The sequence below is a fragment of the Ammodytes marinus genome (genome assembly GCF_949987685.1).
Source record: "Ammodytes marinus genome assembly, chromosome: 14".
Classification (NCBI taxonomy): domain Eukaryota; kingdom Metazoa; phylum Chordata; class Actinopteri; order Uranoscopiformes; family Ammodytidae; genus Ammodytes; species Ammodytes marinus.
Window position 1 is genome coordinate 13,703,658 of NC_137218.1, and position 128,131 is coordinate 13,831,788.

The following is a 128,131-nucleotide window of genomic DNA, read 5'->3' on the forward strand; positions in this document are numbered from 1 at the left end:
AATAATCCAAGTACTTTATTCATAACTTCAAAATAAAATGTTTTTAACTACACAACTGTTCAATAACTTGAAGTCTCTTAAAGTAGAGTTAAACAACGCCCTAATCCTTGAACTTCTTTCCTTACCCGACCTGCTGGCAGTTTAACAGATTATAAAGAATTTCAGCAGAAATGTGTCACAATCCACTTACGCAATGTTTTAAGATGGTTGAACGTTTGTTGAGTCAGTTGAAAAATACACTTCTGATTTAGCTGATTACAAAACAGCAGGCTGTAAAAAGCAAGTGAGACTCAGGAGATTCTATGATGCATGTGCAATAAAGTCATGACAAAAGGCAGCTTTGCACTTCAATAACCTTTATTTAGTTTACAGATGTATTCCATTTTGAAGTTTGGGCGGGGAGGAGAGGGAGCATTAGTGCTATTTACAATTGAACACGTTTATCTCTGTACAGATTTGAACCCTGATCAATATAAACAATTTTTTTCTTTAAGACCTAGTGCTGTTACAAAGCGATTCTTTAAAGCAAAAGAAAAACACAAAGAGAAAAAGGATTACATTAAATTATAAACAATGAAAATAAAAATATAAGAAAATAAAAGTACAGTCTGTCGATGATTAGGGAGGTTTTGCTGATGTTAAGCACAAGACATTGTCAGCGAGTGACTGTGAACTGGCTAGAAGCTAACCTTATACACAATCATAGACTAAACACCAATATACTGTATATCAACAAGATCTAGAGTCATCATGTTCTATATAAGATTCATATTAAATATAATCTACACCTTACCTTAGTTTGGAACATTACTTCCACTGGAAAAATATAAAATAAAACAATAAAACTTTTTATACACTTTTTAGTAATCTGATGATGGAGCACATGCTTCGGTTGTGCAAAATGGACTTAATAATGCAGAGAGAATCAAGGAGACGGTAGGAAACGAATTAAGACAAATAGGGGGAACGTTTTCATTCCGAGTTCATTGCCCTGCTTGGACAGCAATTGTCAAGACAGATTCCTTCACAACACTGTTAAGAAAAGGAGAGCGACGAGGCTTTCCTTGGAGAGAACGGGATTGGTGCACGAGGGAGGGAAGAAAAAAAACTGACATGACTTTTTATTAATCACATCACTAGTCGGTCAGCAATATGCGTGGACTGTCAAAACACAGTCACAAAAAGTCACTGACAAACAAATAATCAAAACAACACCACCAAGCCCTTTGTTTGTCTATTTGTTTGTTTGTCTAAAATATGATGACTGAAAGAAGAGGATGTCTCTACAGACAGAAAAAAGGAGCAATTTCTCTCTTGTGACCTTTAAGGGCACATGCAGAGGAGGACAGTACAAAGGACACGGGCGTGTGTGTGTGTGTGTGTGTGTGTGTGTGTGTGTGTGTGTGTGTGTGTGTGTGTGTGTGTGGTGTGTTTGTCTGTCTGTCTGTCTGTCTGTCTGTCTGTCTGTCTGTCTGTCTGTCTGTCTGTGTGTGTGTCCTGGTTTGAGTTCTCTGATCAGGCACATCATAGGGTGTCATAGTGTGTGTGTGTGTGTGTGTGTGTGTAGGTGAGTTGTTAGTGGTTAATTTGATAGCGGTCTGTATGGGAAAACAAGGCCACGCACATAAACTCGAGCACTGCATTACTATGACAACCAGCTAGAATGAGAAGCCAGTTAGAAACTGACTTTTAACAGAGCTGCTGAGGATAGCCAGACGAGGTGTGTGTGTATATTATATGCGTGTGTGTGTGTGTGTGTGTGTGTGTGTGTGTGTGTGTGTGTGTGTGTGTGTGTGCGTGTGTAACAGAAGGCTTAAAAAGGTGTGCATTAAAAAAAAAAATTAAGGGAAAAAAACACACATGCAAATCCAGTTCCTTCCTCTAAATTTTCAGTTATGACAACAAATCAAGTACAACAAAGGAATCAACTATGTCGTTAATCAATTTCCTGCTCCCAACTCTGTGTCTGGAATCAGCCCGAGCTTGCCATCTCTCTACGTGTGTGCGTGTGTCCGTGTGTGTGCATGTGCGTGTGTGTGTGTGTGTGTGCGCGCGTTCTTTGTGTGTGCTTGTATTCATATCCACATATCATACAGGCTCCAGGACAGGGGACGAGGCTCATTAGCTCCAGGATGTTGAAGGGCGAGAACGGATGGGAGAAGGATGGAGGTCCGGTGGCGATGGTGTGTATTTACAGGATGACACAGCAGTTACTCTCCCCTGTCTTCTCTCTGTTCCTCTGACCTGGAAACAAGCACACAAACCAACATGATTGTCATTTCAAAACCTCGTTTACAAGACTTAAATCAACTCCAATAAATACTTCCCTATATATTTCATTTTGCGTTGACAGTTTCCTAATTTTTTCTGGGGTTTTCTCATTTATAAACTAAACTTAACTGTGTTACTGAGGTCATTCTAATGATATACTTCACCTTATCTTGGGCTTATTTTAACCAGAATGTACAGCAAATAGAAGATGGCTTTGACTCTTTATTTGGTCTAATCCATGGGTAAAGTCAGCCTCAATCTCTTCATACTATCACCTTCTACTGGGAGACCTGTCAGCTAATATGATTTTTTACTCATAATATGATTTATATTATCTGTGTATTCTACTGTATCTCGGGGTAACACTTCAGGGAGCCAATTATTTGCACCAGTGACCATTTCTAAAACAGAAGACATGTGTAGAGATAAAAAATGGCCGGGAGCGGAACGTTTAAAGTTCTTTGGTGTGTGAAAGGCCCGCTGAAAGGAAAGAAGGGAGACGAGGGGGCCGGTTACCTTGGGAATTTGGCTCAGGCAAAGTCTCTCTGGCAACTAAATGCATCACTGTGGTCTTCCCCAAGGGCAGTTTGAGAGCTGGCAGGGGAGAAGTGAGGGAGAAGGAGAAAGAGAAAGAGAGAGAGAGAGAGAGAGAGAGAGAGAGAGAGAGAGAGAGAGAGAGGATGTTGAGGTTATTCAATGAGCTACAGTATACCAGTCTTCACAAAGTCATTCGCCTCAGTCAGTGAGCCTCGGTATCATCTTCAACAGCTTGCTGAAAACTGAGCACATACATTATGTGATATAAAAAAAAGAGTTTAAAAAAAAGCAATATGCTACATTTAAGCGGCTTCATGAAATCGTTCAACTATGGCTGAAGATGTCAGAATAAATGAGTGTGGGGTCATTTTGCTGCATAACAAAAATCTCTTGCAGGTGAGGAAAGGGCCTGAAATGGCAAAGAATTTAAAGCATCATTTTAAACACAGGTCAGGTATTTCAAAAGGGGTGATTGGACTTCAAGAAAGGAACATGACATTTTTCCCACTGCATGACAATATTCACATACTGCTCAATTTGCTACTAAAATCACCCATTTGATCATATGGCCATATTGTGATATATTGCATATTAAAGCTGCAGTTGAGAGTTTTTTTACTGTAATATTTGGCAAAACTGTCATAATAGCCATTCAGCTATATGTAGGCTAGGTGAAGTGGTCTGAAAATATATTTTTATCACTTTGCTCCCCCCTGCCTCTGTGTGCTGCCCCCCAAAATTGCCACCGCTCATGTTAATTTTGACCAATCAGAGCGAGGTCAGATTCTCCGTTCTTATTGGCTGTGGGACCTTGGCAACGACGTTGATGCGTCAGTTGCGTGAGCGTTCACGACCCTAGCAGTCTGACACTAGCCTACTGTTTGGTACTAGGCTACTACGGCGGACAGCGAGTAGCAATGTCTTCACAAACGAACCCTCAATTTACCATTCCCAGGATACTAACAACTAACACCGCTAAGACAGCAAAAAAACGAGGAAAGACGAATGTTGAAAAGTTAACTGCTGAAAGGGAGACGGAGAGAGCTTGAAAAAAAGTACACCAGCCATGTCTTCTTGCCCTATCACATCAAGACCTCTCCGACCGCGACCTCGTCCCCTTCCTCTGCCTGCCGCTGGCCCCATATAGCCCTCGTCCTGTGATCAGTGTTGCCAACTCAAAGCAATTTTGTCGCTATATTTAGTGACTTTTCAGCCCCCCCGGCGACTATTTTTTTTCAAAACAGCGACAAGCGACAAATCTAGCTTTTTTTTCTGGTGTTATTGGTGACTTTTTTCGCCAAAGCAAGTATCATCTCTTCTCAACGAGCAGCGGGAGCACTGACACGCAGCCCGCTCCTCGCGCAGCAGCCCCGAGCTGAGAGGTGTATCTCCTGCTCTGACCGCAGCTGGGAGGGGATGCTGCGCGAGGACCGGGCCGCCTGTCAGTGCTCTGTGACGGGGGACGGGCCAGGAGGCTCCCGCTGCTCGTTGAGAAGCGTTAAAAGTGATATTTGCTTCGGCGAAAAAGTCACCAATTACACCAGAAAAAAAGCTAGATTTGTCGCGGCTTGTCGCTGTTTTGAAAAAAAAGTCGCCAGGGGGGCTGAAAAGTAGCTAAATATAGCGACAAAATCGCTAAGTTGGCAACACTGCCCGAGCAGCCCCTCCCAGCTGCGGTCAGAGCAGGAGCATAGATAGTAGGAGATACACACACACACCTTAGTTTGCTATCTTGCCTGGCTGTTACAGCTACTTTTGTTAGGCCTACCAGCACACTTACAATGATTTTAAGCTAACATACATGGTCTGTCTGTGATTAAAATTAAGATGCTCAATATGTACGTATGTAGTTATCATTACTAATGTTTAATCACCTCAGAATCGGACATGGTGCTTGTCTCCTGTCAATGTATTCACATGAACGCGCGCAGCTGTCGTTCAGAGGGAGGAGCTACAGCAGGTAGAGCGTTGGGAAAACAGCCGTTGGGATCCCAACGGCTACAATTATCAACTGCAGCTTTAATATCAGAAAATAATGTTACATTAACATAACTGAGCATGGTGGTTAACTGTTATGGATTATTACTTATCTAAAGCTATCTAAAAGCAGATTACAATTAATGGAAAATATTAATAATGGCTGCCAGTTGGATATGCTAGCCTTAACAAAGGGTATGTAAACAAAGGTGGCCCACCGTAGCTAACAGCATGCCCAATTGTAGAGCCTAGGCTGTGATTTTGACAAAAAGTGATTTTGACAACAAGCCTTCTCCAGAATCTCTGACTCCAGCTATAGGAGGATTCTGTGTCAGCACGCAAACATGTAAAAACACAGATAAGGGAATTCTCAGATAGATGGCAGTAATGGGAATGTAAAATGGTTAAGGATGGCCAAAACCACATTAGCCACACAGAACCCCAGTCAAATCAAAATTGGGTTAAGTCGACTTAAAATAACTAAAAGACGGGGAGCAGGGCAGTGAAGGTGCCTCAGAAAGAAGACCTCTTTTTTTCTCTTCACTTGTGGCTTTCATTTCCACCCCCTTCCCCTCCTTTTCTGACTCTTCATTGTGCTGGTACTCTCAACGCCAGTCTTGCCCCTTTTTCCTGACCAGTCTCCTTCCCCTTCTTTTTCTGTATTTCCTCTCTCCTCCCTCTCTCCCTCAAAGCGGGCTTGTCCGGAGAGCACTGAGGTACCTCTGTTCTGCGGCTCAGGAAAGGACTGAGAACAGCAAAGAACTTTTCCAGCAACACACTGCTGTGATTTTGTGCGTGTGTGTCTATGAGGAAAGAGAGGGAGTGTTTTCTTTTTTCTTCTGTGTTTTCTCACCTCCTAGTGTTACGTTGCCATGTAGAAAGCGGCCCTGGTAGATCAGCCTCAGGATGTTAGGACTGCTGACCTGCTCTTCCTCCCAGTCTGAAAGAGGAAAAAAAAGGGGGGGGGGGTTAGAGACACATGGAAAGGCAGTGTTTAAGAGAAAAAACCAACACGAATGAAGACGGGTGACAAGCTCTCCTTTGCTTCTTCCTTATGGTGGTACAATGCCCATTTTCAAAATTATCCCTCTTCTTAAAGTTTCCACATTATTTGACCTCTTCCCCCTAACAAATCATCATCATCATCATTATTATTTGTATAATCTTTAAACTGAGGCAATGCAGGTTCAATAATGAAATGTCTTAACATTTTTATTGCCATCAGAAATTGGATTTGCTTCTTTTTTTAAAACACACAGGGAATTACTTGTTATAGGACTAATGCATGATGTTAAGCGTTGAATAAAAGCTATACAGCATTGTGAAAAGAAATCAGTCATTGCGTGGTGAAAGAAAAAGACAACCAAATAACCCCACTGAATTTATTTTAAGATGTTTTTAGGGCCATATTTCAGATCACTAAAATGCAGAATGAACACAATTCGGTGCAGCACAGAATGTGCGAACAGGCCGAAGCAAAAAGAACACAAGGTGTGGCTTGGGAAGAGCCAGCGTCAAAAGTGAAGGCATTAAAAAATGAGAGAGAAAACAGCGGGGGGAGTTGAACGGCAGCACAGTCTGGCCACCAGATGTTAGTCAGCACCAACACCCTGGGCTAAACTGGAGACAGAGTGCCTGCTCTGGGTCTCACGGGCTTTCAGAATCAGATCTGTTGTCTGGGAGGAACACAGGACGCTTCCAAAAAATCTGACAGCAGTGAAAGGAAAACTCCCCTTGTCAACGAGTTTATCAGTATGATTTGTAGCTTTTTTTCTTTTCTTTTTTTCTATGCACTGTGGGCTTCTCCTGAACTAGACTCCATTCACAGCGCCGTGGGAAAAGCTTAAAGCCTGTTCGGATTTGAAGGTGGCGTGAGGTCGGCAATATCAAATGAATTGTAACACTGCTGTAGCAGCAGTTAGGCAGTGGGTGTATTACAGAGAGGGAGGTGGCTGTACTTGGATCCAACATTCCTTAATGCAATGACAATCATCCAGAGAGGAGCACAGTCAAATTACCCTACACCAAAGAGTGGCATATTCACACACTCGTACATGCAAAGTAATTAGCAGTGTCTTTGAATATGATCTCAATTCTCTGGAAGCACAGTGTAGCTCCTCAGCTGCCATTATCTTCCTAATATACAATACAGCCGATATAAAGTCAGATTTGTCTGATTTCCAAGTGCATAACAGCGGCTTAATTGTTAGCAAATATTAATCATACTGACACACTACACCAACCATACACTATAATGTGATTTATTACAAAATAACTCAACATAAGAATACCCAAACTCAACAGACCGAAAATAGGTAAATGTTTACATTTAGCTGTTCATGTGAAGGAGGAGTAGCACAACTCTCACCTAAAATCACATTTATATCATATAACACTTATTGGCTCACATAAACAATGTTACTGTCATCAGCAGATATAATCATGCGCTTTACTTGGGACATGCATCTGTTGGTGAAACAGTGATCCAAGAAACACTACAAATGATTATCCACATCTTACTTGTTTGCTACAAGAATAAAAATCTATGTATTATCATTTATTCTGACATATTCTTCATCCTGTGAACATTTGCACTGTCTCTAATTTGAGCTTCATGGCAACACAATTAAAACAGACGGAGGTTATTAAAGACAGTCCAAATTTTCCCTCAGAAGAGCAGAGCCATTCTCTGCTTACTTTTAGTTATGATTCTTTCTGCTTTGCTGCCAATATATAACATAATTAACATACTTTTAAATAGGATTTTTAATTATTTTATTAGTTAAAGATCTCAATACTTCTTCAACCACTGGCCACTATGGGGCAGAAGAAAAGACTCAGGTGAAAATGAATTATAGTCAAATTGTGAACTGAATTTAAAATAAAAATTGTCTGGATCGCCTCACAATGATTTTATGTTTATTACAGGGACTTTGACAAGACAGCACAAGCACCACTTCTTTATAAACTGGAACTGCCAGTAACAATCGCTGAGGCGTCTTAAATGGAGCTACTCACCCATGGGCCAGTTGTCGTAGACATGTTTGGCAATGTCTGCTGCGGAGTCGTTGGGGGAGAAGAGGAATTCTTTCGTCTTGCCGCTGACTAAAATAAGCCGCAGGTTTATCTGCAGCACAGACAGAAACAAGATGGAGACATAAGAAACGTTTTTTCGACACATCAAACGGAGCGCAACACAAAAAAACGTCCCCATAGGTCCCATTACATTTCTTATTATTATTTTTTAAACAGCCATCAGTAAGCGCACACGTTCAACAGTGAAGTAATTTAATAGGAAACAGGAGAAGGATATGATGATAGGACCTTAAAGGAGCATCCTTCCACAGGATCAACTTCCATCTGTCTGTCAAACTTCCTCTTCACTTTTCTCACATGTTGTCTTTGGTTCCCAACTCGGTCACGTACTGGCAGTTTCTTAGCTTCTCATATAATTGTTTTGACATACTTTATGATATGAATTAAAAAAAAAAAAAATTATTAAAAGCTTCACTCATTTAACTGCAAATTAGAGTCCTTATAAGATCTTTGTCATTTCAACACAATCATACTTGACTCTCAATGTGTAAAAAGCAGCCCACAAAGCAATGATCAATTAGCAGCTTTGGGAAAAACCAAAAGGCTGCAAAAATGTGCAGCCTGCCCCGAGGCTTATCCCCTGTAGTCAGCAGTGACAGCAAAGTAAAATAATAACGCTTTGAGACTCTTGTTCACAGTGGGCCTCTTTCTTCTATGTCCTTTACATGGAGGTCAGAGTAAGCTACTTGAAACAGCCACTCTGGAGAAGGTAGGGAATTGTCACTAGGACTTCAGGTTCTACTACAACATTAAGATTACTTAGGTTGGCAAACATGAGATATCACACGTACGTATATCACATGTAATGACACCAACAAACACATATGATATTTATCTTGCAAATAAAGTCACACAGTCGTGTACCAAAACAGAAAATGGACATCTGTTAGGGACCTGGTTGCTTTGCAAATTTATGCTGATTTTTCGCCCAGAATATTTGGAAACATTGGTCTAATTTGAACAAGATGGTTGGATGGAGAAATGACAGTTTAGCTGTGACTAAGCTGTGTTCTAGATCTGGATTATTGTCACTCAAAGCACACTGTGCTATTGTACTGATACCCTGGCCAGTTTCTGACAGCTATTTTCTACCACAAACTTTGAATGATCCAACTTTTTTTAAATACTGTGAATGAAACAGGAGCAACAACTGGATTAAACAACCACAATCATCAACTCAAAATTGACATCCTAATCATATGAAAGATTGGCGCAGCAATTATAATACCTGGTCCCCCCACTTTACTCACTGTCATTTAAAAAAAATGCCAACAAATAATGAGGGCAGAGGGCCACATTTTTAGTCGACATCTGACAAGGGTGATAACGCACAGGAGGAGGGAGAGGTGCATGTGTGTGTTGCTAAGCAGCACTTCTCCATGTGTATCTCTCACCTTAAATCACCCAGAAACAGAGGTGAACTGAGCACAGCGTTACTTTTTTCCATATACCCAATCATTTTAACTGCATGTAATTAGGATGCAGATCAGAAGTTATTTCTTAACCCTTCACGGGCACAACGTGTGCATTTAGCAGTGGCACAGTGTGCCTTTAAGAGCAAGAGCAAAGGTCTGCGGTGTGTGTATGCAGTTGGCTCACTGTGTTTGTGTGTCTTGCCTGCAGTGCGCGCATGGCACAAGAAGCAAGCGCGTGTCATTGTTCCTAGTGTGTTTCCATGTGCCAGGCGTCTGTTAGCCCCCACCCTAACCTACAACGTCGAGCGAGACACACACACACACACACACATACAGTCGGCTGCAGTGATGTAACCCAGCGAACACCAACAGATTGAAACGGGGAGTGTGTAAGCACGATATGAAATCAGCTTATAGGTTTAAGAATGGGGGAGCCATACAGAAAGACGTAAACACACACACACATATATAATCTATACAAAACAACTCGATCATCGACCTGCGTTGATCCCACAGACATACAGTTCATATACATAGGTAAATAAATACGCTTCTAAATGATCACATGATCGTTCTGAGCTTCTGTTTTTGTATTTTCATGTATGCAGAATACTCACGGTCGGCCATGAAAACACACTGTATGTAAATGCATGAAGCCAGGCAAAGAGTCAGAGACACCACACACTACTCCATGAGTGTGTGTACGTTGCACAACTTGAACTGCATTTTTTAAATCTGAAATGAATGATACACACAACAGACAGACACCAGCAACAATGAAGCGCTGTCTCCTGCTGTGGTCATGAGGGACAGTTTGAGTACAGTACAGATGCGATGCAGATCATGAAGCAGGAAATACAGAGTGTTGGTTAGTGACTGGCTGAAAGTAATTTCATCCGCTCTTTATATACAATGCGGATGAAAACCTAAATAATGAGGAAGTGAACAGCCAGAGGTTCACCACTTAACATAAGCGAGGTCTTCCTTCCAAGTTGAACACCTGGCCGTTACCATGGTGTTGCCATGGTGACAGCCAGTGGTGGGTGGCTTAACCTGATCACACCGACAAGATAGTTCTACTCTCCCTCCCTTCTCCCTCCTGCCCATTTCCCTCTGTGTCACATCCTATTGTCTTCCTCTTCTTGCAGCACTCTCTGCATCCCCAGCCTCCCTCCCTCGGATTCTCTCTGTCTCTCTAACCAACTCTGTCAATCTCTTTAGCTTTTCACAGTGAACCGTGGAGGACTGCACAAGGCCAGTAACAAGATGCCCTCAATTAAACAAACTCTTCCTTCTTTGTTTTCTCATTTCTTGCAGGTCATTTTCTCTCCACTATTTTATTCCCACATAGACAGGTGACGGACACTACTATCGAGAGATACGTAACACATAAAGATTTGTCCACACAAGGTGCAATTGTTATCGTTATTGGATAGTTTGATGAATTATCAAAGTTATCCAAAATCAAATGATATAGCCTTTGCAGTCATCGGCTCTCCACCCAATATAATGATATACAGGTAATTGGCTAGCCAATTAAAGCTCTCCCACTAGCATCATCAAAACACAAAATTAGGGGATGTCTCTTCAGAAAGTGGTGAGCAAACCCTTATGTAGAGTTCAGGGTTATGCACAATCAACAGAGGAGCGACACATTATTTGTCACCCGGCTGTATCTCTACAGGTCAGCTCTTGCCACCTGCTTTCCTGCCCTTTGTCGTGATTTAAATCAAAGTCTAAACTCTCTCTTGCTGATTGTACTCTCCCTGAGGGTCGCTTTCCTCGGTTGCCATCCTCCCTGGACTGTCTTCCGCAGAGGGCCTGGTAATGAGGTTTCACAGCCGGCTTGGGGAAGTGTATTCAATTACATTATATTCTTTGTAACAAATACAACAGCTCCAGGTATTTGGAGGGGGCAGTGTTTCGCGCAATCATGCATAAGCACACATATGCAGTACAAACACATATCTGCAGGCAGATAGGCAGTTACTCAAAGAGCATGTCCTCATCTACAACCAGTCTCGCTCTGACAGGAGTGAGTACAACATTACCTCAAAGTGAGTATTTGAAGGTATTTGTATGTTCTGGTATCTGAATGCTGAAACATACTGGTGCAGAGGCTTCTGGGGAAAACGTTTAAATAAAAGGAACAGGATACATTTGTGTGAAACTGGTGACACAGCTCCCCAAATTGTGAAGGCTCCACTGCAAACTAGACTTTAAGACACAGTCATCATGCTGCCCTGCTGCCAAGTAGGGCCATGGTGTGAACATGTGAAGTAAGCAAACCCTCTTGGCTAAACACTGTTTGTACACGGTGGAGGAACGGGGAAATTCAATGCCATGTATAATTATTTCTCCCTGAGTACCTCTCTCAACTCTTTCTCAAGGAAATACTGTGTGTGTGTGTGTGTGTGTGTGTGTGTGTGTGTGTGTGTGTGTGTGTGTGTGTGTGTGTGTGTGTGTGTGTGTGTGTGTGTGTGTGTGTGTACGTGTGTGTGTGTGTGTGTTTGTTTACAAGTGCATTAAAGAGCATTGCTGCTCTTTGGACCCTCTGCAGCAGTCAACAACAAATTATAGTGGGAAGTCTTCCTGTGGGAATATATTAGAGCAGCTTTATAGGTAGTCTATGCAGTAGGGTTAGCCCCTGCTGTCAGCGTGGATTCCTAACCATATGAATGATTTTTAGGAGAGGAGGTGGGCGATTAGCCCGACTGGGGTCTGCTTAAAACAAAAGCCAGCTGGATCCAGCAGCCCAGTCTGCCTTTGACTTGCCCATTAAATCTGGAGGAAATGTCGACTGTAAACTCAAGAATGTAGCAACACAGTACTGTGAGAATACAAATCACACAAGAATTATCAGTCACTGACTTTACTGATAATTACTTGAGGACAGTTTTTTTCTAGCACCGCTTTCTGGAAGGAAAAAAATTAAAACGAATATTAACAGCTACAAAACAGGCGATGTTCAGAGTTATTGGACAAACTGTGACTAAGTTGGAAGAAAAATATCAAAAATAGCACTGAGAAAGGTAATTTATTTCGTTAGTCAAGACTGAGTAATAAAACAGCTTTTGAGCTCATATTGATTTTGCAAACATAAAGTGTTACAGCAGTTAGCCTCATTAGCACACAAATGATATCATGAAGCAATTGGGTTTTTTCCATTATCAAAAAGAGCATCAGTGTACATGATGGAACGACAGGCTGGATGCACATATCAGGAGAGCTGCAGCTTCACACCTCAGATGTTACAACAGCGAGCAAGCTCACAGGAAAACAAACTCTTTTGATTTATCAAATCGCCTCATTTTGAGTATGACATATTTAGTACAACATTATAAATAGTGTTTTATTGTTTGTTTGAGTTCCTTTGTGCGCACACACACACACAAACATACACACACACATACAGTTACGTAACAGATACAATAAACAAATAGGCCAGGCAAAGTAACCCATTTTTGGGCCAAAAAACAGACAAATTGTAAAAGAATTTTTTTCAGCTCAGATAATTTCTATGAGGTGTCCAGAACAACATACTAAAAGTCCTAAGAAATCCTAGTTGAGGAAATATGTTTAATTCTCATCAATCCGAGATGTGTGCCAATAAGGCGAAACACCAATAAATCCCAATAGGGCTATTTTTTTCCCTTAGTCCTATCAAAATGAAACTTTACACAATGAAAGTATCCATGAAAATAAAAAAAAATTGTATTACAAGTTTCTTTGAAAATGAATTTTAATATGCAAATGAGCTATACACTAATCGTACATGCCCAAAATAAACCCAAATAGGCTTAATTTTTTCCTTTACTCCTACCACAATAAAACTTTACATAGTAAAAGTATACTTGAAAAGTCACTTTTTTTGTATTACAAGTTTCTTTTTAAATGAATTTGAATATGCACATCAGCTCCACACTTATTGAATATCCAATCATCCTACTGCCAATGGGTGATGGCAATGCTGCTTTTAGACTGGCCTCAAACCTGAAAAACTGCCTGGCTTACCTGCCAGGGGTGCCTCTCATGAATTAGATTTGTCTCTTCAAATGCCACTGCACGCAATTTGATAGCACTACAACCAATCAGAGCAATGAACAATGTGCCGTATTAAGCCCTGTTCATTTAGCGAACAGCGGGATTAACTGTTAAATTTAACTTTTGCCGTGGTCGTCTGCAAAACAGAATATTCCTCTTACTTGCTAATGAAAGATTGAGTGCGGTCTTCCAAATTGTAAAGGGTCGAGGCCAAAGCCGTCTCAAACTCAAACAACATATCCGCAGCTATCTTTGATGTTTACTATCACGGCTTCGACGGCGCACTGTCGTCATCCGTTTACGTCCGCCCCAGAGCACCATACATAGGGCTCTGGCCCGCCCATATCAGATAGAACCAATTGAAATGTAGCTCAGGATTTCTTGACATATTTAATGAGCTTCAATGGAGAGTGCCCAGACCAACAGGCGCAGCACATTTAACTTGCCAGCGCCTAGTGGCAGGTCTGGATTTCCAGGCTAGTGCCATTCCCTTTCCTATGCCAAATAGACGAGACGTAGAATCACAGCCTGAAATGGCATGGAGAAAGAAGAGATTGTCACACACCTTGGGACCAAGTAACTCCTTTGTCTACTTTATGCACCATATCCGTCTTGTTTTTGTTGCTTTCTTTGGTTCTTGTGCCATAAACGGCTCCTGTGCATTCAGATCAGCATGATGCAACAAGAGTTCTGACAAGTCTGTGTCATCACCTACTGAGACTGTGTCTTTTGTTCTGGCAGAGGCAATAGCAGTTTGGACAATGAGCACATCTGCATCGTGCTTTGCATGGTTTGTGATATTCCATTTTTATCTTTGAAAATTGATTTTAATATGCAAATTAGCTATACTCTAATCAAATATAGGCTACTCAAAATATATTCGCATTGGCTTAATTTTTTCTTTTAAAGATCCAAGTGACTGCTGCAGATATTGCTGCGGTTGGTCGCATACACATTAAGTACTTTATGATTCCTCCTATACGTGAGCCTATTGTATATCAGCCACTGGCTCTGTTGCCAGCAGATAACAAAACATCACAGCTGGATGTTTTGTGGAAGACAACCCTCCTCCTTCACTCTCAAAGGCCATCATGGTCTGGTATGATGCAGATCCTGCATCTTCTAGATGAACACCCTGGGAGAGCTTCAGTAACATTCCTTCCAATGATTGATCTTGATCCCAGTGATGAATCCTGCATATACTCAACATTGAGGTTTGTGGCAACTCAAGCTCTGCAGTAGCCTGGTGCTACCAGACCATCGTACTTCATTTCACTGAAGGGAAAATGAAATTTGGCCGGAAGTAGGAGGGCGGGCGGAGCCAGGCTAGCTCTGCAGTATGATGTGACCCCTGTTCTGACGTTCGACCAACCCCTTCTGGAAAGCCTTGACCATTATAAGTTAACTTCTAATACAAATGTTTTACTTTTCATGTAGACTTTCATTGTGTAAAGTTTTAATGTGGTAGGAGTAAAGGTTCAAATTAAGCCTATGCGGATATAATTTGGGTAGCCTATATTTGATAAGTGTATAGCTCATTTGCATATTAAAATTCATTTTCAAAGAAACTTGTAAGACAAAAAATGGTGTATCACAAACCATACAAAGCACGATGCAGATGTGCTCATTGTCCAAACTGCCATTGCCTCTGCCAGAACAAAAGACACAGTCTCAGTAGGTGATGACACAGACTTGCTAGTACTCTTGTTTCATCATGCTGATCTTAATGCACACAAGCTGTTTATGGCACAAGAACCAAATAAATTAATTGATAGCTGTCCCCAGACAAATGTGCAACATCACATCTCTCTTCCTGAGATCCTCTGAGATTGTCTTTCCCTTTTGGCAAGTCTGATCTGTATGGGTTCACTTTGGTGGGCCTACACTGACCTGGTTTGATCTCTGTTTTATCTAGTGCCACCCAATTTCTTTATAACATTGGTCCATTTCATCACAAATATGGCCCACCTGATTACCAATGCAGCTCAGGGTTCACAAACTTTTTCACATACAAAAGTTGGCAAATCATTTTTTAAAATCTGTTTTAACAATTGATTTCTGGAAAAGAAAAATGTTTAATTGATAAACAAAAATATGTTATTTCATATAAAAAATACTGGTATTGATAAATAAAATTCATAAAGGCTCAAGGGGTTCACATACTTTCAAGCAGCACTGTATGGTGCATAAAGTAGACAAAGGAGTTACTTGGTCCCAAGGTGTGTGACAATCTCCTCTTTATCCATGCCATTTCAGTCTCGTCTATTTGGCATAGGAAAGGGAATGGCACTGAAAAAAGTAAAAAATTACACTAGCTAAGGGAGGGGTTAATCTAATTCATGAGAGGCACCTGTTATACCCCTGGCAGGTAAGCCAGGCAGTTTTTCAGGTTAGAGGCCAGTCTAAAAACAGCATCGCCATCACCCATTGGCAGTAGGATGATTGGATATTCAATAAGTGTGGAGCTCATGTGCATACTCAAATGCATTTAAAAAGCAACTTGTAATACAAAAAAAGTGACTTTTCTAGTATACTTATGTACTATGTAAAGTTTTATTGTGGTAGGAGTAAAGGAAAAAATTAAGCCTATTTGGGTTTATTTTGGGCATGTACGATTAGTGTATAGCTCATTTGCATATTACAATTAATTTTCAAAGAAACTTGCAATACAAAAAATGTTAATTATCATGGATACTTTCATTGTGTAAAGTTTCATTTTGATAGGACTAAAGGAAAAAAATAGCCCTATTGGGATTTATTGGTGTCTCGCCTTATTGGCACACATCTCGGATTGATGAGAATTAAACATATTTCCTCAACTAGGATTTCTTAGGACTTTTAGTATGTTGTTCTGGACACCTCATAGAAATTATCTGAGCTGAAAAAAATTCTTTTACAATTTGTCTGTCGAAAAACGCTATTTTGCCTGGACTAAAAGCCTGAGGCAAGGGTTTGTAATCTTAGTGTCTCAGTGAATGTGTGTCTGACTGTTTTGAGGGTAGTGTGTGTTAGTGCAATCTGTTCTAAACTTAATTTGCTACTTTGATTTTCCTTCTGTTGAATGCGATTCCCTTTAATACTTATTTTAAGACCCAGACACATTATTGGCTGGAGAAGTAAACCTACAAGCCTAGTTTCATTTTGGGCAGGAGCAGAAATGCGTTTCACTAAATACAAGGGCAAACAGCTTCAATATTTAATTCAATTAAAGTTACAATTGAAGATGAAAATGAGCCGCAAACTTTTGGCTTAAAAGCTTTACTTTAGAAACTTGTGGGAGGCACCATATGCTTTTTGTAGCGATCATCATTATCTTATGTGACGTCATATCATAGTCATAACACACTGTTAATGCATGGCATTTATTTGAATCATCAATATATCTAAGCAAAGTATGAGTTGAGGGTTATGTGGATACGTGCATAGCACAAACATTCGTGTCACTGTAGTCTGCAGTAAATATCTATTAATAAACAATAGGACCTTGGCCCAGCAGAGGTTTGTTCATAATTAACTTTGATCTTTATTATGTTTTTACGGGAACTTGCCTATAAATGCCAGCGTATCATGGTTTCGTATGACCTACTTTACAAACTGATTGTTATACAGAACACACACCTTTTGCAACACATTAGGTATCTGTTGTTTCCATCAATCATATGTGGAAGATAAAAGGACGAAGGTTGAAGACAAAACATTTAATAAAACATCTAAACTGTAAAACGGAGTAAGACAGTTTAGTCTGCAAGTTGTGTACGCAACATGCAAAGTCAAACAAAGTGACAGGAAGAAGACCGGATGAGAATCTTTCCAACAGGTTCCTGACTGAGAGGAAGCTATGATCTCGTTCTCTAAAGCTTTTATCAAAAGACAAATTGTTTGTTTTTTCGTTTTCTTTTTTTCTGTTACACAAGCAAAAAGCCAGCTCTCGCCAGGCGGTCTGACTGGTCAAGGCGTACTCCAACACTGCTGATTGTGCCTACAGTCAAGCTCTGCAGGTTACCATGCCAACACCTGTGGTATCCAGGCAGTGAGCTAGTTAGTCATCTGTGCAGTTTGGTCCTGTTTTTCTGCATGTTCACCATGTGGAAAGCCTCCCAGACACTGTGTAATCAGTGCAAAATATGACATGATATAATGTGCCATTAACGTACGACACAAGCTGGTCTTTAGTGTGATTACGGGTGCTTTTGTATTTTTGTTATCACTGAAGGAACACCTTTTAAGCTGTTACATTATTCATTTCCATGAGGAGTTAGTTTTCAGATTTTGCAGATCTGTAGAATCTAAAATACGTTTAGGGGTTATGATGATTTTTACGCACATGCTTCAGTGGAGTCAAGATTAAACATTTCTTATGTGTTCAGTTCCGGTGACTTACTACCAGCAGGAAATGCATCAGGAAAACCCTTTCTGGCATTACTACTTTTTGCCTCTGAAAAGGCAAATTAAAGTTAAGAAATATTAGCTTTAATTTGATTAAAGGTTGTATTTATGAAACCTGTACCCTTGTCATATGACTGGTGGTCATATGACAATGGTTTGGTTTGATTCACTCTCACGTCTCGCTGCTCTCACAGTGTGGTTTCCGGTCGCAGGAGGCAGCTGCTGGCACACTACTTGCTGCTCAGCACCAGACTGCAGACATACACAGCTAGCTAGCGGCTAGTAGCTAGTGGAGCCTTTAGCAGCTAAAGAGCCAGACGTTTCCCTCAGGAGTTGGTGTAAACATAAAAAGAGCTTCTTCTTGTTGGACGGCCATTAATCATTTAAGAGACTACTGTAAGAGAGACTGCAGGAGCCAACACCACTGACCTTTATCAGAAGCACTTTCTGGTGCATCATGCTAACTTCCTGTGGCAGAGGAAGCCTATGGCTACAATACATGCATTGCAGTAAATGCTATAATTATAATGGGAAACATATAATTGTCTTCTTGACTGACCCTTTAGATTTCTCAAGGTGTCAGCTATGAACGGTAGCCTATATTATTCCACCGCTGTGGTTATATAGCTCTTGGTTTTGGATCCTTGAAAAAAAAACACGTCAGTACTCCCTTCTCCTTTAAGTTAAGCTCTCGCTACCGTCATATGTCTCATTACCCAGTTGCCCCTGTAATAACTCTTTAAGCCTTTGTCTTTTTGTATTGTCATTCTAAAAGACCTATCCTTTTGATATGCTGACGTCCTCAGCACAGCCAGAATCCACTCGGCTCCCCTATTTGGCTCTCGATCAGCTGTTTCCCGCGCTCCAGCTGGCATTGTACCTGACAGCTACCTGCTCTCTGTCCTGCCTCTTCATCACTGCCTTCTCCCCATTTTACAAACAGATAACCCTTTAATCCATCAGCTGCTTCTTGGCCCTCCAGAAGCAAGTAAGAGTTCCATTTCACGCTGTCACAGCCACTCCCGGTGTCTTCACTCAAAAAAACCTGCCACTCTTTAAACTTGCACACACACACACACACACACACACACACAAGGGGCTACATTCCTCTCTCCCGACAGATATATGAGCCTTTGATCACACTTTCTCCCCATCGCTACACCTCTCTTTGATCAAAGCCGTCACAAGAGGTGGACGTGGGGTTTACGTGGCACGGCTGTATGCCTCCCCCTCCAATATCTGTCTATGGCTTTTCTTCACACTTCAAAATGGCTGGCTGTTCAAAGTCCCAGGGCCAAAGGAATTAGCATGCCAGTGTGAGCACATGCCAGAAACTGAAGCATGCTGCTAACCACTAGCAGCAGCACACCTTGCTGGGACTGTGTGTGTGTGTGTGTGTAGAGGAAGAGAAGCCAAAGGCACCTTTATCTCACATGAGAAAGGTGCAGTGAGGAATGGTGCAGGATCTGATGAACAGGAAAATCGTGCAAGCTACACACAATATAAACCTGTAATGTGGACAATGAAAGGGGGAATCAAGAAAGAACACTTCTGCCAGAGACACTGGATAATTTCACCTTGTTTTTTCTAGCTAATGTTTGTTAGTTTGTAGTTGGTTAATTGAGCAAGTAACACTAACAACTGTGACAGCAGCAGGGTAATTTCTGATCCACAGCACTAATACCAGCATTAAAGGAACAGTTTGACATTTTTGGCAGAAACTACTGGTGTACAGATCTTCAGATTCAACTCTCTTCAAAAAAAGTGAAGCGAAAGTAAGTTTAAAAAATGTTCTTTCAAATAAACTTGATGTGGCTTTAGCATCTCACTGATGAACCTGGTGTTAATTAATAGTCCAAATATAATTTATAACTCTCTGATAATGCAGTTTTAGGACAGAACCACCAGACTTAACTTAAGGATGTTGAATGATAAGAACATCTGTTTCATTTCAGTGCGCTCTGTGTGAGGTCACAGACAATCATAAATAACACAAGTTCCTCATTTTGCTGTTAGCTGTTCAACACAAATATAAAAACTGATGCATCTGCACAAGTAGTTACCATTACTTTGGGGGGGGGAGTGCATGATACACACTTAAGTATGTTGTGATAATTCCACTATTAAGCAATCACAATGAGGCCTTCTTAAAAAAATGATCGTCAATGGTTCACATTTAGTGCTAATGTATTAAAGGTAAAACAAATTGTGACAGGATCACTCTGTGAAACGACAAAGAATTATAACCTAATTCTGCAGCCCCCTTCAGCTTTATAACAAGTTGCAGTTCGTTGTTTAGCTGTCCTGCAGCAACTTTAGTGTTTTGGTTCACACTTAAAGCTCTCATAGTGTCATCTTCAACCGCAGGAGACAGTTGTTATCAGTAAAAGTGTACTGTACATGACGTGCCCCAGCACAAAACAGCAGATACTAGCATCCTTCAGCAGCTATAGATTCAGATATTTTTACTCAGGAGTTGGGGGAGACCAAAAAAAGAGCTAAAGAAAGTGAATAATTTACTCATATCTATCAGGACAGGACATGTTGGTCCATAACTTCTGGATGCGTAACTCAGTACAATAACTGTTTGTCATACCAACCTTGAAGGTGATATTTTGTAATCAAACCTTGTTTCTAACCTTTCACTAAAAATCCATGAGACAATACAATTTAAACACACACACACACACACACACACACACACACACACACACACACACACCCGCACACACACACACACACAGTCTGAACTCATAACCAATTTGTAAGACAGCAACTCCTATCACTTGAGGCTGGGTAATTGTAACAAAACCACACACTAGTCTAAAGTAGATCCCACCTCCACCACAGACACCCGCCTGCTGCCCTTTTTTTTAACATCGGCAACATGTGGTGTATTAGCTGTGAGGTCTGAAAACACATCGCACTTAGTAGGCTACTGTCTAGTGTTGAAAGTTCAGTATGCCTGGGTGGTCTAAAATCCATCCACAGGTATGAGGCCGCACACCACCAACACACATACAAACATATACACACAGGCTGCCTCCTCTTGAGCTTTTCAATGTGTTTACCGTGTCAACACATGAGTAAGGACACGAGTAAGGACACTTAATAAATGATCAGAGAAAAATGAGAGAAAAATACACAACGTAAGGAGCTGGGATACTGAGTCATATTTCAGAAAAAAATGATGGTTTGACTTGAATATTTCCACTGACGGCCCCATCCCAGAGTGTCCTCAACTCATCAGGGGGAGAAAACAAACTTCAAATAAATACTTTCAGAGAGAGAAGTGAAACTCAAAACAGGCGCAGACAGAGTGACGCAGGAACACAAAATAAAGAAGTGAGCAACGGAAAGGCAGATGTAACAGTTAGAGAGTCCTGTATTGCACATCAGCGACCAAAGTGCTGATGCCGTACACTCGCCGTGACAACATAAAGGCGAGGTCTGGTGATATAGGAGGACAGAGGAAACGCTGAGACTTTTGGAGGGGAGCCCAGGGGTCCAAGGGAGAAAATGAGAGAGCATGAGAGGGAACGGAGAGAGAGACTCAAAGAGGGAACAACGAAGGTCAGGGGAAAAGGGGCCGAGAAGCGTGGCGGTGAACTCGACGAGGAAATCCTCTTAGTTCCTTTGGTTGTACAGTAACCCATTGGTGGCTTTACCATCACACACATTTTGCACATTCATGAAAACACGCTAAAGGTTTTCCGTGTACACACTCAAATTGTTCTGCTGAATCTGTGGGCCATGAATGTAAAATTGCACTTGTATGCTTCAACTGACTCCACTTGTCAGCTTGCAGACTGGCTGTCTGCCCCTCACACACCTTTTTCCGACGTCAGAATATCTGATGCAGGACGCGTGGCCAGCTGTGTGGATGTGAGAGAGTGAGCCTCTCATGCATTCTGTTTTCTCTTTCTTTAATCTTTACACATCTATTTATGTCACTTGTAATGAGTGCAACGCTATGAATTACTGCCTTAGATTGTGGTTGTTGTCGTCGACACATTTTTGCCTGTTGGACAACATGTCTTACGAAAGCACTTATTTTCAAGAATAACATGACCTCATTTCCTTACCACACCCAAGCCATATTTTAAGGTTGAAACTCATTTAACAGCACAATGCATGGTTACATGGTGTCCTGTCTTAAGGATGTACATTCCATTCATTTGTGAGCACAGCAAAGTTACATCAGATGTTTTGTAGCTTCTTTCGTGTGGCAAATAGAGGAACAAGTGAGTCCTACTTCAGAGGATCATCGAAAAACCTTTCCCCCTGTTTTGGCCAATATTATTTCCAGCCTACTTCTTCTGTGTTTTTAAAAAACAAATGTTTTTAGACATTAAAAAATAAAACAGGAAGCTTGTGACAGAAAGAAAACATATACTGTAGTGTTGGGTGTTAATTAATTGGAACCGGCACAGGACTTTGTTTTTCAAACCTGTTTCCAAAAGTAGACCTTATTTGCAGAGTCCAGCCGTCTGGTTTACATTGGGTCTGTTCAGCCTCTGGTGGGGGGGGGGGGGGGAATAACACAGCTACTACCAGCAGCAGCAGACACACAAACCCAAAAGGCCAACGCGCCACATGTCGGGCACGCCACCGCTGGTGTGAAGGGGACCACACAGAGGGTTGATGATCCCTGATGATGGCTTTGGTGAAAGGACCTCCTGTCCTTCACCTCGGCCTCAGCCCTGTTCGCTCACTCACTCACTCACACCTCCTCTAACTCTCCTTCACTTCCATTACAGTGTGTGTCTCAATGTGACTTCCGTGTTTTTTCCAGAACCTCCCGCTACGTGAAAGCCCTGTGGTGGAGTAAAGCGTCCCCATGCTGTTCTCCCCCCTCCCCAGGGAGCTACATACTCTGCTGTGACCTCTGCCTTACCCTCCTTCACTCCCGCCTGCTTCCAAACAACCCGCCCCCACACCCTCTCCCCTAGGTGGTCTCCCCAGCGGTGTGCAGCGGATGCCCTGCAGTCAGGATTAGCTTGATTTATAACCTTTCAGCTTGTCCTTTTTCTAAGGACAAGTGTTTCCCTTTTTTTTCCTCTCCACGTGTGCATCTAAAATGAGGATTTAGGGTAGTTGAAGTCAATTTATTTTCTCCCTGTGTTAATTGATTTCATTCACAGCTATCCCTGAAGAAATTTGATGATTTGACAAGCATCTAGTGGCATGCTGAAATGATTAGTTAACAATTCTGTCGTTTTATTTATCGTGTGAAGCCTTTCTCTGAGCAAAAATGCTGATCCCCCAGCTGGTTTTAAAATGTGGTAATGTTTTGCCTTGCTCTGCTTTATATAATGTTACAATAAACATCTTTAGGATTTGAAATTAATGTGATGGAGATTATTCATTATTTGTATAGTGTTAAACAAAAAAAGCAATATATTATACAATATAATATTAAGCAATTATCCAAATAGTCATGACTCGGCTCTCTTTGACTCTCTTTGTCTCTTTTCCAGAGCAGACAATTAAAGGAGACACTGAAGACAGAGTGAGAGATTCAACAACGGAGTGGGGAAGAGAAACGTTTGGGGGACTTACATCCATAATGCTGCCTTTGCTTTTTCTTCTTTGGAAAAGAGTACTGCCCTGCAGTTACAGCTCACGTGATGCCATGTGCCCGTACAAGAGAAAATGTGCGTCTATATGCGTGTGTGCATGTGTGCGTGTGTCTGTGTGTGTGCGTTTGTGAGAGAGAGAAGGAGAGAGGGAGAGACACACACACACACACACACACACACACACACACACACACACACACACACACACACACACACACACACACACACACACACACACACACACACACACACACACACACACACACACACACACACACACACACACACACACACACACACACACACACACACACACACACACACACACACACACACACACACACACACACACACACACACACACACACACACACACAGACTGCTGGCAAGCTAAAATGCCCTCTGTGCTGGAATTTACCAGATGGCACGGAACAGAAACAACCAGGGGTATTACTACCACACGCACACACACGCACACACACACACACACACACACACACACACACACACACACACAGACATAAAAGCAGGCACACACACACACACACACATGCAACAAGCAAACACACACACACACACACACACAGGATAGGTCTATCCTAGGTCTATTCAGGAAACAGCATGTAGTGATAGAAGTAGATGTGGCTTTACATGCAGAGAAAGCCCTATAGAAAACCTTTAAGAGAGCATGCTTGATACTCAACATAAAACCTATAGTTGACAGGATGTTATGTGGAGCAAATTTCTGTTAAGACTTTAGTAGAAAGGCCTAATGGCTAAACTAAAGTTATGTCACTGTAGTTATCATAACAACTAATCAGAGCATGCTACCGGGCTGTGCCGGCCGGGATGTGAAATGAATTGAATCAATTATCAAAACAGACACAAAATGAGTGTGTGACTGTCTGTCTGTGTGTGCACTTTGTAAGACATGAATCTACAGGGGCGTCCTCTTATAATTTCCTCCTACATGTTTTTTATCTTCATGTTGTTTGGTTAGAGAAGCGAGCTGCCAGTTGTGTTGTTGTTGTTTAGCACAACAGGAAACAGGCAGCCTCAGTGGGGAGACAGCAACAGGAAGGAACAAGGGCAGCGACAAGGAGGAGGAGGCAAAATGGTGGGGGGAGGGAGGGGGGGGGGCAGTCTGGGGACCTAATCAAGATCTTTCACACACATTGTTCCACCCGAGACAAGAGAGAATTATGGATAAAGATGACATAATCAGCTGAGGGATGCTGTTGAGGGGATGTTTTGCCACTCTTCACGTTGTCATCATTAAGGGATTTTACCATGCTAAGATGGCATAACAACTCATTTATTAGCCTATCACGCGTCCATGTGAGATCATTGACAAGTTTACAGCAAAGTGTGTGCAGAAAGAAGCACATTATGGCTTGGCAAATACAAACCTGTTTCCTCAACAGTGAGTGACCTTTGGATTAAAAGTCAAACAGGATTACTGTATACCTGGCCATGCCTTAGAGCCTTAAACCGCACTGTGCTATGAACCGTAAACTGTACCGTGATCAGCTTACCGAGCTATTCTGTGCTGAGCTGAATGGACGTGCCTAAACTTAGCTGAAAAAAAACGTGCCAGCCCAGCTTTCAAACCCACTGGCATTACAAGACGGATATGAGAGCTGGTGAAATTGCTGCAGTTTTTAATCATAAACCGTATATTTAGCCAAGCGATCTCTAGGCACAGGGCAGCCACTTCAGAAACATTTATAATTGAAACCATACTATAGCTCGATATTTGATGTTGTCTGTGCGCAAGTGAAAGTTCTGCTGCTTCCCTCAAGATAAAGCCATGCTTCCTCATTACAGGAAACTTAGAAGAAGAAGAAAATAAAAGATGAAAAGCCCTGACTCATTCTGGCCCAAGGTCCAATGCTTCATTACTGCCAGCTCGTTCAGATAAGGACACAAACACACACACACACACTGCTGGGATGATTAGAGAACATTCATAGTCAGAGTGCTCCATAGCATCCAACATGCAATGACAAATTTGTGCAAGACAGCATGAAGGCCAAATATACCCTTTCTCCATGCTCCTTCTTTCTCTTTTTCTTTCTCTTTATCATTCACACACACACACACACACTCCTCTGTCTCTGACCGTCTCCCCTTTGAGCTCAATCATTAACTCTTTACTGAGCTCAGCCTCTGTATTCCTCATTTCAGATGCAAAAAAGGCTAATACATTTCCTGCTTCCATCTCCCTGCTGCCATTTCCTCCGACATCACGACTAAATTTCAATGACGAGCCAAAGACATTTCCTACTTACTGTCTTTCACTTTCGCCATTTAGCCAAATACTAAGTAGCCATGATCAATACCGTCAATAACGTCCTGTTCAACATAAACTTGACAATCTGTTCCATGGTGTTTTTTTTTTCACCGAAGTTGCAGAATAGTATTTAAAAGTGGTTGGGATGTTCACATGGTGGAGGGGAATAAATGGCTCACATTATCATCTGAGGATTAAGGTTCTAATTTCTATGACACTATGGGCCAGTTTCGCAGACATGGATTAAGCGTAGTCTCGGACTAAATCTAACTTTCAATAGACAATCTCCATTCAAAATTCCATTTAGTCAACTCAAGGACTAGACTTAATCCCTGTCTACGAAACCGGCACAGAATCTCAGATGAATTGATCATGTAAACAATCAAGCCCTTATGTCATGATAACATGAAGAGAGTCAAATATGTGGCATTGCTAAAAAAAAAGCTTGTCGGGGGCATTTTTAGATTTTGATTCACAAAGTAAAATTTTCAATTTGCCAACCACATCATGGTAAAAGTCTGGGTTAAGAGGCACGTGGGGAGGTCTGGAGGCCAGCTGTTCCTGTTGGAAGTACATCCAGTCGATGAGGCTTGACCTTTGGATGAGTGCTCCGTGGCACATGCCTGCCCTGTCTGGGACCCGAAAGAGTCTCAACACTGACCCTCTAATTCCCTGCGTGTGCACTGTGTTAGCAAGGGGGCGGGGAGGGGGGTTAGAATATTAGGAACTGATTTAGAAAATGGCAGCCGGTCCCAAAACTGTATAGCAGTAAAGAAGGGGGGGGGGACAGTTGATTCTTGCTGGCTGCTCTGACGCACACGCCCAGACACACACACACAAGGCATACAGTCTGTGCTGTCGAGGGGCAGCTTTAATATAAATGTCCCCTCAGCTGGAAATTGTTTCCAGTGCAGCTGAAAGGCTCCTTTTATTGAGCCAGTCAAACACCCTCCCACCCCTTCCTCCCATCCCCAATTTCTAGAACACACACACAAAAACATACACACACACACACACACATACACACACACACACACACACACACACACTCTCTCTTTCCACTCAACGAAAATCCAGTGTGTTTTCATCACTTGAGTGTTTTTTACATCTGTTTCAATTGTATGTTTAGGAAGAATACCGCTTTTATTTTGGAATGTTCGCTTGACGTTGTTGACTTCACTTGAATACCAAAAGCATTCAAGTTATTTGAAGACACGGCTTCAAAATCCCAGGGTTTCCCAATGCAATGGCATAATAATCAAACCTAAAAAATATATAGCAAATGTGGGGGCACCTTTAGCTCAGTTGGTAAGGCGTCCCCCTCCCGGGCCGGGCCCAGCAGCAGACCCGGGTTCGATTCCCACCCGCGGTTGTTCTCTGCATGTCACTCCCCTCTCTGCCCCATTTCACCTCTGTCTCTCTGCACTATCAAATAAAGCATAAAAAAAATGCCCAAAAATATATAGCAAATGTGCCCTGAACATATCATTTGTGCAGAATTTCCATTAAAAACACATTATTCATAAAGCAACACATAAGCCACATATGCATGAATGATTAACATTAATTTAATTTATTGAGAAATGTCTGTGTGTAGAATATTTGATCAAGGCCAACATGTCGCTTTAGACGGCTGATTGGAGATATTAAGAAATGATACGAACGTGCAACTCTTTTTTCCCACACAGTTGCTTTTAGTAAATAACATCCTTCTAAAGTAATGTGCAGTGAACTAACCTTTTGTTCGGCAGCACATCTTCCTCTCTTCTTATCACTCTTGTCCTTTCTCAAACCCAGTTTCTCTTCCTTATTTCAGTTTCTCAATTTCAGCCAGCCGTACATTTATGTGACTTTCATTTCTCTACTAACAGGAGGCAGTAGCTTCATGAGGACCTTCATGAGCTACAGTGGAGGACATGGGGTCATGTCTTCGGTATCTTTTTTGTGATTTGGATTAGTTTATTATGACGAAATTGTATTTGGATTCAGTACAGCACCATTACATACAAACAATGGCCTTTCAGTGCAGCTCGAGTGTGTGCAGTTCCTCTGGAGCAAAAGTGAACTGGAGTGGGTGTAACTCCACCAGCAAAGCCAGCAGCAGGCACGTCAGACTTAACAGGAAGGACAGGTTGTGCTCTAGCTGCTTTCTCTATGCAAATGGGACCACAGGCATAAACACCCGGAAAAAATGCACTTGAACATACTTCAAAAGAGGCTTCGGGCAGCGTACGGTGTCTGGCTAGAACTTTGTCCTGTTAGCGCCATCTGAGCGCTCGTATATTACTCACACACTCACAGCCACCCGTTTATGTCATGCTCTGACTCTGTAACACTTGGCATAAAAGCCAAACAGTGTCCTCACTTCACTCCTGTCCCGAGGTGTCCAGTGTCCGGGGTGTACTGCAGAGGACTACTGCTGAACTCAACCATCAGCAAGTATTAGTCAGCAGCACTGTGTGAATTTGTTGTACTTTATGTATTTATGTTATATTTATCGCGGCTCGTACAATATTAACAATCAAGGACGTGAAGAGATGCGGCGTACAACAAGTGCCTATTCACTGTCAAGAGAGACCGAGAGCAGAATCAAAGTGAAGCGCAGAAGTTTCCTCTTGAACTAGGTCCCCGGGAGCCAAACGGTGAAGTAGTTTACACATTCCTCAGCCCGAGGAAAGCCATACCTGCCAACACTGACTGCTAAACAGAGGGGGATTTTCCAGCAGAATAAGCCCTTATCCCAACACACACACACACACACTGCCGTTTTCTTTATTTTGAAGAAAGAAAAAAAACTCTAGGTCACACACACACACACACAGAACCCTTCATTCTGCTAGCTGGGCTGATTAGAAATGAAAACCGACGACAAAAGAAATAGTGTCTCGCACTTTCAAGCCTGGCCAGTGATGAAATCTTAATCGAGAGCTCCGTCCTCAAGATTTAATCTTGGTGGTGAGGTGACTGTGAACTGCATCTCAAGCCTAAATCACAGTCGTTACAGACGACAATAACCTCTTAACTCCAACCGTAAACATCTAAGGTTTGGTTGAGACAAGTGTCCAATGAACCAAAGCATGAACAGGTTGTTTGAATGTGGATGTTCCGTCTAGGATAAGTGTGTTTGCCTCAGGACTTGAAGGAAACATGCATTTTGGAGGGGGAAAAACAGAAGTAACTTATGCAATGTTTATTGTTTTTGCTCTGAGTTAGCTTCAAACCACCAAGCCGGTTAGGCCACTTAGAGTGTTAAGGTGCGAACACACTAGGCACTTTACACGCGTACAGACGCGTATGAAACCCGCCCCTTTTCCATAGGGAACCATTGGTTTACGCGCGTACATGGCGCGTAAATGCGTCACTCGCGCTAAAGCAACATTTTCACTCGCGCTAAAGCAACATTTTTACGCGCGTATATATTACGTGCGTATATATTACGCGCGTATAGCTACGCGAGGAGTTCAAAAAATTGAACTTTTGTTGCTCCTACGCGAGACGATTAGCCGCGTTGGCCAATCAGCGTTGAGCTTGACCCTACGTCACATACATTGGCAGGGTCGGAGAACAGTGTACTGTACACAGAGGCTGATGCGAGACACCGAGGAGTAAATGTATTGCGGCGGCCGGTGCTGTATGAAGCCGCTCGGGGTTACAATACGTGGGGAAAGTAAACCAGGAGAGTGGACTTCCTGGTTAATTCAGTGAATATGTGTGGCTGTGCTTTAGCCGATAAACAAAGTTAGCGCCGTATAGCATTAGTTAACTCACCCTGTTGTGTGCGGGCGGCTAGCGCCTCATATTATGAACCCAAACATGACGACTGTCCGCGGGACTTTCACGACAAGTACACGAAGCACCGGTGTTGATCTACGCCAGCCACGGTCCCCCGTCACGGTCCCCTGTCACAGCCAGGTAGGGTAATTTTGGCTACTTGCCTTTATGTTGTGCCGCCGTGCACCGATGCTGCTGTAACTGTGTTTGTTATGTAGCTGCCGTGAATATGCAATGCTGTTTTAATGCTAGGCTATTTGTGCTGTTCAGTTTGTCTTTTGGCACAGTTGTTGGCCGTATTGTTGTTGTTTTTGTGTGGACATGCACGCTGTTGTGTCGGGTCGGTTCTGATCGCAGCCATGGTTGATAAGGGAAATACAATATCGGGAGGGAGACTCGTCACATTACGCGCGTATAACCATTTTTGACACAAAATGATCAAGCAACATTTTAGCCGCGTTACGCACGTAAATCTTACGCGTGTAAAATGCCTAGTGTGTTCGCACCTTTAGGAGTAACATGCCAGCCCACCTACAACCGCAAACAATGCTGCTCATGCTTAACCTTTTCGGAAACCAATTAAAGCTGTATACTACATACACAGTAAAGTAGCTTAGCTTTACTATGTTAACAACCCTAATGCAAGAAGAACATCAACAGCACGTGTAAACACGTGTGCAGGTTCAGACAATCCAAAATGCATAGCTGGTTATATTTACTGGCTCCTGAAAAAAGGAGGTTATAAACTATATACTAGGCTAGTCAGCACACTGTGGAAAACTGTTCAGCAGGAACGAACAAGAAAGATGGGAATAAAAGAGTGTTGACAGGTATGTGGAACTACATCAGTGCGGTGATGTGTCCTCTCTGAATATTCAGAAAGGACACACACAGATCACATAGGATGCACATGCACAGACACATGCCTTGCAGAGGAACACACACACACACACACACACACACACACACACACACACACACACACACACACACACACACACACACACACACACACACACACACACACACACACACACACACACACACACACACACACACACACACACACACACACACACACACACACACACACACACACACACACACACACACACACACACACACACACACACACAGACAAACACAAGCTAACCAAAACAGTTACATAAGCAATCAATGGCTGAAGGGTGCTCAATAGGACTTCCTGTTGGTGTTAGTAGAGGTGCGTCGATAAATCTGAATTAGCCGCACACAACCACAGAGTGCAACTGCTGGACATACACATTGACAAAAGACCTTGCTCGTACCAGTAGCTGTCAATACAAATCTAAAAAGGCAATACAATCGTTCTCAAAGAGAGACAGATGAAATATATAAATGCAGAATTTCCCCCAGTGGGGCAATAAGGAACTGGTCTACATATGATTTACCAACTCTGTGAACACTACAGTACAGTAGTACAAATCACAACTGAGTATTGGCATCATTCATCTTCAGTGGACCAGGTATATTACCTGCTGTGTTCCACACTTTCCCCTTTTGAGTCATCAGTTTCCTGAAAGGGGTTCCCTGATGTGAACCTGAAAGGAGCACACAACTACCGTCCACTCCACACCTTCAGAAATGCTGTCAGAGAGCTTTCCCCTCGGGCAGCCGGGGCCCTACATGTGACAATGTCAGAGTCGATATGTCAACCAATGGACACGAGGAGGGATGATGTAATCTAGATCTGTGACTCAGGCCCCGCAACACATGGCATCCTGGACGCACACATATTCACTGACATGCTCCATCCAACAACACGCGCTGTCATGGTTCAATAGTGTTCTTTTGTCCCTCCGAATGTGTCAATCAGACAGAGCCGTTGTTAGCCGGCTCCTGCAAAGCGCCTGCAGTCCTCACTCTCTGTCATAAGTGCTGAGCTAAGCTGGAGTGGGGAAGGGGGAATGAACAGGGAGCGCCATTTTCAGCAGCAAGGATTCCCCAACCATTGTTCTCTCATCCGCGACCGACACACCGTTGACCTCTAACCCCAACCTTTGACTCCTTTGTGTGTGCGTGTGTGTGCGTGTGTGTGTGTGGTTTTCTTTTGTGCCCCAAGGGGACTGTAAACAATGTGGGAATGAACTATAAACTGCTTTCAAAGCATCAAAATTTGAATTAGACTCACACACAGCAACAGAGCTTTCAGGCACACACTGGTGATACACAGACACCGAAATCCACTATTCCGAATCAATGTCTGGTATATAAATACGTATATCTAATACGTCTACATGTGCATTCCTATGTGGTTATTGCTGTATAACAGACAAGGGTCATGGGGGCACAATTAAAACAATCGGCAAAACATGAATATCATTAGTCGATTCATTGATGACACTGACAGAAAATAAATCGGCAACAATTTAGATAAGTGTTTTCTTTTCATCTCCTACCATAGTACATAAAATATGTTTTGGTTTCGGACTGTTTGTCGCAGAAAAACACAAAAAATGAAATTTAAACAAAATCACTGTGTGGTGTATTTGTATGTGTATGTGTGCATTTTAAAGAAAATGGTTGAATACTCTAGCCTGTCATTCCCAGACCTGCCACTGTTGGTCTGGACACTCTCCATTGAAGCTTTTTCAGAAAGTCCAGAAATCCTGGCTCACTTTTCAATTGGTTCTATCTAATATGGGCGCGCCAGACCCCTTTGTATGGTGCTCTGGGGCGGACGTAACCGGATGACGACAGGGACGTGCATGCGACGTCGAAGCCGTGATAGTAAACATCAAAGATGGCTGCGGATATGTTGTGTGAGTTTGAGACTGCTTTGGCCTCGACCCTTTACGATTTGGAAGACGGCACTCAAATCTTTCATTAGCAAGTAAGTGGAATGCTCTGTTTTGCTGACCGACCACGGCAAAAGTTTAATTGAACAGTTTAACAGCTGTTCGCTAAACGAACGGGGCTTAATACGTCACCTTCTGCATCGCTCTGATTGGTTGTAGTGCTATCCAACTGCGTGCAGTGGCATTTGAAATGCACGAGTAGGAGCCGCCCCTTGAGTTGGAAATTACAATTGATCGTGGCCAGACCCTCTATCGTTCAAGATATCAGGGTCTGGATTTCCAGGCTATGAATACTCAAGAAAATTTAAAAAGTAGGAAAAGTGCAGCCTAGCCCCTGGGCTGTTTGACTAGTGAGTGAATCATGACAAGGACTGAAAAATAGCTAGTGAGCTGAGCACACATTTGATTGGTTAGTTCCTACTCAATCTATAGACTTTATAATCCTACACACTTTTCAATGAGACCGCAATACCTTTGTCAAGATTATGAGGTGTTGTGCAAGGTGAGAAATTCTGCTAAAATTTCAAAATTCGAATCAATACACATCCTATTGATAATTAAAAATGTCACCTGATGATTGAAGGGTTAATGTGCTCGCTCACACTTCCTGGGCCTGGTTGAGCTGTGATTGCCACCTCTACCAAAAATTAATACATAGTTATCACCACTGCACAAATGACAGGGTGTATGAGTGTGTACGTGTGTGTACGTGCGGTTAAGTGTTTATTTCTTCATATAATATCAGGATCAGACGTGGGCCTTCAGTAAACCACTTCCTGTCCAGAAGGAGAAGCTGTGACACAGTCATGTCATTACCACTTTACAACAAATGGCTGTGTTAATGATTAATGCATTATTTACCAATGCTTTATAAATTAGCAAAAACTCTTGGGTTGCCAGGTTGGTTATTTATCCTTAAATAGCAGACAGGGCTGGAAGAAGTATTCAAAGTCTTTACTTGAGTAGAGGTTCTTACAATTACGTCATACTCTACTCTTATTTACAATTGTAACTCCTTAATTGACGTCTTATCAGATCCATTCATCTTTAAAAAATCCTTATAAACAAATTGGATAATCTGCATTGTTACATTTTATTCAGTTTTTTCTTTTTACCCAACTGATCGGTTGTGACTGGACAGTGGTATCAACATTATTTCTGTCATCAGCCATACAGCGGTGTCTAGGAGAAATTAACACTATTTCTGAATTTCCAATTAAATTGACCTTCCTGCAACAATGATTATTTTCATTATCAATTAATTATGTTCTCGATTAATCATGTAATATATAAAAATAGTGAAAAATGTCCACCGCAAGCCTTCTTAATGTCCAAAGAGCTGAGGGTGTATAACAAGGATTTATTAAACATTTATGAAGGCATTAGTTTTGACTGTCATGTACCTCCTCTCGGAATGTGTGTGGATTATATAGATCTCCCTGTCCTTTCTGCTGTGCTGGGACAAATCCAAAGCGCTGATGTTTGAAATTCCCTATCTGAACTGAGGTGCTTTATTCTTCTCGTGCCCCTGTACTGGTCTCTCTAGTCTGCCCACACCCTACACACACACACACACAAACACACACACACCTGGAGTGCACCCTGACCCTATCCCTCCACACACTCACAAGGGCACCCAGACCCAGGATTTCAAGCGTCCCCACTGTTGCCATGTAGACCGTTTCAACCCAGTCAGCACTTCTGAGGTCTGCATTGAGGGAGGTAATTTACCCCCCACCCACCCCTTCCTCATCCTTCACTCTTCCTATCCCTCAACCCCTCCTCTTTTTCTCCTTTTTCCAAGACGGAGAAAGAAGGAAAAAGGAAAAAGAATTCCCATTTTCAAGAGGCATGACTATTCCTGCTCCTATTCTTTCCCTGAGATTCATTCACCCACAATGTTTGGCACCGGCAATCTCCTCTCCTCCTACTCTCACTCCCACTCTATACAGCCTTTATATGTGTGTGTGTGTGTGTGTGTGTGTGTGTGTGTGTGTGTGTGTGTGTGTGTGTGTGTGTGTGTGTGTGTGTGTGTGTGTGTGTGTGTGTGTGTGTGTGTGTGTGTGTGTGTGTGTGTGTGTGTGTGTGTGTGGAGGGGGGGGGGGGGGGGCTAAAAGGCATAATTGCGTCTGCTGCTGGTTTCAACCACACAGGATGAGTTAAATGCACATAGCTGATATTTCCCACCCCCCGGGTTTCCTTGAGGGGGGAACACAGGGAGCTGGTTTGATGTATGGAGTAAAAAGCCACAAAGGGAAGCGATTGTGTGCAAGATTTACACTGGCAGAAATCCTGAAACGTCTTACTTATGTGCAGAATTTGACCTTTTTGTTTCAGCTGGAGGCATGTTAATAACATGAGCGCCTGAAGATAGCAGCTCTGGCAAAAGAAAAAAAATACATTTAAAACAGTGCTGCTTGCCAGTTGGCAGAAATATTATGACTTTACCCGCACAAAAATGAACTTTATGCTTGACACTGGGCGATGAATGATGCGATAATAATGCAATACTTCCCCCACTGGGAAATTCTCAAAGCACACGGATAAGGCTGCCCTTTTAACTAGTTGGCAGGAGTTCAGCGTGTTGCTAAAAGGCACTTCAGCAGGGCGCCTAGAGCCTTGAAAGCAAAAAAGTTCCCTGTCTGGGTGATAGAAATCATATGCTACCGCTGCAACAATACACAAGCAAAACACCATTAGGAGCCACTACTACTACCGAAGCTCATACTAAGCCTCACCCATCCACACAGATGGTGACATGAAAACACCTTCTTAGGATTCAGGAGGATTTAGCTGCCAGAAAATGAAAATATTCAGCTTATGATTATATCCATAATCCACGGTCAGTCATTCCTTACGATGTGGATGTGCTAAACTTAGATCCTTTAGCTTGGATTGGACAACTACGTATTTACATAGAGGCCGGATCACTTCTCACTTCCTCACAGTATTTATTCCCCACATCCTGACAACATAATGGCCCTGATTTTCAGATGGATCAGCCAAACTCGGACACGCAGGCAGTCGAGTACTATGGGCGCAGCTGAGATAGCTGGTCTCTGCCTAGAGGGCCACACATTATGTGCTTTAACCTTTTCTATACATAGACCTGGAAGTATTATTAGGGCCGCCCCCCACGCAATGGCAGCAAAAGATGACGGACATAGAATAAATTATGGGAAATAGTATGGCTAAGACTGGTTAAATCCAAGTAAGCTCATTTCATACGCCTTTTAATTTGAGGAATCGCTTCCCTCCCAGAGGAGCTGACATAATCTTCATGATGAGAGTTCATCACACACACACACACACACACACACACACACACACACACACACACACACACACACACACACACACACACACACACACACACACACACACACACACACACACACACACACACACACACACACACACACACACACACACACACACACACACACACACACACACACACACACACACACACACACACACAAGTAAGTAAGCTAGGGCACAGAAAACAAGTCATAAGTCATAAGAGGATATAGTGTCTTGAAAGGGTTGGGGTAAGCTGGTAAAGTCACCTGACAATGACCACAGATTTATAGGGTCATAGTTTGCCCTCCTTTTTTAAAGTGCTACTTCAACAGTGAGTATGACATCAACATTGGGTTGCAGGAGCAAGGCAATTACCGGTCAGTGTGCACTCAAGAAGCAGCAACAGAGCACCTAAACTCCACACTCTTTCCAGCCCTGCTTTCTAAGATGCCACGGTAAACACAAAATGTCAATCATAAAATATACAGGGTCCTGTACGGGAATTCCAGTGTAATTCCAATATAAAAACAAATTAAATGTATCTTTACCTGAACTATTACATCACAGCAAATTGTTTGGCTTAAAACATTCTAATGTGTTTTGCCTTATTGTCCAGGATGCCATTGTAGACCTACTCCATTAATTTCCATACCATGAAAGTCAATGATTAGACACACAGAACTGTGCTAGACTACTGAAGAAGTTTCAAGGGTGTGCTAATAAAGTTTTATACTATAGAAAATTCAATGGAAGCCAATAGCTGCCTGGGATAATAACAATTAAGAAATCTAAACTGTACTTTTTTTTGTAAAACTTATTCCTCTAAAAATGCAAAGGTAGGCCTACACATGAATCAAAGTTAGGGAAGTAACCCGATAGACACTGATAAGGACCATATCAGTTAAGTTAAAGTGCCACAGTTTCCTTTCCACTGGGAATCCTCAGTCCCTACTGTGGGGACCATTAGACTGTGTTGGGAACTAGTGGGATGTAGCCTATCAGTGTCATACTGGGGCCTTTGCTACTATGTTCCCAACACTGTTAAGAAGTAGGCCCTAGGCTAATGAATAGCCTACACCCCGATCAGCTTCTCGGGGGGCAAAATCCTAAAAAGGGAAAACATTGAAGTCAATGGTTAAGTGTGACAAACTGACAGTATAAATGTCTCACCATGTCCGCTGGGGTGCTGCCCGTCATAGTGAAGGTTTTCCCGGTTCACACACACACTCGCACTAGACGAGGGCAGAACTATTTCCTCTTTTCGTCTCCTTGGCTGTCACAAACTATTCAAAATCCCGCGTAGTCGTCGTTGTCGTCGTGGGTTTTTCGAGCAGGAAACACAAAAACAGACAATGTATCCCCGGTGACTTGTGCTCTCTCTCTCTCTCCACAGTCACAACACCGAGGAAGTCGAGACGTACAACAGCGCTTCGTCCTCTCTATTGCACAATCATTTCGTTGATCATTCCCCCACACCGATCCGCCAATTTTTTTGCAAAATAGCCTACAGTTAATGTTGGTGGGATACGCTGTCGACCCAAAGGGCCACCTCGGACCCTGCAAACATCAAGAATATCCTGCTTTGGAGAAAGGTGCTACGCCACAAGAAAAAAAACAAATATTGCTGGCACATCCGGACACGGATATTTGTCTCTCTTGGTGAAAAAAAAAGAACAAACACTATCCGCAAGGTTAACGGTTACCGTCCTCGGATAAACTCAGACGCTTCCGCCGGTGGGTACAGAGCACGAGTCTATTACGGTGAAATCTATCGGTGCTTCTCTTTTTCGAGGAACACGGGAGTTTGTGATGATTGTTGTTAATGTTAGAGACTGTGCTGCTCTACCTTTCCGACCCGTTCAGCTGTCATTCTGCTCTGAAAACTAGCATCAAGCAAGCGGAGCAAAGAGACACCGGACTTCCGGTTATGTTCTCTTTTCCAAAATAAAAAGACTTCTACCTTATTTGCACTAGGCTAGGCCTGTCGTTCTTCTTGTGTCATTTAATAACATGGGCCCGGGTTTGGTTTCAGAGATGAAGGGCTTCACACTACAATGAGATGTTTTTAACTAAACAAAAACTATATGTCCACAGTGGTGGAAAGAGATCTAGGGGCAAAATATCGTGAAGATAGATAGATAGATAGATAGATAGATAGATAGATAGATAGATAGATAGATAGATAGATAGATAGATAGATAGATAGATAGATAGATAGATAGATAGATATATAGATAGATAGATAGATAGATAGCCACATTTCATAGCCTACAAGAAATGCAGCTTCGCAATATAGATATGATGACATGCCCTCGAGTAATTTAGGCCTAGCCTACTAGAAATGGATGAAAATAAAAAGAACAGGGATAAAATGCCACAATATGAATTTAAGAGGGGAAGTGCAACCTAGGCTAGGCTTACTTGATAAAGGAAGCAACATAAGGGAAAAAAGCTATTAATAATATAACATTAAAAAAGGATTAAATAAAGTAAGACAGCATCAAAAGTCTCACGTAGGCTACACCCAATTTACATTCAGGGCCTCTGCCTTTGAAGCCTCTGGCATCTCCGATCATAACAGAACAAATAAAACCACTTAATTATTTCTTGTTCTTTTTTTATGGGGGGTGGGGGGTTAATCAAGGAAAAAACTGTGCAAAAGTTCCCTTCAGAGTGCCCTACAACAACAACAACATAAAAACGTGATAAAGTGCCCTCTGGTGCATTCCAGTGCCGAATAGGCTGCCCTCCATGCTAGAAAACGGTTTGGAACAGTTTCAACATAAATACATCATGACTTTAAGCAATACCCCCAGTGCATACAGATGCTCTTTTCATTTCTTACACCACATGCCCCTTATACAGCCTAGTCCTCGTCTGCATTTATAGTATATCAATCTAGTAAATTATACACTATGATGAAATTGGCCAAATTTAACTATATATGATCATTCTTTACATAGTAGCCTAGTTCATTCGTAAAAAAAAATAGAAACTTAAAGGAATTAAATTAAAATTGTTGTATTATACCATCCCGTCAACATGGCTTCAATCAATTTTATTTTGAAAAATCAAATTGACTTTCTATCCGGGTGTAATGTTTCTCAACTCGCTGCTTGATGCAGCCCCTTTAAGAACATGGCGTCGCTCCCCACATTTTGGGGGTGGAACAGCGAAGAGAGTGCTGAAAGTAGTGGGAGGCTGAGTGGGAGTGGAAGGACTGCACACACCTCTTGAGGAACAAGCATTGTGTGTGTGTGTGTGTGTGTGTGTGTGTGTGTGTGTGTGTGTGTGTGTGTGTGTGTGTGTGTGTGTGTGTGTGTGTGTGTGTGTGTGTGTGTGTGTGTGCCTGTTTGGGTGTGTGGGTATGTGGAGGGGTGGGTGTGTGGGTGGTATACACATTGTGGAGAAGGGATTTGGAAAACCTATTGGACTTTCCTTGGAATAAAAGATCAAATACAACAGATTTAGTATTTGACAGGCTGCTTTTATGTTTGTATCCATACACGTGAATAAAGCTTGTAATGGCCTTATAGCTGCTTTAGAACAGTTTCATTCAAATAAGCCATCTCTACAAAAAGGAAAAAAAGAACAGGATACTTAATTGACCACTTGGTGCAAAGGTCAGAGGGCAGCTCCAGAAAAGCGCTGTGAAAGCTGGATTCAATGTCGTCTAGGAAAATAAATCAGGAAACTGATCCGTTTACAGTTGTGTTAGCAGTTGTGTTAGCAGTTATGCGCGGTGACAGTTCATTAGAAGTGATCAGTGACTGTTGTGAGGTTAAGAGAAGGCGGCAAGGCATGCTCATCCTGTAACCATTCAATCAATCAATTAGCCAATCAGTATCCAGGAGTGCATATTTTGTTATTGGGAGTGAAGAAGGTCTTGCAGAGCTGATACGACACAATGACGACCTTTGTTAAGCAGCATAAGACATTTTTATGGAACTGTTTTAATGTGTATTAAACAGATAAAGTAAATTACATAATGTGTATAGTACATTTTATCATAGAGAGTTGGAAAAATATGTGACAGTTTCGTAATATTATTTCAATATGGTGGTGGGGGTATTTATAGCATGCATCTAATACAAATGTAATATAATATCCTGTCCTTGATCAAGTGCTCTGCCTTGTATGTGCGCCTGTGTGTGCATGTGTGTGCGTGTGTGTGTGTGGGCCCTGTTTCCGTCAGAGTTCGAGATGCGTATCGGCAGCAGGTCTGTCCTCTCTCTGCTGGACTGACTGAAATTCATTGTGGCATCAGGAGTGGCTTTTTCTCTGAGATCTACAGGATTAACTACCTAATCTCTCCACCATAAAGGGAGAGTGGAGAGGGGGTAGTGAGTCTGACACACATACATACACACACACACACACACACACACACACACACACACACACACACACACACACACACACACACACACACACACACACACACAAAAGCGTGGGCATGCCCTCACAAACACAGTGAGGCGTGAATTTGTTTTTGTTTTTTTGGCTGTGTTTTCAGAATTGAGGTCAGTGTATGATTTTCGCCCAGTGGGCCAAGCAGCCATCTCTTGATTAGTTTTCTGACTACGTTCATAACTGCTTATGTTGTCCAACCAAACTTTGTCGATATAATGATGTATGACAAACTTGAGCTAATTGTCACATTTGAGAACTTAACATTTTTAGACACGTTTCATGATATAGTATAGTAGCTTTTATGAATATGAAATTGAAACATGTGCTGACAGATTAGACTCTCCTCTTTGAAGTCAGTGTTGTTCATTTTATAAAGAGTGTACCGTCTTAAAAATAATCCAAGTACAATGTTTATGGATGACCTATGGATGTGTGTGTGTGTGTGTGTGTGTGTGTGTGTGTGTGTGTGTGTGTGTGTGTGTGTGTGTGTGTGTGTGTGTGTGTGTGTGTGTGTGTGTGTGTGTGTGTGTGTGTGTGTGTGTGTCTTTCTGTCTGTCTGTCTGTCTGTCTGTCTTTGCAGCCCGTGTTTCCTTCCTCAGCACTTGCTTGTACTTGTTCGACAGTGCAGGTCTGGTGTAATGTGAGCTGCCAGGTCACCTTTACCGTCCCTCACTTCCTCTCTTGAAGGTCTGCTGCTCAAATATAAATGTTACATTTTGTGTAAAGACAATACAACTCAGTAATCCTCTAAGCCTCTTGACTCTGTTCTCGTTTCGATTTTCATCTGAGCCCCTGCTGCTCCCGCTCAGACCACACACAGACAAACACATTGTGCACGTGTAGAATATCGCTCATGGAAAAGAAAGAACATTTGTTGTTTGATTAAAAGGTCAAAGGGCATGATTAGAGTCCTGTATTCACTTCCACACTGTAGAAGAAAATAATATTTGATCTATTTCTGTGTCACTACGAAACAGTTGCTGCATTTTTGGCTTTGAAGGGCGGCATGCACGGCGCACTTGGTTGTTACCACTGCTCCATATATAAACGGTGACGCTCGGCATAGCAGTGTTGAAACTTCCCCCCGCTTTGCTTTCCCCATGTTTCCCACAGATTATTAACATGCGCTGTGTGCCGTCAGCTGTTCTGAGATCCTAAAGCACACTTTAAGCCCGGACTGTGGCACAAAGCTGGGACCCGCCAAAGCAACACAACACCCAGAGTGACGCTTCACTATCCCCCCTGACTGAGAGGCCAATTTAATATTGTCATCTGAGAGAACAATATTAGAAATGTCAGCAATTATTTCCCCACCATACCATAACACCCCTGGAGATCAATGACAGGCTTTTTCTTCACTATTTAGTGTACTTCTCTATCTTAAAGGTGAAGTAAGCGGTTTATTTATAAGTGTAAAATCGCTCTTTATTCATACAGTGATCACTTACAGAATGTGCGCGTTTAATAAAGCCGATCTCTCAGTCAGCTGCTTCGCATGTAATCGGCAAATGAACTTATTATAGTATCCCGAAATTTGTATCCAATCAGAAGAGAGGACACCACAAGCCGACACTTGTTTCACTAATTCCGGAGTTTGCACCGGGAGCTACGGCAATGAATATCCCTCCACTAACTCTGACCCAGTCGCCTAAATGGAGCGAGGTTGTGAGAGACAGTCGGCGTGCTAAGCCGGGGCCGAATAACGCCAATGCCTCGGGGCATTCTCAGCCAAAACCCCGTCATTTGCGTGAACCTAACCTGCGTGAACCCAAGAGACGTGAGAGGAAGCAGATGGGAATAGTTGGAACTGGCGATGGGAGTAATATTCGAGTTGTCACAACCAAGTTGGTGAGTGTGTTCGCCACACGATTTGCTCCTGATATGGAAGCTGACACCTTACGTGACTATCTGACACATAAACTGGGCAGATCGGTGTCATGTCGGAGAATTGAATCAGCACGGGACAGATTCAGCTCTTTTCATATCATGGCTGAATGCAATGAAGTAGATGAGATGTACGATCCGCAGCTGTGGCCAGCAGGAATTTACGTTCGCCGTTACTATGAAGCCCGTCAGCCCCGTGTCGCATCAGCTGGTGGAGATCACGCAGCTGAGCGTGCCACTGGAGCCCAGCGCAAAGCCAATGCAGCTGTTCTGTCTCCTGGTGGCCGAAGCCTGGAGCCCACTACATCCAACGACAATGGGCAAGTGAATCATGAGCAGTCTGTGTAGAAAATAAATCCCTATCATGAAGTTTCGAGTTGGGTCGTATAATGCGCGTGGCCTCCGTCTTGGACACAGTCCAGGGGATAGGTCACGTCGTTTTATTGTAGATGAACTTCTTGGGTTCTGTGATGTTTTGTGTGTTCAAGAGACTTTCTTAGCCATACAGGATTTGGAAGGTCTAAATGCATTACATAATGAATTTTATGGGGTAGGAGAATCTACTACTGATCTAACTACTAAAATTGTCCGAGGTAGGATACCCGGCGGTGTAGCTATCCTCTGGAATAAGAAATATGATCCACTTATTTCAGTGGTAAGATTGGGAGTGGATTGGGCTATTGGTATAGAGTTTAATTGTCATGATACAAAGTTTATCCTCATAAACATATACACTCCTTATGAGTGTTATGTCAATGAAGCAGAATATCTTAATCGATTAGCATTTCTTGGCTCTTTTATTCAAGATAATGCCTCAACCTGTATTTTCATTGTAGGAGACATGAATGCTGACATCTCTGATATGAATTCTCTCTTTGCTAGACATCTAATTAATTTTTGCTCTGATGCTGGTTTAGTACTCTCAAGCAAGGTTTTCCTGCCTGCTGATAGTTACACTCACATCAGTGAAGCATGGCATTCTACCTCATGGTTAGATCACTGTGTTGGTACAACTGATGCTCATGACTCAGTGGATGCCATGGAGATTCATTATGAGTTTGCAAATGCTGATCATATACCATTTTCTTTGTCTGTGAATGTTGAGAAGCTACCCGCTTTGTCTACTGTGGCTAGTAGCATCAACACAGGGAGACTGGATTGGTCTAAGCTAACTGAAGAAGATGTCCAGAATTATTTAATTAATACTGATAGGTTGCTGGGAAACATTTCATTGCCTAAAGATGCCATACAATGTTGTGATATTAACTGTAAAAATTCGCAACATATTAATGACTTATGTGTTTTATATGATTTAATTGTGAAATCACTTCATGCTGCCTGTAGGCCTTTTTATAAATTCCAGTGTGGGCTTCAGAATATCAAGCCTGGATGGAATGAGCATGTGGCAGGGCTTCATGCCGAAGCTAGGAGGGCTTTTAAAGCCTGGATAGTGTCTGGTAGAGACAGACAGGGACCTTTATTTGAACAGAAGAAACGTGCAAATGCACATTTTAAATACGCACTTCGATACATCAAAAGGAATGAGAACTCGCTGAGGTCTGAGTCTCTGGCATGTAAGTTACAATATAAAAACTATAATGATTTCTGGAAAGAGATTAGAGCCATGAACAATAGTAAATTGCCCTTACCTACAGATATTGAGGGAGTCAGTGGATCAGATGCTATCTGTCAGATGTGGCGACAACATTATAATGAGTTGTTTAACTGTAATGGGAGGAATCATTTTGAGGTTGGATATGTTTATAATAATGAAAATGTGGTTATTAATTCAGAAGAGATACAATCTGCAGTATTGGGTTTAGATGACAACAAAGCTTGTGGTGCTGATAAAATAACTGCTGAACATCTAAAATATGCTAGCAGGAAACTTATTACTCTGCTTGCTATATGTATGACAGGATTCTTAGGCCATGGGTCTCTGCCTGAAGCCATTTTACCAGTACTATTAGTCCCTGTTCTTAAGGACAAAGCTGGCAAAATAAACAGCATAGACAATTATAGGCCCATAGCTTTAGCCAGCATTGTTTCCAAAATCTTGGAGAAAATCCTCCTTAGCAGGTTGGAAAAGTACATTCTTACCACAGATAACCAATTCGGTTTTAAACGTAAACATGGTACTGATATGTGTATATTTGCCTTAAAGGAAATTTTAGACCGATATAATAGCTTGAATTCCACTGTCTTTACGTGTTTTATAGATGCTTCCAAGGCATTTGATCGTGTGAATCATCAGAAACTGTTCCTTAAGTTGCATCATAGAGGAGTGCCTAAAGTCATTATTAGAATCTTAGTCTACTGGTACGATCATCAGTCTATGCAGGTGAAATGGGGGGATTCTGTGTCAGAACCTTTCTATGTTGGTAACGGTGTACGCCAAGGTGGAATCCTATCTCCTTTTCTTTTTAATGTGTATATGGACGAATTGTCACAGCAGTTGAATGCATGCAATACAGGATGTGTGATTGGCAATAGCCTCATTAATCACCTTATGTATGCAGATGATTTGGTTATATTTTGCCCATATAGTGCTGGTTTACAACAACTTTTGAAGGTTTGTTCCCAATACGGTGTGGATTTTGATATTCGATATAATGCAAATAAAAGCAATATTATGATTGTCAGAGGCAAAGAAGACAGGAAATTGGTATTTCCTGATTTCTTTTTATCTGGTACTGCTCTTAAAGTATGTGATGATGTGAAGTATTTAGGCCACCATTTTGTTAATGATTTGTCAGATGATAAAGACATTAAAAGACAGTGTCGTAAGATGTATGGTCAAGCTAATATGCTTGCACGTAAATTTAACATGTGTTCTACTGCTGTAAAGGTTGCGCTATTTAGAGCATTCTGTACCCCGCTATATACTGCCCATTTGTGGCGTGCTTACAGAAAAAGCAATATGAAAAAACTAACTGTGGCGTATAATGACGGAATGCGGATACTTCTCAGAATACCGAGATGGTCTAGTGCCAGTCAAATGTTTGTAAATGTTGGTGTGCCTACCTGTCATGCTTTAATTAGGAATTTGATGTATCGTTTTATATGTAGAGTGACAGCATCACAAAACAGTATTATTCAGGCATTGGCCAAGCCTGGGCTCAGCTCTGTCAGGTTCTCATCCTCACTCTGGAGACATTGGAGGGCATCTTTGTATACTGCAAGTGTTGTATGCTGATCTCTTATTTTATTTTTATTTTATTTCTTTTTAATCTGCATGCATTGGTGTGCTTTTTGTTGTTATTTATGTATTGACTCTATTTTTTATACATTGTACTATGGATCTTCATGTGTCCTGAATAAAATCATATATATATATAATATACCATATTATACTCCATGGTCTCACTGCCGGTGCACGCCAGAGCGACACATGGGTGAATGTTTATGAGCCTACAATGGCGGAGCAGGTAAACATCCTCCCCAATGTCTGTTTTGATGGTTTTTATCATGTTTTATCACACTTATGGATCTGAGATGATGCTAGATAACTTGCTGCTCGAAGACCGCAGTGCATTAATGTGGTGACGTAGGGACGAGCGAGGGGACTGCTAACTGCAGTAACTGACAGGAAGTTAGCTAAAAGAACCATTCCGCTTACAGCACCTTTAAGATCAACATTTTAGCATTGTCATTGTGAGCAAGTAAGCATTTGTAATCATTAGCATTTGTTAGACATGCCAAATTAGGTCGAAATACTAAACTTGCTGGCACAACTAGGCCTACATAGCATTTATTTTTCTCTCAAAGCTGCTATCATGAGTAATGACGGAATACTATCCTTAAACCCCAACCCTTCATCTGTTAGAGGGGACCATCGACCACTGACAGTTCAGTTCAACCTTCTGTACTCTTTCTGAACTGTGTCCCAGCAGTGGGCTTTGAGAGCACAACACATTAATCAGCCTTTGGGTCCTACTGTAGCCAGCTGCATTTGAAAAAACTCTCTTCTGCCGTTGTAATGAACCTGTTCTTATCTGTGACTGACAGCTCTGCTACAATGTCAGCGATCCTCAAAGAGCTGCCTTTATTACTGAAGATCAGATCCCTTTTGGAAAGCGATAGTCTAAACCTCTGTTGGATTTGGCTCAGGTTTAGCAGGACAGCTCCTAAGCCGGAGCTTATCTACAGCAAACTGTTGTTTTGGGGGATCAGGAGGAGGTGGTTGCTCCTTCTTCTGCCCACCTGTCGAACACACTCTGTGGTAAATATACTCAGGGATTTGTCCCGAGATAACTTCTTATTGGCCTTATGACTGAGCCTAAGTCTGCACTAGCCTACAAGTTGCATCTCAGATGGTGTAAGCCCCTACGAAGAGAGAGACTGCACTCGCTAACTGGTTTTACAGTAGATTAAAGCCTCCTCCTCATCATCTCACCTTTTGTTTGCCATCTGTCTGCCACAGAAGGAGAATTAGGAACATGTTCAGTGCTTGTATTTTATATCTCCAGCACGTTGACCTGCCTCTGGGAGTGTGGACGTGTATCTGTTGCCCAGTGTGTGTGAGGACATGTCCCATGTTCATGTGCTTTTTACAGCCTTTCGCCTTTTCAAGCACACTCACATATGAGCCTTAAACGTGCTTCTTCTGCATAACATGTAATACAATACAACCAGTAAGGTGAACGAACAGGCAAGTCAGGTATTGTCGGACTCAATATCTGCATTTTGTGGAATGACTTTTGCACGCCGCATTTTTCAGTTTTTTATTTATAAATAAATTGAAAAACATGTTTCATTTTCATTCCACTTCACAATGATGCGCCACTTTGTATTGGCCTATCACATAAAATCCCAATAAAATAAACGTTTGTGTGTGGTTGTAACATGACAAAATGTGGAAAATATCAAGGGGTATGAAAACTTTTGCAAGGCACTGTAAATATGTTAAAACTACTCACAGACAACAACTAAAAGTTACCAACACAGACACATCTCTTAATGCTTACAACAATGTTGGACCCTTTTGATAGCCTATAGCAGGGGTGTCCAAACTACGGCCCGCGGGCCAACTGCGGCCCGCGGCCCGCTTTTTATTGGCCCGCGGCCGATTTTAAAAATATAATGCAATATGGCCCTTTGAAAAAAAAAAAAATAAATACATTTTTTTGCATTTCTTAGTCAACCCACTAGTGCAGGGGTGTCAACTGATTGATTGGCCCTTGGCACATTTTAAAAATATTATGTAATATGACCTTTTTAAATTTTTAAATAATCTAAATGCACTCATTATATTACAGAGAAATATGTCCCATAAAAGAAAAGGAGCACCAAGGCCATCCCAGAGGACCCTGCATAATATTTAAATTTAAATTAATATTATTATGGAAAATCCATGTGTCCTTCTCCAATAGCTTCTAATTCATCTGACACAGTGATTACATTTTTTTCATACAAAATTCTTCAGCTTTAGCCTCTTAATTTCCCTCTCAAAGTGCACCAGATTCATGCATTTCACTTTAAAAACTTAAAAAAATCTCCCGGGGGGGCATACCCCCGGACCCCCCTTGGAGGGGTGGGATCTTGGCTGGCTACTATTTTCACCAAGCTGGACATTAGACGTAAAAGCAGAAAACACTGGGTGTATTAATGGCATTTAACAAGAGGGGGGATGTATCTTTTTAACGTGCAAGTAAAGTGTTGCCGTGAAGAAGGATTACAATTTACGAGGACACTATGAAACTAAACATCAGAGCAGCTACATGTCCTGATAAATGTGTTATTTTTGCAAAGTGGCCCGGCCCTTCGTAGATTTTTCTGTATGTGGCCCTCATAGGCCTTTCACACCAAAATGAACCAAGAGTCAGTTCCAGGCTGGTGTTGGGGTCAGTTCAAAACTGGTTACAGCCTTATCCCAGTTATGAACCGGTTGGTTTCACATCGACCGGAGACAGCCATGGAGCCGGCAAGAGAGCAACGTCATGACGTCACTGTAAACGTGTGTGTACGTCACCCGACGCCGCTGCTCTTGTGGCTAACGCTAAAGCTACCGCTAGCTTTAAGCACAACAACAGCGGCGAATACGTCTTATTTTTACACTTGTTGGCTCTCGCTTTGCTTTCTTAAGCAAACAGGACCCATACAGCGTATTCTCGCCGGTCAATTTGATCGCTACGTTCGGTAATTATGTTATGTTTACGTCTCGTAGTAGCGGTGTTTTTAAATATGGCGGGCATGAGGTTTGAGTTGCTCTGGTTGGTCAGGATAATCCCTCCCCCAACCGTTCGCGCAAGCAGTTCTTATCAAACCCTGCTCAATCCTGGGGTATGAGTTCCCCCGGTTTTTACGGCCCGGAGCAGGCTCTCTGGCGGTGTGAAACCAAAACACTGGCTCTAACTCCGAACAAGCCCAGAACTAGCTCCGATTTTGCGGCGGTGTGAAAGGCCTATCAGTGAAAAAAGTTTGGACACCCCTGGCCTATAGGTTACCAAAGACCTTTACTCTGACACCACCCTCTGGCCAAATGTATACATTTATTTAAACCAACTGCTCAGGGCAAGAAATATTTAGATTTCAGCTGTTATTTATCTTAATTAAACAGCCGCTAGCATAGCTGTAACAGTCATTCTGTTAACTTGAAATTTTCTGTGCATTATCTCTTGAATTGAATGTTCTTGTATACAGACTACACTCTAAAAAGAAAATAGTTGAACCAACTTAATTGAATTAGGGCAACCGGTAACACACAATTGAATTAAGTTTATTGAAATAAAGAATGTAAGTTACACTTACACAATTGTTTCAAGTCAGATCAACTTAATAGTTTGTTTGTTTTCAAATCAAAAGTTTGCATTAATCCAACTTATAATTAAGGGACAACAACTTAAAATGTCAGTGTTTTCTGAATCAATTTCTTGTTTAATCCTAAAGTAAAATATTGCTTCTGTAGAACCTAAAAGAAAATAGTTGCACCAACTTAATTGAATTAAGGCAACCTGGACTAAATGTTTGTTATGTTGCTGTTTGCACCGTGAGCGAAGGGGATGTTATATTTCATTGGGCAGATGTGTTTCAACCCTATATAAGTTTACTATGTCCCCTATTTGTTCAAATGCTAAACATAGACAGCAGCTTCTGTTTGTTATAGGACACTTGTTACAATATATCAAGTTCAATGGAATGATTAATTTCTTTTGTAATTGGTCTCCTGAGTTGAACTAGGGATCTGGTTTAAGAGTTCCACAAACCGTTCTGTTATAGCCAACAAAATCATGGTTAGTTCACAAAGAGATATTTTATTTAAACAAAATGCATAGTGACCTAATGGAATGAAACATCCCCTTCACTGAGGGTGCAAATAGCAACATAAAGGTTTAGACCAGTGTAAGTCATTGTGGGAAAGGGGGCGTTAGACAGGAAAACCTAATTGAATCGCTTTAATTTGCATAAGAAAATCAAGTCAATGTCAGGTCAATGTATAAAGTACAATTTCAATTTGATGTAATCCACAAAAGTACATTGCCATCACTAAAGCAGAAAACTGAGTCAGACTTATTCAAAAAAGTGCGTTACTTCAACTTTTCAAAAATATACTTTTTAGAGTGTACTATTAACTTGTAGTACCTTTAAATGTTTCGACTGTGAAAACTTCCTGCAGTCTTCTCTAAAAAAACATAAACATTAAACTCTTTCAACATTAAAACATATTATCTTTCTAACTACGGAGACAAACTGATTTTGAAAGGAGGCCCGTGACATCAGGGAGGCACCTAAGCTGTAAAATGATCTCATAAAAGACTTAATAACACTGTGAGGGCGATACCTGTGCATTCCTGAGTCAACCTTCACTTCCTTCTTCACCTTCCCCTCTTCTGATCTTCCCCATTCCACTCCTTGTTACCTCAGAGTGAGCAGGCGGTATGAAGTAAAAAGGGAGGGGTGGGGGTGCAGGTAATCAGCAGTGCCAGACTGGCTTTATGGCTACTATACCGTGTGTATGTCAGGCAGTTATTATGGGACGTAATAGCTGTAATTAGATGAGCAGTGGACTTTCCTACAGAGCCTGTGAGAACACATCAATTTAGTTTGTTACCCCTCTGTGGTTGTCCTTTTGCTCACATTAATTTTTGTTACAACAGCAAAACATGGATTTCTCACAGCGACAAATATAAAGAAACCGTGTCATGCGTGTTCAATCGGCCATCCCTTCAATGAGCACGCCTAACTCTACTAAGCCGGTTAAAGGATTACATGTTATTTTTTGTTGCGCTCAGTCTACTAAAGTACACATTGTTTTCCAGGTGGTCACTCGACTGATGCTTGTTCCAGGATTTGGGCTTTGAGTCATCCGGGGCTCACCCTGTGTTGTTGTTGTTGTCGTTATAGCGATGGTTTTGTTCTTTGGCAGACGGAATATGGCAGACTCATGAACACAGACGGCCAGTACCTACCTTGTACTACCTTGCTGATTATATCCACGTCACTGTTGGTGAGTCAGCATTGGATTTGCGAGCCTGACTCACCACCCGAGACGTGAAAAGACTCAGCAAGGTTGTACAAGGTAGGTTATGTGTGTCAACAAGCTTCGGGCATTTCATTCAGACAGTGTGGTCTACAGACAAGTGATTTGGGGTGTAGCTTACATGATGACCTTCCTCTCTTTTTTTCCCTTCTGCCTCAGTTCCTTCCGCTTGCCTTTAAGCTACATGCTACTCTATGAAAAAGCAGTGTCACTATAATTTCATTAAACACACAGATAAAAAAACTGTATTTTTTTACAGAAAGTTATATTAAATCCCCTGAGTTAGTTGGCACCTGTCAGTATCTGACTTATTGATTTGGTTTCCATGGCCCAAAGGCAAGGGAAGATGTGTCTGTGGCTGCACACACATACACAAAAAACTCACCAAGTTGGTAATGTACCAATGGCCTAGAATTACATGAGTGGTTTAGGGTTTTTACCAGAAGAACTAGATTACTGTGGCAGAGAGAGAGAGAGAGAGAGAGAGAGAGAGAGAGAGAGAGAGAGAGAGAGAGAGAGAGAGAGAGAGAGAGAGAGAGAGAGAGAGAGAGAGAGAGAGAGAGAGAGAGAGAGAGAGAGAGAGAGAGAGAGAGAGAGAGAGAGAGAGAGAGAGAGAGAGAGATCCCAAACTAAATGATTGCTTCCTCATGATACAATAAAAGAACAACAGTGCTGCAGCTTTAAAGCAGTTAAAGGACCTATCTGGATTATTATCGGCAAGGTGCACACACTATTTCGTTTGATGAAACTCGTGTCAGCGATAGCACCTCTCTCCAGTCAACAGATTGAAACCAAATGAGAGACTTCAATCTGAACCTCTCTGACATAGACAAAATCAACAACAATGGCACATTATATCATTATAGGCCTACACAATATAAATCAAACATACATTTATATTAATTGAATTGGCCCTTATCATTATGGTGTTCATGATATAGTATTTAGCCCTATAGTGAAAATGCATGTGGGTCCTAAATATGGGTGCACTTTAATAATAGCTTTTCCCAATATCCAATCAAAATGACATTTAAAAGCACCATGCTGATTTGAGCTGATTAAGAATCCATTCATGTGAATTCATGAACGTGCCTAGAAAAAAAAACATTTAATAATCCTGCATAGAAGACATTTGTTTATGAGAGTCTGATAAAAAGAATATTAAAAACATATAAATAACCCTCTGGCACAAATAGACTCATAATGCCCCTCTTTCATAGTACAGGCTTTGATGTTTTGAGATGTTGCCCAAACCCTCAATCCTTTTTCCAGCTAGATTTTGAGGTTTAAAGAATACACTAGGAACTGTATTAAGTTTCAAAAGATCATCAGTGAACTGGGAGGAAAGTGGGGTTTCCCTGGGGCGCTACAACAAAAGACAAGCAACTCAACAGATGCTGGTTAGGCTTGGAGGTGCAACAGACTCTTTCAAACTTTCAGGCAAAGAGGGCAGTGAAACATTGCTTCTCAGCGTGGTTTAAAGAAAGTAGAACAGTGTTAAATAAATAATGCAAAAGGCTTAGTCAGTGGAAGCTTGTTGTTTCATGGGTGAAACAATGGAATGTGACCCAGGTTGGTTTGATTTTTTTTTTGTTGGTGATATTCATTTAATCTTTTATTGCGACTTGCACAGGTGGACTGCTTGTGTTTTAGAAATACCAAAATTACTGGATAATATTGCATCACTTTACGGTAAAGTTAAGCAAGGTTCAGCTTTGTTTTGTTTTTTCTTACCTGTAAATGGTTTAACTTCCTAATCTAAATGTACATTTGTTGGCCATTTCTGTCTTAAATAGACATTTAAAAAAATGACTCTTCTGTTTATCTGCCCTATGCTGACCATCCCATGTCCCTTTGCAAGAACTGATAGTGTTTCCTAAAGATGAAAAAACATAAGCTTTACATGATGGCTTGTTTGTTTAACTGTAGAGAGTTATAAAGAGCCATGCCAGGCCTCCAATTAGTGTATATGAAGTGCTGAACTACAGAAATGCCTCATTTGCAATTCCCAACAGAGAAATAATTTCATATTGGCTCTGTGCTTACAGAATAATCAGTGTAAATCAACTTTAAATGGGTTGATATCAAGACCCGATTACCTGATTTACATTCCAGTCTCAGCATGCTCCAAGGCTGCAGCACACCAAAGTCGAATTCAACGCGTGCTTATTATTTTTAGCTTGTTACATATCAAGACCAAATTGATCTTTGTAATAACACCCTGGTTCTTTTTCTTCTCCTTTCAAATATTTTTGTTAATGCAATCTTTATGTTTTTTTCTCTTAATATTAAATGAAAACAATACTCATATAATTAAAATGTCTTCTCAACCTGGATTTGTTTGTCTGAATAATGAATAAACCACACACACACACACACACACACACACACACACACACACACACACACACACACACACACACACACACACACACACAATTATGGTAGAGGCTTGTGGGGAGGGGGATCTGTCAAATGTATAAAAAATTAAAAATAAATGGATGTTTAATGCTGCTGTTATGAGGCCGCACTGTGTACATTTGATCCTGCATAGAAGCTTGACGCATCTGCAATCACTTTATTAGATGTTTTCTCGAGTGTCTGCCATTACAACTTGAATGTCAACTTCTGAAGACCGTAGAGCATAATTATATTCTCTGCACAAATCTAAATCTAGCCTTGTATTTCTATTTCTTCACGTCTAGCTTACAGAGTGAGTTGTGAAGTTGAATTCAGAATGGTATTTTTAGATACTTGTATCTCAATACAACCTGGGTGAAAGCTCAGGTCTAAAGAGAGGGCTTAAGCGCTGGATTAATTAGTAGTAATAAATAGATACAAGCTGAATAGCAGAGTTATAAAGGCATAGCGCAACAATCTGATGATTATGGATTGAAAATTGGTTTGCACACCATTTTTGTCTTTTTGCTTTGGCTCGACTGAATTTAATGTTGGGTACTTTATTTTAAAAGTACCACACATTGTCAATCATAGTAAAAACAACTTTTCTCTACCAGAGGGTCCCCATTTGTTTTGTTTTACTAATTTGTCACCTACCCAGTGTTATAAAGTTTATATCGTAAAGCACTTTATTTAATGCCAATTGCAACTATTTGGTCATAAATAATGGGGATTCCTCCTTGACATAATTCTCTATATTTAATCAGAAGGTTCTTCATCAAAGGTTATGTTAAGGTGTTGTTAAACACACAGACAACACAGAGCACACATACTCTTCTATATTCACTGCCAAAACAAAAACACAGTCTTATTTGTGAGACACAAACACAAACACACGCGCGCGCACGCACACACACACACACACACACACACACACACACACACACACACACACACACACACACATACACAGAGAAGAGTCATAGGTTGACTCAAGAGATACAAACTAGAAAGGGGATGACAAATCTCATTTCACAAGAACTCATCTTTTGTGTAGCTGCCTACTCGCCAATTTGCAATGCTTTGTCCACTGAGATACACAGGAACATGCAAACACATGCTCTGCTGTCGCCTTCCTCAAACACAGACCGGCATATACTCTACTCTACTTTACTATTCTAGACATTTAAAGTATTTGTAATTTACTTGTCTCTTTTCTTTTTATGCCACTCTTCTATTTCTAACCCATTTCATTTCAAAGGAAAATATTTACTCTAGAGCATTACTGTTACATTTATCTGACAAGTTTGGTATCTCATTACTTACTACATTGAGATTTGTACATATAATAACTACATGGAGGTCACAAAATATGATGCTTTGTTACGGAATTAAACTACCCACGCATACAAGTACAGCTGAACCAATTAGTCAATTATCAATCATCAATCATGGCCTAGAGGAAAGAGGGCCTACCAGTAACCATGAGATCGCTGGTTTGATCCCCAGCACCGGACAGGAGGGTGTTATTTGTAAAACTAGAGGAGGCTGGTATAACTTCTCTCCCAATCCTTGAGACACGTAACCCCAAAACTGCTCCAGGGGCGCCGCAATATGGCTGACCCTGCGCAAGGACCCCCTCTAGAATCGCATGTGTATGGTGTGTTAGAAATGTGGGAGGGGTTATCGTAAAGACAAATTGCAATAACCTTGTGTGACTTTATGTGTGAATCTGCATGTTTTCATAGCCGATAAAGTACTTAACTTAACCTTGTCATTTGCAACACCACCACCCAATGGAGGAACAGGCTTACAACAGCAGAATGAGTGAAATGAGGTTGCAGAACCATCTTTAAAAGGCTGCTTCATTCAAAGCAGCTCAGTGTTTATATCCCATGAAATCATTTCCTCTTAGATAGATAGATCTTTATTTGTCATTGAACCATTACAGAACAACGAAATGGCATTCCAGTTCACACCCCACACCCCTTACAGCATCTTTTAAACACTTTTGTTTCTCTTTAAAGCCAATCATTTCAGAGACTCCATGCTCCAGGCCTGGATGAACCAGCCCTCACATGATTGGTGCAGAGGTGGGCTGGTATGTAGCACATGCACCTGATTGGTCCCTCACTATGAATCATGTTTACATTCAGAAGCAGATAGCAGTGTCAGTGTGATTGAAATGCCTATTTATTTGTTTTTTAAATGACAAAAAACGCATAGACCCCAGCTCTGACTTTATATGGTTGCACACACATACCGCATATTAAAAACTGTCAAGCTGAAACAGTAGGCTACTTTTAAAAATAACTTATGAACCTTTTAAGTATTCTATCACATTGTGTAAAAAGAAATTTCTCTCTTTTTCAATGTCACCTTTCTAATATGAAATCAATGTATCCCATCTGCCTCTAAAAAGCCTTTTGAGATCGTTGTCAATGTGTGGTAAGAATGATGATGACGTATTTCAGCAATACTGGGGAAATGTATGGGAAAAGTAACACTTGCTCGATGGTGTTTTGTCCCCCCAATGGAGCCTTCAAGGCAGCGCTGCCTGGAAGGCCCTATTCCTTAACATTACCCTACCCCTACCTGCAGGCTGCCTTGAAGGCTCCGGTGGGGGGACAAAACACCAAACATCGTAACTGCTTTTTTTCTTTCTATGTTTGTACAGTGAAAACATAATTGTGAAATACATTCAATAGTTTGACTACTCGTTGAGAACAGCAAACTCTTCCAAATATTCAGTCCTGTATAAAAAATAAATAAAAGTGATTTTGATAGGGGATCTTTGGTGATAATCTTGGTGGGGGGGGGGGGGGGGGGTAACTCATGCTTGTTGCTTATATTTATTTGTGTTCAGAATATGAATGAAGTCCTTAATCTTTTACTGACTTTTGCATCTAATTTGCATAATATTTTATATTATAGTAATATTTCAGCGGCGGACTAATACCTAGGTTACAGGCTCTATAATAGTTTGTTTACCTGCTGCTGCCCGTACCTGTACGAGCCGGAATACACTGATGAAGAATTGAGAGGGATGCTCAAAGGGCAGAAAGAGAAAGAGCGTCTGTAGAGACAGCCCCCGCTGGAGCTGCAGCAGAGAACCGGGACAGAATGAAGGTAGACTGGTGGCAGTGCAGTTTCAGTTTCTGTCCCACGCTGCTCTGTTTACTTTCTGCTGTAGTGATTCGGTTACACAGCAAAGTAAAAGTCCGCTGCTGCTAAGAAAGTAGTCCCTCAAAATGCCATAATTCATGCGATGCGAGGTTGGTTTTATTTCTAAAATTATTCTATCAACACAGACATTTACATCGATAGTCTGGCGTTATAATTGATTGGCCTCGGGTGTACTGTGGAGTGGGTAAGACTGTTTTAGTAGCAGGCTGGTATCCCCCCGATGCCGTGCGCTAGCTTAGCACGAGCGCACTCTGCAACTAGAAGGACTGAATTAAATGGGTTGAAAACGGTCTCCACTGATAAAGAACACCAATGCTAACTTGGGAATAAGGCCCTATGTCTAAAATCCTGAACTACCCCTTTAAAGTAGGCTACAACTTGACTGTTTTACTGACTGAGCCGTTTCTTTTAATAGGTTTTGTCTGCAGTGTAGTATCGCCACTTCGTTTTAATTACTGACTTCAACTGGCTGAGTTCATTGTTGATGATAATACATTTGAAACTGCTCTGATCATGGATTTGATCATACTGTGTGCGTTAAGGTGCCGTTGCAGTAATATGACCACTAGGTGTCGCCCGGAGACCATTTATTGGATGCAGTGTGTACAGTCGACACCAGGTGGCTAGGATTAACAGGCTTTGGAGCAGGCAGTAGCGCTGTGTAGCTAAACCTGCCATACTGTATGCGCACTTCAGGCCTGCACAGGCCCACACAGACACTGATCAACAGCTGAACACAGCCACGATCAGGTTCTGCCACTGTTTCAGCATAGTTTCCCCATTTCCTGCCTCTCAGCAGCATGATCAACTGCAACATAAAAAGTGCAATCTGTTTGGCAAATGCAGACAGTGGATGTGAGTGTAAAACAGTCACCATCTTTAAACGCTTCCTCCAATCTGCTGTGACTGCAGGCCACGTTGCATATTGCACACAGAAACAGTGGGGACATCATAATCAGCAGTGACAGTAGCATGCAGCTGTTGGGTGATTGTATGTGCTGGCCTCAAGTTGGCTTCACTAGTAGCTTTTTCCTGTTTTAAAAGATGTAGACGACATATCCATGGCATGACCCAAGGTTGGGGGTTTGGGAAAATGTTTTTGTCCACTGGATTCAAATTGAATATGAAAAGCAAGCATAATCTTTACACTGAAAGTGAGGAGTGATCAGGGATAGCAGCAGCAGGAGGCTATGTCACCTTCAGGGACTGGCTGGGCTTTATCAGAGTTGTAGAGGTCAGCTGCTGCCCTGTGCTCTAGTTTGACACCAAGGCCTGTCCAGTATAAGCAAAGGCTGGAATTAGTGCAGAGACTGAGGAGAAGTAATGTACACCACAGATCAGAGACATGTCTGTGCCACTCAGCTAAGTTCTTTCAATACGCGTGTATATAGGCTGACAGTTGGTAACCCCCTGTTCTCTCCCATGGGGGGGTGGGGGGGAGTGTGTTGTTACTACCACAATGTACAATGCAGGCCTATTTGTTTGTGTGTGTGTGTGTGTGTGTGTGTGTACCTTTTAGTTATTTGTACACAGCAGCCATATTCTTATGTCACTGGGTTCTTCAAAGCACATAATCCGTCTTATATAAATGGTCTTTTTTTTTCTTTTTCTTTAGCCTGGATAGGACGTGGAGAGTACATGACAGATGAAGCAGCTGTATCTAAATAAAACAGATACAGGCAGTGATGCATGCTGGCATGCAGAGCAGGCAATAATGTTACAACTGGCAGTGTACCTCTGAGCAGGGCAAGGAGCTTCAATACACAGAGCTTGTTTGCATACAACCACAGTTGTGCTAAATTACACAGGATGCATAAACTGTTTTTGCAATGAGTCATACCTCCTCAGCTGGGTTGTTGCAGGTTAACGAACAAGACATACCTACATTATTGACATATTTCTTAACATTTCTTAAGCAGAATGGCCTCAGTCATAGCTTCTGTATATTTAATCATAATCATAATACATTTCATTTGTCATTGAATTGGTTTTGGCAGTGCTAATTTTCCAGTGCAAAAACACCTTTGCTTTGATTGGGCTGCGGTTTATATTTGTCTTACTACTGCTCTACCATAAAAGGTATATTATTGTCTACTCTGAGAAACTGTGTAGTCATGTTCAAATAAGAAACACTCTGTCCCCCCAAAAACTAAAGTCTTGGGAGAAGGAAACCTGCAGTTCCCTACCCAATACCACACACATAATAAAAAAAACTATTTATTAAAAAAAAAGTTTATTGACATCAGAAGCAAATTAAATTTCAACAATAAACAAGGCGTTTTTTTCTTAATTTTGCTATTACAGTGGTACATAAAGATGAGTAAAACAACTGTGATACGTCAATTTTGATAACATGTCATTTAAAATGAAAAAAAAACACACGATAAAAAGGAAAAGAGAAGAAACACTCCGATCTAACTCGTTTTTTTGTGCTGCGCACCTCTAGCTAGAGTAATAACTGTAAGCCCCTTTACACTGTACCAGGCAGGATATGTTCTAGGATCTATCACTGGAAAGTATAAGACTGGCAGAAAGATACAGACACAATACTTTTGTAGTGTTAACTATACAAAAAGGAGAAAAAAAACTGTACAGCATAAAAACAACTGATATACACAGCCTTTTTTGTTTTGTTTTTTACCCCTTGGATAACTAAGAGATTTTTTTTCAGTAAGTGAAGTGTGTGCAACGGGGTTAAATGCTTTATAAACAAGGAAATTACCACTTATATATATATATATATATCACTAATTATCTACTCGTCATCATCATCGTCAAAGTCATCGTCCTCTTCCTCATCGTCATCATCATCGTCGTCATCATCATCCTTCTTCTTCTCTGCCTTGGCCGGGGCTTTTGCGGGTGGTGCGGCGCTTGGTTTGCCCTTAGCACGGTAAGCTGCCACATCCTGCAATGGAGGAATGAAAAATTATTACGCAAACATTTAGACCCAAAGAGCCAATTTTTAAATTAAAGCTCACACAGGAGGGGCAGCACAACATGACATATCATTAGTACAAAATGCGTCCCCTGGCAGTAGCAATCCAACCGATCAGCATTTATTTACCTTCTCATACTTCTCCTTCAGTTTAGCGGCCTTCTTCTCATAGGGCTGCTTGTCCTCGGCAGCGGTGCCGTTCCACATCTCACCAAGCCTCTTGGCAACATCTCCAATGGTCAGACCAGGGGTCTCTTCTTTCACCTTAGGGCGGAAGTCTGCGCAAAAGATGAAGAAGGCAGATCTGGGGGAGGGTGGGGAGGAATAAACAATAAGGAATGAGTTCATCATTTACACAACTAAACAACTTTCATATTGTGCCCTAAATCATGATTCAGATTGGTTTTCTTCTGCAGAGACCTTTCTCTACTGCAGGAGGCAATCAAAATAAAAGTGTTGACTTCCAGCACTTACGGAGGTCTCTTGGGGGCATTGGGGTCCTTGAACTTCTTCTTCTTCCCTCCTGCCACCCTGCCTCCCACTGGAACGTAGTTCATCATCTCCCTTTCATAGCGCACCTTGTCCTGCCTGGCTCGGTCTTCAAATGTGCCCTTCTCCTTGGCAGACATTGTCTGAAAACAGGGAGATAACTTGTTGATTGTCCCTTGTACATAAGTATCAAGAAAGATAATTTACGCTTACATTACCTAGGGTTTCTAGGGCGTTTCATTATCTTACTTATAGCATGATGAGGAATCTGATTGTAACTTTAATCATGAGCTTTAAACTTATGAAACAACATGTATCTGTATTATCTTGAGTGAAAAAAATAAAAATAAAAAATAAATAAATAAATAATTAAAAAGTCTATAAGACCATCAACAATCCATCTTCTCCTACCTTCCATCGCTCGGAGCACTTCTTGGAGAACTCGGAAAAGTTCACCGAAGCTTCGGGGTGTTTCTTCTTGTGCTCCTCCCGACAGGTCTGGACAAAATACGCATAAGAGGACATCTTGCCCCTTGGCTTGTTTACATCTTTCCCCATGATGGCAGTATCTAAAAAAACAAATGTAGGATGCATTGATTAGCTATGAGGTACTCAAAAATATATTGATTGAATTCTATTCTATGCTACATTCTTAATGCTTAATTTTAGTCAAAGAGAAAAAAAAAATCATATTTTTTGAATTAAAATGTATTTAAAAAAGTTTGTAATAACATAATTCTAAATTCAATTTTAAAATCATTCTTGAATCAGGTAGGATATGTTAACTGTTCTTACCACCTACAATGCTCCTTGTGCTGTACAATGAGCACATCTATTATTTCTCTCCACAGGGTATTGATAGCACTACTTAAGTGACCCGCCTTCCCTGCTGTCAAACTGCACTAAGTTGGGACGCGTTAACGCAGTCCGCTAAAATAAAACCTGTCCAGCACAGACGGAGCTTATGCGATGAAAGGACTTTATTTATTCACGCAATCTGTACTATGGCCTTTACATAGGCTACAACTCAGAGGTCCGTGGTCAATTCACAATTTGCTGGTTTAAAACTACCCAAACCCATTGCAACGGATGAAAAGGGAATTAAATCACATAAAAACATCCATAAATAATAAAGATAATGTTCATTGTGGTAAAACCCTAGTTCTGATTAGCCTACTTGAAACGAGTGAAACTGCAGAACTTCTCTCAAGTGCAACGGCATAACATAAACCTTAGCCCTCTGTGGTAATGTAACAGTGGACTTGGCATTGAAACAATAAAAAAAAAAACTTGTGTTTTTGAAGAAGAAAAAAAGAAAACCTTGAAAAAATATTGTTTTTATTAATAAATAGGTCTTCGGGGAACATGGTTTCACTAATGTTCATGTTTTCATCAAATAAATAACTTTGACACAAAAAAGACACAATTTCTCATAAAGATGAATTTATTGAAAATGAAACACTTAAAACTACCATTGGACGTGATATAACACTCTTCTCGAGCTGATTTTGCTTTTTCTTATTCTGAAAAAAATTCTCCATCTGTGTCTAAAACCTTTAAAACTGGTGTTTTTCTCCGTTACTATCCAGTATTAAATGCTACTGTAACTCCCTGTTAAAACTGCGTCGACCGAAGTAGTAATGGCGCATAGGCTTTCGTTGAGGAAAAAGGAGGTCAACAACGACGGCAATATTTCTTCTTCCATTTTGTGAGAATGCCTTCCTCATGAAAGAAAGTCCACCTCAAATGTCTCCGCCCGCCCTTTAGATCGCTTTGCAACATTCAAAATATGTCTACAAAGCCGGCAATCTTGACAAAATATTTCCCCCGATGGATTCCCATTGCACTAGCCGGTTTGTATAGTAATACATTGGGTCTGCACTGTGTCTATGAGCCCGTGCTACTGCCTTGGTTTCTATGAGCTCCTAATGGCCGCTCGTCTTCATCCACTAACATGGAGAATATGGCTCCTTCTCTTTGTGTCAGCGCACAGAGGGCAGAGCGACCGCGGCGACTCGCCTCGCTTCAACCCCGGATTTAAACGTCTTAACAGCATCGGAAAAATCCCACAAGGGCATTGTTGGAATCATGAAGGATTAAACTTGAATTTGACGTCGTTACATCGCATAGTTGGATGTTTGTTTTTCGAGAAAACAGGGTTAGAAAAAGTTGAACTCAACTGCGCCTCTGTCACATTTTCCTCACTGCCTTTGCCTCCTATGCGAATACAGTCAGCCATTACAGTAAAAGCGCAGGTCTGAAGGGATTTTTTTTCACCGTCTTGTCGTGGGATTTGTGAAAAACCAAAGACATGTCCGTGTCTATTAAGAGACATTCTTTCTTTTTCCTGGTGTTTTTTGTAATTTTTACTGTTTGTATCGAAACCAGTACTCTTCCCATGACAGGCGATCAAGCTTCGCAATTCACTGCAATGCCAATGGCTAGCTAACGGTAAGTCTTCTACCATTGTCGCTAACCGTGTTGTCCGCTAGACATTCCTGAATTTTTACGCGATAACTACCAATTGATTCTTCTCCATTTTGTACAAATGACACGACAACAATACACAAAATTATTGGTATTGACCGAAATAAGTGGTTTTCGTCGAATCTAGGCAAGGTTAATATTTATTTATTCTTTTTTTAAATGGAGCGTCTGGTCCACACTCCCAGGCAGGCAGGGCAATGTATCGTTACACCGGCAATTTTTTGTTGTTTTTGACGTTTCCCCGCAAACAAAAATGTTTTCAAACAGCAAGATATATTACATTCGAACATGGCAAATACATATGCAAAAAATTCATAAATGTTATGGTCATTTTCATCGTTAGGAACACTTAAAATTTCCGTGTGTGATACTTACCAAGGGACTATCGCTGGATCTCAATGCTCTGCAATGGCTGTGTGTGAGGGAACAGGGGCGATACGCAGTGTCTTCAGTCTTCAGCTCTCTAACATTACTCTCGGCGGGACTTCCACGCCATTGGCCAGCTCCCAGTCTGACGCTCCTCCGATTGGACGGAGGCTTTTCATTGTCCTAATAGAAGACGAGGCCCCATTGGCAGCCTTTTGTGAAACGTCACTGAAGTTTTCCAAGGCGCGTGGATACAAAAACATTTCTGTCAGAGCATGCTGCTGGAGCTGGTAGTAGTGTAGTGTGTTTGCCATAGTATTGAATTCACTACGTTGAGCACAGTGTACAGTAGGCAAGTTACATGAATGAGACAACGCGGAGCGCTTGTGGTTAGTGGACGAAGCGGCTGTGAAATGTTGTGCGAATGTGTTGGATGGGCTCTGCCGCTCTTCATCAACCTGCTCCATTGTACATTCCCCTCAATACACGTGAGTTTATTTGCAAATTATGACTTTTAAATGCATTAGGTAAACAACTTTCAATCTCGTGGAAAACAAAGAAGACCCACTTACACGCCCCATACAGGATAATTACGGACTGGATATGCAATTTAAAATGATTTGGGTTATTAATATACAATAACAAATCAGGTAACAGTCGGCCTTTAAATTACCATATGAGCCCTGATTTTATTTTTTTCAGCACTTTATTAAGAAAACGCTTCTTAACAGAATTTAACAATGTTTTTTCTTAGTTTTTCCTATAAATAAACATAATCTTCCCTTTTAGCAGTCACTCAATCAGTGCTATAGCTATGTTTACTTGTGAGCCTGCTGTGCCCTGGCCCCTTTGACATGAGAATAAAGCAACAGCTATCAAATAATAATAAATGCATTAAATAAAAATAAAGGTAAAAAGCCTATTTGTTCAGCACAATTCATTTTCTTCACTCTTTTTTTTATTGGCTTCATAGTTGGTTGAAAGATAGTGGTCATCCCCAATTGAAACACCAACTTAAAGAGATCAAAGAGCTACTGTTCTGTTAAAGCCAAAGTTAGTGGATAAAGAATAATTTTGAATAATATATTAATAACATGTCCCATTCTACAGGTCTGTATGAAAGCCTCACAGCAGTGGGATTTTCACTACAAACCCGACACATTATGTTCAATTAAAGGGTTCAAGTCCCAATGTACAATAAGCCTATTCTTAAAGACTCCAGTGAGAAATCCTTCACTTTGATGGAACCCACTGTCTCCAAACCGATCAGGGCTTGAAAGCAGTTTATAGATTATGTTTTATGAATTATGAATTTGCATTCAAATTAATAAACAATATTTTCTTATACTAACTCTATTTGATAATTTCATGCAGATTATCATATTACACAATGTATAATATATCGTTTACTCTCATATATCTAATACAAATTCAGAAAGACCCTACAAGCACATTTTGATGTGTGACTGACTGTAGTTGAACAATTCAGCTCACGTGTTCATATGATTGTGTATTTGTTTGTTTGTCTGGTCAACAAAAGATCTTGAAAAATAAAGTTACACAAGTTTGACGTTTGCTGTGCCAATTCATGCTTTTAAAGATATAATGTGAGTTTGATGACTGTGACGTTGCTGTAGCGCCACCATCAGACAAAGATTGTAATTTATTTTATTTAATTGATTGTATCTCCTATAAACAGTGTCTTTATGATATCTCCTAACTCATACAGACACTTAACCTGCAGTGCAATATAGTAACAATACGTATAACCAATATAATTGACAAAACAAAAGGTAATCAGTTGCCTATTGTAGAAGTATGTTTTTTTTTAGATTCCCCATTTCCAGTAGGCAGAATACTGATTTTTGGGACCAAGCCATGAGCTCTATGGCATAATGTTCAAATACTCAGATTGTGCTGGCCAGAATGCTTATATTTCAAGAAAATTATTTCAAACTAAGAGATGATTTTCTAACTTTGTCCAAAGAGGAGGTAATGTCATTATCTGAATTTAAAGTTTTTTTTAAATTGTAAGCGTGGTGGGTGTGAAAATTATGAACCTTTCCGTGTACATTATAATTGTCAAAATGTATCATATGCCCACTGAAGATAACCGTAGGTTACAAGTGCTTCAGAAATAATTATCTCTATATGCAGTTAAGGAAATGGATATAAATACACTTCTGCTTAGCAGCTAATATAGAAACAAAGAACAATGGCTGCCACATAGTTTATTCTTATCCTTGAATTAAGAATGGGAATGATGAACTGATTCCAAATGCCAATCACAACCCAGACTCAGGCCACATGTCTGCTTATGATGCTGCCTGCCTGTGTCTGATTTTGCATCAGGAGATGCCTGGGCAGAAAGCTATAGCCTGCTCATGAGGCTAGGAGGCGGCCGGTTTATGCATTCTAATGAGAGCTCCCTGGGAAAAATATGTAAATTAATTTTGTTATCAAGAGGAAAATAGAGGACAGGAGAGGAGAGGAGCAGATACAGGAGGGGCTTAAGGGAGGAGGGCACAGGAGGCGGGATTGGGTGGAGGGACATCTGAGTGTACATGTTTATGGTAGAGCAGAAGATATATTGAACCAGAGTGAGGGACATATGTAAGCCCCATCCCATCCTCATCCAATTTCAACTACATCCTTATACCCTCAAAAATCCACATATGGTAGGACCACAAGAAACAAATAAATAATAATAAATTAGCAGATGTATTACGGGGCCTTGCACCTTGTGATGCACCACTATTGAAGTGGGGTTAATGATGTTCTAATGAGACCTCTGCTATAATAATAATAATAATAATAATAATAATAATAATAATAATAATAATAATAATAATAATAATAATAATAATAATAATCTCTTTGAATACAACTAATAATATGAAACGACCTTCATTATTGTCGATAATAATGATACTTAATAACTACATGATTAAATGCAACCTTATCTTCAACATGTTCATGCTGCTCAGTGCTCATATAACCTACTCGCACCGGTTAATACTGGTCTAGAGGCAGTACAGCGCCGTCATGAACAATAACTTGAGCACAGGATTTTGCAGTTCACTTCAACGACCAGGCGGGGGCCAGCGGAGCCACGTTCCCGTCAGAGGAAGGGGACGACAAAGCCCGACGCACAGCCGCCCGCGAACGGAATAAGAACGTTTGTGGCACGAACTGGCAAAGAGGGTGCACATGGACTGTCTCTGCGAAAAGGAATTCATTCACTAATACGCCTCTGTTTGGATGGATTTCGCTGATCTTCAGTATCGTTATATAAATTCTGTATTGGTACGTATACTTTTTATTCACGGAAATGTCAAATGAGGAGCAGTAGCGACGGGAATTAATGCCCGGCTTTAGGCTAACGTGTTAGCATGCTAGCTGCCAGGTGCAGTGGCAAAAGGTTCATTGAGCGCATCTCAACTGTAAGTTTGACTGGGTTTAAATTAAATCAATATTGACCAAACATATCAACTAGTTAAAGGGAAATGTGCAGTATATCCTGTTCTTAAATGGAACTGAATTTTGGTTTATTGATCTCTATAGATGCCTTTTCACTCTATCTGCTTGTTTATATGATTTGTTTCCCTTTACGTGGCAACAACACATTTTGATTTTGTAACGCTAATGCCAGCACAAAGCCTTTCTTTATGTATTACGAACAGATTTTCAAGCGCTGTTTTAATAGTTATATGCAAAGACTGTTGTGCTTCACCACAGGTGGCAGAATGTGCTGCAGCGGAGCTGATGGTCCCCACGTGTGTGTGTGCGCGTCTGTCTTTTGGGGTGCTAGGTTGTTAACGGCTTGGCGTCCTGTTTTATTTACACTATTAATTATGACAATACATGGTTTCTAAAGACTATTTAACTGTCTCAACGGGAATTGAATGAGTTAATGTAAAAAAATAATTCCTAAAATCTTTGTTAAAAATCAATCAAATATCAATTTCGGGCGTTGCAATTTAAAATACCTCAATCATTGGTTACATCTGTTTAATTTTTTAATAATATACAAATGCCAGCTGGGCCTTATGTATATTTTATATCTGATCATTATATTCTATTTATATTTATTTTATATACATTTTTCCAGGTATTCAAAATTTCAAATAAGAATGTTCCTGAAAAAAAGAAACCGTATTTCAGTTAACTGAACACCTGAAAATTTAAGGTACTTTATTACGTAAATGCAAAAATCCTGTAAATTAAATACTGCCATAAAACCTTTTCCTCATGATGGTTTTAAGAGAAAGTTATCAGTCACTGTACAAACAATAGCTACATTACCATGTAACTTGTATAACTTGCAGGCATCGGGTAACATTCCCCATTTGTGGTGCTTTATTTTTCTCCTCAGCTCCTTCGGATGTGAAGCGGGTTGCAGTGACATGGTAGTATTTTTTGAATGGCACCGGATGGCCATGGACCACAAGAGCAGCAGCGGTTTGCCAATGACTGGTGAAGACACTGGTTTGGGGGCTTTGGCCTCGCCACTGGTGGGGTATTTGGGAAAAGTCAGTAGAGCTCTTGTTTTCCTCTAACAGATGTCACTTGCGCAAAGCTGAATTTAATTTGAAAATTTACTGTGACTGCACAGTACCAAATTCCAAATAAACAAAGGAAAAATAAACAAACGGAAATCTTTGGTAGTAAAAGGCGAAAGTATTATTTTTTTCTTTTGACTTGAATCCTATAATTGTGTGTGTGGAGTCAAAAATATGTGTTTTTATATTGGTATTCTATTGTCATGTGAGAAACTGCTCTAAATAGAATTTGTCCTGCTTACAAACACATTTTTTGGAAAGCAAAGAACTTCCAAAGTGCCATTCAGCCTTACTAAACTGTCAAATATTGTTAAGCAAAATATGATGTCCAACTTAAAACATAAATCATACATGTGTTCAGACAAGTACTTAGGACGTGATCGAAGAATATAGAGAACAATGATTGATGCTTGAAATTTAGATGTCAGCTTTGATTTGAAATGGTAAAACAACTCATCCTTTTTTTGGTCTGGTATCTTTATTAATACCATGTATCTATGATTTTTATGTTTTTTTCTCTCTCCCAAGGTTCAGGAAAGAGCTTCTTCACTGGAGTATTGTCCCTGGTGTTCTTCGAAGGGCTTGACGTGTGCTCTGCGCTCTTACCGCATCAACCTCCAGGAGTCAGTCACCCTCTGCACAAATCCACAGGTACGTCCCAGTACTCCTGTCTCTCACTCACACACATCCGACTGCGCAGCGTCGTCTTTTCTTTTTTTGCCAGTGTTCTTAACCTTTCCGTATCCATTCCCACGTAGTGCCTTTTCCCTCTGGTCAGCCGGTCCTTGGAGGATGTGTTGGCTAGCCTTGTTCCCGCGGAGCCCACTGTTGGGATCAAAAGAAAAAATGTCTCGACACTGGAAAAGGAAGAGTCGATTGAGCCCGTACACAAACGTTTGCGGTCGAGTGAACCTGACAGTCCTGTACAACAAAGCATAACTAAAGCACTTGTAAGCCAAGTGGAGCATTGTGCTGGAAATATTGTCTGTAATGGCCGACATGCATCGCCCACGTCTAACATTGAAAAGTTAAACGGATACGACCAGAATTCTCCAGTTGCAGAGACAACAGGACCGAAATCACTCCAAGATGAGGATAATATTCTGGACGAGGATCCAGGTGGTTTTGCTCCTCCTGCTTCCTCAGCTCAATATATGCAGTGCTCCTCAGACACTGATGAGATTGCAACTGCGATCTCTCCTCACAGCGGTGCCCTAGATACATCAGAGGCGGAGGATAACATCCGGCAGGTGAAGAGTCCTCTTGAGGAGGCCAACAGAAGCTGCAGTATGGACTCCAAACAGCCAATTTTCCCATATGAAGACATTTGTTCAACTGAAATCAATACTCCATCATCTCAGCACAATGAGCAGACAGCAAGGACAGATCAGAAATCACTGACTGCAGGCCAAGTCTCCACATGTAAGGACGTAGTAGGCATTGAGTCAGAAAACAAGGACATTTTGGAGGAGCTAGAGCCTGTTCCGAATCAGCTTTTCTGGAAAAACGACAACAGCCTGTGTTGGCTGGACTCGCTGCTCGTGGCTTTGGTGAACTGTAAGAGCTTGAGAAAGTGTCGACCTAAAGATGAGCCTCAGCGGTCGTCAGTTTGGCGGCTGCTGAGAGGATACGAAGACGTCCGTGCTGCCATCCGAGTGCACCAACAGACTGGCAGAGGTAAGTTATACATATAAAGAAAGGCTCAGACAGGGCAGAGAAAAGTTTGAAGAATGCATGAGAGTGATGGCCCTGGCAAGTTTCAGTAAGTTTACAGAAGTGCCACACTGTTACTGTCTTTGAAATGCATTTAGTCATTTTAAGGGGAAAACACATGTATTATTTCAACTATTGAGTTATTTTTCAAACAGCATGCTAGTGTAGGCCAAGAAGATTTATTTTCTGAATTTTCAATGCTGCTTTATTTTTATGTTTTAAATTGGGAAATACATGTTCCAAAACGACCAATAACCTCTGTATTTAAAAATAAATCAAGCAAGTAGGCTCAAAATAACCATTAATGAATTATAGGCGCATCACAGTCCACAATAATCGCACAACAGCCCCCATCCAAAAAGGAAATTAGCACTTTGATGTGCATACACGTGTTAAGAGTATGGTCCATTATTTGTATTTAGTGTGTCTGTATAGTATTGCACCAAACAGTATAGGTTTTCTTTAATTGTGCTTTGAACTGTCTGCATGTGTGCACATCATTTGTACCTGCACATATCAAACAGAATTGCACAACTGTAAGGTCAGTGTCTGTTGTATTTTTGTATTCAAATGAACAGTTGTTTATTTCTTTACTGCGCATTGGCATCTTTGAGCAAAATAACCCCAAAACGCGTTGCGCTGCGCCTCCCATGACCCGGGATAGTGACCACCTTGACTAAGTCATTTTCTGGTGGAAACACTGGTTTATGGATACATTAAAAAGTAAACATTGAATAAACAGTTTTCTGAACGGGGTTTGGTGCCATGTGTTACATTACCGGTACTGCAGCCAGGCTTTATTTTTCATGGCAGTATTTTGGCCTTTAGATGTCGCCAAACCGAAATTCCTCTCTAGTTCTGCTTTAATTTCACTTGTGTTGTTTCCCTTTGCCTTGGAAACTGCATTTCACCAAAATAATGGTGAATTCCACTGCATTCTGTGTTACAGTTGATTCCGTTTTTATTGCCCGATTCTGTGATTCCGCCCGCGTTTTTGTTATCGCGGAAATCATAGGGCCCTAGAGTAGACAGGAGAGGATTAAGGAACACTGCTCTAGTATGCTCTATAATTTAGCCTTTTAGCTCCACAACTCTTTCTCTGTTTCTCTCAGTATGGCAGTGTTTACAAAATGGTGTCGCCCCCTGACACTGGCGCAGGAGCACATAAGAATCCCAAGAAGCGCTCAAGAAATGTTTCAGTTAATTGTACTGCTAAGAAAAAACGTGGACCTACAGTGGCAGGCATAACATCCCTGCACGGCTAGCGAATGCTTACCTCACGTAGATGTGCCTACAGTGTTGTTGTAATTCCTCATGGGTGCGAACAGAAGTTAATATGCACTATAGCTTTAATATATCAGTCCCTTAGATTCCACCTCAATATAACGTAGGTGAAGTGGATTGTTTGTGCTTTTAACAGGATTTTAAAGAATATATTTAAAATTTAAAACCGTGCCATGACTAACCTATGTTGTATTTGGATGGGGGTAGATGTTTGAGAGGAGCCAACATCAAAACCTGGGTGCATTAAACTCTTATCAATCTGCATTGCTTGGTACCAACAGTACTTATTGAGAAACCCTGATTTGTGTGTTTGTAATGTGGGTAAACTGTTGCTTTTCAAGTGTGGCATGTTTGCATGGAATGAAATGTTTTGGACAAATATCTAAGTTCCTCCTGACTGTATACACATCAATGACAATCTGCCCATCACATTGCCTGAAAGGCACTTTAAGTTGATTTACTGTTTATTTTATTATTATTTTTATACATAGTAAAATGCAATGCTTTTATTTGTTTCACTTATCTTAAGTTGTCTCTGTAGATGGCGTTGAGAGGGTCCCACATCATCTGTTGCAAAAAGCCAGTGCAGACCTGCAGAGTCTCAGGATGTCAATCTTCAAACAACTGCAGCCGAAGCTACTTTGTAAACTAGGTAAGCTCAGTCACTGAAGAAGCTTTGATCCAAATGATTAGCATTTGGATGAGTTTTAGTAATCAGAAGGTTACTTAGTTGTTTCAGCCTTTTCTTTAGGTATGAGTTACTAATTTAAAAAGCATTTTAATAGTTAATGTCTGTTTCCACTGACCTGCAGACCTTTTTTTTTTTTTTAGATTATTTTTTTTTGCATTTTTATGCTTTATTGATAGTGTAGAGACAGAGTTGAAATGGGGCAGAGAGGGGAGTGACATGCAGAGAACTACCGCGGGCTGGAATCGAACCCGGGTCCGCTGCTGGCCGAGGCACATGGGGGGGGACGCCCTACCAACTGAGCTAAGGGCGCCCCCTGACCTGCAGAATTTAGATGTAATTCAAGACTTTCAAACTGTAAAGGACGCTTTTCACGTTCACCAACATTGTACCACTGCAGAATAGTGTGACCCAATCTGGGTGTTTGGGTGAGATCAGATGAGGTGACAACAAGCTCAGAAATGGACTCTGTGTCACAGCTGAGGGTTTTTGTCAGTGTCCTTATCCAAAATAAATTTGTTTCACATCACGAAAAAACAAAGATAAGAGATAAGATGGCAAAGCTTAATTTGTATTTACTTTCCACTTCTGCCCACTTAAAATACAATGAGACTTTGGTACCAGGGTTCGACATAACGTATAGCCCGATGGCCCGGGGCCAGTAAAATCATATGCAGGGCAAGTTGATTGGCCAGTCACTGGCCCGCCCGGGCCAGTGACTGGCCAATCACAGTTCAGTATCTTTTTGTAGACTACATCATGGTTCATTGAAATTCGCGTTGAGAGTCGGAATGAAAGCAGTGTTTATTTAAGACTCAATATAATAAACCTAATATAAAATATATTTTTTAATGAAAGGCCAGTGGACAACCGATGCGTGGGCGTTTTGACAGGCGGAGCAACAAGCGGGTGCACTCTCGCTCCGTTGGCAGAGCTGCCTACCGTCCGCCTGCGAGTCGACAAATCAATCGACTTGCTTTGCCCCCTTTCTTTCTTCCCACAGCAGAGGTTGAGGTGCAGAAAATGATAACTGCGCTTTTCCTTTATCTGCCGCCGTAATGTTGCAGTATTTGCATCCAAGCCCCAATTGTAATACAAATGAGAGGCTTTATTTAAACGCTGTGAATGCGTCTCCGGTGATTGTGTCGGTTGTAGACGGAAACTAACGGAGGGACTCCGCTCACTGTACAGTTCCTATAGTCGCGCAGTTTGGCACTGTGTTTTCAGGCTCGAGACATTCAATCAGATCGCGGAAGTCTTTCCCATTGAAATCGCTAACGGGGAGAATATCCCCGGTTATTATTTTAGCCACAAACCACAGTTCATCTGCGCAGCGGCTTACTCGCTGGCGAGATCTCACGGTGAAACGCTGCTGTGATCGGACGAAGGCATTGTGTGTTTCTAAGGTGATTTAACGTCATAGTCTTAGACGAGCGTTTAACTTATGCTGCATATTTTGCACTGCATTGTTTTTTATCAATAGTTTGAAAAAATGGTCCCACACCGGACTCTTATGTGAAGCTGACACTTCATGGAGAAGTGACACTCCTGCAGCGCGCTCACGACCAGACGTGAACTCGTACACGGTGAAATCTCCCATTAAAAAAAAACGGCATAACCCACTGATTTTCGGATTTCTATTCTATTTTTAAAGTCAACTTGAGCGCAAGTGGAAAACCGGTCATTCGGTCGACACATTCACATCCCTAATGCATATAGAGAAAGTAATAAAAACAGCCTATCACACCACAAAGAATGATCAGACCTTCATCTCTTATTTTTTTTTATGTTTGAACATGACTTCTGCAGGTGAACTATTCATTAAACTGCCCAAATTCAAGAATAAAAACAATCATCAAACTACTGGACTTTAAAATACTGGCCCACTCTTTCAACATACTTTCAGTTGTAGGCTTCAAATTCAATATGTTTGCCTGGTTTTATATTATGTATATGAGCAATATCAACATTTCATATAATTAACTAAAAGAAAAATAACAATCTAAAGGGAATATCTATACTGTTGCAGTATAGATATTCCCTTTAGATATGGTTATTTTTCTAATACAGATATTAAAATTATTGACACTAAATTATGAAGAAAAAAAAGTGTGTGCAGGGCCAGTGAAAATATACAAGGGGCCAGTAAAACTCGGATCCACTGGCCCGGCGGGCCAGTAGGAAAAAAAAGTTATGTTGAACCCTGGGTACGCTCAGGTACTCTTTTTCTCCATTCCTGAACATGTGCTCTTCCTTTTTTTTTTGGTGAGAGAAGTAAGGACAAACTTTCCCACACAGCTTAAGAGAACTTGGTAGAAATATAACTTTTATTTTTGAAGCCACCAGCACTGATAGGAAACCTGTGTTATAACCAGAACAACATGCAAATGGTGCCAGGAAAGGGAGAGATGTCCGAGCAAAGGTTTTTCAAAGTCAACAATGCAGTGCTCCCAGGTCCTCTCAAACCTTCTGTCCATGAATATTAGAATGCAAATAATCCAACACCATTTTTTTGTTAAACAGATAACAGTGAAAAAAAGTTAAGATGTAATAGTCCGGGGCTCTCCTGGTGTTGTGGTTAGAGCGCCCCCCCTCTCCCCATGAGGCACAGTCCTCTTCGCAGCAGACCCGGGTTCTAATCTGACTCATTGTAATTCTCTGTATGTCATTCCCCTCACTGCCCCATTTCATATGTTTATCTTTATTATCAATGAATAGCATTGAAAATTACAAAAAATAATCCTAAAATAAAGATGTAGAAGTCTTTCTTGATTTGGCTTCTGCTAAATGTTATCACATAGTTGATACACTACATGAAAAGTCCATGTTTGCTTAATTACCTTCAAGGTTTTTGGGGCTTTTCTACCTTGATGTGTTGTGATTTAAATATTTTTGTCTCAATTGCCCACAGTCAAGTCAAGTCATGAATTCCTCTTTCTTATCCAAGGCAAGAGTTAATCTTTAAAAATCTGAACTGATAATAACAAAGGGACTGGTGTGGACGGGCAAAGCTTGAGCAGAATCTTTTGAATTATATGAGAGCGAGAGAAAAGCTGGCCTAGTGGTTGTCACTCACTTTGAATGCTGAACATAGAAAGATAGACACATTTTAGATACAGGCAGAAGAGACCTACTTACTCATATGTGATCTATACAAATGTTGCCCATATCTCATCCAGGGATCAAATTCTCTTTAAACTGCCTTTAAGCACAAAGTGCAGCCACTGTCAGGACCTGTACCCGTGATGACGCTCTAAACGCAGCATGTTTGTGCTTTTCAGGTCAGAGGGAAACTCCTGTGTTTGCGATGCCTATTCTCCTCTTGATGGACTCTTGGGCCGAGCCTCTCTTCCAGTCCACCTTCAGCTGGGAGTTCAAGTGCAGCGAATGCAAAATTGCCACTAAAGAAAGGTAAGGGGACAAAACCACATGTGTTACTAGATTCAGTGTTGAATCACGCTGGGCACAAATAGATGGTTTTTACAGGCAGAAAGGGAACACAAATTAATGAATCATTGAAGACAAGTTTGTAGTATACATTTCAGTCTATTGTGTTCGAAATATTGTCTTCAGGTAAAATGATCATAAGTCAAGTCAGTGATTCTATAATGGCTGTCTAACCTTTTTAGATTTCATTTTGTGGTGGTGGTAGCTAAAAGACAATCATTGAAGAAATTGAAAAATCAAATCCTCATTTTGGAGATCCTGAAACAAGAGTGTTTCCTTATTAAACGATTCATTTATTAACTAAATTGTTGTTCATTTTCTGTGTCTCGTCTTGGGACTAAATGTTTCGGCACTGTTTTGGTGGACGGCTGAGACGGATGGTTTCAGAGGGTCACTGTTGATTTTTTTTAAAGGGCAGAAAAGCATCATTTACCACATTATTAAATGCTTACTGGACCACTAATTAATGCAAGCTCCCAATTAAGAATCTGTATTAATCAATACATACTATAGGTTCAACTGCTAGTCATAATGTGACAATATCCCAAATATTACGGGCAACACTACATTATGAGGAAAAATATAATTATTCTCTAATATGCACATAATTGTATCTAACACCCTTTGAACATGCTCATCTTTTGTTAAACTGTTTATACCGTAATGTGTATCATGCTGTACTTTTCCAGGGTGATGAAAACTCTCCCAACCTTCACGAACATTTTGCCTGACTGGAGCCCGCTTAACTCAGTCCACTCTGCCCCGTGCAACGTGTGCCACAAGAAGAACCAGAGGAGGACCATGATTCTGGAGAGGTAAGAATGAACCATTTAATGTGTCTACCTTTAGTTACAAATGTTGCAAATTAACAAATGATTTACAATTGTATTATTGATTAAACGTGTAGTCAGCGTTCTGGAGAAAGCTTATTGTGAAAATCACTTTCTCAAAATCATTTAATTTCTCCTCAAGATCCGCTACCTGTCCGTACTGTGTTAGCAATGAAAAAAACAATCTGGTGTTAATACAATAGACTGTTTAGCCTAGGCACTGTAAACTGGTATGTTAACAAAGGGTATGTTTAATGGATTTAAGCTGTGTATTATTATAAAACAGAGGGGGCCCAGCGAAGCTAACAACATGGCTGTTTAGAGCCGAGGCTGTTTAGTAACACTTCTTTTTTTCAGCACATACTGGTACACAGAACCGACATGTCTGAAGTATTTATTTTAATATATCTGTACATTTGCAGGGAGAATAAAGCCGGGCTCTAAGTCAGAAGCTTTTACAGAAACTGTTTTATATTATTTAAAGAAAGTCCTGCAAACTCTTTTACCTTTCCTTGCATTTGATCCAACCAGACTTTTGCTTTGTGTTTTGCTCAGCGTGCCTACAGTGTTTGGTCTGCACTTTGTCGACGGACTCCCCGACAGTGATGTCCAACTCTACACCTTCACCTTCAAGGGAAAATGCTACTCGGTCAGCACTGTCATACAGTACGACCATCAACTAAAGCACTTTGTCACCTGGATTCGTAACTCTGATGGTAGGTATCTTAAGACCAATCATGTTTGAGTTCTATTTACTTTTTCCACGGATAGGACATGTTAACTGTCTTTACCATTAACATTACTTTTTGTTGATTAATTAGCTTGCAATGGCCGTCATGCTAAAGAGCCACTTAAGAAATATGTTTAATGAATGACTGCTAACTTGTTTGTTTTTTATTTGTTTCTCTGTATTAATCTGTAAATTACATAATTGTGGATAACCAGAAACACTGTGGCTTAGATTTGAGTAATATTAATGTTGACATTTCTATTCCTCTAAACTGTAGTTTGACAACAGCACATTCTGCTGGACAATCCATGCAATGCAAAACTGCAGAAGCCATTCAAATGTTATCATTCTTTCCACATTTGATCTATTTTCTTATTAGTCTGCATTTTGTTTTGCAATTGTTGTGCTTTTATGTGCTGCAGTTTTCTGTAAACATTATTATGGGTTAATCAATAATTGACAAACCTTCTTCGTAGAATGTTATCTTATCATTCTCATCATGCTGTTTTTGTTGTAGTAACCCTGTATTTTCCGATATTATACTTTTTTTAAAGGATCATGGCTGGAATATGACGACTTGAAACATCCAGACTGTAAGACCCATCAAAGTTTCCCGGTCCCCGCTCAGGAGATGCACGTGGTCTTCTGGGAGGCGCAGGGAGATGAAGAGCCTCGTGCCTGCTCTCCCTCTAGTACCTTTTCCGAATCTCCCCTATTTAAAAATAACACAAACCCCGGTCTAGCTGACGAACATATAAAAACAAGGGAACTATTGTATTGCGCTTCAGACCAGAGTCTTCTCAACAACACGGACATCATCTGTGCGCTCTCGCCATCTGAGGACAGCAGCATCATGGACACAACAGTCACAGCCGGTGTGGATACATCGATAGGCTCCACAACCCAACTGGACACATTTGAGGGCCTCTCCCATAATGACATCATCACACTCACACTGGTAGAATTGAAAGTTGATTCAGATATGAAGCCGTCGAATGAAAATGAGCAGACACAGGCTTTGATTTTTCCCAGAAGTATGGAAATGCCAGACTCTACACTGGACAGTTCCTCTGTAACAGCAGGCTCTGATGTCGAGGTCCCTGCCTCCTCCAACACATCTGATTCTGAAGGCGTCTCGTCAAAAGATCCTACATTTGTTCCAGGTGCGAGGGGAGGACGAGGGAGGGGGAGGGGTAGGGGGATTGGCAGAGGCAAAGCTGTTGGCATACAAACATGCAAAAAGGCCGCCTTGTCCCAAGGTATTTCACCACTTGAATCTAACAAGGCCTCCGAAGAAGTCTGTAAGCAACCTTCAGGTGTTCTTGCTCAGGTTAAAACACCACCTGTCGTTGAAGTTACACCGCACGCGTCCCCTGTGTCTTCCACAGACACCTCTCCTCCAAAGTCCAACAATCAGAAAAGTCCCACGGTGCCGCTATCTCTAGATCAAAACGCCCGCTGGTCCTTTCTTCTCAGCCTACACCCACGAACACACCAAGCAATCAAATCGTTCCCTAAAGCCGTCCCCACTCCGGTCACAAAAGTCAAGCCCCCTCCTCCCACTCACTCTACCCCCAACCCAGTGAGAAGACCGCAGATTCCCAAAAGAGTCTTCCCTAAACTCAGGACAGACGAGAGCGAGGGTCTCCCGCTAAAAGCTGCGGAAATGTACGGTGCGTTCGGTGCGAAGAGCTCAAACGTCCCACTCCCATCCCCTGCACCATACCATGTGGGCAAATTCAAGCCTCCTACTCCCATAACTTCTCACCACCAGAAGTCAACAGCATACACCACATTGGTGCCCAGTACATCACCTTTAATGCCCAAAGCAAAGGGGCTTCCTGAAATATCCTCCCCAAAGAAACGCAGCAGCCATTCCTCCAAGGTCCCTCCGGGTCTAAGCCACACCGAAGCCCTCAGGTACAAGCTGAAGAAGAAGCTGAAGGCAAAGAAGAAGGTGCTGGATAAGCTGAATGAAATGGTGGCTCATCAAGGGGGAGCCAGCCTCCGACCGGACAGCACTGACCTGGGCTCCCCTCACACGGTTACCTCCAGCACCTACGACAGCTCCGTATGCGACAACTTCCTCTCGGACCTGCTTTCACCGGCCACGACGGCCAGCAACCTTTCACCGGACAGCACAGACTTCCTGGAGATGATCGGCAATGGGCAAAATGGAGTCAACCAGTCGGAGTCCGTGGTCAGTGTGGCGTCACAGGTGAACGAGCCCAACCCTGAAAACTTTCTAGATGACTTTTTCACAGAGGCTGTGGTTCAAAGGCCGGCGGACATGGAGACCGATGCATTCAGCGCACTTGAGAATTTTTTCGTTTGACCTGTTTCGATACTGTCTGCAAGCTCCAAGCACTGTTAAGTTTGTAAATGAGAAGAATATGATCCAAAATCAACCTGTTAAACAATCTCCACCTGTATCCCTTTTTCTGGATTGTTGGCACTTTGTTGTGTATATATTGTGTGTAACTGGGTTGTATGACGTCGTAACGTTTACAGTCCAAACCATTTTCTCAGTTTTGTTATTTCTGACAAATTACTTGAAAATTATTGTAGAATATAATTGTTTTGCCATCATTTAATAAATACTGTAGATACTTTAAATGTATTGTGTGTTGTACAAAATGCCAGAATCATAATGAAATATAATTTTAAATGTTATGTTTGTGCTTTTATAGCAGAAATATGTTCACCTCAACTAGAGGTATAACATATTTATATTTTCAGATTTAAAAAATAAAGTCAATATAGATATAGATTCTATGTGCTGATCAGATGAAACCATAGCTTTCTTTTTCGTGTCTAGCTCAATTTAAACTGTTACTATGACTGATATAATTTAAAGTACAATTAGGTTTATTTAATTTTTTTCAATGTACATTCAGTCAGATATAGAGCTGATAAGCGGAAGGGGCGGAATTACGGGGCATGGGACCTCTCGGCTGAAAAAAAATTAATGGGAGTCGATGGAAAGTAACCTATTATTTTCTGGTCCCAGTCATTAAATGCCTTGGATTACATATATGTTTTGTATGGGTCGAAATGATAATTTTTCATGTGAAGAGTTTGACGGTATGTTGTATGATTAATCGTCTAACGGCTTTTGAAAAAATGTAACGAGAACAACTACAAATCCTGTCGCCTCTGTGACGTCACCTCAATACACTATCCCTCCACTTCTCGACCTACAGTGCTAATGGTAATGGATGGCGTGGACAACGCCGACAATCTCCCCACTCGAGAAATTGAAACTCTCCACATGTCCACTTTTGTAGTGGCTTTCGCCACGCTGAAGACTTGTCTTGTCCTTGAAAGAAGGCGGTAAAGTGCATTAAAGACACAGCCATGTTTCTGAGCTAAGTGGGTGCGAGTGGCGACGTATATCATAAGTGTCAAGAGCAGTAAAGAGCTGTAGTCCACAAAAGCGTTCTGCACAAAACCTGACCGTATCCAACTTCTACTCGCTAAATTGTTCCATTCTTTGCACGAAAAAATACCATCTAGACCCACACAAAACATATGTGTAATCGAAGGCATTTAATGACTGGGACCAGAAAATAATAAATTTCTTTCCATTGACTACCGTTGTAATTTTTCGAGCCGAGAGGTCCGATGTCCCGGAAGTACTATACTTCCGCTTATCAGCTCTATGAAACATGCATTCAGTCTTGAGATATCTTGATATACATTTTAGATGTGTTGACACCAGTGATAACTTAAAGATATTACAAAATGTTGTTGCAAATATCACATTTAAATTTTTTTCAACCCAATAAAATTCTATAATTGCTGTTTTTTTATGCAATTAAGATGGAAATCGTAACACTCACGGGCGAAGTAGTCTTGCATTTAGAAATAACAGCCACATTTAGTTAATCTGGGAATGGGGCATTAAATCTCTTGCAAGATTATAAACCGATGGATAATTCATGTGAGTGAAATGTCCTTTTTGTTACTTGCAGGCAACACAATGTCTCGTTAAGGACCCATAAATCATGTTTTTTAGACAACCGTAAATTCAGGTGTAGTGTTTGGTACTCACTCACTGCCAAGTAAACAAACAAGCTATACTAATATATATTGGAGTTGTCTTATTATTGAATAAACTGCATATAGTACAGTTAATCTATGGTAGATTAATTTGTTCAGCAATAATCTCACCTAATATTCCATACTGTCTTCAGAGATCAGCTAACCTGTCTTTACAGGCAACAATGAGCAACAAGCATCTATTGTGGAAAAGATTTGTTGTGTCATTTGAAGCGTGGCTGATAATTGTTGATCATACCTTAATACCATACATGTCAAATTTACTCTCAAATTCAATTTGATTTTCCCCAGATTAAAAGAGTCGTTCCCATACCGGGAGTCGAACCCGGGCCGCCTGGGTGAAAACCAGGAATCCTAACCGCTAGACCATATGGGACGTGTCCCTTTTTAGTCTCACAAACGTATAATATTCTAACGTCATCAATCTAGAGGTATTTTTAGTTTGTTTATTCAGTAAAACCGTTTTCCCTATTATTAAGAAATGTCGGCATTGTTGCTAGTTACTGTAGCACTAAAGCTTTTACGGTAGCATCAAAGCTAGCGCCATAGGTATTTCAGTGTTTCATTGGCCTATATTAATTTATTAAATTAAAGGCTGAGCCATCATACATTCTGAATAGGCCTATGCATTTTTCATTGAGTTTAATGAAAAATACGAGTAAAGATGACTAAATGGCAATACATTATTTGTTATTATTATTCTGTGTTTAGATAGTGAATTTATAGTGTAAAAAAACTAAAACAAAACAGGAATTCCATTCGGCGGAGATTAGTCTCGCAAAGCCAGACCAATACAGCAATAGAAAGGTAGGGCTTTAATGGTTTTGATTTGGTACAAAGCTATTTTGTTGTTTTGGTGTTATGTACATGTGCAATGGAGGGGAGGGGAGGAAACTGCATTTCCATTGAAAAGCACATGCAGGTGCTGTTTGACTGTAGGTAGGCCAAGTCAGAATACGCCCTGAGACAACGTGTAGGCTACATACTATTTTCCTCTATGGTCGTTTAATTTGTTCAGCAATAATCTCACCTAATATTATTCCAAACGTCTACAGAGATCAGCTAACCTGTCTATGTAATGGTTATAAAGATGTGTGTTTCTGAAATGCTTTTAAATGCAAAAACGAATTTAGCACTATCATTATCTGTTATCTATTGCTCTCCCCTTTTTAGATACAATGGGATGCCGGTGAAATATGTGTTTGTGTAATCCCATGTTTATCTTAGGATCTATTATTTATTTATTTACTACTACAACACTTTTCAGAAATGCTAAATTAGATTAGTTGTTGCAGTGTTTCTTTATTTTACGTTATTGTTTAGTTTTATCTGTAGATGCTCTGGGTTCGATTAGTTTAGTTTACCTCGTTCAGCCTGTAGGGGAATAGCGTGCTCGCCGTCTCCTCGGCCATTACATCGTTGGACTTCAAGTCTAAACAGCTGCGCCCTCGTTGTTTTTCTATAACCCCCCAAGCAATGCACACTTTATTATTCTGTTTATTCACATGTCATTTTGTAAGTTAAAGGTAGAATTCTGATGTGTTTTGCAAATGCTATTTTATAAAAACTGTAAAGGTTATTTGTGAAAACTGTTTATAAGAATTTGTGATCTTTGAACATTGAAAGTGAAAATGCAACATCATTACAACTTTGGACTTCAAGTCTAAACATACTGCGTCCTCGTTGTTTTTCTATAACCCCCCTTACAGGGACGTAACATCTATAGGCCTACAGGTTACAAAGATCAACTAGCATCTATTGTGTAAAAGTAACCACCATTGTGGAATTTGAAGCGTGCGTGGCTGATAATTAATGTGTAGCTTGCTCTTCAATTAAAGCTGATAATTGCCCGGTAAAAAAGAGTCGTTCCCATACCGGGTGTCGAACCCGCGTGGCCGTAAGGCTATCTAAACTTTTCCCATTCATTCTCTAGGGCAGTTCTTATCACTACGGATATAATATTATTTTCGCCACAACACGATTTTGCCATTGATATTGGGGGCGCTGTTTACCCCCTTGGGTAAGGGCAAGGAGACCCCATTGTGGTTTGAGGTAGCCTACAGACTATGGTTACAGACGGCGGAGCATCAGCATACAGTGAGTTTTTCCCATTTCTTCTTCATTGTATCATTTGTTCTAAAAAGTCAAACATATTAATAAGCCTGTCATGGAGAGAGCTTGTACATAATATTGTACTCATATGCTTAAAACCACTGCAGTCGACATTTTGACTTGAGGAGCAAAGGTGTGAGAAGATAGGTCTGTGCACTTTTACTTGTCTTTTGCAATGTTTTCTTATATAAATAAAACTAACAGAGAAATCCTACATGCAGACATACCTTTAAAAAGGCTAATGGACTAAAATATATAGGCTACAATAACTATAAATAACTAAATTCCTGTTTTTGCTTTAAACAAGAGATAGCTCTGTTTAACAGTATTTTGTTGCTTTTGTATACTGTATGCTTGCCTGGTGTAAGCTAATATTGTCTCATGTGATGTCCTGTTTTGATTAGCCATAATAATAACGGATAATGTTCTTTTCATTTGCATGTGGACACACAAACATATAAACGAGATAGCAGGCAACTTGTTTGCACCCAGAGCAGCATTTGCATAAAGAGGAAGCCACAAACAAGGCTGTGTGAGTGTGTGTGTGTCTGTGAGATGGAGGTAGGATTGAGGGAGTAGGCATACATGACGTTATGGGGGATATACGTCCTGCATCTGGCTTCAAAGACGCACTCCTGGCTGTGAAAGAGAAGGTCTTGTTGTTAACCCTCTGCATCTTCATCCAACTGCTCCTTCAGTGATCATGGACTATGTGGTGGAACACATCTACCTGCTGGTCATCGTCACCCTCATCAGCGTGCTTCAGAACGGTGAGACCAAAAAGCAAGAGGCAACTAACAGTCAACATTTTAAAGATGTTTTGAAATAATGCAAACATAACATTGTGAAGACATTAATGATGTCTGCCTTTTAAAGTTTTCTTCGCCCTGAAGGTAGAGAAGGAATGCAACATTAAACATACCCACACACCTGCTTTTGAACGAGTGTCCTGTGCCAAGTAAGTGTCCCTTCTTTAGTAATAAGTTCCTCTGTTTATCTAATCCACACTAGTGAAGCAATGTATATATTTTTGTTGTTTTTCTTCCCTGCTACAGAATTAATAAAGCTTTCCATTTTCTATTACCGTACATCTCCTCCAAATATCCATGCAGCGCTAATTTGCCTGTATGATCCCAGATATGGGGGGATGGTGATACAAAGCTCATTTGAATGCTTGCTGGGAAAGCGACAATAAGCAATAGGAAAACCTTCCCTCTTAGTAAGTTGACTCATCGTCATTTGTAAATGTTAAAGGGGCAGAATCATTGAGTATAGTGGCCTGCAATAACTGTCCAAATGTTGAGCACTTATTACAAAACCCTTTGTAGCACACAAACCAATTCGTTTTCCATTATTGATACATTCACCTTCATTATCTTGTCACTTGATTTATATACAGTATATAGTAATTACAAATATTGCTTCTTGTTTCTAAAATGTCAGGATTTATTTTCTCTTGTTTTAGATTTATTTTGACCGGCTTTAAGACTGTTGATTAGTCAATCTAAATGTACGTCACTACTATGGGCTTTGAGAGATTGTGACACTTTTTTTTCTGACACTTTAAAGTCCACACGGTGAATCAGTTAATGCGAAAAATATTTGATCAGATTTGCTTTCGCAACTTGGCCATGGATTGAAATAAAAATTTGATATTTGTAAATTAACAGCTCAGTCTTCACTCCAGTTGCTCTACTCATCCATGAGATTCAGTTAACTTCCTATTTTCAAAAAGGGAATATGCAAGCCACATCCTGTCTAGTTGGTAATGTGAGGATTTCAAAATAAGTGGTCAAAGTTTTGCCTCTAAAATGTGGCGCAAATGTTTAGTGACAGTTTGAAAATTGGCTCATGCATTACACATTTTGGTTTTCACATTTCCAATTTAGAGCCATTTCTTTGATTGCCTTTAAAACACAATCAACTCAGCCACAAAGGACGGTCAATTTAGGAAGTGAGGTGAAGCTGGGAAATATTTGGACCAGTTGTCGGACACTTTCTAAACCAGTAGTTTTTTGTGGCCCTAAATGATAAAGCAAATTCTACATGGCCATAGTGCGAACAAGATTTTTTGAGCAGCAAAATATTCGAGAAAGTTCTTCAGGTTTAAAAAAATAGCTTGTGAGCCCTCAAATGTATCCTAGGATCCCCTGTAGCCAGCAGGTTGAGAACTGCTCTACCTATTTTGGATAGCTCTCCTAACATGCTTGAGATTGGGAAAAAGTTTGAGTGAGGCGTGCTCTGTGAAACACCCTGTACTGATCATTGCAGTGTATTGCAACAGCCAGTTTGTGCTGCCTCTTAAGAGTGGGCTCAGCTTTTCCAGGCTTTTCACTTCAACTTTGTTCAACTAACACTCAGAAAAGCTTCATTGGGGTTTCTAGCGAGGGGCACTTTTTATCCCAAGGATTTGGGATTTTTTTCTTCACTCTGCAGTGTCAAAAGCATTTCCCAGCTCCACGCTATCCGTAACAGATTGATTCAGAGCTTATTGTTGCAGGTGACTTCCTTGAAATGTACTAACCACACTTCTTGTTCACATTTCTTTCAGTCGAAACTGCATAGACACTTATCCCACTTTTATGGCAGTGATGTGGTGTGCCGGTCTGTGTCTCAATCAAGGTAATGATGAATCTGTTACTGTAAAAGAACACCTGCACACTGAGTACATTTAATGTAGTCATGTGTGTTCTATACATGTAATTTTTAAGTAAAACCTTAACACTGCACCTTTTAGTCAAATTAGCAACATTCAAACCATAAAGCCAAAAGTATCCGGACACTTCACATACATAAAGTAACCTATGTGATTGTTAAACATCTTTTTCAAAAACATTGGCATAATTCAGTGAACCAGGAAATAGGCTATTTCTGGATTTTATATATGGCAATCTGGCATGGCTCACAGTTGGGAGTCCCAATTTATCCCAAAGGGGTTTCACTTGGTAATGGTTTGGGATCTGTGCAGCCAACAAAACACAGAAATAAAATAACATTTCGATCATGTGACTTGGTTTGTACAAATGGTAGTCTGTTGAAGCAGGATTGGGACATTGCCTAGCCATTGCTGGTTGCAGGTCCTAGATGGCACGGCAAACAGCCACATGCAAATGTCTCCTGTTCTGCGCAAACATCACTAGACAAGTGTTTGTTGTTGTCAGAATGTATTGAGTAATACATTTACGTTACAATAAGTCATCGTTTTTTCTGCAACTTTTATGTATTTAAACTCTCTTAAACCCAGTGCGTATTGTTGTTAATCATGCTCAGAAATGCTGTTCATTTAACTTGTGTATTTCTGTTCAAATAAAAGTGCTGCTGTGTACTTACATGCTGGCCCCCTGCCAGTACTGTTGTGGGCCAAAAAGCAGATTTGAACTTACAGTGCCACTTAACTGAAGCATACTATTGTCTGAAATGTAATTGGATGCTGCTTCAAATGAAAAAAAGAAGCATGTAACACATCCCCATACCAAAGGACAGGAGTGTCCATATACTTTTGGCAATATAGTGTATTGTGGAACCACAGGGAAAATAAATACCGGATTCAGTTGTTTTATCTTTAACTATTGTCTGTTTCAAGCACCTGCTGCCTTTGCTGGGATCATCTATCTTGGGGTCAGGCATAAGTACTTTGTCGGCTACATGGGACAAACTTGTCAAAGGTATACGCTAAATGAACACAAGCCATTGACAGTATGTTTCCATGTGTTTGGAGACAATATCTAACATATATGTTTTTTTTAATGTTTCTGAATAGCACTCCAGGCTACCTGTTTGGAAAACGCATCCTCGGTTTTCTGATCCTGATGTGCATGGTGGGCATCTTCAACTACCTGCTGAGTCCCTACTTTGGCAGCAACTATAAGGAATACCTGGAAACCATCACAGGCGCTGCATCTGCTCTCCTCCTCATCCCTTAGTCCAGTGTGTGTCACGCAACAGCAACATTGCATCTACTATATCAGTTTTACAGATGGGAACGGTGATAAACAGGAATACAATTCTGTATTCCCTATTTTTTTTTTTTTTTATTTTGCAAAAGAGCTTTTATTGTAAAAGTTTGGTAAAAAATAAAATACTTCTCACATACAAATGTGCATTCTTAAGTGCAAACGTTTTCAAGTCCTTGATACTGCAGAAGCATACATTTGATCACTTCAGTCTGTCACACAAAAGCTTACAATCAAGTGAGGTGAATAGCAAAATAAAAAGTAAAAAAACAAATGTTCAACCAATTTAGTCCCAGAATAAACTGAATAATCTTTGTGAATATCACAAATCATTTAAATGTTCCTTGTCAATCCGGGAGGAGAAATATCTGGACCCCGAACGATATATCCTACAAGCGGGCTGCTCCTTTACCTGGCCGGTCGGTATCACAACCATCCGTCTGTTGATCTTAAGGAAGCAGACCCAGAGACTCCAGCAAAAACTCCGCCAACCAAATTCACTTTGCCCTCCTCTTCAACTGCTGCTGGCTCAAGTCAGTCTCAACTTTAATGGTAACAGAAATGAGCAGAGAAGACAGGGTTAGAACATTTCTGAGATTACTAATTTGGCATGAAGTGAGAAAAACAAGGGCAATAAACTCACCCTGAATGTTCTTTTACTAAAGCCAAACCAGTGCGGGAAGTCGAAGAGGGCGTCAGAATAGTATTTGAGTGTGAAGGAGGCGTCTTTCCACACGGGTTGGACTTTATTTAGACCGTCGGTCATGAGGTGAAGGTTTTTTGCCGCCCAGCTCTCCAGTATCTCAGACAAGTCAATCTGACATGTGGGAAAATACAATTTCAATACCTAAATATTTTACCCTGGACCCTCCCATCGCCTTAAAAATACAGTGGAATGTACTGACCAATATATAAAAGTGACAACACAAAGTCCTGCTTACGTCCACCCTGTAGCTTTCCCCAGAAACTGAGGAGATGGCCCTGTCCAGGCCTCTCTCCATCTGCCACTTGAAGAAAGGATTGTTGCAGTGGATGGACACCACGTACTGCTGCAGCACTAACAAGGGTTTGGAACATAATCCAGGACGAAAGAAAAACAACTTGTTCCATGATTACTGTGTGGCCTTTGGAATGTTGTTCCTCCACCCACTTAAAAAAAAAATGTCCCAGACCAGTGTGAGTCACTTATGCCTCCACACTGCATGACCCACTTAGTACACACAGCGCTCAAAAACACACTTTTGAGCAAACCAAAAAGTGCCTGTGGAGTAGTTATACCTCAATTACACTTTGTAAGTAAGTAATGTTAAAGGGTTATTGTAAAATGAGTGTACAGTATAAGAAGTTACCTCTGTCTTTGCTGGCTGGCTCACAGGTGCACATCAACAGATAGATCCTCTTGGACAGCAGGCTCTTTCTCATGCTGGTGTACTCCCAAAGATTTTGCATTTTAATTTTCCTGTTAGGGAAAATACACCTAATCAGTTAGGTTCATATAGGCATACTGTGAGTTTTGTTTGTTGGTGTGCGTGTGCGTGCGTGTGTGTGTGTGTGTGCAGGCCTGCCCACACAAATGGCTGGGCCCCTGAAAACCTCCAGTCAATGCCCCCCCCTCTCCCCTTACCCATTACTCCTATCAATGAGTGTGAGTGCGCTCATCCCTCAATAAACACATACATGTATTTGCAGAGAACTATCTTATCAACCAGGGACTTGCAGGGACAGTTGGGGGAGCAAGGGCTCATTATTATTTTAAAATAGTAGCACATTTCTGACTTAGCCCAGCAGACCAATTTATTTAGATTCTCTTACACTCACACAATTATTTAACAGATGAACAGATCTCTACAAAATAATCAGTTCAAACAGAGACATTGCTCTTCTTTAGGATTCACTAAAGCAAACTAAAAGTTGTTTTCACAATTTGCACGTTTTCTATGCTACTAGTTTCTGACTGCACCAACAATTTAACTTTTTTGTATTTCTGCACATGACATTAAATAATTTGAAATCTTTTGGTGGTATTGTTGAAATAAATAACACTTAAAAAACAACAACAACAAATGCTTCACACACAAAAGAAAAAAAGGCGGTTCTCTACATGAATATGTTTGGTTGCAACATTTAGGCTTAGTTCATTCTGCTCTCATCATTGCAAAGGCACTGAAATCATTACAAAAAAAGTTCTTAATCGTTGAACTCAAATCTGTTCCTTCAATTATTTCCAACTTCTTTGTGCCTTGTGTCTTTCTTTGCATAAAGAACTTTTTAGGTCTATTTTTGTTTTTAGAAACAATACAGAACGCAGGAACTTGTTGGTGGTTACAATAATTAAAACGGGATGATGCTGCTCGTCAGCTTCATTGTGGTATGACCCGGCTGGCTGGTTGGTCAATTAGCCAGGTTTGTGAAAAACTGGTCAGACCTGGCTGGCTGTGTCGACCTGAAGACTCATGTCAAATCCTTTAGAAGTTATTGTCCCCAAAGGGAAATTATTTATCACAAAAATGTACTTATGGGGAGAGATAATTTAAACCTATTTGTAGACTCAGGGCAATGACAGAGTAACTAGCCTGTCCTGTTTATAAGAATGTAGAAGAACTACAAAAGGTACCCAAACTGTTTTTTCATGGGGTCCAAATACTTTTCACAGCCACACCGAGACACAAGTAGCAGGTACATGTGGAACGACTCAGGAAATATAATCCAGACAAAACTGTTTAATATCAAAACCCAATCTCGTCACCATTTGGCACACAAAGGGTTTATAGGATGGATTATGTTTGAAACAGTTACACTCCGCTGTGCTCAATCTGAAACATTTTGAACATTTCTGCTTTTCTACTGCTTTTTAAATGGCCGTAAGCGGAGCCGCGGCTCTGTGTAAACACCCAACTCTGAATAGATATGGACATATATATCTAAAAATAAAGGTTATCTAGGTAGGTTCTTGGCTTCCAAAGACCATGGGCCCCCCAAGTGGCTGGGCCCTAGAAAGCTTTCACACTTTCTACCCCTTATGGGCGGCCCTGTGTGTGTGTGTGTGTGTGTGTGTGTGTGTGTGTGTGTGTGTGTGTGTAGGTGTGTGTGTGTGTGTGTGTGTGTGTGTGTGTGTGTGTGTGTGTGTGTGTGTGTGTGTGTGTGTGTGTGTGTGTGTGTGTGTGTGTGTGTGTGTGTGTGTGTGTGTGTGTGTGTGTGTGTGTGTTGTTCTTACCGTCCGAGCGAGCTCTGGTAAACGACTCTCCCTCTGCAGGAGTTGAAGTCATCTATGAGCACCAGGCTCTCCTCCGGATCGCTGTGGACTCGGTATCCCGAGCCGACGACCTCCACAGAGAAACCGGCCGGAGGTTTTCTCAGAAACTCTTCCACTTCTGTCACTGTCACGCTGCTGTTGAGCAGCTTGTCTATCGCCATGGTGTCACGTATTTGTTCTCCCGTTTGTCCTCTCCCTTCTCTGCTGCTGATGCAGTTTACACGGCCTGCCAAGAGGCTTGGACTTTAATATCCTCCCCACCACAGTCAAGTTAGAGATGTTTACACGATACGACTTCCGGTCTCCAAAATAAATCACCTAACTAAGAATATATTGTGTCTTAGACAAAAAACAAAACATACATTCCATGGCTGTCGGTTATCAAATGCGAAGATGTTTTGAATCTATAGATACATTGATGCAAATGTAAAATGCATTCATTAGTAGCCTACTCCTGATATCATCTGGCGTGACGTCAATACATATTTTAATCAGGTGTAGAATAAATAGCCTACTGCAGTTTTAAGAAATTGTTCATTTTAGTAAGCCACATATCAAAAAAGCCACATTCATTTAATCTGACTGTTTGTCAGAGTCAACAGGACATCACTTTGGCCCTGGAAAATTGTAATTGGCCTTTCCTTTTCTTTTTAACAGACCTAACAACTTTTCAATAATGTGCAAAAATAGTAGCCACTCAGATCACATGCTTGGATTAGATGGTGTCTGAATTAATAGGCTAAATAAATATATCAGTATACCTATTTTCTTTTTAGCTTTTATTTTGAAGGTACATTCATTTACATTTACTGCCTTGTTATCCCCGACATGACTAATCGAAAATGAAGCTGCTCTCCAAAAGACACTTTTTGGAGACACCAAAAGACTGTCTCTTTCCTACACAAATAGGCATACATGTACACATGGCGCACATACACAATTACACGTGCAAACAAGTGAATAATAAACATAAAGAAAGAATAAATGAATGAAAAGTCAAATTTGGAGAAAAAAAATATAGTTAATTTTTTTGAGACTTATGATGCTGGAATGAAGGATTTTTTGGAAAGCCACTTGAAGGCAGCCTTAGGCCTTGTGCTTGGAAATAACATTAGGCGGACACTCAAACTGAGAAGGAAAAGTACAGCAACTAATTTGAAATACCAGTGAATTATGAGTAACCTGAGAGCTTTTATAACAGTGACAAACTTAATGTGCTGCATTTATCTGTGTTTTATATTAACTGATACACGTGTGCTCAGACCTTGTTTTTCTCCCCTGGATGAGGGTTAGGGTTAGCTTTTCCTTTCACACACATCTCTTGTTTTAACTGTTTGATGTTTGTGTTTGAGTGAATCGCAGTCTGTCCTTATAGGCCTATTATATCCCTGCTAAAGGACAATACAATGCATCTCTGTTGAGTGGATTTTTACTCTTTTTCTGTACAGTTTGCTTTATCCCCACAAAAATGTGAACACTCACAACATGGGGTTGGGGTTTGCAGCAGGGACCAGTCCGTTTAATGTTTGTGGCCTAGGAGTCCGTGTTTAGACTCTGTGGTCAGGAGACTGTTGACTCATTTGTTCTGGATGTCTCCACCGGTCTGCATAGGAATAACAGAAAGACAACATTGCTTTTAGCTTCCTTCCCGCACACCTCTTCCTTATCTGAGAGTGCAAACATTACCTGCCCTGAACTGGAACAATAAATCACATGTCTCTTTCCCATAAACTGGTCCATGTGCTGAGGGGCAGAGACACAATCACAATCCAAAGAACAGCAATATCATTCTCCATGACACAACCTTTGCACACAAAGTTCAGGTTATCTTTAACCTACATACTGTATCTATCATTTACTTGTTGCAACACCTCTTACCTACATGTGAGGAGGTTCAACACAGTTTCTTTGTTGAACATAAACTTTATGGCACAGGATGGTGGATATTTGAAACAGGCTGTAGCTTTCCGAATACACTCTCCAAGTTATTCTAAAAAACACACAACTTTTTAAAATATGTGTCAATTGACTTTTAAATAGAAAAATTACTTGAAAATGTGCCTTAAATGTTTTCAAATCATGAAAATAAATGCTACAGTGCAAGTAGAATAGTCTGAAGCTGTGGACAATGATGTTTTGGTTTAAGGGGCTCCTAAATAATACCACAATAGAATCTTGCAGCATATTGAAGTTGTGTATGATCAAAGTGGACTAATTTTATTTTATGATATACACTTTTGGGTAATTAAATAGCCTACATATCAGCTGATCATATTTGTGTTTGAAACCATTACCTTCTACTGGCTTTGCAATACAATACAATAATTTCTCTTTCGAAATGTAGCCAAGTGGAGTAGAAATATGAAGAAAATGAGAAGTGCCTCAAAATTGTAAATAGCCGGCATTAAGACAATTTGTAATTTTGAGGTGTGAGTGGGTTTAGAAAAAAAATATGCTGATTTAATGTGGTAACACATCACAATCAGGAGATGGAACATGATTAGGTTTTGTGCCAGAAATGTTCACAGATTCAAGGAATTTTCCATGGTCTTGTCTGCTGGTGTACAGAAAACATATAGGCTATTATTAACATATACAGTGGACAACATTGAATAGATTCAGGACTGGACATGGCCCCTGCTTGGCCAGCCTTCACAAATGGGGCAGCAGCCCAACCCCACAGTGTGCTTGTGGAGAGCTGCAAACAATGCATCACATCATTGAAGCATGCCCTCTACAAAGACTTAAAGGAGGACTTGTCACCCTTCATACAGCAGAGCAAGAGGCAACTGCCTGGCTAAAGGACTTTGCATTTGCTAAATAAATAAAGCATAGGCTATACATGGAGAAAATAAGTAAAGACAAGTCAAATAATATAAACATCCTATACGATTTAGAATAAAAAAAATAGGCTACTATAAATAAGTTGTACTGAGCTATGCAACTGTGAGTCATGGTGGTGGTAATAATGCAGTAGCCTATCCGCTAGAGGTCGCTGCAGTTCATCTCCATCAGTCCAACACAGACTTCTGCCAGTACAGGAATGTGGGTCAAGCTATTTCTCCAGTAGGCTACGCCATGAAAACACGGTGATTTCAAACTAAATTAAGCAGCCACGGGAACCATGTCGCACCACGATTTTGTCAACGTATGTAAACTGGTCTGTTTGCTCCTTCTGTGGCTCGGTGAGTGGGAAGATGCTATTATTGTTAGCTAACCCCCCTAGCGCTAAGTGGGATACTCTGCGTCAGGACGTTGTTTCGAATTCGCCTTCAAAGTAAAACTGTCAATATAATATTCACGCACATCACCATATTACAGTTTGTTGTATAAATATGAGTCCTCTAATGGTGAATTATCCAGTTGGATGATCAAGCTATGGTGCTGTATTAGCGCGGTGTTAATTTATGTGCAACAAAAAATAGGAAAGAATATGTGGCCCCTTTATTGTGGAATTTGAATTTAGGAACTAATCTTATTTTCAATGTAGCTTGACGCATCATAAGCCAAGTGTTGCTTTGTTTTTTTGTTTTTTGATATTGCAAACAAGAGACGGTTTCAAATACAGTGATGCACTTCAAAGTTATCCAATATCTGAGGTCAAATCTATTTGTTATTTCGGCAAACATTCCTCTTGCTGGGATATACAGATAGAATCATTCATTGGAAGAATGAATAAATGAATGTGAATTAAAAGTGGAGTCAGCAAATCCAGAGAATGCTTGTCAAAATCCCTTTTTGTCAAAATCAACCTATAGGCTTTTTAAACTGGCATGTTGCTAGCTACGACGGCCCCCTTTGTTTACATTCCCTTTGTGTAGCCTACATACCCGTTTACAGAGCCTAGGCTGTGTATTGACACTAGCTTTTTTTCAGTGCAGTGCAGGTAGAAGATCATGAGTAGATATTAACTGATTTTGAAAAAAGTGATTTTGACAACAAGCCTTCTCCAGAATCGCTGATCCAGTTTGTAGTAAAATTGAACACATTTATTGTCTCCAAACCCGTGGTCAAATCGTGATTCTTCTTTTTTTCAAACTATTGCTTATTGTTAATGTAATAGTCATTCAAAAATTAAAATTGTACTGGCCAATTAGAAACCTTTGCTGGGGTTGCAGCCGGGTAAGGTGGGAAATGTATGAGGTCACTAAACCCTTTGTACAGGTGAATGATTACAGTGTGAGTTGTCCTGACCTTAATCAGGAACTCCATTTGTGAGATAAAGTAATTAAACCCCTGGTTGGAGTTTAATATGGGTGTTTAGGGCCTTTATGACAGACACTGGAAAAGCTGTTTTTGACCTGGAGGGTCAATACAATGTTTTCCGAAACCACATCATAATGATCATATCATCATCATTATTGCCATCAAGTTCCTTGATATAGAAATATTTGTATAACTAACAATTATTTCCAAAATCACTAATTTCTGTGCTGTGTGTTTAGAGTGTGGCTGCCAGAAAATAGTGCCATGCCATCACAGTTTCCCAAAAAGATACTTTGTTTTCAACAATTTACAAGGATATAAAATGGGCAATCTGCTTGCTATACATGACCTAAGAACACAATCATCGTCTCTGCTGTAAACTGATGTTTTTAAATGACTACACCGATAACACTGTTGCTTCCTTTGTCGCCGCCTGAAGGCCCCTCGGCAGCAGACACACACACAGGTCACGCTCGTGTAAGTGCTGCCCTCAGATTGTTGCTGTGATTGTGCTTCCATCATGTGGCTCAGCAGAGTGTGTCAGGCTTAACAAGGATCCCTCTGACTCCCCTCAGGCAGCAGGACGCCAGGAGCCCAGCCCAAACCTCTCTGTGGGTGAGTTTAGATTTCACCACAGATGGTCTGATGTTTGGGAAAATAAGATCAGTTTTATGATGCATGTTAATGACATTTGATGAGCCACTCTTGAATTTCTTTTTAAAAACAAGTGTATAAATGAAATTGTCAAACTTTTCAGTTTAAACAATTGGGATTCAAATGTGAAGTCAGCAATTCTGGAGAATGCTTATTGTCAGAATCACTTTTTTTCAATATCAGTAAATATCTTGCAAAAAAATATGGTGCAATACTAGGCTCTGTAAACAGTATGTAAGCAAATGGTATGTAGACATACTGGGCTCATTAGCAACATGCACGTTTACAGACAATAACACTGTATTTTTTTTCAGCTCACTGAGAAATTCACTGAATTTGACACAAAAAGTGATTTTGACAACAAGCGTTCTCCAGAATCGCTGACTCCACCTTTAAAAGAAGAGATGTTTTTATTATCTATTCACGGAAGTTGACTTTACCCATTCCACGTACAAAAAGAAGATGACATCACTGTATTCCTATTACCTAATCTCTGTCTGTCTGCATCACGTCTGTTTTTATTTCTAAAGTGTCCCCCACTTGACCTGCGCTGTTCGTGTTTCCATTAGGATTGGAGGAGTTGGTGTTAGTGATCCAGAGTCAGAGGAACTCCTACCACGCCCGTCGAGCCAATCAGAGGAAGGGGGAGATTCTGCAGCAGGCAGCTGAACTGGGACAGGTTTGATTTGATTTGATTTGATTTGATTTGATTTGATTTGATTTGATTTGATTTGATTTGATTTGATTTGATTTGATTTGATTTGATTTGATTTGATTTGATTCAATTTATTTCAGACATATCAAACATACAAAACAAAATGAAAAGCATGGAAATACAATAAACAAATTATGTTTTCACAAAAAAAAAAAAAAAAAAAAAAATTATTATTATCTGTATTTCTGAGATATGCCTGAAAAGGAGCAGGAAGAAGTATACACTTATTTAATCCTACCCCTTTTCCATAGTAATAAAAAAAAATTAAAAAAAAATTAAAAAATCAGTAACATCTGAGCACTGTTGTACTCAGGGATATTAAGATTGGTGTAGATCGGGGCCCTGGTCCTTTTTATTGTATGCCATTTTTGTGTCCATACATGCATGCTTGGTTGGTGCCCCATCTGATATCAAGATTAATAAATAATACTCACAACTATGCATAACTAACTCTGATAGTCTACAATAACCTTTCAAAATAATGAGTTAAGTCTACTATGGGCTAATAAAACCTAGAGGTTTCTTTGTTAGGCAGCAGTTTTAAGTTAATGGTTGTGCATGTATGTGGTGTGCTGACAGTAATAGGGTAACCATTGCTGTGGTATTATTACACTCGTACCAATAGGTGTCCTCCTCGCCACAGGGCTCCCTTACTTGGGCTGAGTGTAACCAAGCATTTTCAGCGTTGTCGCAGGCTGCAGGGTACCAAATTAATTTGTTATAGATGAGATGGCAAGCATATGGACTTGAAAGCCTTTAGAAGAGAGAGACACATAATTATGGATTTGATTATTTGATTCTTATTCCAACCTAAATTATAATCAGGAAAAACCCCTGCTTATGATCGAAAATGGCAGAAGGCAGTCAGCAGGGGGTCCATGGAAGGATTTCTAACAGTTACATTGAAAAAGGATCTTTATATCCCCTGACTATTGAAAACTGTCTGATAGCATGTTTATGATTAAATGTGATGGCTGTGGTCAAGACAGGAAGTCTGTAGTCATTTTTATTGTCACAAGGATTTCTATAAAGATAGTGTTTTGTCTGATGACACTTTGGATTTTGAAGGTCTGAATTGTGTCTCGACCTTTCTCGGAGTGTGTGTCCTCCTTCTTTAAGTGAGGACATGTCAGTGAGCGGTTCGCCAGCGACTTAAGAGGCACGCTGATTGAATTTGACACATCTATGATTGCCTTTTTGGGGTTGACAACACTTTTCTCCCCGCCCGAGAGACAATTGTTTGACATCCAGCTGTCTTACATGCAGGTGGGCTGGATAAGAATACACACTGGTGTAGAATGGAGAAAAAAAATCCTGCACACTGTTCTTGCTCAGCAACACCCTTCATCAAGCACTAAAGTTTCAGTCAGCTGCTCGACCTTCGTCAAGAGTGTTTTAAACAGTCTTATTCACAATGGTCTTAAATAATTCCTAAATTGCCAGTAACCTTTTGTATCCAGCCCCATGAGATCTCTGTATTGGAAAATTATTTGATCAACATACAACATTTCCCATGGCCTCCACAGATGGTTACGATATCCTTCATTAACCCATTAAAATATATATATTTAAAAGTTTATGTTTTTGTCTACGTATGTATGTGTTATTGTGGATACAGTGAGTGAATGATGGAGGACCTCAATCATGAGGTGTGCATGAAACATTCCAAATTCCTTCATTCCAAAGCTGCTTCTATGTCCTCCTCTAAAACCAAATGTTTTGACATTTGAGTTGAAGTTTGGGGCCATGTTTGATACCATTTCCCAGTTGGAACATATGTTTTTGTTTTCAGTAATAAGCGTGCGCTCACAGGAAGAGGGTTCTAATAAGCAACAGCCTTCTCTTTTTATGAGACGACTTAGTCACTTGTATGTTTTTATTTACAAGGCGATCTTAGGTAAACTCCCTTGTTATTTGTCATCGTATATGTCCAGAAAATGTGTCCCCCATGCATTAAGGTCTCAGGACATGGTGCTCATGACTGTTCCTCAAGCTCGTACAGAGCTGGGTAAAACAGCTTTTAAGTTTTTTGCGCCGTCGTCATGGAATAACCTGCAAAAGCAGCTTAAGCTTCAGGACCTAGTAACTCTAAACAAATTTAAGGCTGTTGTTAAGAGTTTGAAGTTGGACTCCATCGGAAATTGTGAATGTTTTTAGTTAAGAATCTTATTTTTATGTTGTACAACTGTATTTAATATCGAACTTGTATTTTGTATTGTGTTTTATGTGTAACTGTGTCCATCTTGGCCAGGTCTCTCTTGAAAAAGAGATTTTAATCTCAATGAGACTAACCTGGTTAAATAAAGGATAAAAAAAAAAAAAAAAAAAAAAAAAAAAAAACAGCGCCGACTTTGAGGACGTTCTAGCCCTGAAAGGCAGTTTTCAGATGCATCTGTAGAAATGTTGCAGTCAAGAACACCTAAACCTTGACCAAGTCATGACAGAGACCATTGTGATTTGAGAATGTCTTGCAAACATAACTTAACTTAACTTAACATGATTGATGTAACTACTGGCATGCATATTGATATAGGTGAAAAATATTTATTCGGAAGAAATCGATTGGAACAGAAATTACCTCAAGGGAAAAAAGGAATCATTTCTTTATGGGAATAAAGAGGACGTGTCAAATAATACAAATTGACATGCAAAATGAAGACTGTTATGCTGGGAAAATAGCTGCTGCAGCTTCTGAAAGTGCTTATATGTAGTGTACAAGAATGGGAACGAATTAAAGGAACAAACACAGATGTGCTCGGCCTACATGATGTCTAATGTAGGCGAAGGGTGCCTCGAAATACATTCTACCTGGTTTTGTGAATACAGATCTCGTATTATTTTTAAATCAGTTTGAAACTATGAAAGAGTAACTATGTTAAATAGGCTATATAGAAAATAACTATATTGTCAGTCGCTTCATTTTCATTGCAGCAACTCTACATCACTGTCTAAATGTTTAATATCTAGTCTTGTATTTTCTTTGTTTTTACCTTCTCATAAATGCAATGTTAATAATGTCTAATCTTGATGTATTGTATGCTCCTGTAAAGCACTTTAAAAGCCCTTGTGTCTGAATAGTGCTATATAAATAAACTTGCCTTGCCTTGCCTTATAAGAATAGTTTTCCTAAATGCCATATTTTGGTGTGCTCAATCATCTCCGCCTGAGTATGTGTTGCCTAAGTGATGTAGGTTTATCACAACTATAGATAGACTTTGACCGTAGGAAGCTTTTGTGAACGAGGGCAAGTTGTGCGTCATGCTTTTTATGACTGACGGTATCGCCAGGTGTTTTGTTTTGACTGAAGGAAATGTTTTGACATTTGAGTTGAATTTTGCGGCCATGTTTAATACCATTTCCCAGTTGGAACACATGTTTTTGTTTTCAGTAATAAGCATGCGCTCACAGGAAGAGGGTTCTAATAAGCAACAGCGCCAACTTTGAGGACTTTCTAGCCCTGAAAGGCAGTTTTCAGATGCATCTGTAGAAATGTTGCAGTGAAGAACACCTAAACCTTGACCAAGTCATGACAGAGACCATTGTGATTTGAGAATGTCTTGTAAACATAACTTAAAGGTGCTGTAAGCGGAATGGTTCTTTTAGCTAACTTCCTGTCACTGACTGCAGTTAGCAGTCCCCTCGCTTGTCCCTACGTCACCACATTAATGCACTGCGGTCTTCAAACAGCGAGTTATCTAGCACCATCTCAGATAAGTAAGTGTGATAAAACATGATAAAAACCATCAAAACAGACATTGGGAAGGATTTTTACCTGCTCCGCCATTGTAGGCGCATAAACATTCACCCATGTGTCGCTCTGGCGTGCTCCGGCAGTGAGACAATAAATGAGAAGGTGTAGCGTTCACTCCTGTGATTGGATATTAATTTCGGGATCCCCGAGAAGTTTATTTGCCGATTAAATGCAGAGCAGCTGACGGAGAGATCAGCTTTATGAAATGCGCACATTATGTAAGTGATCACTTTATGAATAAAGAGCGATTTCACACTTATATTAACATAAATAAACCGCTTACTTCACCTTTACCTTAACTTAACATGATTGATGTAACTACTGGCATGCATATTGATATAGGTGAAAAATATATAAGAAATTGATTGGAACAGAAATTACCTCAAGGGAAAAAAGGAATCATTTCTTTATGGGAATAAAGAGGACGTGTCAAATAATACAAATTGACATGCAAAATGAAGACTGTTATGCTGGGAAAATAGCTGCTGCAGCTTCTGAAAGTGCTTATATGTAGTGTACAAGAATGGGAACGAATTAAAGGAACAAACACAGATGTGCTCGGCCTCCATGATGTCTAATGTAGGCGAAGGGTGCCTCGAAATACGTTCTACCTGGTTTTGTGAATACAGATCTCGTATTATTTTTAAATCAGTTTGAAACTATGAAAGAGTAACTATGTTAAATAGGCTATATAGAAAATAACTATATTGTCAGTCAATTCATTTTCATTGAAGCAACTCTACATCACTGTCTAAATGTTTAATATCTAGTCTTGAATTTTTATGTATTTTCTTTGTTTTTACCTTCTCATAAATGCAATGTTAAAGGTGAAGTAAGTGGTTTATTTATATTAAAGTGTTAAATCGCTCTTTATTCATACAGTAATCACTTACACGATGTGCACGTTTCATAAAGCCAATCTCTTAGTCAGCTGCTCTGCATGTAATAAGCAATTAAACTTTATGTAGTATCCCGAAATTTTATCCAATCACAAGAGAGAACGCTACAAACCGACACCCGTCCGCACCCGTCTCACTCATGGTCTCACTGCCAGGAGTTGTGTGTCATGCTTTTTATGACTGGCGCTATCGCCAGGTGTTTTATTTCGACCGGAAGGCAGCGATCAGAAGGTGGCAAGCACTCCTATACTCTGACACACCTACATACAGCTTGTTGTCTGAATCGTGCACACCTGCTATCTGCCTTTTTTAGTCACACTCAAAGAGTTTGGCTTGAGGTCATGATGCCACCTGTCCTGAATACATGAGAAGCAGCGTCTAAGTTTAACATGTTCATGCTTTGTTCACACAAAATCATATCCATGTCTGTTGCCCACCAGAGACAAGTATTCAGTCTTAGCTGTGTGACATTTTTCGTTGCCCGCAAATGCAGGCTCTTTTTTTTTCAATCCATGAAGTCGGTGCCAAAGCTGCCTGTCTTTTCAGCACCATCATCCAACCTCATTACCAATTCTTCTCATTTGGCCGCTGCTCTCTCGTCTCTTTTTCGCCCACATGTCACCAAAACACTAAGAGAAGATGGTAACCCACCATCCCTCTGTTGTTATCCAAAACGGATCTAGAAATGGAGGTTTGTTTGCATGTGAGCTTTCAATGTGTGGTTGGAAGTCAAATACACATATGTTTTGTGAATAGTATTTGTTCCTATACACGGTCCAAAACCTTGTGTTTGTCATCTCTTAATTAAATCACTGCCTTATCAAGCCTTATTACCTTTGCATGGACATATACGACACTTTACGCATTTAGAATGTTCTAAAATCTGTGTTTTTCTGCTTAGGTGACTAAGGGAGATGGTAGGTTGCTCCTGAGTCACCTCTCTCTCCTTGTTTTACCCTCATTTTGACTGTCAAGTCAGGTCAAGTCAATATAGTGTAGCTCATGAACAACTAATTTGACCCAAGGGGGCTTGTCCTTGTCAAAACTATAATCTGAAAACACGGCATACTCTTCCCACTTCTGTTATTTGTGTTTTGCTTTCTGAACATATAGGTCGGAATACCTGTTGTTGTGGATCTTTCTTTAGCATCTTTAATAGAAACAATCACCCTTGTACAATACCCTAGTGGTGAATAACGATCCCCCAACAGGACCTTTGTTGTCTATGATTGTCATATTGTCTTGGGGTAAATTATGTTACATAAAGGAGATATTATTAATTTTTTTTAGAAAGATGTGATATCTTAAAAAAAAGCTTTTTAAAGTAATTAGATTCGGTCAATTTTGTCAGTGGGATTTATTTTAACACTTAAATTCAATCAAGTGTTAGCAATGATTGACTGATAAGATTGTTGCTTCTTTCTTTTAGCCTTAAAAGGAAATCTGATGCATATATACAGTATATTTAACAAAAACCTGTTTAGATCCCTAAAAAACAACCAGTGTGGTTTAAATATTTCATGGTTATAGTATTTATACACTTAAGTATAATCCTCACTGATTTAATGTAATAAAACTGCAGGATTTAGGAATTGGAAAACAGAAAGTACAAACAACTAACAAATGCTTTACAAACATATATAACACATTGTTCATGGAATGTGTTAAGTAAACAAGAAAGATGAATTTCTGATGCCAATATTTTTAAAGATACACATGCATAAAGAAATCCTTTTAGATTCAGGAATTAATTGTTTTCTTTTGTGCATAAATCATCACTTACGTAGATCACTTTTATCTCCCGTCCCTCAGGTATAAGAAAGTTTGTACTCATCATAAATTAAAAATGCATAAGAATCAAATGTTTCAGAGGAGTTTTTGCACTGAATATTTCATGTGACTGCAGGATGTTGGTGAATTCATTTAAGCACCTCCTTTTTTATTCAATTGTTTTGTTTCATGTAGGGAGCTCCGGTTATCCTTCTTCTCCATGAGCAGTCAGACTATGAAGGGGATTGGAGTATCCTTCCTGCGCTTCCTCAGTGAGTGTTAAACACACACATATGCAGACGATACACACATTATGTTAATCAGAGTCCATGATAAGTGATTTTATTTAGCTTTAATGATTCCAATTGGAGGGAATAAAGACATCAAGTTAAACGATGTGTGTGGATTTTTCCAGCCTCTCTGCCACATATGGCCAATCGGCATACTGGTTTTTCTTCATAGAGGAGGAAACCAGAGTCACACTTGCTGCTCTGCTGAAGGTCCTCAACAGATATCAAGTCGAAGAGGTGTGATGCAACATGCAAAACATCTTCCTTACAATCCTGACTGAATGTGTGCACGTAGCAAACAAGCATGTCACGTCCGTGCCTGTGCTTATTCCCAGGAATGTTTTTTGGGTAAGCCTCTCCATGACAGCGAGGCCTCCATCATCCACCACTATGCCTTCTCTGAAGACCCCAGCTCCTTCAATTACCCCGACCCCGCGGCAGGCTGGGCTCTCAGCAAACCACTGCTCCAGAGGTGTGTGTGTGTGTGTGTGTGTGTGTGTGTGTGTGTGTGTGTGTGTGTGTGTGTGTGTGTGTGTGTGTGTGTGTGTGTGTGTGTGTGTGTGTGTGTGTGTGTGTGTGTGTGTGTGTGTGTGTGTGTGTGTGTGTGTGTGTGTGTGTGTGTGTGTGTGTGTCAGAGGCACTTTTTTATCTCCTGGGCAATTTGATATATTTGTTACGAACAAATAGTCAGCAGGATTGATACATCACTTTGATTCCCTGATGTAAATTCTCATAAGTATACAATGTAGGAATGTTCCCACTACAGTCTGCATACAGTCAGCATATTTCACCTTCATGTGTTTCAGACTTGCTGGGCGGATCCAACACGAGCATCTGAAGTCAGACTTTACCATCGACCTGAAATACGAGGTGCTTTGAAACAATTTCCAGGAGTTTGGTTTCATCCGCATGTCATCTCCTGCCTATCCCTGTAATAAGTTATACCTAAGACTGTGGTTCTTGTTCAGTTCCCAACAACTGCTGTGAAAGGTGTCATCACTGTCATCCTCTCGGGTGCCTGCTGAGTTGAAACGCTTCGATAAATTAAAGATGATAGACAGTATTCCCCCAGCGAGTGAACAGTTTTCTCTGTTAAAAAGGCCCCTGAAGCTTTATATGCCTGATGGATCTATTAATATATTATTAATGGCTTGGTTTGTGTTTGTGTGTGTGTGTGTGTGTGTGTGTGTGTGTGTGTGTGTGTGTGTGTGTGTGTGTGTGTGTTTGTGTTGTATGATATGTCTTCACATACGTCTCTTTTTATAGATTGCATTGTATATCTGGGAGGAAGGAAATGGTCCCAAGCTGACAGCAGTTCCAGAGTTTTGTACTGAGACAAGAGACAACTGTGCTACAACATTTACAACTTACCTGCCCGACTGTGTATGTTTTGCTCTTTATTTTTTGACGTTTACTTTGATAGATTTGCGTGAAATACTAACCGTTACACTACTACACTACTTTGTGCATGTGGGCATGCGTGGGCTTGGATAAAAGTTTGTTTGTTTGTTTTGGATGTTGTATGTGGTATGGACACCTGCTACTTTGAGAACATTTTCTTAATAAGCTGCTGAATAGCTACATTTTGGTAATCCCTGCAGACACAACGCAGTGTATTTTTAATGGATAAACACAATAAGGTGTTTCCAATCTGGACTGAATATTTATAAAGCAAAACATGTTAAAAAAAGGGATTAAGATAAAAAGGAGGGAATCGAGGACATCTCTTCTGGCTGCTTTTATAATCCATCATCTTTGCTCACATTTACAGTATAACTCAGCTGTCCAGCATAGTTAAATGTCAATTGGTGAGCACATTACGCACTTTGCCACTGTCAAGGCCTATTTGCACTGGAATACAAATGCAATGGGTGAATGGGCTGGGTCAGCCCAAGGGCTTAAAGGAAACCAAGTACAGTCATATGAAAAAGTTTGGGAACCCCTCTCAGCCAGCATTATAATTGACTCTGCTTTCACACAAAAAAGATAAAAGTGGTATGTCTTTCATTTACCAGGAACAGCTAAGTACTGGGATGTTTTCCAAACAAAGATTTTTTGAAAAGCAGTATTTAGTTTTATGAAATTAAATAAAATGTGAAAACTGGCTGTGCAAAAATATGGGAACCCTTGTGGTCTTGCTGATTTTAATGCATGTAACAGCATGTAAAACTGAGGACTTTAAACACAAAATTGGTTGGATTATGTTGTTAAGCCTTGAACCTCATATAAAGGTCTGTTTAATCATGATAAAAGGTATTTTAGGTGCCTAAATGCAAGTTCCACTTCTCTTTGACTCTCTGCAGAAGTGAGACAGAATGCGATCATCAAAACAGCTCCCAAAAGATCTTAAAAACAAAGATTATTCATTGTCATGGTTTAGGGGAAGGCTACAAGAAGCTTTCCCAAAGGTTTAAATTGTCAATTTCTACTGTAAGGAACGTTGTCAGGGAATGGAAGGACACAGGCACAGTTGCAGTTAAACCCAGGTCTAGCAGACCAAGAAAAGTACAAGAGCGGCATATGCGGCGGATTGTGAGAATGGTTGCACACAACCCAAAGATCACCTCCAAAGACCTGCAAGAACATCTGGCTGCAGATTTTGTATCTGTACATGGTTCTACAATTCAGTGCAATTTGCACCAAAACATCTGTATGGCCGGGTGATGAGAAGGAAGCCCTTTCTGCGCCCACACCACAGATACAGTTGCATGGAGTATGCAAAAGCTCATTTAGACAAGCCAGCTTCATATTGGAAGAAAATGCTTTGGACTGATGAGACAAAAATTAAGTTATTTGGTCTTTATAAAAAGCAGATGTTTTGGTGCAAATTGCGCTGAATTGTTGAACAATGTACAGATACACAATCTGCAGCCAGATGTTCTTGTAGGTCTTTGGAGGTGATCTGTGGGTTGTGTGCAACCATTCTCACAATCCTCCACCTATGCCGCTCCTGTTTTTTTCTTGGTCTTCCATGCCTGGGTTTAACTGCCACTATGCCTGTGTCCTTCCATTTCCTGACAACGTTCCCTACAGTCGAAATTGACAATTGAAACCTTTGGGAAAGCTTCTTGTAGCCTTCCCCTAAACCATGACAATGAACAATCTTTGTTTTTCAGATCTTTTGGGAGCTGTTTTGATGATCCCATTCTGTCTCACTTCAGCAGAGAGTCAAAGAGAAGTGCAACTTGCATTTAGGCACCTAAAATACATTTTCTCATGATTAAACAGACATTTATATGAGGTTCAAGGCTTAACAACATAATCCAACCAACTTTGTGTTTAAAGTCATCAGTTTTACATGCTGTTACAGGCATTAAAATCAACAAAACCACAAGGGTTCCTATATTTTTGCACAGCCAGTTTTTCACATTTTATTTTATTTCATACAACCAAATACTGCTTTTCAAAAAATCTTTGTTTGGAAAACATCCCAGTACTTAGCTGTTCCTGGTAAATTAAAGACATACCACTTTTATATTTTTTTTTGTGAAAGCAGAGTCAATTATAATGCCGGCTGAGAGGGGTTCCCAAACTTTTTCATATGACTGTAGACAGCCAATGGAGGTCACACAGCCCATGTAGGTGATAAAGACAGACTTAGGTATGTCATGGAAATTTATTTAGTGCACTTGCAAAACAGCGATGTGAAACCAAACCTAAGTGGATCAAATCTTACACAGTGGACCAAAAAATTAACCTTTGTTCGGACTATTTTGTGTGATGGCCCCCTAAAGAACAAAGGTCTGAACCACAGAGGAAGGAAAGGAAACTGTGAGTTCATTTCAGACTGGATTAATATCTGTAGATGTGGCTGAAGCTGAACGTAAAGGTCGAAGGAGTGTAGTCTCAGGATGCTGTCTCCTCCACTAAGCACTCAAGAAATACTGATGGCTGGTCATCAAGACAGCAAATGCAGAGAAAGTACTGATGAAACATATTAACTGGTGGAGTCTCTTATTGTGTGGGTGTATGACTAAAAGCTTGTCTAAAATATATACAGTTGGTCACTAAGTGTGGTGTATTTATGTATCGTCCAAACATATAGTACTCCTAACATCCTAACATCTCAAGACTGTTGGTCATTTTCTCGAATAAAATGGGACACCTGAAATGGTAATTCAGTGCAAAAGAGATGTAAGTATTGACACTCTGTCCAGAAAAATTTAAATGGAACACACACACGCGCATGATAATACTGTCAGAACCTGGTGTGCCCCATTTTTGCCATCCTGGCTCAAATTTTATTCCATTATATTTCGTACATGTTGCACCTCACATTGTGTTTGTGTTCACCTGTGCGCTTTTTACCATTTAAAGCTACGGTGCATGCTTTATTTAGACTATATTTGTTGAATGAAAAAGGATATTGCTTTTCTTTTTCTCCTTCCTACAGGGAGGTCCAGTGTCAAAGAAAGACGTATTTGTTGCTGTGAAAACTTGCCAAAAATTCCACTCGGAGCGAGGTGCGTGTGTGGTATTATTAATATTAAGTTAAGTAAAAGGACTTAAATGAAAAACATTAATAGTAACCATATAATATACTGTATATTATATTGGTCAAATAAATTAGTAAAAAGTACAGAGTTTGCCTCTGTCATGTAGAGGATTTGAAATACAAAAATATTATAGAAAGGAGATAATGAAGTAAAAAATATAATATAAATGTGATGATAAATAGTAATGTCCTAAGTTGTTAAGCAGTGCAACACAACAACAATCTGTGCCAAAATATTTGTGAACTCAAATGTGAAGTCAGTAGTTGATTATTTGTGCTGTACCTTTGGTGTAAAAGCTTGATGGATCTTGCAAGGTTGATGCCAAAATGAACTCTTTCAGTTAAAGGTTTTTCACAAAAACATGGAAATAAAACGGAAATTACAAGACATTTAGCTGCAAAAGTTTTACTAGTATTTATTTTATTTGTCACTACTTTTTTGTTTGTTTACTGCCACTTGCTTGCCAGTCCACTGAACATTCAGTCCAAGTTAACCTGAATGCTCCACCTCATTTATACTGTCTGCTGAAATGGCAACAGTTAGTATAATTATCCAAAACACTGATGTCTGTTTTTAGGGTCAAAGATGAGCCAGCTGGCAGTTATGGACTGACTTTTTTTTAAAGCAATAACAACATCAGAAGTAGAGAGGACAGAGTTTGTGATTAACTTTGCTGTGAATTGTCTGTTCCAGTAAATACAGGTTAAACTCAGAATTAAGAACGCTTTCACAGTGAGAAATTATGTACTTTTGGTATGGTACTTTTCAGTAGATTTGTTTGAGAGTGATGGTATGTAGACTTGGTTCCATGTGTTATTATGAGTTCTAATGTAGATACTGCTCAACATGCAGTGATCCTTAGAGTCATGTTCAAATATCACCTTATTGCTTCCTCCTCCCAAACAGAATCGATTATTTGATTACACAGCCCTTTGGGGGTTATGAGGTAGTATTAATTATGAGCTTTGATGACATCAAAAAGTGGTTAAGTGTTGCAGAGCTATGGGCAGAGATTTGTGTCAGTAGAACTTGAATTTGAATTGATCGACTTGAATATGAATTGATCAACCTGCATTTGAATTATTGATACTTGAATTCGAATTTATACACTTGAATATGAATTATCCATTTGAATTTGAATTAATCATACTTGAATCTGAATTTTCTCTACTTGTATCTGAATCAGTTAATACAAGTTCAAAATTCAAGTTTTCAAATTCAAGTAGAAAAAATTCAAATTCAAGTAGAAAAAATTCAGATTCAAGTAGAGATGTCCACATCAAACAAGAGGTCAAAAACACAGACGATGATTAAACTAATTTATGACTTTATATTTCCTGAACGTTAAATAACAGTCATCGGCCGGACGCTGTAGCCTAGGATCAGAGATCTGCACTCGATTGCTCTTCCTCAAAGAACCCGGATGTGCACATCTCTACTTGAATCTGAATTTTTTCTACTTGAATTTGAATTTTTTCTACTTGAATTTGAAAACTTGAATTTTGAACTTGTATTAACTGATTCAGATTCAAGTAGAGAAAATTCAGATTCAAGTATAATTAATTCAAATTCAAATGGATAATTCATATTCAAGTGTATACATTCAAATTCAAATGGATAATTCATATTCAAGTGTATACATTCGAATTCAAGTATCAATAATTCAAATGCAGGTTGATCAATTCATATTCAAGTCGATCAATTCAAATTCAAGTTCTACTGACACAAATCTCTGCCCATACAGAGCTCTCTATGGGTCTGTAATGGTTCAGAGAAGATATTTCTCACCCTCCCATCTGATCCTCTTTTATCCCTCTCTTTACTTTCTCATCACAGTGCCATTGGTGAAAGCAACCTGGGAGAAAGACGCTGAGTATTTAGAGTATTACAGCGATGTCGCCGACGCCTCCATACCCTCGGTCAGTCTGGGAGTGCCCAATACTGAGAGAGGTGGGCTTATCAGCAACCAAGTTTTCTGTTTCTGGGCAGGACAAATGGAGGCACTTGGTGTTAGTTTTGAGTGAAATATCCTGGAAACTGTTGCTTGGATTGCTGTGATAATTGCTACAAACACTTAAGGAGGTCCATAGAAGTCAGACAATATTTGATGATCCCACATGTGTTTTCATCTTGCACCATTAACATCAGATTAACGATCAAATACCTGCAAAACATTATGTAAAAACATAACGGACAAACCTCAGCCTCAGCTATGCGTTGTGTGGAGGGCTAATTGGCATATGCTAACATGCTAAATTAAGATGGTGAACATGGTAAACATTACACCTGATCATGCTCATCAAATGAGATGGGAAAAGAGTCCCACGCTAACAACTTGTATGTCTTGATAACAGAGTTTCTCACGTGTTGATTGAAATACTGGTTTTCAGGTGTGGTTAATTCTGGTGGTAAGTTTGCATTCAAAAACGGCATTGGTGGTATGGTGGATGAAGAAGAGAACAGCTGGAAGCAGTGGAGGGGGTAGCAGGAACAATTCTTTATTTAAAACAACAAAACTCACTGCACTCAAACAAAGCCAATAAAAAGTCAAAGTATTTTAGCCAAATCAAATAGAGGAAGATGCATATGAGAAAGTTCCTGTCAGATGAAAAACCCTGTCTTACTCCTGTTGTGTGGCTGCCTTTAACCGGAGAATCAAGTGAGCTGATTGGTCATTAAGGTCAGGCCTCCTTGTCTCTAATTGGTGAGTTTTGGCTATTGCACAATTACTCCTACTGAACATCTGTATAAGGCATTACCTAGAGAGGGACTGTCCGGCTTGGCGCCTGTATGTCTCCTCCTGACCATTAGACCAGCAATATTAGACAGTGGCCCGTAAATTATTCCCGCTTTGCCAGGTTTGTGTAAACACAAACCAAACTGTTAATTGGAACTCATCAAACAGTCATCCTTGAGTCTGCTTTAACTTATACAAAGATAAGATGATCTACAGAAGTTCACCCCAGAGGTCTTCACAGCCAACCATCTCACATTCCTATCGGATGGGGGGTTGAAGTCAGTATCTTAACCCAGTCTCCAAATGTGTAGGAAAATAATACACCACACAGGCACTTCCTTTTTAGAAAGTGCTGAGTCGGTTATATTAGAATTTTCTGAAAATTACAAGTTTCAAGTCACTCTTCATAACAAGCTGGAAGTTGGCACTGTGTCAAGAGGGAACCCTGTCAACTTGTACATGGCGTGATTGTAGCTTTTGCATTTGAACATTCTCATTGTGACCACTGAGTCTAAGTACAGTAGAGCTGATCAGAGACTCTGCGTCCTCTCTTTTCTTCCTGTGAGCAATCTCCAAATTGGCAGCGATGTTGGAAAGTCCCCACCCAATTTTGTTTTTGTGTTTTCTTTTTGTTTGTTTTTTTTCCGAATGTGAGATTGTTGTTAAAGGGAGATAGAAAGTCCTACAGGCTCTTGAAGACTGAGGTTTAATGAACAGACTCATAACAAGTAACCACGAAGCCATTCCCCTTCTAAGTGTAAAGGTGGATATATGACACTTACACAATAACTGAACTAATAAACGGCTGCAGTGAGAAGTGAGATAGACCCCTGATTACAGCACAAATCCTTCTGTGTCTCTTCTGATGGTGTACTCTGAAGTGCATTCACACAGCAGGGGGACAGGTACAAAATAACACCTCCATCCATTCTTATATTCCTCTTCCTGCTCATCAAATACTGATAGAAGTGGCAGACTGTCTGTCCTTCATGTTCTGTGTCCCGTACGGTTTTCTTCAATCCTTTTGTATGCCCTCCTCCCCACACACATCTACACACAAAGCCTATGCCTTTGTTCATTTTCTCAATTCATCCTTTTTGTGTAATGCCCTTTATCTCCCTGAGTTTGATATCATATTCCTGTGTATTCCTTTTTGCCAAATCACTAAATTAACCTTTTTGCTCAGGAGAATAAAAGTAAAGGGAACGCCGCCGTCCATCCATTTCTTTCTGTGTTTTATGAATACCCACATACTGTAAATCGGCTTTCTGTTCTTTTGCCTGATCCCAGTGAACCTGTCTTGATTAAAAAAAAATCTCTCTTAATTGGCTTTCACTGCCATATGTTTGTGCTTTCACTCCTTTCGTTATTTTGAAGGGGTGAGTGAATTCCGAATAGGTCACTGATGGTCAGTCACTTTTTAAAATGCCTGTTTAAAGGATGAAACAACAACAAAGAGTCTACAGCAATGTTTTCACAGCAGGGCTTTGAGCAAAACAAGGCTATAACATAAGCATGCTGACATATTAATGTTTAGCGTGTTCACAAGCTAACATTTGCTATTAGCCCCAATCATAAACCTGAGGCTGATGGGAACATCATTAGGTTTATACTTAAGTCATGAACTTAAGTATTGGACACACCTTTGTACTCTTGGTGATGCTACATGAAAAGTTGAAGGCTCACCAAATACATTATGCTACATATTCTAGGTACAATGGATATATCTAGAAAGTGTTGATACAGCCAACAAACCAAACAACCATAGAAAAAGTTATTTCCAGTGCTGTTAAAAAGAATGAACCAATTTCCAACAGGTAAAGCATCATTATTATATATTCATTGTCTATGAGTGAGTATATTTTAATTGTCTGATCTTGCCTGTGAAGATACAAATAATTGTTTGCAGTATATGCTGCAAGTGTGATTTAAATCTCGCTGCTACACTTAACAATTGTTATATTGGCATATTCTCTGCTTCACACAATAAAAATCTATTGAAAATCTAGCAATTATAACAGAAGCCTGCTAAGAATATTAATATCAGCACAGTTTTACATTCTTCACTTATCTCAAGCAGACTTTTCACACTTTTTTGCTATATATTATCTCCCTGCAGGACACTGTGGGAAGACATTTGCCATCTTGAGGCGGTTCCTGAGCAAAGCTGCACCAAAGGCGGAGTGGCTGCTCATTGTTGATGATGATACACTTGTTAGGTAGGCTATCTGGGAGAAGAGTTATTGTCTTAGCTGACAACTCCTAGTAAAGTACTAAAGTAAAAATTACATTTTTACAATTCTGCTCAGTGTTATAAACCAAGGTCCGGCCCCCCGAAAAAAAGCAAATCCGGTAATATAATTGAGGACACCTGTGAGAGTGGACAATGGATGTGTAAGATTTTTTTTAAAGTAGACCATATAGAAACAGCTCTCAAAATGGTTTTGATCCCCTAAAAGTCCGTCAGAGTCTTGGTATTTGATGTAGCCATTACCTTGTTTTCTTTGTCTTCATACAGTCTAGACTGTCAAGGGTATATATGATCACATCCTTAGTCTGTTGATTATTTTCATCCACAGTTTACCCAGGTTGCGGCAACTGTTGCGTTGCTATGACCCAAAGGAAGCAGTGAGTCTGGGGGAGAGATACGGCTACGGCTTGGTTCAGAAGGGATACAGCTACTCCACAGGAGGAGGAGGGTGAGGCTGACACAACAACCATTTCTGTGTCTTTGTTGTTCAGCTAAGCCTCTGAATCAACTTAAAACTCTGTTTCTCTCTCTTATTTCCTTCCACTTTTTTCACTCCTTTCCACATCAATGTGTAAATGAGGCAGACTCCTAAAGCCACAGGAAAAGCACAAATTATTTGCTCAAGTAAAAAATATTTCACTTAACATCATGCAAACAAGCCATTTCTCAAGATGTTTGATCAAAGGGTAATACTACTATATACTATACTAATAAGCTACTATTTTGGGTTTTAACAATGTCACAGTAGAACTAAACTCTATATAGGAACAACAAAACTTTAGTCAGAGATTAACTGCCGTACAAACAATAGCATTGCTCCCTTTCCATGATATGTATTGAAAAAGTCTGTTGTGTGTGTAGGATGGTGCTCAGTAGAAAGGCGGTGTCCTGGCTCGTTTCCAGCGATTGTAGCTGCTACAGTGATGATGCTCCTGATGACATGGTGCTGGGCAGATGCTTCACTTCCCTGGGTGTTCCCATCACACATAGTCCACTGTTCCACCAGGTAATGAGAAAAACACACACACACACACACACACACACACACACACACACACACACACACACACACACACACACACACACACACACACACACACACACACACACACACACACACACACACACACACACACACACACACACACACACACACACACACACACACACACACACACACACGATATGATTGTGAGCTCCCATAGTTTTTTAGTGGAAAAATATCCAAAAAAGGGCAATTATACAATTGAACACGGGCAGAATCTTCCTGAAATCAATTAACTGCGCTTATCAATGTAACACAAAAAGCCACACTTAAATGACTGTCTCTGATTTATTGATTCGTTCAGAATGAAACTAATATGAAGTACTAACAAAAGTACAGATTCATAAACAAAGGGTCGCAAAATTAGTTGACAAAGAATCCCCTTTTTCTGAATGTTGGAAATGAGCCTTTTTCAATTTAAGAAACGCAGTTAGGAGTAGGACCACACTATTATCCTGGAAGGTACTGGGATTCGGTCAAGGCAAATAGAGCAAATGTACTGTCCTAATCCCAATCCAAAACCAATTTATTTTGCCATTTTGCTGTAATAGTTTGGTAATGGAAGTGAATCATTTTTCCTGCGCAGCACTGGGATCAGCTGGTCACTTTTATAACAGTCAGTGGCTGTTAGTTAATACAATAACGCTCTCTTTATCCAAAATGACACAATGAAGGCTCATTCGGAGAAACGTTTTTCCGTGACATAGGTGTATAACTTTGTAACAAGCTGATCATTTGCGAATTTATTATTAATAAAATATACATCATAAAATATTTGGGTGAATGTAAAGAAAAATAAAGTTTTGTGATAGCAATAATGTTAACGTAATAATCTGCATTATCATACCGATAAGTAAAGTGTAATTTCACCATATAAACATCCAGACAGTGTGTCTGCTAAAACACTGCAGAAAGCTAGTTGAGTTAGTTGTAAACTAGTTGAATGCTAGCTAACAGTGATTAGCAAGAACAGAAATATGTAGGAACGTTTTTGTACTGCAAAGGTTCTGTTTGGGAGAAGTGGGTCTAAAACGTAACAATACAATTGATGATGGATATCACAATGCAGTGTTATCCCTACGAGATTTCTGTCTGCCTCTCCCAGTTTGTGTCTCTTTCTCCACTGTATTACCATCTCTTACCCTGCTCACACAGTGACGTGTAAACAGAAACAGATAAAAATTATTCCGAACCGCTTCAAGTCTTGATAGGAGACAGATTTAAGCAACAATAACCTTTAATCAGTATCAGATGATGCTTTGCGTGATGCTGTCTTCAACTAAGTTGGTAAAAGACTAAAATGCTTTGTGGATAATACAGACTACGGTTGGCTATAAAAGCATATTGTTAATTAAGTGAAGTACCTTGGAGCAAACCCTCAGAATAAATGATAAGCGTTGGCCCACACAGACAAACCGCTTGTTCTTGATATTATAGGCCCGACCAGATGACTACTCCGAGACACTGGTGTCCTTGCGACAGGCTATCTCCTTCCACAAGCACTGGAACATAGATCCTGTGGCCATCTACAACCATTGGCTGCGGGACCCACACCCACAAGATGAACTGTAAAAACATTGTGTCTACACTATGGGTATCGCACTGTGGACAAAGTTGTTAGCGTCAACATGGATTGCCCAATGTGAAGCTTGCGAGATACAGCTAGTCTTAAGACGCTAGTTTTGCTTTGAAATTTGAACTGATTATAGATCAAGCGATGACCAAAGTCATCATGATTGTCTTTTGGGGATCATGAACATCTCGTCTATGATACTTCTTGGCAATCTTCCAATAGTAGGAGAGTTGTAGAATGACCGACTGACCTGCTTAACCATCCCTAGAGCTTTGCTAAAAACAAGAGACATTACATTTCTCAAGAAGTTTGGGTACTTCCTGTTCTCATCAGTACAGGGATTTTTCTCCAAGGTCAAGGGCCATCAGAGAAACTGCATCCACTGCATTAATAATATGCCAAAGTTTTTGCTGCTGCTTTGATTGTAAAAGTGGAAAATCACACGAGTTGTCACTAATGTGACTTTAACCCAGAACAAAAAAATTACAAAACTATGAAGAAAAGTGTTTATTCAAAGTTAAGATTATGTTAATTTGTTCTGTTAATTTATTTCATACTTGGGTTATAAAGTTAAGGTTACAAATGTGTCAAATATATGCTTTATGGGTGTTTATATTATTTATTTACATCCCTTTAAGGAAAACAGGCTAATTTGTTCTAGTTATATTTTTGTTTATTTAAAACAAAGTTCAAAATTCAGCATAAAAAGCTGTTTGTACATGTTTTTCATGATTGTTCTGTTTATATGTTTAGCACAGGGAATAGGATTGTGCAAATGAGTCTCTGTGAACAGCTAAACTGTGTGTATGTAAATCGTTTGGGATGTGTGTACGAGCAATTACAACCACAGCTGGCAAGACTGCATTAAAATGTAATTTTGCAGTTTTTAAGAATGCATAACTGTTTGCTTTTGCTTACTGAAGAGCTGTTATTTACTTAAATTAAATGTTATAATTTGAAAATACAATATTCATTGGGTATAACAAAACACAAGAAAACACAAATTGTTGTCTGCCAACCTCCACTTTTCTCTCAAATGGACTGAATGTTTATTTTTCAACTCTTGATAATCATTGAAGTTGTGAAAGGAAGGCTAATAGATCTCATACTGCTCTTTTTCTTTTCTCTGCTTCAGCCTCTGTGTTTCTTCCATTCAGGCCAGAACAACAGGAGTCTTGAAGTGCCCTTGCATCATGTCACCGTGACATACGTTACTATAGTAACAGGGATATTGACTGCCCGTCCTCAGTGACAGTCCCGAGGTGACAGTTTCCCTTTGGGGCCATTGTATGATGTGAGGCAGATAATAATGATGGATTGGATTTATATAGCGCTTTTCAAGGCACTCAAAGACGCCAGATGAAATATTGTCATGAATATTTATTTAGCATGCAGTATTTTAGAAATAATAAACACATCACTGTCACATTATTCATTACACTGGTGAATCATTTATATTAGCTGTATCGGTTTAATTTGCATTGATATGATTTTCAAAATAAATGTGCTTCTATGTAAGCATGATGTAAAACGCTTAAAAAGTACTTGAAGTAAGACAGTATTGATATACTACCCTTGTTTGCTTTTCTTGACTCTATTTATTTTTCAATATAATTACAGTGCCTTTAAAGAGGACATATCATACTCATTTTCAGGACTTTGTATTTGTTGTTGACTCTATAGAGCAGCTAGACATGATTGACCACATACAGGTGAAACTCGAAAAATTTGAATATCGTGCAAAAGTTAATTTATTTCAGTAATTCAACCTAAATGGTGAAACTAATATATTATATAGACTCATTACATGCAAAGTGAGATATGTGAAGCCTTTATTTGTTATAATTGTGATTATTATGGCTTACAGCTTATGAAAACCCCAAATTCAAAATCTCAGAAAATTAGAATATTACATCAAATCAATAAAAAAAGGATTTTAAATACAGAAATGTCGGCCCTCTAGAAAGTATAATCATGCATATGTACTAGCATGTACTGGCATGGATGCTATCAGCCTGTGGCACTGCTGAGGTGTTATGGAAGCCCAGGTTGCTTTGATAGAGGCCTTCAGCTCCTCTGTATTGTTGGGTCTGGTGTGTCTCATCTGCCTCTTGACAATACTCCATAGTTTCTCTATTGGGTTGAGGTCAGGAGAGTTGTCTGGCCATTCATGCACAGTAATACCATGGTCAGTCAACCAGTTACTTGTGGTTTTGGCACAGTGGACAGGTGTCAAGTCTTGCTGGAAAAAGTAATTCAGCATCTCCATAAAGCTTGTCAAAAGACAGGAGTATGAAGTGCTCTAAAATCTCCTGGTAGACAGCTGTGGTGATTTTGGACTTGATAACACAGTGGACCAACACCATCAGATGACATGGTGCCTCAAATCATCACTGACTGTTGAAACTTGACAGTGGTTTTCAAGCCCCTTGGATCTTGTGCCCCTCCACTGTTCCTCTAGACTGTGGAACCTTGATTTCCAAATGAAACGCAACATTTAATTTTGATCAGTGATGATTTGGGGTGCCATGTCATCTGCTGCTGTTGGTCCACTCACTGTGTTATCAAGTCCAAAGTCACCACAGCCATTTACCAGAAGATTTTTGAGCACTTCATGCTTCTGTCTGTTGACAAGCTTTATGGTGATGACAATTTCCATTTCCAGCTAGACTTGGCACCTGCCCACAGTACCATAAACCACTGGTAACTGGTTGACTGACCATGGTATTACAGTGCATGAATGGCCAGACAACTCTCCTGACCTGAACCCAATAGAGAAACTATGGACTATTGTCAAGAGGAAGATGATACACACTAGACCCAACAATACAGACGAGCTGAAGGCCACTATCAAAGCAACCTGGGCTTCCATAACACCTCAGCAGAGCCACAGACTGATAGCATCCATGCCACGCCCCATTGAGACAATAATTCATGCAAAAGGAGCCCAAACCAAGTACTTAGTACATATGCATGATTATACTTTCTAGAGGGCCGACATGTCTGTATTTAGAAACCTTTTATTATTGATTTTATGTTATATTATAATTTTCTGAGATTTTGAATTTGGGGTTTTCATAAACTGTAAGCCATAATAATCACAATTATAACAAATAAAGGCTTCACATATCTCACTTTGCATGTAATGAGTCTGTATAAGATATTATTTTCACCTTTAAAGTTGAATTACTGAAATAAATGAACTTTTGCACGATATTCAAATTTTTCGAGTTTCACCTGTATAAGTACCAGTACATTACATTTCTGTTTAAAATGCCCTTTTACTTACTTTCACTCCTTCACTCTACCTTTAACAAGTCATCCTGCTCTGTAAGACTAAGTGGATGCATATACAAGTATCAAAAGTGTACAGACACATCTCTTGCTTATAAGGTACGGTTGTCTAATTAAACCCTAATTATAACCCATATCAAAGCTCAGCTCACCAAAAAGGCCATGGTGACTGACATGCAGTTTCCTGTTGTGAGGACACGGAATAGTTCAGCCCGGTGAGGCCACGCAATATTTCGGCTCTGAGAATATTGACTGATTCACTCACTACAATCAGGTGTGTGTGGCACTGATTGGCAAATTGAGCCCAGGTGTGAAGAGGTTATATATGCCCTGAGACCCCAGTGCTCTGTGCTGCTCATTATCTCACCTTCAGATGTAGTGAGAGGTTCCTCTTGTGTTTTCTCTAGTGTCAGTGTATCTACTACCTAGGCAGTTCTGTATGTATGCTTTCAGCTGCTTGGCAGTGGTGGTTTAGTTTGTTGTTTTAGTGTGTTATATTAACGGTAGCCTGTGTGGCCCTTTACAGCTATCCCTCCGGGGATAACTTTCAGACACCCCTGAGTCCTCACCTGTGTTACATATTTCACAATATGTGCGTTTTGTGCAATACAATAGACAATAGTTTTTCTCCATTCTCATTCTCAGTGGAATAATACTCCAAGACAATTTGATCGTGTGTTAAATATAGTTCTTATGGATAATTTCAACAGAGGAAGGAAATGGGGTTTTGCTGACATTATCAAGAGGGAGCTGTCTTCTTTCGTTACCAAGGCCTATCACAGTTACTTATCTGGCCTATTTTGGGAATAGAACTGAGGAGGGTCCAATCAAGCTATACCAATGATTAATTAAGTGCTAAAGCTGCTTCAAATAGATATGAGAGACCAAATTTGTAATCTTTGGAAAAGAAAGGGGCTAGTTTAAATTTTTTACAGTGCTGAAAGCTCTGATGTACAACAGAGGTCACACCAATTTCACTTTAACGAGAGTGGCTTATTTATTTATTTGCCTTATTTTTTAATTAACAAATTGGTTGATTTTCTCAGGGACCATCAGTGAAGGCAGGACTTTATTGATGCTCAACTTGAGAAAGTGTTTTATGATTGAAGTTCCATCTCTCAAAAGATCACGTTGTTTCGGTTTTATTTCTTGGAGTTGAGGCTAGAATAAATCGATTATCCCGATACCAAAGGGTTTTCTATCCATGAGTACAGAAGAAAGTTATCCTTGTATGCATTTGGTGCTATATTGACACATTTGGATTTTCCCTTGCACTAAGTTTTGCAAATCCATCTCTCAATCTTAAATGTTTCCCTACATTGGTCGTTCATTTAGGTTTATTTGAATGAACACCAGAAAAACTGCTGGAAATTGTAGTCCCCTTTTTATCATACCCAAATGTATTAGACAAATTAAACTCAAACTTGAGTCATATATGATCCCATTCTGTTTCCTTGAGGATTTATGCTAGGGTTGTGCTGCAGCCATCTTTTCTTCTTGCTCGTTTTATGGGCTTGTTACTTTTGGTAGTAGTCTTCACTCTTCAGCATATGTAACACCCTTTGGATTGTGGTCAAATTAGTGAGTTGGTCTAACTGAAAATCCTTTTTTTGTGCTACAGCATCTGCTTACGTAAATAACATTACCTGTTTTCTCAGAAAATCAGAAACCTAAAGGGAGAAATTTGTGCTTACATCAGCTTGAAGGCTTAAATAATTTGCTGCTCAGCTGCAGCACAAAAGTACCTGCAAGTGTACATCTGCGGCTGTGGCTAAGTAGGTAGAGCGCTCGTCCACTGATTGGTGGTTCGATCCACTTCTACATGTGGAAACGTCCCTGGGCAAGAAACTGAACCCTAATTGCTTTTGATAGTTAGCTTGCACCCTGTGTTAGCTGCTGCTATGGGCGAATAAGACAAACTTTGCTAAAGAACCTCAATGGTCTCTTTACAATTAGAATAACCTTTGACAATATATTCAGACTAAATTTAGAACACTTATCTGAGTAACTGTGAAGCTGAGAGTCAACACTTAAGAGTTGTGTGATGTACTTTCTGTCTGTGGCTGCACGGCCAAAGCATTGCGCTTTTCAACAATTTCCATTTCTCTGTAAAACCCCAGCAAAACCCACACCTTAATGGCTGAGTCCTGTGTTGTAGAGGCTGTCAAATGGCAGTATGAGAAAGCTTGTGAATCAATAATTTAAGAATCACAAAACTCCTGGAATGCACTGAACCACACTGACTCACATTATAACAAGAAAATCTATTTTTTGGACCTCCTTTCAACATACATTTCATGAAAAGAACAGATGGTCCTGTTCGGACCCACTATATTACCACAAGTCTTTCAGGTAATTTTCAAAAAAGCCTCTATTTAGACTTGATGGGTTGTTTATTGATTTCAGAAAAGACGCACATTTCTAAGTATTTCTGATTCATGCTCTTGTGGTGGGGAATCCACCACTGGTGTTAGTGAATACATACAGTGGCTTGCAAAAGTATTCATACCCCTTGGAATTTTTCACATTTTGTCACATTAAAACCACACACGTACATTTATTTTACTGGGATTTCATGTGATAGACCAACACAAAGTGGCGCATCATTTTGAAGTGGAATGAAAATTAAATATGGTTTTAATTTTTTGTTGTTTGCTGCACTCTTTCTGCACAAAGATATCTGAAATTATTCTCTGTAGCGATTCCCTTAGAAAAAAGGGAATTGTCTAAATTTAGCTGAAGCCCTTCGAAATGATCCCTGCATTCTTAATCCCATTCTCATACTTTCTACTATACTACTGCAGCTGCCCATTAACAGTATGTACACTACTTTGCATTTAGTATGCATTCAGGATGGAGTGCACAGCTACATTCACACAACATGTTTCTCTATTTGCTGCAACATGTATTCGACGCAACCTTTGCAACCATGTGGTTTCATTTACAGTAAATGTCACTTTCTGTGTACTTTTGTTCAGCTAATTTGTGTGTGAACACCTGCGCTACTGCTCACATAGTACTTAAAAGCAATGTAAGTTTTCAGAAGTCTTTGAGAAGGATTTCTTTTAAAACTTCACATTTCCCGTAGGGTTGATTAAACTCTCGATAGAAAATGATCTCTGCTTCCCTATAGTATCGCTGTTTTTGGTAAACTTGTATAAGTCTGTGTATGGCGGATGGCTATGTGACTGTCTGTTGCACATTCTGTCTATGATTTTGTTTGGGCATAATTTTGTTTTGTTGCTGTTGCCAATTGTGTTTTTTGTATCTGAGCTTATTTGTCTTTTAGTAGTTTGGCCACTTACACATTTAGGTATACAGGATGCTACAAGTGCAACATGTTGAGCTTTGGTGCAACCCTGTCTTTGTAATAATTAAGCGGATTACTTTTTCTGCATTGAATGGCTCCTCAATATTTCAGCTGAAGATTAGAGAAGGATTTCCACTCAAATAATTGGTTTAACGGACAGCTTTCTTTAATTTTATATCTAAAATCCAAACTTCTATTTGGTTCTGCGCTGCTGAGATACAGCCATACCTCACTATCGTTCATAAGCTTATATCATGTGCTCATGGGCTTATATCTGCTACTTCAAAGAGGAGATGATCTCTTTTAAGATGTGAATTGTTACTGTATATAGAGTATATACTGGAACATAACAATATTTGAGCGAGATCCATGGGCTTTTGCAGCCTTTGTTCAATGTTTTGGAACCTGGCTCAAAGGAGTTTCTCCCATTCATTCAAAAGAGGGGGTGGGGTTAAGAGTACAGGGCTCTACTAGTCAAGGTCTTCCAACATTCTTTATGGACCTGGCTTTGTGCACTTTTCTAGATATCCGTGTGTGCTGAAGTGTGTGGTGTATTTGATAAAATGTTGCTTGCTTAAATGCTTTATCTGCTATAAAGGCATCTGATCCTGTCCGAAACTCCATATCTACTCCCCATTGCTGTAAAACTTTATGGGCCAGGTTGATTTACAGACATATTCAAGGCTGCACTGCAGGTCTGTGTCGTGATAAAACCAAACTTTGATATGGCCCTGACAACAAGGCAATTGGCTGAATGGATGTTCAAGTTCCACCTATACTTCAACTTGAATTTGTAGACGTGTAGTTGATTAAGTGAGTTCACTGCTGCAAAGCCATGGTGGTCACATCTGGAAAAAAATCAAGCCTCAGCATTCGTCTTCTCTGTCTTTCTTGTTCTCCATCAAACATATTCCCAAACACTGCACCATTTGTTATTTCAATCTCCTTAAAGATCTCCTATTATACTTTTCTGGTCTTATTTCTCATTAATGACTCCTATAGAGCAACCTGACATGAATCACAGCACAAAAAAAACATGTAGATTTTCGGGAAGCTCTTCCTCTCATCTCAGCGATTTCAGCATTCTCTGTCCACACTCGGCTTTGTCCTTCTCCACCCCCTCGCCCCCTTCCTGCCAACCCCACTCCGTTGCGATTGGTTACCTTCCGGAAGACTGTTCAATAAAAGCGCTGAATAATTCTACCTTGTGCAAAAGAGTGGATGAAGATTGGTAATTATGGAAGCTTACTCAAAAATATTATGTTTGTAATGTTGGAAAAGTATTACCAATAACTGTTATGCAAATGCAATTGAAGCAATTTCTCGATTCATTTGACTCATATGATGACATCTTGATAATGGGTATAAATCTTGATAATGGGTATAATGGTGGTATGAATGTATAATGAGACACAGCCGTCAAACAAAATTAAGATTTATTTGTTGATTAAATGTGATTATGCTGTATTTGAGGACTCGGTGTACTTTTGCCTTACTGAGGGCAGCCATCAGTTTATCTAATCCCACAGTGCCATATATCTTAAAGCAGCTCTACGTTTATGATGACTCTTTGAGAATAACCAACAGAAAATGCAGTGATACTGAAGAGAGGGCGGAGATAAAATGAACAGATCAATTTGTTTGGGGAATGGAAAAACTTTCGAAAGGTGGAGGAAGAAAGGTAGTGTGTGCGTGTGTGAGGAATAGTGAGGCAGAGGGGAAATAGAGGAGAGTGTACTGTATGATTAAATGTATGAAGGAGAGATGGGGAGTGAATGGACAGAGAGGAGAAAAAGGATCAGGATGTTCCTATTTTTGAAGGTTTTGCTGCTTCACTCAGATATACCCCGAGCTCGGTTTATGTCTCCTATGATCTAATGACCATCTTCCGGCTCCGTACTTATTTTTTCTATGTCCAAAAATACAATTTGGAGGGTTTTGAATTTAACGACTTTCACTACGTAAGAGCACATCATCTTTCTTACTTTGGGGACCGACAGATAATCCATCCCCTAATAAAACCATGGTTTAGTTCAGAGTTACATATTGAAGGGCAAAGAAGTGATGCTACATGTGATTTTATGTATCAAAGAGTGGTCCATTGATTTAGTTTCCATGACATTGTTTTACTTTCATAGACTGTAAAATAAAAAATATAGAAGATGCAATGGATGATGAAGAACCAGATATATTGTTTTTTTTATTCCACTCATTCTACCATGCCAACCTGCTGGGACTATATTACCCACAATGCAGCCACTAGCAGAGATGAAGAGCAGGCTATACACTCAGAGATTTTTTTGTCATTCAAACTGGTTTTCTTTAACCGCAACTGACACTGCTTCAAGTTACATTACTTGAAGCATTGGGATCCTCTTTCAAATCGAACTGAAAGAAAAAGTATTGCTGTTCTGAGCTCCTTGGTATCTAAGTGGTTACAGCACATGCCATTGAATCCCAACATTGCCGTTTCGATTCTTCTAGCTGCAGTTTCGTCTGGCTGTGCATGACTAGATGTCAGTCAACCTATGCCAGGGGAGTCCAGCACCATCATAAAAAGTTAATAGAATTGAAATTACATTTCAACTTCAACTACACAGAAGTTTGAGACCTCTCTTTTAGCTTGCCCAGTACCTACTGTTCCCAAAAGTAGTGCAGAACCATGTGTTTTATTCTTTTTCATATAGCTCAGCTCTTTTATTCTTTTTCATACTGTATAGCTCAGCTCTCGTGTTGCCTAGTGGGGGCTCATTATCACTGCATGGGTGCAGAATGTCCCACCTTCCTTATTTGTGGTTTTCCCCTCCCCAACTTTCCTAAATTTTTTCTTTTGTCACTGCCTGTGCATCATAGATTCCCTTTGCACGGTCGAGTTGAGGCTTAACAAAAGCTCATATCAAGTTGCTGGATCACTGAGAAATTTATAATTTTTATTTATTTAAACTCACAGGATGTACAGACAATATCAGGCAGGGAGAGACTTCTTGAGCCAACGGTTTCCTGAAAACAACATGGTCACAAATGTGATCCCTGCAAACAGTCATGAACCAGTACAATAAATGAAATATAGCCTAATTTGGATTTAAGATTACAAATTGTTGTATCTCTTAATACACTGGTGTAATAGGATGAGGCAGTGATGACATCTCTCCGGTCACACTAATCCTATCATGTTGGAATTGACCTGCTACCGCTGCTGTCTTTGTGAAAACCAGTGTTTGAAAATCGTAATTATGTACTCGGCACACACACACACACTGACACACACTCAAGTCTCTCACTACAGTTAACTTGGCGCCCTTGGCTCTGTTGTTGTCAGTATTCAGGTTTGATTTGAAGTGATTCATAGAAGAGAACCAATTTACTGTAGTTGGTTCCAACCATTAGAAATCCAAAAAACAGATTCCACAGTTCTACAAAGTAATCAAGTCAAGATTGAGGAGAGAACTGTTAAAGCGGCTACGAGTAACATTTAAATATCTTTTAATGTTTCCTCTGATAATCATAAATTACCTTTAACAGCAAACGAGACCATCAGTGCAAAGAAAGACGTTTTCATATAGTTTTTATTACTGCTTTTGGTCTGGTCGCACACCCAGTCCGATTTTCGGTTCGCTCGTGCAGGCTCTATGGTCACATATCCGTATTGGTCGCAGATTTCAATGTGGAGCAGCAACGCGATTTGAGAAGCCTATCCCTCCAGGTGAGGGAAGGGGAGCGGGAGCCTTGTTTGATACAGTTATTTGTCGTCATAATGACAATGATAACGGGGCTGAACCATCAAAGAAAAAAAAGAGAATGCAATGAAGAAAAGCTAAAAGGGAGAGTGATATAGGCTACGGACGGGACGAGGGCGTTGCCAAGCAACGTGTATACAATTTCACGAGAGCGAAACTAGACTGCATTGTTTACTCCTAAATGAATGAGTGGTTGATACTAACACAAAGTTTGCTTTGCTTCACCATCATCAGATAACCATCATCTGAAATAGTCATTATTTACATCAACAACACAAACACATTACCTCATCGTGATCCATACTAACTGCCATCTCTCGTTCATTCGCTTTCTGTGAGGACACGTAATCTTTCAGCTCCGTGAGAGAGAGTAATTAGGTGACGCTGCTGCATCAACTCATTGCAATCAGGTGTGTGTAGCACTGACTGGCATTAGTTGATGCAGTGTCAAAACCACTCTCACAGAGCCGAAAAGAGTCCTCACACTTTCAACACACGGACATGCACTATATTGCGCCCTTCTCAGTTCACACTCGCACGCCTGGCACGAGCTAGAAAACAGCTTTGCGACAGCGGGCGTCGTAAAAATACGACCGCTTTTGTCCAAAGGGGACGCCAACGTGCCATGTTACTCGTAGTGACTTTAAGTTTTTAAAACATCCAGTGGGGACATATTTTCAATTCATGTCTCAGTTTTACTTTACTGGCGGATTTCCCCTTTTTCTTTGCAGAAAAAAAAATCAAACCACCCAGTGTGACAAAAAGATGTGACAATTGTATCCTCAAAAAAAGTCTGTAGGCTATTATACTTTCGAGTGCAAAAGCATAGAACTGAATATGAATGAGTTTAGAGTGACAGAGTGTCAGATAAGAGGTTACAAAAATACATCTGTCTACAAAATGTCAATTCAGTTCACCACCAAGGACCAACTATAGCATTGGGAATCCTTGCAAATATATTCCCTTAATATTAAAGATCATGGGTTTTCATCTAGATTCAATAATATTATTAATGCAGTGTTTTAATCAATCATGGATTAAAAACCCAATCTGTCAGCACAAGACTAGAACGCAAGTTTAGACATCACACCAGGCATTCTATAGCATGACTTTTTTTCTCATCTGATAAAAAACCCCTTACAGCACATTCACACCTGGTCCAGTTTTCAACAAATTTCAGTGTGAGGAACATTTTGTCTCTGAGTGGGGCAGAAGTGGTTAATGGACTTTCTCAGCTTTGGAAAAGTAATTAAATCTCCACAAGGATTTGGGAGAGCTCCAGGGTGAGGGCGGTCCCGTTCTGATAGGACTGTCACGGTAACTGGGTGCTGGTAAGGTGTCTCCTTGTTTGGTTTAGGGGGATCTTATTACCGCTAAGCTTTATAACTGTACAGTATCAGCTGCAAACCATCCACAACATGCCGTGAATGCTTTGGTTCTAACAGATACAGGCCTGAAACTTTGATGTGCTCAACAAACCTGATCGTCAGATCTATTAGTTCTTCAAGTACATGCAATTTCTCTGACTTCACACAGCTCCCTCTTTAGCCACAAAAGCTTTTTACTTTTATTTTTGTATATTTGCAATAGTAAGGATGTCTTTCTTCTCCAGAGCTCCCAGACAGACCTGCATGTGACATCTAAAATGGGGCCAGAGATTTTATTATGTGAATAAAAGGGAACCCGGAGTACCTGATAAAATGCTGCACAGGTGTTTTAAGTCTTCACTATCTCTCTCTATGTTTCCCTCCCACCTCTGTCTCTATGTTAAATCTATTTTGGTCTCACTTGCTGCTTTCCAATTTCGGTATTATAGATTATAATGCATCCAACTGCTCATATGGTTGTCTGGAAAAAGGTATTTAGGTATTAGAGTGGTAAATACTTGTTGGCATTTATGGGCCACAGTCATTATGATTTAGCCCCATGTTTACAACTACTGTACAACTGCCCGTAAATGTACGCGGTGCACAGGAGTGTTCTCCTTCAACACACCAAACGACAATGAATAATGTTACTGTGAGTGCCGAGCCAAGATATATCCCATAATCCCTCTGTGATGGAGGAACAGCTGTTGGTGGGGTCAGCCAAGTACTTATTTGTTGTGATCATACTGTCCAAATAGAGCTGAGCAAGTTAATCAGTGAATGGGCCTTTACCATCTATCTATCAATAAATCTATGCATATGTGTTTTACGCCAAAAAATAACTTAACACACTGAGCAACCCAGTTCAATTTGGCAAATCTTTCTCTCGCTGTATTGACACCCACCCATCTCACTCTAAAATATTTGCCCTGCTGTGTAGATCAGTGAACCAAGGGAGGAAAGCAAGCCAGTGAATGAGGATGAAATAATGAGCGATTGGAGAGAAGCCGATATCAGATATACAGAGAGGGAAGTTGATTTATGCCATTCCCGAGCAGTGTCCTGGACGGTTGCCTTTCGGTCTCAGTCCCTGTGGGCTGAGTGCTGAGAGGACGTTGACGCTTTGAAGGGGAGGAGACGTGACTGACCCTCAGAGTAGAGTGACATTGTTTCCAAACAAGGTAGCAAACATCCTTAACCACTGTGTGAGGAATGGCAGTTACACTTGAATTCCTGTCCTGCCAAATTTCAGGACCTGAGGTATTTTTAAAAGCTGTTGACTTATTTCAGGGTGATTTTTCTTTTAGTGTTATTTCCTCCTCTTTTTTCAGTTATAGGGTTTTCTACTCCTGTCTTTATTTCGGTCCCTAGCCTTCTGCATTTTACAGTAAATGCAAGGCTTCTGAACAAGCCAATTCAACTAGCTGGGATTTACAATTTGTGAGCCTTGGAAACTTTGGAAGTTAATGTTTCATTTATTTTCCTCTCTTAGCTTCATTAAAGGTGCTACAAGGATCTTTTAAATATTTCTGAAACAGTCTGATTATTCCTCTGATGATCAATCATTACATGTAACAGCAAACAAGACCATCAGTGCAAAGAATGCTATTTTCATATAGATTTTCTCAATGCCTTTGTCATGGGTATGCTCGACCAGGAACAACAGCTGGCATAGTAGAAACACTACTGCATTTGTCCAAAGGGGGTTCAAGAATGAACAAAACCTGAAAGTTCCTTGGAGAACCTTTAACCATGGTCAACAAAATGCTTTTTGTTTGCACTGAATGTTCCCATAGGTGTTAATTGTATGAGGACACATGTTGTTTGGCATATACTGCTACCATTGAACAGGTGTGTAAATAATTTAAATCAGACTTAAATTTTAAATCTAAATACAGTGTGTTTCAACAAACACACTTCTTAAATATAAAAGTCCCCCCTCTATCTCTAAACTATAGTAGCTCGGTTTTTCAGTTCACCAAGTTTTACAAATATGGTATCATATGTTGTCAACAGGGGAATTGTACCATAAAAAGTGTAGGTGCTATAATTTTGCTTGCCTGTAAATTATGCAGGTGTTTATTTCCACAGTGTAACAATTTGGTCTGGCCCTGCACAACGCTGCTAACTAGAAATATATTGCCAATTGGTTTTGCCAAATGTGTTCTTAGGGGAATGAAATTACTGCCTGGATTGCGTTTCACTTGCTAAGTGTTTACCAGTGAGGGAAGTGCTAGGCTTCCTCTTTGACTGGAGTTTGCCCAAGTATGATTGGCTACCAGGGACACTTCAGTAAAGGCGCCATGTCTTGTGATTGTCACTGTCGCCTTTTGTTGAAATTGAACCAAGACTTTCCCCAACATTAACCACACCGGACTCTGAAGGGAAGTCACATAGCAATTCCACAGATATCTCAGAGCGTGTACACAGTAAATATAAACTTCAACTTTAACTTTATATAACCAATATCTTATTGGTTCCCAGAAAACAATGGGTTTTGCAACAAAATAACTATAAAACAATATACATACACAAAGGATAGAAGACATTAAAATACAAAAAGTCTTAGTATAACAAATATCAAATTCCTAAACAACTACACCTGAAATCAAAGATTTTTTAGTCTATTTTAGACTAAAATTTAGACTTTAATTTTAGACTTTTTTGGCACATTTAGCTGCAGACACAAAGTCAAAGTCACAACATCATCCACAGAATGACCACGATCATTCCATGAGCAAATATTTTAAATATGTGGTGTCATGCTGGTTTTTAGAAAGCCTAGAAAAGTTCTAGTTTTTTGTGTAAGGTGTCGGGTACAATGACTCTAATGATCAAGTTTTGTGACTTGTGGACCACACAGCACAGGTTTTTGCATGCATTTTAAAATGAATGGGTGGTCATTTGGCCACACAATATCCAATTCTGCTCATTACATCCAAATTGCACAGACGCTCACTGCAGGGCTGTTGGCAGGCCTGCCTGTAGCTTTTAAACACGCTGAAATTAGAAAAAGCAGTGAAATGCCCATTAGCAAAAAAAAAAAAGCAGAAGCAATCAACTACTTGTGAAAATTGTTTGGCCCATCCAGTCCTCCAAATGGTTGAGTTCATATTTGGCGTGCACTATAGGAGAACAGCACAGGCCTGAATGCTCGACCCTTACTAGTGTGGGTAGCCTATGAGGTGGCTCTGTTTGCTAGCATGGTGGCACTTTTCCCAAGAGACTTGTAGAATCAATGTAGGCTA

At 40.2% G+C, this 128,131-nt stretch overlaps 6 protein-coding genes across 9 annotated transcripts; 3 read left to right on the plus strand and 3 right to left on the minus strand.

Annotated features, from left to right (window-relative positions):
- Positions 1-336: 336 nt before the first annotated feature.
- On the minus strand, positions 337-37,372 carry ubl3a (ubiquitin-like 3a). Its single transcript, XM_080040948.1, has 5 exons — positions 36,683-37,372; positions 7,804-7,912; positions 5,639-5,725; positions 2,788-2,865; positions 337-2,244 (listed from the first exon to the last, which is right to left on the minus strand). The coding sequence occupies exons 1-5, from the start codon at positions 36,707-36,709 to the stop codon at positions 2,192-2,194; spliced, it is 354 nt and encodes a 117-aa protein (XP_079897074.1). The 5' UTR covers positions 36,710-37,372; the 3' UTR covers positions 337-2,191.
- Positions 37,373-58,090: 20,718 nt separating this feature from the next.
- hmgb1a (high mobility group box 1a) lies at positions 58,091-62,265 on the minus strand. The gene is made up of 5 exons (XM_080040532.1): positions 62,164-62,265; positions 59,713-59,870; positions 59,287-59,444; positions 58,942-59,116; positions 58,091-58,782 (listed from the first exon to the last, which is right to left on the minus strand). The coding sequence occupies exons 2-5, from the start codon at positions 59,857-59,859 to the stop codon at positions 58,630-58,632; spliced, it is 633 nt and encodes a 210-aa protein (XP_079896658.1). The 5' UTR covers positions 59,860-59,870; positions 62,164-62,265; the 3' UTR covers positions 58,091-58,629.
- A 3,074-nt stretch (positions 62,266-65,339) lies between these two features.
- uspl1 (ubiquitin specific peptidase like 1) lies at positions 65,340-78,046 on the plus strand. 3 transcript variants are annotated; one of them, XM_080041044.1, is made up of 9 exons: positions 65,340-65,460; positions 66,530-66,686; positions 67,245-67,367; positions 67,475-68,393; positions 70,243-70,365; positions 73,683-73,812; positions 74,538-74,663; positions 75,234-75,394; positions 75,963-78,046. In XM_080041044.1, exons 2-9 carry the CDS (start codon positions 66,561-66,563, stop codon positions 77,741-77,743), a joined length of 3,489 nt encoding a protein of 1,162 aa, XP_079897170.1. In that variant the 5' UTR covers positions 65,340-65,460; positions 66,530-66,560; the 3' UTR covers positions 77,744-78,046. The 3 variants fall into 3 exon arrangements, with proteins under 3 accessions (XP_079897170.1, XP_079897171.1, XP_079897172.1); XM_080041045.1 differs by having other exon boundaries at positions 70,255-70,365; XM_080041046.1 differs by lacking the exon at positions 66,530-66,686 and having other exon boundaries at positions 65,356-65,460.
- A 4,185-nt stretch (positions 78,047-82,231) lies between these two features.
- alox5ap (arachidonate 5-lipoxygenase-activating protein) lies at positions 82,232-85,506 on the plus strand. Its single transcript, XM_080041586.1, has 5 exons — positions 82,232-82,352; positions 82,459-82,540; positions 84,134-84,204; positions 85,166-85,247; positions 85,343-85,506. Exons 1-5 carry the CDS (start codon positions 82,286-82,288, stop codon positions 85,503-85,505), a joined length of 465 nt encoding a protein of 154 aa, XP_079897712.1. The 5' UTR covers positions 82,232-82,285; the 3' UTR covers position 85,506.
- A 93-nt stretch (positions 85,507-85,599) lies between these two features.
- On the minus strand, positions 85,600-88,990 carry medag (mesenteric estrogen dependent adipogenesis). 2 transcript variants are annotated; one of them, XM_080041584.1, is made up of 5 exons: positions 88,750-88,990; positions 86,885-86,994; positions 86,441-86,592; positions 86,179-86,352; positions 85,600-86,079 (listed from the first exon to the last, which is right to left on the minus strand). In XM_080041584.1, exons 1-5 carry the CDS (start codon positions 88,947-88,949, stop codon positions 86,065-86,067), a joined length of 651 nt encoding a protein of 216 aa, XP_079897710.1. In that variant the 5' UTR covers positions 88,950-88,990; the 3' UTR covers positions 85,600-86,064. The 2 variants fall into 2 exon arrangements, with proteins under 2 accessions (XP_079897710.1, XP_079897711.1); XM_080041585.1 differs by having other exon boundaries at positions 85,616-86,079; positions 86,477-86,592.
- Positions 88,991-91,885: 2,895 nt separating this feature from the next.
- Positions 91,886-113,249, plus strand: b3glctb (beta 3-glucosyltransferase b). The gene is made up of 15 exons (XM_080041579.1): positions 91,886-91,973; positions 93,434-93,471; positions 93,570-93,609; positions 94,218-94,327; positions 100,979-101,055; positions 101,199-101,310; positions 101,409-101,545; positions 101,880-101,943; positions 102,340-102,456; positions 105,467-105,536; positions 107,406-107,519; positions 110,426-110,525; positions 110,886-111,005; positions 111,419-111,563; positions 113,040-113,249. Exons 1-15 carry the CDS (start codon positions 91,913-91,915, stop codon positions 113,172-113,174), a joined length of 1,440 nt encoding a protein of 479 aa, XP_079897705.1. The 5' UTR covers positions 91,886-91,912; the 3' UTR covers positions 113,175-113,249.
- The last annotated feature ends 14,882 nt before the right edge of the window (positions 113,250-128,131 follow it).

Bases quoted from the DNA above. Each gene is read 5' to 3' on its own strand.
- ubl3a (XM_080040948.1), bottom strand. From the start codon at position 36,709: ATGACGGGCAGCACCCCAGCGGACATG. The intron at 5,726-7,803 runs GTGAGTAGCTCC...TTCCTCTTTCAG, and splicing joins CTACGACAACTGGCCCATGG to ACTGGGAGGAAGAGCAGGTC. The intron at 2,245-2,787 runs GTAACCGGCCCC...GCTTGTTTCCAG, and splicing joins GCCTGAGCCAAATTCCCAAG to GTCAGAGGAACAGAGAGAAG.
- medag (XM_080041584.1), bottom strand. From the start codon at position 88,949: ATGGCGATAGACAAGCTGCTCAACAGCAGCGTGACAGTGACAGAAGTG. The intron at 86,593-86,884 runs GTAACTTCTTAT...AACCCTTGTTAG, and splicing joins GCCAGCCAGCAAAGACAGAG to TGCTGCAGCAGTACGTGGTG. The intron at 86,353-86,440 runs GTCAGTACATTC...CCCACATGTCAG, and splicing joins GTTGTCACTTTTATATATTG to ATTGACTTGTCTGAGATACT.
- alox5ap (XM_080041586.1), top strand. From the start codon at position 82,286: ATGGACTATGTGGTGGAACACATCTACCTGCTGGTCATCGTCACCCTC. The intron at 82,353-82,458 runs GTGAGACCAAAA...TGCCTTTTAAAG, and splicing joins CATCAGCGTGCTTCAGAACG to TTTTCTTCGCCCTGAAGGTA. The intron at 84,205-85,165 runs GTAATGATGAAT...GTCTGTTTCAAG, and splicing joins CGGTCTGTGTCTCAATCAAG to CACCTGCTGCCTTTGCTGGG.
- hmgb1a (XM_080040532.1), bottom strand. From the start codon at position 59,859: ATGGGGAAAGATGTAAACAAGCCAAGGGGCAAGATGTCCTCTTATGCG. The intron at 59,445-59,712 runs GTAGGAGAAGAT...CCCTGTTTTCAG, and splicing joins AGTGCTCCGAGCGATGGAAG to ACAATGTCTGCCAAGGAGAA. The intron at 59,117-59,286 runs GTAAGTGCTGGA...ACCCTCCCCCAG, and splicing joins AATGCCCCCAAGAGACCTCC to ATCTGCCTTCTTCATCTTTT.
- uspl1 (XM_080041044.1), top strand. From the start codon at position 66,561: ATGGTAGTATTTTTTGAATGGCACCGGATGGCCATGGACCACAAGAGC. The intron at 66,687-67,244 runs GTCAGTAGAGCT...CTCTCTCCCAAG, and splicing joins TGGTGGGGTATTTGGGAAAA to GTTCAGGAAAGAGCTTCTTC. The intron at 68,394-70,242 runs GTAAGTTATACA...ACTTATCTTAAG, and splicing joins GCACCAACAGACTGGCAGAG to TTGTCTCTGTAGATGGCGTT.
- b3glctb (XM_080041579.1), top strand. From the start codon at position 91,913: ATGTCGCACCACGATTTTGTCAACGTATGTAAACTGGTCTGTTTGCTC. The intron at 91,974-93,433 runs GTGAGTGGGAAG...CGCCGCCTGAAG, and splicing joins TTTGCTCCTTCTGTGGCTCG to GCCCCTCGGCAGCAGACACA. The intron at 107,520-110,425 runs GTGGGCTTATCA...ATCTCCCTGCAG, and splicing joins AGTGCCCAATACTGAGAGAG to GACACTGTGGGAAGACATTT.